The sequence below is a fragment of the Phyllobates terribilis genome, unplaced genomic scaffold, assembly GCF_046119375.1.
Source record: "Phyllobates terribilis strain yellow unplaced genomic scaffold, ASM4611937v1 Scaffold_2__4_contigs__length_985480577, whole genome shotgun sequence".
Classification (NCBI taxonomy): Eukaryota; Metazoa; Chordata; class Amphibia; order Anura; family Dendrobatidae; genus Phyllobates; species Phyllobates terribilis.
Window position 1 is genome coordinate 974,858,750 of NW_027362762.1, and position 144,179 is coordinate 975,002,928.

The 144,179-nt window shown below is 53.1% G+C and overlaps 1 protein-coding gene across 1 annotated transcript; it reads right to left on the bottom strand.

The window, feature by feature from the left end:
- Positions 1–24,911: 24,911 nt before the first annotated feature.
- On the bottom strand, positions 24,912–96,295 carry MAN1A2 (mannosidase alpha class 1A member 2). Its single transcript, XM_073668738.1, has 13 exons — positions 94,616–96,295; positions 78,142–78,397; positions 77,729–77,825; positions 77,287–77,405; positions 74,415–74,495; positions 73,655–73,749; positions 73,436–73,559; positions 72,729–72,822; positions 72,521–72,636; positions 62,369–62,588; positions 62,091–62,263; positions 60,489–60,604; positions 24,912–25,681 (listed from the first exon to the last, which is right to left on the bottom strand). The coding sequence occupies exons 1-13, from the start codon at positions 94,921–94,923 to the stop codon at positions 25,549–25,551; spliced, it is 1,932 nt and encodes a 643-aa protein (XP_073524839.1). The 5' UTR covers positions 94,924–96,295; the 3' UTR covers positions 24,912–25,548.
- Positions 96,296–144,179: the final 47,884 nt, after the last annotated feature.

Genomic DNA, 144,179 nt, shown 5'->3' on the forward strand with positions numbered 1-144,179 from the left:
CGCTGATCTCTGGTGATGGATAGGAGGCATTCTCAGTGATGTCACCGCTGATCTCTGGTGATGGATAGGAGGCATTCTCAGTGATGTCACCTCTGATCTCTGGTGATGGATAGGAGGCATTCTCAGTGATGTCATCGCTGATCTCTGGTGATGGATAGGAGGCATTCTCAGTGATGTCACCGCTGATCTCTGGTGATGGATAGGAGGCATTCTCAGTGATGTCACCTCTGATCTCTAGTGATGGATAGGAGGCATTCTCAGTGATGTCATCGCTGATCTCTGGTGATGGATAGGAGGCATTCTCAGTGATGTCACCGCTGATCTCTGGTGATGGATAGGAGGCATTCTCAGTGATGTCACCGCTGATCTCTGGTGATGGATAGGAGGCATTCTCAGTGATGTCATCGCTGATCTCTGGTGATGGATAGGAGGCATTCTCAGTGATGTCACTGCTGATCTCTGGTGATGGATAGGCGGCATTCTCAGTGATGTCACCGCTGATCTCTAGTGATGGATAGGAGGCATTCTCAGTGATGTCACCGCTGATATCTAGTGATGGATAGGAGGCATTCTCAGTGATGTCACCGCTGATCTCTAGTGATGGATAGGAGGCATTCTCAGTGATGTCACCGCTGATCTCTGGTGATGGATAGGAGGCATTCTCAGTGATGTCACCGCTGATCTCTAGTGATGGATAGGAGGCATTCTCAGTGATGTCACCGCTGATCTCTGGTGATGGATAGGCGGCATTCTCAGTGATGTCACCGCTGATCTCTGGTGATGGATAGGAGGCATTCTCAGTGATGTCACCGCTGATCTCTGGTGATGGATAGGCGGCATTCTCAGTGATGTCACCGCTGATCTCTACTGATGGATAGGCGGCATTCTCAGTGATGTCACCGCTGATCTCTACTGATGGATAGGAGGCATTCTCAGTGATGTCACCGCTGATCTCTGGTGATGGATAGGCGGCATTCTCAGTGATGTCACCGCTGATCTCTGGTGATGGATAGGAGGCATTCTCAGTGATGTCACCGCTGATCTCTGGTGATGGATAGGCGGCATTCTCAGTGATGTCACCGCTGATCTCTACTGATGGATAGGAGGCATTCTCAGTGATGTCACCGCTGATCTCTGGTGATGGATAGGCGGCATTCTCAGTGATGTCACCGCTGATCTCTACTGATGGATAGGAGGCATTCTCAGTGATGTCACCGCTGATCTCTAGTGATGGATAGGCGGCATTCTCAGTGATGTCACCGCTGATCTCTACTGATGGATAGGAGGCATTCTCAGTGATGTCACCGCTGATCTCTGGTGATGGATAGGCGGCATTCTCAGTGATGTCACCGCTGATCTCTGGTGATGGATAGGAGGCATTCTCAGTGATGTCACCGCTGATCTCTGGTGATGGATAGGCGGCATTCTCAGTGATGTCACCGCTGATCTCTGGTGATGGATAGGAGGCATTCTCAGTGATGTCACCGCTGATCTCTGGTGATGGATAGGAGGCATTCTCAGTGATGTCACCGCTGATCTCTGGTGATGGATAGGCGGCATTCTCAGTGATGTCACCGCTGATCTCTACTGATGGATAGGCGGCATTCTCAGTGATGTCACCGCTGATCTCTACTGATGGATAGGAGGCATTCTCAGTGATGTCACCGCTGATCTCTGGTGATGGATAGGCGGCATTCTCAGTGATGTCACCGCTGATCTCTGGTGATGGATAGGAGGCATTCTCAGTGATGTCACCGCTGATCTCTGGTGATGGATAGGCGGCATTCTCAGTGATGTCACCGCTGATCTCTACTGATGGATAGGAGGCATTCTCAGTGATGTCACCGCTGATCTCTGGTGATGGATAGGCGGCATTCTCAGTGATGTCACCGCTGATCTCTACTGATGGATAGGAGGCATTCTCAGTGATGTCACCGCTGATCTCTAGTGATGGATAGGCGGCATTCTCAGTGATGTCACCGCTGATCTCTACTGATGGATAGGAGGCATTCTCAGTGATGTCACCGCTGATCTCTGGTGATGGATAGGCGGCATTCTCAGTGATGTCACCGCTGATCTCTGGTGATGGATAGGAGGCATTCTCAGTGATGTCACCGCTGATCTCTGGTGATGGATAGGCGGCATTCTCAGTGATGTCACCGCTGATCTCTGGTGATGGATAGGAGGCATTCTCAGTGATGTCACCGCTGATCTCTGGTGATGGATAGGAGGCATTCTCAGTGATGTCACCGCTGATCTCTAGTGATGGATAGGAGGCATTCTCAGTGATGTCACCGCTGATCTCTAGTGATGGATAGGAGGCATTCTCAGTGATGTCACCGCTGATCTCTGGTGATGGATAGGCGGCATTCTCAGTGATGTCACCGCTGATCTCTGGTGATGGATAGGTGGCATTCTCAGTGATGTCTCCGCTGATCTGTAGTGATGGATAGGCGGCATTCTCAGTGATGTCACCGCTGATCTCTGGTGATGGATAGGAGGCATTCTCAGTGATGTCACCCCTGATCTGTAGTGATGGATAGGAGGCATTCTCAGTGATGTCACCGCTGATCTCTGGTGATGGATAGGAGGCATTCTCAGTGATGTCACCGCTGATCTCTAGTGATGGATAGGAGGCATTCTCAGTGATGTCACCCCTGATCTGTAGTGATGGATAGGCGGCATTCTCAGTGATGTCACCGCTGATCTCTGGTGATGGATAGGAGGCATTCTCAGTGATGTCACCGCTGATCTCTAGTGATGGATAGGAGGCATTCTCAGTGATGTCACCTCTGATCTCTGGTGATAGATAGGTGGCATTCTCAGTGATGTCACCGCTGATCTCTGGTGATGGATAGGCGGCATTCTCAGTGATGTCACCGCTGATCTCTAGTGATGGATAGGCGGCATTCTCAGTGATGTCACCGCTGATCTCTGGTGATGGATAGGCGGCATTCTCAGTGATGTCACTGCTGATCTCTAGTGATGGATAGTCGGCATTCTCAGTGATGTCACTGCTGATCACTGGTGATGGATAGTCGGCATTCTCAGTGATGTCACCGCTGATCTCTGGTGATGGATAGGCGGCATTCTCAGTGATGTCACTGCTGATCACTGGTGATGGATAGGCGGCATTCTCAGTGATGTCACCTCTGATCTCTGGTGATGGATAGGCGGCATTCTCAGTGATGTCACCTCTGATCTCTGGTGATGGATAGGCGGCATTCTCAGTGATGTCACCGCTGATCTCTAGTGATGGATAGTCGGCATTCTCAGTGATGTCACTGCTGATCACTGGTGATGGATAGGCGGCATTCTCAGTGATGTCACCGCTGATCTCTGGTGATGGATAGGCGGCATTCTCAGTGATGTCACCGCTGATCTCTAGTGATGGATAGGCGGCATTCTCAGTGATGTCACTGCTGATCTCTGGTGATGGATAGGCGGCATTCTCAGTGATGTCACCGCTGATCTCTAGTGATGGATAGTCGGCATTCTCAGTGATGTCACTGCTGATCACTGGTGATGGATAGGCGGCATTCTCAGTGATGTCACCGCTGATCTCTGGTGATGGATAGGCGGCATTCTCAGTGATGTCACTGCTGATCTCTAGTGATGGATAGGCGGCATTCTCAGTGATGTCACTGCTGATCTCTAGTGATGGATAGGAGGCATTCTCAGTGATGTCACCGCTGATCTCTAGTGATGGATAGGTGGCATTCTCAGTGATGTCACCGCTGATCTCTGGTGATGGATAGGCGGCATTCTCAGTGATGTCACCGCTGATCTCTAGTGATGGATAGGAGGCATTCTCAGTGATGTCACCTCTGATCTCTAGTGATGGATAGGCGGCATTCTCAGTGATGTCACCGCTGATCTCTAGTGATGGATAGGAGGCATTCTCAGTGATGTCACCGCTGATCTCTAGTGATGGATAGGCGGCATTCTCAGTGATGTCACCGCTGATCTCTAGTGATGGATAGGAGGCATTCTCAGTGATGTCACCTCTGATCTCTGGTGATGGATAGGCAGCATTCTCAGTGATGTCACCGCTGATCTCTAGTGATGGATAGGAGGCATTCTCAGTGATGTCACCGCTGATCTCTGGTGATGGATAGGCGGCATTCTCAGTGATGTCACCGCTGATCTCTAGTGATGGATAGGAGGCATTCTCAGTGATGTCACCGCTGATCTCTAGTGATGGATAGGCGGCATTCTCAGTGATGTCACCGCTGATCTCTAGTGATGGATAGGAGGCATTCTCAGTGATGTCACCGCTGATCTCTAGTGATGGATAGGAGGCATTCTCAGTGATGTCACCGCTGATCTCTAGTGATGGATAGGCGGCATTCTCAGTGATGTCACCGCTGATCTCTAGTGATGGATAGGAGGCATTCTCAGTGATGTCACCGCTGATCTCTAGTGATGGATAGGAGGCATTCTCAGTGATGTCACCGCTGATCTCTAGTGATGGATAGGCGGCATTCTCAGTGATGTCACCACTGATGTCTAGTGATGGATAGGAGGCATTCTCAGTGATGTCATCGCTGATCTCTGGTGATGGATAGGAGGCATTCTCAGTGATGTCACCTCTGATCTCTAGTGATGGATAGGCGGCATTCTCAGTGATGTCATCGCTGATCTCTGGTGATGGATAGGAGGCATTCTCAGTGATGTCACCGCTGATCTCTAGTGATGGATAGGAGGCATTCTCAGTGATGTCATCGCTGATCTCTGGTGATGGATAGGAGGCATTCTCAGTGATGTCACCGCTGATCTCTGGTGATGGATAGGAGGCATTCTCAGTGATGTCACCTCTGATCTCTGGTGATGGATAGGAGGCATTCTCAGTGATGTCATCGCTGATCTCTGGTGATGGATAGGAGGCATTCTCAGTGATGTCACCGCTGATCTCTGGTGATGGATAGGAGGCATTCTCAGTGATGTCACCTCTGATCTCTAGTGATGGATAGGAGGCATTCTCAGTGATGTCATCGCTGATCTCTGGTGATGGATAGGAGGCATTCTCAGTGATGTCACCGCTGATCTCTGGTGATGGATAGGAGGCATTCTCAGTGATGTCACCGCTGATCTCTGGTGATGGATAGGAGGCATTCTCAGTGATGTCATCGCTGATCTCTGGTGATGGATAGGAGGCATTCTCAGTGATGTCACCTCTGATCTCTAGTGATGGATAGATGGCATTCTCAGTGATGTCACTGCTGATCTCTGGTGATGGATAGGAGGCATTCTCAGTGATGTCACCGCTGATCTCTGGTGATGGATAGGAGGCATTCTCAGTGATGTCACCGCTGATCTCTGGTGATGGATAGGCGGCATTCTCAGTGATGTCACTGCTGATCTCTGGTGATGGATAGGCGGCATTCTCAGTGATGTCACCGCTGATCTCTAGTGATGGATAGGCGGCATTCTCAGTGATGTCACCGCTGATATCTAGTGATGGATAGGAGGCATTCTCAGTGATGTAACCGCTGATCTCTAGTGATGGATAGGAGGCATTCTCAGTGATGTCACTGCTGATCTCTGGTGATGGATAGGCGGCATTCTCAGTGATGTCACCGCTGATCTCTAGTGATGGATAGGAGGCATTCTCAGTGATGTCACCGCTGATATCTAGTGATGGATAGGAGGCATTCTCAGTGATGTCACCGCTGATCTCTAGTGATGGATAGGAGGCATTCTCAGTGATGTCACCGCTGATCTCTGGTGATGGATAGGAGGCATTCTCAGTGATGTCACCGCTGATCTCTAGTGATGGATAGGAGGCATTCTCAGTGATGTCACCGCTGATCTCTGGTGATGGATAGGCGGCATTCTCAGTGATGTCACCGCTGATCTCTGGTGATGGATAGGAGGCATTCTCAGTGATGTCACCGCTGATCTCTGGTGATGGATAGGCGGCATTCTCAGTGATGTCACCGCTGATCTCTACTGATGGATAGGCGGCATTCTCAGTGATGTCACCGCTGATCTCTACTGATGGATAGGAGGCATTCTCAGTGATGTCACCGCTGATCTCTGGTGATGGATAGGCGGCATTCTCAGTGATGTCACCGCTGATCTCTGGTGATGGATAGGAGGCATTCTCAGTGATGTCACCGCTGATCTCTGGTGATGGATAGGCGGCATTCTCAGTGATGTCACCGCTGATCTCTACTGATGGATAGGAGGCATTCTCAGTGATGTCACCGCTGATCTCTGGTGATGGATAGGCGGCATTCTCAGTGATGTCACCGCTGATCTCTACTGATGGATAGGAGGCATTCTCAGTGATGTCACCGCTGATCTCTAGTGATGGATAGGCGGCATTCTCAGTGATGTCACCGCTGATCTCTACTGATGGATAGGAGGCATTCTCAGTGATGTCACCGCTGATCTCTGGTGATGGATAGGCGGCATTCTCAGTGATGTCACCGCTGATCTCTGGTGATGGATAGGAGGCATTCTCAGTGATGTCACCGCTGATCTCTGGTGATGGATAGGCGGCATTCTCAGTGATGTCACCGCTGATCTCTGGTGATGGATAGGAGGCATTCTCAGTGATGTCACCGCTGATCTCTGGTGATGGATAGGAGGCATTCTCAGTGATGTCACCGCTGATCTCTAGTGATGGATAGGAGGCATTCTCAGTGATGTCACCGCTGATCTCTAGTGATGGATAGGAGGCATTCTCAGTGATGTCACCGCTGATCTCTGGTGATGGATAGGCGGCATTCTCAGTGATGTCACCGCTGATCTCTGGTGATGGATAGGTGGCATTCTCAGTGATGTCTCCGCTGATCTGTAGTGATGGATAGGCGGCATTCTCAGTGATGTCACCGCTGATCTCTGGTGATGGATAGGAGGCATTCTCAGTGATGTCACCCCTGATCTGTAGTGATGGATAGGAGGCATTCTCAGTGATGTCACCTCTGATCTCTGGTGATAGATAGGTGGCATTCTCAGTGATGTCACCGCTGATCTCTGGTGATGGATAGGCGGCATTCTCAGTGATGTCACCGCTGATCTCTAGTGATGGATAGGCGGCATTCTCAGTGATGTCACCGCTGATCTCTGGTGATGGATAGGCGGCATTCTCAGTGATGTCACTGCTGATCTCTAGTGATGGATAGGCGGCATTCTCAGTGATGTCACCGCTGATCTCTAGTGATGGATAGTCGGCATTCTCAGTGATGTCACTGCTGATCACTGGTGATGGATAGTCGGCATTCTCAGTGATGTCACCGCTGATCTCTGGTGATGGATAGGCGGCATTCTCAGTGATGTCACTGCTGATCACTGGTGATGGATAGGCGGCATTCTCAGTGATGTCACCTCTGATCTCTGGTGATGGATAGGCGGCATTCTCAGTGATGTCACCTCTGATCTCTGGTGATGGATAGGCGGCATTCTCAGTGATGTCACCGCTGATCTCTAGTGATGGATAGTCGGCATTCTCAGTGATGTCACTGCTGATCACTGGTGATGGATAGGCGGCATTCTCAGTGATGTCACCGCTGATCTCTGGTGATGGATAGGCGGCATTCTCAGTGATGTCACCGCTGATCTCTAGTGATGGATAGGCGGCATTCTCAGTGATGTCACTGCTGATCTCTGGTGATGGATAGGCGGCATTCTCAGTGATGTCACCGCTGATCTCTAGTGATGGATAGTCGGCATTCTCAGTGATGTCACTGCTGATCACTGGTGATGGATAGGCGGCATTCTCAGTGATGTCACCGCTGATCTCTGGTGATGGATAGGCGGCATTCTCAGTGATGTCACTGCTGATCTCTAGTGATGGATAGGCGGCATTCTCAGTGATGTCACTGCTGATCTCTAGTGATGGATAGGAGGCATTCTCAGTGATGTCACCGCTGATCTCTGGTGATGGATAGGTGGCATTCTCAGTGATGTCACTGCTGATCTCTAGTGATGGATAGGCGGCATTCTCAGTGATGTCACCGCTGATCTCTAGTGATGGATAGGCGGCATTCTCAGTGATGTCACTGCTGATCTCTGGTGATGGATAGGCGGCATTCTCAGTGATGTCACCGCTGATCTCTAGTGATGGATAGTCGGCATTCTCAGTGATGTCACTGCTGATCACTGGTGATGGATAGGCGGCATTCTCAGTGATGTCACCGCTGATCTCTGGTGATGGATAGGCGGCATTCTCAGTGATGTCACTGCTGATCTCTAGTGATGGATAGGCGGCATTCTCAGTGATGTCACTGCTGATCTCTAGTGATGGATAGGAGGCATTCTCAGTGATGTCACCGCTGATCTCTGGTGATGGATAGGAGGCATTCTCAGTGATGTCACCGCTGATCTCTGGTGATGGATAGTCGGCATTCTCAGTGATGTCACTGCTGATCACTGGTGATGGATAGGCGGCATTCTCAGTGATGTCACCGCTGATCTCTGGTGATGGATAGGCGGCATTCTCAGTGATGTCACTGCTGATCTCTAGTGATGGATAGGCGGCATTCTCAGTGATGTCACTGCTGATCTCTAGTGATGGATAGGAGGCATTCTCAGTGATGTCACCGCTGATCTCTGGTGATGGATAGGCGGCATTCTCAGTGATGTCACCGCTGATCTCTAGTGATGGATAGGAGGCATTCTCAGTGATGTCACTGCTGATCTCTGGTGATGGATAGGCGGCATTCTCAGTGATGTCACTGCTGATCTCTGGTGATGGATAGGCGGCATTCTCAGTGATGTCACCACTGATCTCTAGTGATGGATAGGAGGCATTCTCAGTGATGTCACTGCTGATCTCTAGTGATGGATAGGAGGCATTCTCAGTGATGTCACCGCTGATCTCTGGTGATGGATAGGTGGCATTCTCAGTGATGTCACCGCTGATCTCTGGTGATGGATAGGCGGCATTCTCAGTGATGTCACCTCTGATCTCTGGTGATGGATAGGTGGCATTCTCAGTGATGTCACCGCTGATCTCTAGTGATGGATAGGCGGCATTCTCAGTGATGTCACTGCTGATCTCTAGTGATGGATAGGAGGCATTCTCAGTGATGTCACCGCTGATCTCTGGTGATGGATAGGCGGCATTCTCAGTGATGTCACCGCTGATCTCTATTGATGGATAGGCGGCATTCTCAGTGATGTCACCTCTGATCTCTGGTGATGGATAGGCGGCATTCTCAGTGATGTCACCTCTGATCTCTGGTGATGGATAGGCGGCATTCTCAGTGATGTCACCGCTGATCTCTGGTGATGGATAGACGGCATTCTCAGTGATGTCACCGCTGATCTCTAGTGATGGATAGGCGGCATTCTCAGTGATGTCACCGCTGATCTCTAGTGATGGATAGGCGGCATTCTCAGTGATGTCACCGCTGATCTCTAGTGATGGATAGGAGGCATTCTCAGTGATGTCACCGCTGATCTCTAGTGATGGATAGGTGGCATTCTCAGTGATGTCACCGCTGATCTCTGGTGATGGATAGGCGGCATTCTCAGTGATGTCACCGCTGATCTCTAGTGATGGATAGGAGGCATTCTCAGTGATGTCACCGCTGATCTCTGGTGATGGATAGGAGGCATTCTCAGTGATGTCACCGCTGATCTCTAGTGATGGATAGGCGGCATTCTCAGTGATGTCACCTCTGATCTCTGGTGATGGATAGGCGGCATTCTCAGTGATGTCACTGCTGATCTCTGGTGATGGATAGGCGGCATTCTCAGTGATGTCACCTCTGATCTCTAGTGATGGATAGGCGGCATACTCAGTGATGTCACCGCTGATCTCTAGTGATGGATAGGAGGCATTCTCAGTGATGTCACCGCTGATCTCTAGTGATGGATAGGTGGCATTCTCAGTGATGTCACCGCTGATCTCTGGTGATGGATAGGCGGCATTCTCAGTGATGTCACCGCTGATCTCTGGTGATGGATAGGCGGCATTCTCAGTGATGTCACCGCTGATCTCTAGTGATGGATAGGCGGCATTCTCAGTGATGTCACCGCTGATCTCTGGTGATGAGGAGGTGGCATTCTCAGTGATGTCACCGCTGATCTCTGGTGATGGATAGGCGGCATTCTCAGTGATGTCACCGCTGATCTCTAGTGATGGATAGGCGGCATTCTCAGTGATGTCACCGCTGATCTCTAGTGATGGATAGGCGGCATTCTCAGTGATGTCACCGCTGATCTCTAGTGATGGATAGGCGGCATTCTCTGTGATGTCACCGCTGATCTCTAGTGATGGATAGGCGGCATTCTCAGTGATGTCACTGCTGATCTCTGGTGATGGATAGGAGGCATTCTCAGTGATGTCACCGCTGATCTCTGGTGATGGATAGGCGGCATTCTCAGTGATGTCACCGCTGATCTCTAGTGATGGATAGGAGGCATTCTCAGTGATGTCACCGCTGATCTCTGGTGATGGATAGGCGGCATTCTCAGTGATGTCACCTCTGATCTCTGGTGATGGATAGGCGGCATTCTCAGTGATGTCACCGCTGATCTCTGGTGATGGATAGGCGGCATTCTCAGTGATGTCACCTCTGATCTCTAGTGATGGATAGGCGGCATTCTCAGTGATGTCACCGCTGATCTCTGGTGATGGATAGGAGGCATTCTCAGTGATGTCACCTCTGATCTCTGGTGATGGATAGGCGGCATTCTCAGTGATGTCACTGCTGATCTCTAGTGATGGATAGGAGGCATTCTCAGTGATGTCACCGCTGATCTCTAGTGATGGATAGGAGGCATTCTCAGTGATGTCACCGCTGATCTCTAGTGATGGATAGGAGGCATTCTCAGTGATGTCACCGCTGATCTCTAGTGATGGATAGGAGGCATTCTCAGTGATGTCACCGCTGATCTCTAGTGATGGATAGGAGGCATTCTCAGTGATGTCACTGCTGATCTCTAGTGATGGATAGGCGGCATTCTCAGTGATGTCACCGCTGATCTCTGGTGATGGATAGGAGGCATTCTCAGTGATGTCACCGCTGATCTCTAGTGATGGATAGGCGGCATTCTCAGTGATGTCACCGCTGATCTCTGGTGATGGATAGGCGGCATTCTCAGTGATGTCACCGCTGATCTCTAGTGATGGATAGGAGGCATTCTCAGTGATGTCACCGCTGATCTCTAGTGATGGATAGGCGGCATTCTCAGTGATGTCACCGCTGATCTCTAGTGATGGATAGGCGGCATTCTCAGTGATGTCACCGCTGATCTCTAGTGATGGATAGGAGGCATTCTCAGTGATGTCACCGCTGATCTCTAGTGATGGATAGGAGGCATTCTCAGTGATGTCACCACTGATGTCTAGTGATGGATAGGAGGCATTCTCAGTGATGTCACCGCTGATCTCTGGTGATGGATAGGCGGCATTCTCAGTGATGTCACCGCTGATCTCTAGTGATGGATAGGCGGCATTCTCAGTGATGTCACTGCTGATCTCTGGTGATGGATAGGCGGCATTCTCAGTGATGTCACCGCTGATCTCTTGTGATGGATAGGCGGCATTCTCAGTGATGTCACCGCTGATCTCTTGTGATGGATAGGAGGCATTCTCAGTGATGTCACTGCTGATCTCTTGTGATGGATAGGAGGCATTCTCAGTGATGTCACTGCTGATCTCTGGTGATGGATAGGCGGCATTCTCAGTGATGTCACCGCTGATCTCTAGTGATGGATAGGCGGCATTCTCAGTGATGTCACCGCTGATCTCTGGTGATGGATAGGCGGCATTCTCAGTGATGTCACTGCTGATCTCTGGTGATGGATAGGCGGCATTCTCAGTGATGTCACCGCTGATCTCTTGTGATGGATAGGCGGCATTCTCAGTGATGTCACCGCTGATCTCTTGTGATGGATAGGAGGCATTCTCAGTGATGTCACTGCTGATCTCTTGTGATGGATAGGCGGCATTCTCAGTGATGTCACTGCTGATCTCTGGTGATGGATAGGCGGCATTCTCAGTGATGTCACCGCTGATCTCTTGTGATGGATAGGCGGCATTCTCAGTGATGTCACCGCTGATCTCTTGTGATGGATAGGAGGCATTCTCAGTGATGTCACCGCTGATCTCTGGTGATGGATAGGCGGCATTCTCAGTGATGTCACCGCTGATCTCTTGTGATGGATAGGCGGCATTCTCAGTGATGTCACCGCTGATCTCTTGTGATGGATAGGAGGCATTCTCAGTGATGTCACCGCTGATCTCTAGTGATGGATAGGCGGCATTCTCAGTGATGTCACTGCTGATCTCTGGTGATGGATAGGCGGCATTCTCAGTGATGTCACCGCTGATCTCTTGTGATGGATAGGCGGCATTCTCAGTGATGTCACCGCTGATCTCTTGTGATGGAGAGGCGGCATTCTCAGTGATGTCACCGCTGATCTCTGGTGATGGATAGGAGGCATTCTCAGTGATGTCACCGCTGATGTCTAGTGATGGATAGGCGGCATTCTCAGTGATGTCACCGCTGATCTCTTGTGATGGATAGGAGGCATTCTCAGTGATGTCACCGCTGATGTCTAGTGATGGATAGGCGGCATTCTCAGTGATGTCACTGCTGATCTCTGGTGATGGATAGGCGGCATTCTCAGTGATGTCACCGCTGATCTCTTGTGATGGATAGGCGGCATTCTCAGTGATGTCACCGCTGATCTCTTGTGATGGATAGGCGGCATTCTCAGTGATGTCACCGCTGATCTCTGGTGATGGATAGGAGGCATTCTCAGTGATGTCACCGCTGATGTCTAGTGATGGATAGGCGGCATTCTCAGTGATGTCACCGCTGATCTCTTGTGATGGATAGGAGACATTCTCAGTGATGTCACCGCTGATCTCTGGTGATGGATAGGTGGCATTCTCAGTGATGTCACCGCTGATCTCTGGTGATGGATAGGAGGCATTCTCAGTGATGTCACCGCTGATCTCTGGTGATGGATAGGCGGCATTCTCAGTGATGTCACCGCTGATATCTGGTGATGGATAGGCGGCATTCTCAGTGATGTCACCGCTGATCTCTGGTGATGGATAGGCGGCATTCTCAGTGATGTCACCGCTGATCTCTAGTGATGGATAGGCGGCATTCTCAGTGATGTCACCGCTGATCTCTAGTGATGGATAGGAGGCATTCTCAGTGATGTCACCGCTGATCTCTAGTGATGGATAGGAGGCATTCTCAGTGATGTCACCGCTGATCTCTGGTGATGGATAGGCGGCATTCTCAGTGATGTCACCGCTGATCTCTAGTGATGGATAGGAGGCATTCTCAGTGATGTCACCACTGATCTCTGGTGATGGATAGGCGGCATTCTCAGTGATGTCACCGCTGATCTCTGGTGATGGATAGGTGGCATTCTCAGTGATGTCTCCGCTGATCTCTAGTGATGGATAGGCGGCATTCTCAGTGATGTCTCCGCTGATCTCTAGTGATGGATAGGCGGCATTCTCAGTGATGTCACCTCTGATCTCTAGTGATGGATAGGAGGCATTCTCAGTGATGTCACCTCTGATCTCTAGTGATGGATAGGAGGCATTCTCAGTGATGTCACCTCTGATCTCTGGTGATAGATAGGTGGCATTCTCAGTGATGTCACCGCTGATCTCTGGTGATGGATAGGCGGCATTCTCAGTGATGTCACCGCTGATCTCTAGTGATGGATAGGCGGCATTCTCAGTGATGTCACCGCTGATCTCTGGTGATGGATAGGCGGCATTCTCAGTGATGTCACTGCTGATCTCTAGTGATGGATAGGCGGCATTCTCAGTGATGTCACTGCTGATCACTGGTGATGGATAGGCGGCATTCTCAGTGATGTCACCGCTGATCTCTAGTGATGGATAGTCGGCATTCTCAGTGATGTCACTGCTGATCACTGGTGATGGATAGGCGGCATTCCCAGTGATGTCACCGCTGATCTCTGGTGATGGATAGGCGGCATTCTCAGTGATGTCACTGCTGATCTCTGGTGATGGATAGGCGGCATTCTCAGTGATGTCACCGCTGATCTCTAGTGATGGATAGGAGGCATTCTCAGTGATGTCACTGCTGATCTCTGGTGATGGATAGGCGGCATTCTCAGTGATGTCACCGCTGATCTCTGGTGATGGATAGGCGGCATTCTCAGTGATGTCACTGCTGATCACTGGTGATGGATAGGCGGCATTCTCAGTGATGTCACCGCTGATCTCTGGTGATGGATAGGCGGCATTCTCAGTGATGTCACTGCTGATCTCTAGTGATGGATAGGCGGCATTCTCAGTGATGTCACTGCTGATCTCTAGTGATGGATAGGCGGCATTCTCAGTGATGTCACCGCTGATCTCTGGTGATGGATAGGTGGCATTCTCAGTGATGTCACCTCTGATCTCTAGTGATGGATAGGAGGCATTCTCAGTGATGTCACCGCTGATCTCTGGTGATGGATAGGCGGCATTCTCAGTGATGTCACCGCTGATCTCTAGTGATGGATAGGAGGCATTCTTAGTGATGTCACCGCTGATCTCTGGTGATGGATAGGAGGCATTCTCAGTGATGTCACTGCTGATCTCTGGTGATGGATAGGCGGCATTCTCAGTGATGTCACTGCTGATCTCTGGTGATGGATAGGCGGCATTCTCAGTGATGTCACTGCTGATCTCTGGTGATGGATAGGCGGCATTCTCAGTGATGTCACTGCTGATCTCTGGTGATGGATAGGCGGCATTCTCAGTGATGTCACTGCTGATCTCTGGTGATGGATAGGCGGCATTCTCAGTGATGTCACTGCTGATCTCTGGTGATGGATAGTCGGCATTCTCAGTGATGTCACTGCTGATCACTGGTGATGGATAGGCGGCATTCTCAGTGATGTCACCGCTGATCTCTGGTGATGGATAGGCGGCATTCTCAGTGATGTCACTGCTGATCTCTAGTGATGGATAGGCGGCATTCTCAGTGAGGTCACTGCTGATCTCTAGTGATGGATAGGAGGCATTCTCAGTGATGTCACCGCTGATCTCTGGTGATGGATAGGTGGCATTCTCAGTGATGTCACCTCTGATCTCTAGTGATGGATAGGAGGCATTCTCAGTGATGTCACCGCTGATCTCTGGTGATGGATAGGCGGCATTCTCAGTGATGTCACCGCTGATCTCTAGTGATGGATAGGAGGCATTCTTAGTGATGTCACCGCTGATCTCTGGTGATGGATAGGAGGCATTCTCAGTGATGTCACTGCTGATCTCTGGTGATGGATAGGCGGCATTCTCAGTGATGTCACTGCTGATCTCTGGTGATGGATAGGCGGCATTCTCAGTGATGTCACTGCTGATCTCTAGTGATGGATAGGAGGCATTCGCAGTGATGTCACCGCTGATCTCTACTGATGGATAGGAGGCATTCTCAGTGATGTCACCGCTGATCTCTAGTGATGGATAGGCGGCGTTCTCAGTGATGTCACCGCTGATCTCTAGTGATGGATAGGAGGCATTCTCAGTGATGTCACCGCTGATCTCTGGTGATGGATAGGCGGCATTCTCAGTGATGTCACCGCTGATCTCTGGTGATGCATAGGCGGCATTCTCAGTGATGTCACCGCTGATCTCTGGTGATGGATAGGAGGCATTCTCAGTGATGTCACCGCTGATCTCTGGTGATGGATAGGCGGCATTCTCAGTGATGTCACCGCTGATCTCTGGTGATGGATAGGCGGCATTCTCAGTGATGTCACCGCTGATCTCTGGTGATGGATAGGAGGCATTCTCAGTGATGTCACCGCTGATCTCTGGTGATGGATAGGCGGCATTCTCAGTGATGTCACCGCTGATCTCTGGTGATGGATAGGCGGCATTCTCAGTGATGTCACCGCTGATCTCTAGTGATGGATAGGAGGCATTCTCAGTGATGTCACCGCTGATCTCTGGTGATGGATAGGAGGCATTCTCAGTGATGTCACCGCTGATCTCTGGTGATGGATAGGCGGCATTCTCAGTGATGTCACCGCTGATCTCTGCTGATGGATAGGCGGCATTCTCAGTGATGTCACCGCTGATCTCTGGTGATGGATAGGAGGCATTCTCAGTGATGTCACCGCTGATCTCTGGTGATGGATAGGAGGCATTCTCAGTGATGTCACCGCTGATCTCTGGTGATGGATAGGCGGCATTCTCAGTGATGTCACTGCTGATCTCTAGTGATGTATAGGCGGCATTCTCAGTGATGTCACCGCTGATCTCTGGTGATGGATAGGAGGCATTCTCAGTGATGTCACCGCTGATCTCTGGTGATGGATAGGAGGCATTCTCAGTGATGTCACCGCTGATCTCTGGTGATGGATAGGCGGCATTCTCAGTGATGTCACTGCTGATCTCTAGTGATGTATAGGCGGCATTCTCAGTGATGTCACCGCTGATCTCTGGTGATGGATAGGAGGCATTCTCAGTGATGTCACCGCTGATCTCTGGTGATGCATAGGCGGCATTCTCAGTGATGTCACCGCTGATCTCTGGTGATGGATAGGAGGCATTCTCAGTGATGTCACCGCTGATCTCTGGTGATGGATAGGCGGCATTCTCAGTGATGTCACCGCTGATCTCTGGTGATGCATAGGCGGCATTCTCAGTGATGTCACCTCTGATCTCTGGTGATGGATAGGCGGCATTCTCAGTGATGTCACCGCTGATCTCTGGTGATGGATAGGCGGCATTCTCAGTGATGTTACCGCTGATCTCTGGTGATGGATAGGAGGCATTCTCAGTGATGTCACCGCTGATCTCTGGTGATGGATAGGAGGCATTCTCAGTGATGTCACCGCTGATCTCTGGTGATGGATAGGTGGCATTCTCAGTGATGTCACCGCTGATCTCTGGTGATGGATAGGCGGCATTCTCAGTGATGTCACCGCTGATCTCTGGTGATGGATAGGAGGCATTCTCAGTGATGTCACCGCTGATCTCTGGTGATGGATAGGCGGCATTCTCAGTGATGTCACCGCTGATCTCTGGTGATGGATAGGCGGCATTCTCAGTGATGTCACCGCTGATCTCTGGTGATGGATAGGCGGCATTCTCAGTGATGTCACCGCTGATCTCTGGTGATGGATAGGCGGCATTCTCAGTGATATCACCGCTGATCTCTGGTGATGGATAGGCGGCATTCTCAGTGATATCACCGCTGATCTCTGGTGATGGATAGGCGGCATTCTCAGTGATGTCACCGCTGATCTCTGGTGATGGATAGGCGGCATTCTCAGTGATGTCACCGCTGATCTCTGGTGATGGATAGGCGGCATTCTCAGTGATGTCACCGCTGATCTTTGGTGATGGATAGGAGGCATTCTCAGTGATGTCACCGCTGATCTCTGGTGATGGATAGGAGGCAGTCTCAGTGATGTCACCGCTGATCTCTGGTGATGGATAGGTGGCATTCTCAGTGATGTCACCGCTGATCTCTGGTGATGGATAGGCGGCATTCTCAGTGATGTCACCGCTGATCTGTGGTGATGGATAGGCGGCATTCTCAGTGATGTCACCGCTGATCTCTAGTGATGGATAGGCGGCATTCTCAGTGATGTCACCGCTGATCTCTGGTGATGGATAGGCGGCATTCTCAGTGATGTCACCGCTGATCTCTAGTGATGGATAGGAGGCATTCTCAGTGATGTCACCGCTGATCTCTGGTGATGGATAGGCGGCATTCTCAGTGATGTCACCACTGATCTCTGGTGATGGATAGGCGGCATTCTCAGTGATGTCACCTCTGATCTCTAGTGATGGATAGGAGGCATTCTCAGTGATGTCACCGCTGATCTCTAGTGATGGATAGGAGGCATTCTCAGTGATGTCACCGCTGATCTCTAGTGATGGATAGGAGGCATTCTCAGTGATGTCACCGCTGATCTCTAGTGATGGATAGGAGGCATTCTCAGTGATGTCACCGCTGATCTCTAGTGATGGATAGGAGGCATTCTCAGTGATATCACCGCTGATCTCTGGTGATGGATAGGCGGCATTCTCAGTGATGTCACCTCTGATCTCTGGTGATGGATAGGCGGCATTCTCAGTGATGTCACCGCTGATCTCTGGTGATGGATAGGCGGCATTCTCAGTGATGTCACCGCTGATCTCTGGTGATGGATAGGCGGCATTCTCAGTGATGTCACCGCTGATCTCTGGTGATGGATAGGTGGCATTCTCAGTGATGTCACCGCTGATCTCTGGTGATGGATAGGTGGCATTCTCAGTGATGTCACCTCTGATCTCTGGTGATGGATAGGCGGCATTCTCAGTGATGTCACCGCTGATCTCTAGTGATGGATAGGCGGCATTCTCAGTGATGTCACCGCTGATCTCTAGTGATGGATAGGCGGCATTCTCAGTGATGTCACCTCTGATCTCTAGTGATGGATAGGTGGCATTCTCAGTGATGTCACCACTGATCTCTGGTGATGGATAGGAGGCATTCTCAGTGATGTCACCACTGATCTCTGGTGATGGATAGGTGGCATTCTCAGTGATGTCACCGCTGATCTCTAGTGATGGATAGGTGGCATTCTCAATGATGTCACCGCTGATCTCTAGTGATGGATAGGCGGCATTCTCAGTGATGTGACCACTGATCTCTGGTGATGGATAGGAGGCATTCTCAGTGATGTCACTGCTGATCTCTAGTGATGGATAGGTGGCATTCTCAGTGATGTCACCGCTGATCTCTGGTGATGGATAGGAGGCATTCTCAGTGATGTCACCTCTGATCTCTGGTGATGGATAGGAGGCATTCTCAGTGATGTCACCTCTGATCTCTAGTGATGGATAGGTGGCATTCTCAGTGATGTCACCGCTGATCTCTGGTGATGGATAGGTGGCATTCTCAGTGATGTCACCTCTGATCTCTGGTGATGGATAGGAGGCATTCTCAGTGATGTCACCTCTGATCTCTAGTGATGGATAGGAGGCATTCTCAGTGATGTCACCACTGATCTCTGGTGATGGATAGGAGGCATTCTCAGTGATGTCACTGCTGATCTCTAGTGATGGATAGGCGGCATTCTCAGTGATGTCACCTCTGATCTCTAGTGATGGATAGGCGGCATTCTCAGTGATGTCACCACTGATCTCTGGTGATGGATAGGAGGCATTCTCAGTGATGTCACCGCTGATCTCTAGTGATGGATAGGCGGCATTCTCAGTGATGTCACCGCTGATCTCTAGTGATGGATAGGAGGCATTCTCAGTGATGTCACCTCTGATCTCTAGTGATGGATAGGAGGCATTCTCAGTGATGTCACCGCTGATCTCTGGTGATGGATAGGCGGCATTCTCAGTGATGTCACCGCTGATCTCTAGTGATGGATAGGCGGCATTCTCAGTGATGTCACCGCTGATCTCTGGTGATGGATAGGAGGCATTCTCAGTGATGTCACCGCTGATCTCTGGTGATGGATAGGAGGCATTCTCAGTGATGTCACTGCTGATCTCTAGTGATGGATAGGAGGCATTCTCAGTGATGTCACCGCTGATCTCTAGTGATGGATAGGCGGCATTCTCAGTGATGTCACCTCTGATCTCTGGTGATGGATAGGCGGCATTCTCAGTGATGTCACCGCTGATCTCTAGTGATGGATAGGAGGCATTCTCAGTGATGTCACCTCTGATCTCTAGTGATGGATAGGCGGCATTCTCAGTGATGTCACCTCTGATCTCTAGTGATGGATAGGTGGCATTCTCAGTGATGTCACCGCTGATCTCTGGTGATGGATAGGAGGCATTCTCAGTGATGTCACCGACCTAAGATGGACTGAATCTGGACACTTACAGTCAAATGAACTATTCTGCGTGTGATAACCGAAGAAGAAATGGTGTCATTTATTCTCAACCAAAAATTATCCGGCAATGTCCTGAGTTATAATGCAGTCAGTGGTCAGCGTCATCTGGATGCACCTACATAGAGCGCCAGTCTGTGCCACAGTGATACAAGGCTACTCCCCAAGGACCGGTGCCCCGGAGGAGATCCTTGATCTATTCTACCATCACGTTCAAGAAGAAATCAACAAGATGCCAAAACAAGACTTACTCCTTATTAGGGGAGACTTGAATGCCAAAGTGGGTCGTGGCAAATATGGAATCATTGGTGGAAACTTTAGACTCGGTGAACGAAACGAGGCGGGAGGAAGATTTATTCACATTTGTAGGACAAAATCAACTCTTCACCATGAACACCTTCTTCCAAAATCATAAACGGAGACTTTACACATGGACGCCACCCAACGGGGCCTATAAGAGAGTGACTACATATGTGTGTGCCGCAGATAGAAGTCGTTGATCATTACCGTAATAAGGCTGTGTGCCCATGATGCGGATTTAATGCATTGCCGCCGCGAAAACGCATTTAAAATGCATGTTAGGTTCTCTGCCATGATCCCCAATGATAATCCGCAGGTGCTGTGCACATGCTGCAGAAATTTCCGCTGCGGATTATCATTGCGGAAAAGTCCGCAGCACAACCATTTCTTGTGAGTAATCATGGAGAAATCGCCGCCATTGACTTGCATTGAACCACATAACATCCGCATGTGTACATGTATGCATGCGGATGTTATGCGGTTCAATGCGTGTATGGTACCCGGGTCTGGAGAACAGGAGACTCTCATCCGACCCAGGTACCAATAGTAAAAAAAAAAAGATTAAAAAAAAACCATTATACTTGCCTCTTCGGCGGTCCCCGGTCTCCTCTCCGGTGGCTTCCTCTGTCATCGGCATCCCGCGGTGTTCTGAAAGGACCTGCGGTGATGTCATTTAGTCACGTGATGGTCACGCGAAAGCTGGCGTCGGCGGCCGTGTGACCTGTCAGCTGACTAAATGACATCACCACAGGTCCTTTCAGAACACCGCGGGATGCCGATGACAGAGGAAGCCACCGTAGAGGAGACCGGGGACCGCCGGAGAGGCAAGGATGTTTTTTTGTTTGTTTTTTTTACTACTGATGCTGCATTTCAAGCAGAATAAGTTGGTCACACACTATAAATTCATGCCGGTTGCACTTTTCCAAGTGCTGCTCAAAATCGCTTGGAAAAGCGCTTGAAAAAAGGCATGAGGAAATGCATGCAAAAACGCTTAAAAACCGCTTCTCCCTGGCAGAAAAAAAACGCATGTAAAACCCGCATACGTTTTTTTCTGCCAAGGAGATGCAGAAATGCTTAGGAAAATTTCTGCATCGTGGGCACATAGTCTAAAGATCGTCAAAGAAAGAGGAATGGCAAAAGGTAACAAGCAGGACGCAGGCAACATCAGTAAAAGACTAAAGAGAGCCAACCGAGCAAACAAAGAACTTTATCAACAGATCTGTACAAGAGATAGAAAGAGACCAGAAAGGCATACCACAAGATCAAAGAGATCCAATGACAGTTTCAGCCAAGAGAGGGAATGTTGAAAGATGTCAACCGGAATAAAACTAACTGAGCCAGGTACAACCAGATCTCTGAGATGGAGAGCAACGAACTGGAAGTCGTAAAGGGGTTCAGCCTCCTTGGATCAATGATCACTCAAGATGCAGCGACGACACCGGAAGTCAATGGGAAAATAGCTCTGGGCAAATCAACAATGAAGTCACTGGACGAGGTCTTCAAATCGAGGAACATTTACACTGGCGACGAAGACACGGCTCGTACTCGTACATAGTCTGGTCTTTTCTGTGGTAAGATACGGATGGGAAACCGGGAGGATTAAGACACAAGACAGAAGAAGAATCGACACCTTCTGAAATGTGGTGATGGAGAAGGATGTTATCAATACTACGGGTGGCAAGAAGAACAAACATCAATCTTGGAACAAATCAAGCCAGACATGTAACTCGAAGCAAGGATCACCGAGCTACGACTTACCTACTTTGAACAGATCATATGAAGAGAGCGAACACTGGAGAAAAGGGTATCATGGTGGGAAGAATAGAAGGAACAAGGCGAAGAGGAAGACCAGCCACCCGATTACTTAGTACTAATGGAGGAGAAGACCCTGGTGGACCTATCTAGGCTGCACAAGGTCAGTCTTCCTACGGAGCGTTCAGCCATTAAGTCGCCACGGCTCGAGATTGAGCCAAAGGCCGTTAAATAGTAATAACACCGTAGCCCCCCTCTGGAAGATCTGATGGGCAGCGATGTGAGGGTCTGACAGGATATCCACAAGGGCAGCGATCCTCCAGACATTGTGGAAACTGAGGAAGATGGCGATCGGTGGGGAAGATGGCGATCGGTGGAAAAGATGGCGGTCGGTGGGAAAGATGGCGATAGGTGGGGAAGATGGCGATAGGTGGGGAAGATGGCGATCGGTGGGGAAGATGGCGATCGGTGGGGAAGATGGCGGTCGGTGGGGAAGATGGCGATCGGTGGGGAAGATGGCGATCGGTGGGGAAGATGGCGATCGGTGGAGCAGAATGTTTCCCACCTGTTGATATGATGGTCTCCGTGACTCTCTCACCATAACCTTCTCCTGATCCCTCACCGATCCCAGCACTGCTGGTACCAATGACTCTCTACAGTCATGTCAGGCACAGGCTCATTCCTGGCCGCCAGCGATGCCAACAAGTTGTTCTGCTCAGCTGTACTGATAACTGCAGAACAACGGGCAAACAGCGGGCAAGGACCAGGAATGGCAAGAACCCGTACCACATCCAATGGGGCCCAATGTATAGGAAGAAAGCAGCACACGGAGCAACCCACGGCCACTGGGCGCCGTAAGCCCACATTAACCCCTCGTTTCCTTCACGTTTTACAGAGGTGCAGATGATGACCTACCAAACCCATATAGGGACATCACCGATTTCGTCCTTCACGCAAAACAAACTCATGGGGGGAAAAAAAAAGCCATTTTTGTGATTCCTTCATCAACACGGCTGTTTGCATGTTTTTGTGGGACGGGTTGATGGTGCCATTCTGGGGTACATACAAGTCATACATCTTTTCTTTAGGCCCCGACTGCAGCATTTACCACCACATCCGGGAAATAGCCACGTGCCGTGCGGTTCTTCTCAGGCAACACATGGACGTGGACAACACAAGTCTAAGGGGGTCTGCGTCTGCAGATCAGTGATGACCAGTGGGGGTCTTCAGATGGGCTTACTCCTAAACCAACCACTCAGGGGTGGGAAGATCTACAGGATTTATGACTTTATGGAGATAGCATGTCGCAGCCCTGATGGCAGCCTCCCGAGCTCCGCACTTCTGTGCCCAGCGGACCACCACATGTATTCATAGCTGAGATTGGATCATCTTGTGCCAAATATAGAATTTTTATGATGAGGTAACCCCCTCCCCCCCTTTTTTTATTTGGTGAAGCAATGGTGGGATGGGAGCTGCGGAGGTTCTCCACTGCCATGGCGTCCTAGAATTACAGCAGAAAATTACATTAAAGATTAATGCCGGGCACGGGTCATGTCCTTGTCACATGTCACTCTAGCTCTTCTTGGCCACGCGCGGGTGCTTCCCGCCATCGGTCATTGTTTCCAGGATATACGCAAGTCTATTTATGTGTAATGATGTGACTTTTGCTCTTGGCACCCGACCCCATAAATAATGGGGATTAAAAAAGCCACCAAACAACCCCTGACAAAGCCTTGGGCGAAACGCCTCAGGTGTGTTGGCAGCTGAACCTTCATACACTCTTACATGTTCTAGACTTGGATTAATGTGCTGCTGACTCTTGATGCTTTTTGCCTTTTATAAATTCACTTTTTCTCCTTTTTTTTTTACTTATTTGGGTTCATTTCACTCTCTTTGATTTTGTTTCTAAGTCACTTTTCTTTTCTTTGTCTCCTTTCAAAAGTTGTTTTTTTTTTGTCCCTAATTCATTAAAATGAATTTTGCCCAAAATAATAATAATAATAATAAAAAAATAATGTTCTTTCTGTAGGTTTTTAATCTGTTTTGCAACTTTTTTTTTTTTTTTTTTTTAGAGCAAAAAAAAATCGCAAGTTCTGCTCCAATGTTGCACCAAAAAATGTCAGCTGCACATAAAATTACTTCCAGGGAAGAAGAGGAAAGGACAGGAAGACATTTGTGACAAAATGTGCAAGTTTTCCAAAAAAAAAGTCACAAATGATGATATATCAGATGCAAATATCTGGAAACCTCCAATCCCGGGAACAGCAGCAAATACAAAAAAAAACAACAACAAAAACAGCAGAATACATAAAAAAAGGAGGAGAAACGGGAAAGATGGAGGAGGCCCAAAACATAAAAAGAGCAAATAACAGAAAAAGGCACCAAAGCAATAATGAATGGGGCTGGCTTCTCCATGCTCCCCGCGTGCTCCGCTCCGTCTGATGGACGCGCCTGCCCGTTATCACGCCGGCTTCACCCGTATCGTAGTGCGGCTCATTACATGGAGGAGCGCCAGGGCCTGGACAGTGACGAGCCGTGCACCTGTGCATCCAGCACATGACCAGGATGGGAAGATGGCCGCGAGGGAGGGGAGGCTGATTTATCGGGTGTGTATACTTTTACAACAGATATTATTAATGTCCCAAGAAAAAAAAAAAAAAAGCAAAAACGTAAATAGTCTTTATTTAAAAAAAATTGTTTTTTTTTTTTGCCAGTGTTGCATCTCCATGGCAACAGACTACAAACAAACCCGGCGTAGTCTGACCCCGCATCTACGACGAGCAGGGGCGGCACAAGACTGCAGACCCCTCTAGATTTGTTTTTAGGGTCTAAGCAGAGAGACACAGTGGTTGGCGGAGGAGCTGCGAACACAAAAAAGAATATTGTAAAAGTATACACACCCCTCACCCCCCCCCCGAACTGCTGGTCACGGGGGGATATTTCGGCCTCCACAACTGCAATTGACGCAAGAGCATCTATTCCGGTCTCCTTTTTGCAGTGAGATACGTGGTTTCCCCCCCCTCCCGGTAAGCAGTGCCCCCCAGCCGCAGGAAGGAGCCCCGATGCCGTGTATATACAATGTCTTTAATCTCCTGCTTATTGTGTTGCTCATGCCGCTAAAACCCCCAAAAAGTGAAAATAAAAGAGGTGTTGGGAAGGTGTCGGGGTGCGGTGTCGGAGGAGGGGACGGCTTCACACAGATCCCCTGCTAATGTCACTGATGGCTGGCGCTCACATGAAGACCCTTCCTTGGTTTTCTGAAGTCGTTCCAGTCCCCTCCAGTGGGGGGCGCTGCGGCCTGCTCTTCTCCACAGTCGCTGGGATAGATGTAAACTTTGGCAATGGCGCAGGATAGAAACCAGACAGTGCAAATCTGCCGCAAAGTGCAGGTAAAAGTCTTGTCCTGAAACTCTGTCCGGACCCCCTATTTCCCCTCATAAAAGCCCCAGCCCTGGATTTTGGCCCCGTAGTAATCCCCCGCAGTAGCAGCCTGGTCAAGCAGAGCAGTTTGGTCAGTGATCGCCTCCTTCCACCGCGCTGTTCTGTCGCCGGCAGCCGACGGAGGCAACAGAGAAAGGAAAATGACAGAAAATGGAATTGTGCCTGGGAACAATGTGTCGCCCCAGTCCTGTAAGAGGGGGTCTCCAGGAATAGCCCCCTATATGCCTGCAAGTCTGAAGAAGTGGTCCCAGCATAATGGTCCTATCGCGCCACGTGGTTTCCAGGCAGTGTGCTGTTGGCCGTGCGGATGACCGGTAACGGGTGCGCCTCCGTGTTAAACACCCAATTGTCTAATGGTAGAAGGTCGTCACTGGAGAAGAGCAGATACAGGTACCTGGGGAGGAAAAGGTTAATAAGATAAGTGATCAATACCCAGGAGGAAAGGGTTAATAAGATGGCTGATCAATACCGGTGAGGACACAATTATTGTCCCTTCTGGTAAAGTAAGAAAACCCCCACACTGGTCACTGAAATAACCGGACTCCGGGTGTAGTAATAATCTGTGTGGCATCCGGACATCAGCAATGAGGAGCAGACTGTGCTTTATTGCTTGTGACTACTGCCCCTGCTCACCCGGTCCGGACCCTACTGCCCCGGCCTGGACTCTACTGCCCCTGCTCATACCCAACTGACCCTACTGCCTCTGCCTGGACTCTACTGCCCCTGCTCATACCCAACTGACCCTGCTGCTCCAGCCTGGACCCAACTGCCCCTGCTCATACCCAACTGACCCTGCTGCTCCAGCCTGGACCCAACTGCCCCTGCTCATACCCAACTACCCCTGCTCATACCCAACTGACCCTGCTGCTCCAGCCTGGACCCAACTACCCCTGCTCATACCCAACTGACCCTGCTGCTCCAGCCTGGACCCAACTGCCCCTGCTCATACCCAACTGACCCTGCTGCTCCAGCCTGGACTCTACTGCCCCTGCTCATACCCAACTGACCCTGCTGCTCCAGCCTGGACCCTACTGCCCCGGACACTACTGCCCCTGCTGACCCGGCTCGTACCCAACTGACCCTGCTGCTCTAGCCTGGACCCTACAACCCCTGCTGACCCAGCTCATACCCAACTGACCCTGCTGCCCCGGCCCGTACCCAATTGACCCGGCTGCTCCAGCCTGGACTCAACTGCCCCTGCTGCCCCAGACCCAACTGACCCTGCTGCTCCAGCCTGGACCCTACTGCCCAGGACACTACTGCCCCTGCTGACCCTGCTCGTACCCAACTGACCCTGCTGCTCCAGCCTGGACCCTACTGCCTCAGACCCTACTGACCCTGCTGCCCCGGCCCGTACCAAACTGACCCTGCTGCTCCAGCCAGGACCCTACTGCCCCTGCTCATACCCAACTGACCCTGCTGCTCCAGCCTGGACCCTACTGCCCCGGACACTACTGCCCCTGCTGCTCCAGCCTGGACCCTACTGCCCCGGACACTACTGCCCCTGCTGACCCGGCTCGTACCCAACTGACCTTGCTGCTCCAGCCTGGACCCTACTGCCTCAGACCCTACTGACCCTGCTCACACGGTCCGGACCCTACTGACCCTGCTGCTCCAGCCAGGACCCTACTGCCCCTGCTCATACCCAACTGACCCTGCTGCTCCAGCCTGGACCCTACTGCCCCTGCTGACCCGGCTCGTACCCAACTGACCCTGCTGCTCCAGCCTGGACCCTACTGCCCCTGCTGACCCGGCTCATACCCAACTGACCCTGCTGCTCCAGCCTGGACCCTACAACCCCTGCTGACCCAGCTCGTACCCAACTGACGCTGCTGCTCCAGCCTGGAACCTATTGCCCCGGACACTACTGCCCCTGCTCGTACCCAACTGACCCTGCTGCTCCAGCAGGGACGCTACTGCCCCTGCTCACCCAGCCCGGACCCAACTGAACAAGCCGCTCCAGCCTGGACCCTACTGCCCCTGCTGACCCAGCCCGGCCCCTACTGCCACGGACACTACTGCCCAGGACATTACTGCCCCTGTTGACCCAGTCCGGACCCAACTGACCCAGCTGCTCCAGCCTGGACCCTACTGCCCCTGCTGACCCGGCTCTTACCCAACTGACCCTGCTGCTCCAGCCTGGACCCTACTGCCCCTGCTGACCCGGCCCAGACCCAACTGACACTGCTGCTCCAACATGGACACTACTGCCCCTGCTGACCCGGCTCGTACCCAACTGACCCTGCTGCTCCAGCCTGGACCCTACTGCCCCTGCTGACCCGGCCCAGACCCAACTGACACTGCTGCTCCAAACTGGACACTACTGCCCCTGCTGACCCGGCTCGTACCCAACTGACCCTGCTGCTCCAGCCTGGACCCTATTGCCCCGGACACTACTACCCCTGCTCACCCAGCCCGGACCCTACAGCCCAGGACATTACTGCCCCTGTTGACCCAGTCCGGACCCAACTGACCCAGCTGCTCCAGCCTGGACCCTACTGGCACGGCCCGGACCCAACTCACCCTGCTCCTCTAGCCTGGACCTTACTGCCCCGGACACTACTGCCCCTACTGCCCCCGCCCGGTCCCAACTGCTCCAGCCTGGACCCTACTGGCCCATACCCAACTGACCCTGCTCCTCCAGCCCGGACCCTACTGCCCTTACTGACCTGGCCCAGACCCAACTGCTCCAGACATTTCTGGCCACACCCGGACACAAATGATGGTTCCTGTAACTTAATATTTGTTGCACGACCTTGTGAGAGACGCTCACTGCCCACAGAGGATTTCTGTGCCTCTCAGAGAAACTTCTGCCCCCGTCCACAGGTACTGTGGCGGCTCCTCGTGAGCAGATGGCTCTTTTTGTCTCAGGTGAGGAGGAGTCTTCTCCAAGCTGCAGATCTCGGCTCCGTCCACAGAGTTCTTTAGGATATAAATCAGGGTCATAGAAGACTCTTCAGAAGAGTCCGATGCTTTGCTCTCAGCCGTTCCTGGATGTTCAGTGTGATTGGGTCATTATCCTGTTGGAGGAGCCATGACCTATCGCTTAGACCAAGATTTCTGACACTGGCAGCACATTGCTCCAGAATGCCTGGATAGCCTTGAGATTTCATTGCACCCTGCACAGATTCTGGACCCCTGAGCCAGATGAAGCAGAGCCGCCCCAGAACATCCCCGAGCTCCTCCATGTGTCAGATGCAGCAGAGCCCCAGAACATCCCCGAGCTCCTCCATGTGCCAGATGCAGCAGAGCCGCCCCACATCATCCCCGAGCTCCTCCATGTGTCAGATGCAGCAGAGCCCCAGAACATCCCCGAGCTCCTCCATGTGCCAGATGCAGCAGAGCCGCCCCATATCATCCCCGAGCTCCTCCATGTGCCAGATACAGCAGAGCCGCCCCACATCATCCCCGAGCTCCTCCATGTGCCAGATGCAGCAGAGCCGCCCCAGAACATCCCCGAGCTCCTCCATGTGCCAGACGCAGCAGAGCCGCCCCAGAACATCCCGAGTTCCTCCATGTGCCAGATGCAGCAGAGCCACCCCACATCATCCCCGAGCTCCTAAATGTGCCAGATGCAGAAGAGCCGCCCCACATCATCCCCAAGCTCCTCCATGTTCCAGACGCAGCCGAGCGGTCCCACATCATCCCCGAGCTCCTCCATGTGCCAGATACAGCAGAGCCGCCCAACATCATCCCCGAGCTCCTCCATGTGCCAGATGCAGCAGAGCCACCCCAGAACATCCCCGAACTCCTCCATGTGCCAGATACAGCAGAGCCACCCCACATCATCCCCGAGCTCCTCCATGTGCCAGATGCAGCAGAGCCACCCCACATCATCCCCGAGCTCCTCCATGTGCCAGATGCAGCAGAGCCGCCCCACATCATCCCCGAGCTCCTCCATGTGCCAGATGCAGCAGAGCTGCCCCAGAACATCCCCGAGCTCCTCCATGTGCCAGATTCAGCAGAGCCACCCCAGAACATCCAGAGTTCCTCCATGTGCTAGATGCAGCAGAGCCGCCCCACATCATCCCCGAGCTCTTCCATGTGCCAGATACAGCAGAGCCGCCCCAGAACATCCCCGAGCTCCTCCATGTGCCAGATGCAGCAGAGCCACCCCACATCATCCCCGAGCTCCTCCATGTGCTAGATACAGCAGAGCCGCCCCACATCATCCCCGAGCTACTCCATGTGCCAGATACAGCAGAGCCGCCCCAGAACATCCCCGAGCTCCATGTGCCAGATACAGCAGAGCCGCCCCAGAACATCCCCGAGCTCCTCCATGTGCCAGATACAGCAGAGCCGCCCCAGAACATCCCCGAGCTCCTCCATGTGCCAGATGCAGCAGAGCCACCCCACATCCTCCCCGAGCTCCTCCATGTGCTAGATACAGCAGAGCCGCCCCACATCATCCCCGAGCTCCTCCATGTGCCAGATACAGCAGAGCCACCCCAGAACATCCCCGAGCTCCTCCATGTGCCAGATACAGCAGAGCTGCCCCAGAACATCCCCGAGCTCCTCCATGTGCCAGATGCAGCAGAGCCGCCCCAGAACATCCCCGAGCTCCTCCATGTGCTAGATGCAGCAGAGCCGCCCCAGAACATCCCCGAGCTCCTCCATGTGCTAGATGCAGCAGAGCCGTCCCAGAACATCCCCGAGCTTCTCCATGTGGTAGATGCAGCAGAGCCGTCCCAGAAAATCCCCGAGCTCCTCTATGTGCCAGATGCAGCAGAGCTGTAACAGAACATCCCCGAGCTCCTCCATGTGCCAGATACAGCAGAGCCGCCCCAGAAAATCCCCGAGCTCCTCCATGTGCCAGACGCAGCAGAGCCGCCCCAGAACATCCCCGAGCTCCTCCATGTGCTAGATGCAGCAGAGCCGTCCCAGAACATCCCCGAGCTCCTCCATGTGCTAGATACAGCAGAGCCGCCCCAGAACATCCCCAAGCTCCTCCATGTGCCAGATACAGCAGGGCCGCCCCAGAACATCCCCAAGCTCCTCCATGTGCCAGATACAGCAGAGCCGCCCCAGAACATCCCCGAGCTCCTCCATGTGCCAGATACAGCAGAGCCGCCCAAGAACATCCCCGAGCTCCTCTATGTGCCAGATACAGCAGAGTCACCCCACATCATCCCCGAGCTCCTCCATGTGCCAGATACAGCAGAGCCGCCCCACATCATCCCCGAGCTCCTTCATAATCCAGATGCAGCAGAGCCACCCCAGAACATCCCCGAGCTCCTCCATGTGCCAGATACAGCAGAGCCGCCCCACATCATCCCCGAGCTCCTCCATGTGCCAGATGCAGCAGAGCCACCCCACATCATCCCCGAGCTCCTCCATGTGCCAGATGCAGCAGAGCCACCCCACATCATCCCCGAGCTCCTCCATGTGCCAGATACAGCAGAGCTGCCCCAGATAATCCCCGAGCTCCTCCATGTGCCAGATACAGCAGAGCCGCCCAAGAACATCCCCGAGCTCCTCCATGTGCCAGATACAGCAGAGTCACCCCACATCATCCCCGAGCTCCTCCATGTGCCAGATACAGCAGAGCAGCCCCACATCATCCCCGAGCTCCTTCATAATCCAGATGCAGCAGAGCCACCCCAGAACATCCCCGAGCTCCTCCATGTGCCAGATACAGCAGAGCCGCCCCACATCATCCCCGAGCTCCTCCATGTGCCAGATGCAGCAGAGCCACCCCACATCATCCCCGAGCTCCTCCATGTGCCAGATACAGCAGAGCTGCCCCAGATAATCCCCGAGCTCCTCCATGTGCCAGATGCAGCAGAGCCGTACCACATCATCCCCGAGCTCCTCCATGTGCCAGATACAGCAGAGCCACCCCACATCATCCCCGAGCTCCTCCATGTGCCAGATGCAGCAGAGCCGCCCCACATCCTCCCCCAGCTCCTCCATGTGCCAGATGCAGCAGAGCCGCCCCACATCCTCCCCCAGCTCCTCCATGTGCCAGATGCAGCAGAGCCGCCCCACATCCTCCCCCAGCTCCTCCATGTGCCAGATACAGGAGAGCCACCCCACATCATCCCCGAGCTCCTCCATGTGCCAGATGCAGCAGAGCCACCCCACATCATCCCCGAGCTCCTCCATGTGCTAGATGCAGCAGAGCCGTCCCAGAACATCCCCGAGCTCCTCCATGTGCTAGATGCAGCAGAGCTGTACCAGAACATCCCCGAGCTCCTCCATGTGCCAGATACAGCAGAGCCGCCCCAGAACATCCCCGAGCTCCTCCATGTGCCAGACGCAGCAGAGCCGCCCCAGAACATCCCCGAGCTCCTCCATGTGCCAGATGCAGCAGAGCCGTCCCAGAACATCCCCGAGCTCCTCCATGTGCTAGATACAGCAGAGCCGCCCCAGAACATCCCCAAGCTCCTCCATGTGCCAGATACAGCAGAGCCGCCCCAGAACATCCCCAAGCTCCTCCATGTGCCAGATACAGCAGAGCCGCCCCAGAACATCCCCGAGCTCCTCCATGTGCCAGATACAGCAGAGCCGCCCAAGAACATCCCCGAGCTCCTCCATGTGCCAGATACAGCAGAGCAGCCCCACATCATCCCCGAGCTCCTTCATAATCCAGATGCAGCAGAGCCACCCCAGAACATTCCCGAGCTCCTCCATGTGCCAGATACAGCAGAGCCGCCCCACATCATCCCAGAGCTCCTCCATGTGCCAGATGCAGCAGAGCCACCCCACATCATCCCAGAGCTCCTCCATGTGCCAGATGCAGCAGAGCCACCCCACATCATCCCCGAGCTCCTCCATGTGCCAGATACAGCAGAGCCACCCCACATCATCCCCGAGCTCCTCCATGTGCCAGATACAGCAGAGCCGCCCCACATCATCCCCGAGCTCCTCCATGTGCCAGATACAGCAGAGCCCCAGATCATCCCCGAGCTCCTCCATGTGCCAGATACAGCAGAGCCACCCCACATCATCCCCGAGCTCCTCCATGTGCCAGATGCAGAAGGGCCGCCCCACAAAATCCCCGAGCTCCTCCATGTGCCAGATGCAGCAGAGCCGCCCCACATCATCCCCGAGCTCCTCCATGTGCCAGATGCAGCAGAGCCACCCCACATCATCCCCGAGCTCCTCCATGTGCCAGATGCAGCAGAGCCACCCCACATCATCCCCGAGCTCCTCCATGTGCCAGATATAGCAGAGCCGCCCCACATCATCCCCGAGCTCCTCCATGTGCCAGATATAGCAGAGCCGCCCCACATCATCCCCGAGCTCCTCCATGTGCCAGATACAGCAGAGCCGCCCCACATCATCCCCGAGCTCCTCCATGTGCCAGATGCAGCAGAGCCGCCCCACATCATCCCCGAGCTCCTCCATGTGCCAGATACAGCAGAGCCGCCCCACATCATCCCCGAGCTCCTTCATGTGCCAGATACAGCAGAGCCGCCCCACATCATCCCCGAGCTCCTCCATGTGCCAGATACAGCAGAGCCGCCCCACATCATCCCCGAGCTCCTCCATGTGCCAGATACAGCAGAGCCGCCCCACATCATCCCCGAGCTCCTCCATGTGCCAGATACAGCAGAGCCGCCCCACATCATCCCCGAGCTCCTCCATGTGCCAGATGCAGCAGAACCGCCCCAGAACATCCCCGAGCTCCTCCATGTGCCAGATGCAGCAGAGCCACCCCACATCATCCCCGAGCTCCTCCATGTGCCAGATGCAGCAGAGCCACCCCACATCATCCCCGAGCTCCACCATGTGCCAGATACAGCAGAGCCGCCCCACATCATCCCCGAGCTCCTCCATGTGCCAGATGCAACAGAGCCCCAGATCATCCCCGAGCTCCTCCATGTGCCAGATGCAGCAGAGCCACCCCACATCATCCCCGAGCTCCTCCATGTGCCAGATACAGCAGAGCCGCCCCAGAACATCCCCGAGCATCTCCATGTGCCAGATGCAGCAGAGCCGCCCCACATCATCCCCGAGCTCCTCCATGTGCCAGATGCAGCAGAGCCGCCCCACATCGTCCCGGAGCTCCTCCATGTGCCAGATGCAGCAGAGCCGCCCCAGAACATCCCCGAGATCCTCCATGTTCCAGATGCAGCAGAGCCGCCCCAGAACATCGCCGAGCTCCTCCATGTGCCAGATACAGCAGAGCCCCAGAACATCCCCGAGCTCCTCCATGTGCCAGAAACAGCAGAGACGCCCCACATCATCCCCGAGCTCCTCCATGTGCCAGATGCAGCAGAGCCACCCCACATCATCCCCGAGCTCCTTCATGTGCCAGATGCAGCAGAGCCGCCCCACATCATCCCCGAGCTCCTCCATGTGCCAGATGCAGCAGAGCCGCCCCACATCATCCCCGAGCTCCTCCATGTGCCAGATGCAGCAGAGCCGCCCCACATCATCCCCGAGCTCCTCCATGTGCCAGATACAGCAGAGCCACCCCACATCATCCCCGAGCTCCTCCATGTGCCAGATACAGCAGAGCCCCAGAACATCCCCGAGCTCCTCCATGTGCCAGATACAGCAGAGCCGTCCCACATCGTCCCCGAGCTCCTCCAAATGCCAGATGCAGCAGAGCCGCCCCACATCATCCCCGAGCTCCTCCATGTGCCAGATACAGCAGAGCCACCTCACATCATCCCCGAGCTCCTCCATGTGCCAGATACAGCAGAGCCACCCCACATCATCCCCGAGCTCCTCCATGTGCCAGATGCAGAAGGGCCGCCCCACATCATCCTCGAGCTCCTCCATGTGCCAGATACAGCAGAGCGGCCCCACATCATCCCCGAGCTCCTCCATGTGCCAGATGCAGCAGAGCCGCCCCACATCATCCCCGAGCTCCTCCATGTGCCAGATGCAGCAGAGCCGCCCCACATCATCCCCGAGCTCCTCCATGTGCCAGATGTAGCAGAGCCACCGCACATCATCCGCGAGCTCCTCCATGTGCCAGATACAGCAGAGCCGCCCCACATCATCCCCGAGCTCCTCCATGTGCCAGATGCAGCAGAGCCGCCCCACATCATCCCCGAGATCCTCCATGTGCCAGATACAGTAGAGCCGCCCCACATCATCCCCGAGCTCCTCCATGTGCCAGATGCAGCAGAGCCGCCCCACATCATCCCCGAGCTCCTCGATGTGCCAGATGCAGCAGAGCCGCCCCACATCATCCCCGAGCTCCTCCATGTGCCAGACGCAGCAGAGCCGCCCCACATCATCCCCGAGCTCCTCCATGTGCCAGATGCAGCAGAGCCGCCCCACATCATCCCCGAGCTCCTCCATGTGCCAGATGCAGCAGAGCCGCCCCACATCATCCCCGAGCTCCACCATGTGCCACATACAGCAGAGCCCCAGATCATCCCCGAGCTCCTCCATGTGCCAGATGCAACAGAGCCCCAGATCATCCCCGAGCTCCTCCATGTGCCAGATGCAAGAGCCCCAGATCATCCCCGAGCTCCTCCATGTGCCAGATGCAACAGAGCCCCAGATAATCCCCGAGCTCCTCCATGTGCCAGATGCAGCAGAGCCGCCCCACATCATCCCCGAGCTTCTCCATGTGCCAGATGCAACAGAGCCCCAGATCATCCCCGAGCTCCTCCATGTGCCAGATGCAAGAGAGCCACCCCACATCGTCCCCGAGCTCCTCCATGTGCCAGATACAGCAGAGCCACCCCACATCGTCCCCGAGCTCCTCCATGTGCCAGATACAGCAGAGCCACCCCACATCGTCCCCGAGCTCCTCCATGTGCCAGATACAGCAGAGCCGCCCCACATCATCCCCGAGCTCCTCCACGTGCCAGATACAGCAGAGCCACCCCACATCATCCCCGAGCTCCTCCACGTGCCAGATGCAGCAGAGCCACCCCACATCATCCCCGAGTTCCTCCATGTGCCAGATACAGCAGAGCCACCCCACATCATCCCCGAGCTCCTCCATGTGCCAGATACAGCAGAGCCACCCCACATCATCTCCGAGTTCCTCCATGTGCCAGATACAGCAGAGCCACCCCACATCATCCCCGAGCTCCTCCATGTGCCAGATACAGCAGAGCCGCCCCACATCATCCCCGAGCTCCTCCATGTGCCAGATACAGCAGAGCCGCCCCACATCATCCCCGAGCTCCTCCATGTGCCAGATACAGCAGAGCCGCCCCACATCATCCCCGAGCTCCTCCATGTGCCAGATGCAGCAGAGCCGCCCCACATCATCCCCGAGCTCCTCCATGTGCCAGATGCAGCAGAACCGCCCCAGAACATCCCCGAGCTCCTCCATGTGCCAGATGCAGCAGAGCCACCCCACATCATCCCCGAGCTCCTCCATGTGCCAGATGCAGCAAAGCCGCCCCAGAACATCCCCGAGTTCCTCCATGTGCCAGATACAGCAGAGCCGCCCCACATCATCCCCGAGCTCCACCATGTGCCAGATACAGCAGAGCCGCCCCACATCATCCCCGAGCTCCTCCATGTGCCAGATGCAGCAGAGCCGCCCCACATCATCCCCGAGCTCCTCCATGTGCCAGATGCAGCAGAGCCGCCCCATATCATCCCCGAGCTGCTCCATGTGCCAGATGCAACAGAGCCCCAGATCATCCCCGAGCTCCTCCATGTGCCAGATGCAGCAGAGCCACCCCACATCATCCCCGAGCTCCTCCATGTGCCAGATGCAGCAGAGCCGCCCCACATCATCCCCGAGCTCCTCCATGTGCCAGATGCAGCAGAGCCGCCCCACATCGTCCCGGAGCTCCTCCATGTGCCAGATGCAGCAGAGCCGCCCCAGAACATCCCCGAGCTCCTCCATGTGCCAGATACAGCAGAGCCCCAGAACATCGCCGAGCTCCTCCATGTGCCAGATACAGCAGAGCCCCAGAACATCGCCGAGCTCCTCCATGTGCCAGATACAGCAGAGCCCCAGAACATCCCCGAGCTCCTCCATGTGCCAGAAACAGCAGAGCCACCCCACATCATCCCCGAGCTCCTCCATGTGCTAGATGCAGCAGAGCCACCCCACATCATCCCCGAGCTCCTTCATGTGCCAGATGCAGCAGAGCCACCCCACATCATCCCCGAGCTCCTCCATGTGCCAGATACAGCAGAGCTGCCCCAGATAATCCCCGAGCTCCTCCATGAGCCAGATACAGCAGAGCCGCCCAAGAACATCCCCGAGCTCCTCCATGTGCCAGATACAGCAGAGTCACCCCACATCATCCCCGAGCTCCTCCATGTGCCAGATACAGCAGAGCAGCCCCACATCATCCCCGAGCTCCTTCATAATCCAGATGCAGCAGAGCCACCCCAGAACATCCCCGAGCTCCTCCATGTGCCAGATACAGCAGAGCCGCCCCACATCATCCCCGAGCTCCTCCATGTGCCAGATGCAGCAGAGCCACCCCACATCATACCCGAGCTCCTCCATGTGCCAGATACAGCAGAGCTGCCCCAGATAATCCCCGAGCTCCTCCATGTGCCAGATGCAGCAGAGCCGTACCACATCATCCCCGAGCTCCTCCATGTGCCAGATACAGCAGAGCCGCCCCACATCCTCCCCCAGCTCCTCCATGTGCCAGATGCAGCAGAGCCGCCCCACATCCTCCCCCAGCTCCTCCATGTGCCAGATACAGGAGAGCCACCCCACATCATCCCCGAGCTCCTCCATGTGCCAGATGCAGCAGAGCCACCCCACATCATCCCCGAGCTCCTCCATGTGCCAGATGCAGCAGAGCCGCCCCACATCATCCCCGAGCTCCACCATGTGCCACATACAGCAGAGCCCCAGATCATCCCCGAGCTCCTCCATGTGCCAGATGCAACAGAGCCCCAGATCATCCCCGAGCTCCTCCATGTGCCAGATGCAAGAGCCCCAGATCATCCCCGAGCTCCTCCATGTGCCAGATGCAACAGAGCCCCAGATAATCCCCGAGCTCCTCCATGTGCCAGATGCAGCAGAGCCACCCCACATCGTCCCCGAGCTCCTCCATGTGCCAGATACAGCAGAGCCGCCCCACATCATCCCCGAGCTCCTCCACGTGCCAGATACAGCAGAGCCACCCCACATCATCCCCGAGCTCCTCCACGTGCCAGATGCAGCAGAGCCACCCCACATCATCCCCGAGTTCCTCCATGTGCCAGATACAGCAGAGCCACCCCACATCATCCCCGAGCTCCTCCATGTGCCAGATACAGCAGAGCCACCCCACATCATCTCCGAGTTCCTCCATGTGCCAGATACAGCAGAGCCACCCCACATCATCCCCGAGCTCCTCCATGTGCCAGATACAGCAGAGCCGCCCCACATCATCCCCGAGCTCCTCCATGTGCCAGATACAGCAGAGCCGCCCCACATCATCCCCGAGCTCCTCCATGTGCCAGATACAGCAGAGCCGCCCCACATCATCCCCGAGCTCCTCCATGTGCCAGATGCAGCAGAGCCGCCCCACATCATCCCCGAGCTCCTCCATGTGCCAGATGCAGCAGAACCGCCCCAGAACATCCCCGAGCTCCTCCATGTGCCAGATGCAGCAGAGCCACCCCACATCATCCCCGAGCTCCTCCATGTGCCAGATGCAGCAAAGCCGCCCCAGAACATCCCCGAGTTCCTCCATGTGCCAGATACAGCAGAGCCGCCCCACATCATCCCCGAGCTCCACCATGTGCCAGATACAGCAGAGCCGCCCCACATCATCCCCGAGCTCCTCCATGTGCCAGATGCAGCAGAGCCGCCCCACATCATCCCCGAGCTCCTCCATGTGCCAGATGCAGCAGAGCCGCCCCATATCATCCCCGAGCTGCTCCATGTGCCAGATGCAACAGAGCCCCAGATCATCCCCGAGCTCCTCCATGTGCCAGATGCAGCAGAGCCACCCCACATCATCCCCGAGCTCCTCCATGTGCCAGATGCAGCAGAGCCGCCCCACATCATCCCCGAGCTCCTCCATGTGCCAGATGCAGCAGAGCCGCCCCACATCGTCCCGGAGCTCCTCCATGTGCCAGATGCAGCAGAGCCGCCCCAGAACATCCCCGAGCTCCTCCATGTGCCAGATACAGCAGAGCCCCAGAACATCGCCGAGCTCCTCCATGTGCCAGATACAGCAGAGCCCCAGAACATCGCCGAGCTCCTCCATGTGCCAGATACAGCAGAGCCCCAGAACATCCCCGAGCTCCTCCATGTGCCAGAAACAGCAGAGCCACCCCACATCATCCCCGAGCTCCTCCATGTGCTAGATGCAGCAGAGCCACCCCACATCATCCCCGAGCTCCTTCATGTGCCAGATGCAGCAGAGCCACCCCACATCATCCCCGAGCTCCTCCATGTGCCAGATACAGCAGAGCTGCCCCAGATAATCCCCGAGCTCCTCCATGAGCCAGATACAGCAGAGCCGCCCAAGAACATCCCCGAGCTCCTCCATGTGCCAGATACAGCAGAGTCACCCCACATCATCCCCGAGCTCCTCCATGTGCCAGATACAGCAGAGCAGCCCCACATCATCCCCGAGCTCCTTCATAATCCAGATGCAGCAGAGCCACCCCAGAACATCCCCGAGCTCCTCCATGTGCCAGATACAGCAGAGCCGCCCCACATCATCCCCGAGCTCCTCCATGTGCCAGATGCAGCAGAGCCACCCCACATCATACCCGAGCTCCTCCATGTGCCAGATACAGCAGAGCTGCCCCAGATAATCCCCGAGCTCCTCCATGTGCCAGATGCAGCAGAGCCGTACCACATCATCCCCGAGCTCCTCCATGTGCCAGATACAGCAGAGCCGCCCCACATCCTCCCCCAGCTCCTCCATGTGCCAGATGCAGCAGAGCCGCCCCACATCCTCCCCCAGCTCCTCCATGTGCCAGATACAGGAGAGCCACCCCACATCATCCCCGAGCTCCTCCATGTGCCAGATGCAGCAGAGCCACCCCACATCATCCCCGAGCTCCTCCATGTGCCAGATGCAGCAGAGCCGCCCCACATCATCCCCGAGCTCCACCATGTGCCACATACAGCAGAGCCCCAGATCATCCCCGAGCTCCTCCATGTGCCAGATGCAACAGAGCCCCAGATCATCCCCGAGCTCCTCCATGTGCCAGATGCAAGAGCCCCAGATCATCCCCGAGCTCCTCCATGTGCCAGATGCAACAGAGCCCCAGATAATCCCCGAGCTCCTCCATGTGCCAGATGCAGCAGAGCCGCCCCACATCATCCCCGAGCTTCTCCATGTGCCAGATGCAACAGAGCCCCAGATCATCCCCGAGCTCCTCCATGTGCCAGATGCAAGAGAGCCACCCCACATCGTCCCCGAGCTCCTCCATGTGCCAGATACAGCAGAGCCACCCCACATCGTCCCCGAGCTCCTCCATGTGCCAGATGCAGCAGAGCCACCCCACATCGTCCCCGAGCTCCTCCATGTGCCAGATACAGCAGAGCCGCCCCACATCATCCCCGAGCTCCTCCACGTGCCAGATACAGCAGAGCCACCCCACATCATCCCCGAGCTCCTCCACGTGCCAGATGCAGCAGAGCCACCCCACATCATCCCCGAGTTCCTCCATGTGCCAGATACAGCAGAGCCACCCCACATCATCCCCGAGCTCCTCCATGTGCCAGATACAGCAGAGCCACCCCACATCATCTCCGAGTTCCTCCATGTGCCAGATACAGCAGAGCCACCCCACATCATCCCCGAGCTCCTCCATGTGCCAGATACAGCAGAGCCGCCCCACATCATCCCCGAGCTCCTCCATGTGCCAGATACAGCAGAGCCGCCCCACATCATCCCCGAGCTCCTCCATGTGCCAGATACAGCAGAGCCGCCCCACATCATCCCCGAGCTCCTCCATGTGCCAGATGCAGCAGAGCCGCCCCACATCATCCCCGAGCTCCTCCATGTGCCAGATGCAGCAGAACCGCCCCAGAACATCCCCGAGCTCCTCCATGTGCCAGATGCAGCAGAGCCACCCCACATCATCCCCGAGCTCCTCCATGTGCCAGATGCAGCAAAGCCGCCCCAGAACATCCCCGAGTTCCTCCATGTGCCAGATACAGCAGAGCCGCCCCACATCATCCCCGAGCTCCACCATGTGCCAGATACAGCAGAGCCGCCCCACATCATCCCCGAGCTCCTCCATGTGCCAGATGCAGCAGAGCCGCCCCACATCATCCCCGAGCTCCTCCATGTGCCAGATGCAGCAGAGCCGCCCCATATCATCCCCGAGCTGCTCCATGTGCCAGATGCAACAGAGCCCCAGATCATCCCCGAGCTCCTCCATGTGCCAGATGCAGCAGAGCCACCCCACATCATCCCCGAGCTCCTCCATGTGCCAGATGCAGCAGAGCCGCCCCACATCATCCCCGAGCTCCTCCATGTGCCAGATGCAGCAGAGCCGCCCCACATCGTCCCGGAGCTCCTCCATGTGCCAGATGCAGCAGAGCCGCCCCAGAACATCCCCGAGCTCCTCCATGTGCCAGATACAGCAGAGCCCCAGAACATCGCCGAGCTCCTCCATGTGCCAGATACAGCAGAGCCCCAGAACATCGCCGAGCTCCTCCATGTGCCAGATACAGCAGAGCCCCAGAACATCCCCGAGCTCCTCCATGTGCCAGAAACAGCAGAGCCACCCCACATCATCCCCGAGCTCCTCCATGTGCTAGATGCAGCAGAGCCACCCCACATCATCCCCGAGCTCCTTCATGTGCCAGATGCAGCAGAGCCACCCCACATCATCCCCGAGCTCCTCCATGTGCCAGATACAGCAGAGCTGCCCCAGATAATCCCCGAGCTCCTCCATGAGCCAGATACAGCAGAGCCGCCCAAGAACATCCCCGAGCTCCTCCATGTGCCAGATACAGCAGAGTCACCCCACATCATCCCCGAGCTCCTCCATGTGCCAGATACAGCAGAGCAGCCCCACATCATCCCCGAGCTCCTTCATAATCCAGATGCAGCAGAGCCACCCCAGAACATCCCCGAGCTCCTCCATGTGCCAGATACAGCAGAGCCGCCCCACATCATCCCCGAGCTCCTCCATGTGCCAGATGCAGCAGAGCCACCCCACATCATACCCGAGCTCCTCCATGTGCCAGATACAGCAGAGCTGCCCCAGATAATCCCCGAGCTCCTCCATGTGCCAGATGCAGCAGAGCCGTACCACATCATCCCCGAGCTCCTCCATGTGCCAGATACAGCAGAGCCACCCCACATCATCCCCGAGCTCCTCCATGTGCCAGATGCAGCAGAGCCACCCCACATCCTCCCCCAGCTCCTCCATGTGCCAGATGCAGCAGAGCCGCCCCACATCCTCCCCCAGCTCCTCCATGTGCCAGATGCAGCAGAGCCGCCCCACATCCTCCCCCAGCTCCTCCATGTGCCAGATACAGGAGAGCCACCCCACATCATCCCCGAGCTCCTCCATGTGCCAGATGCAGCAGAGCCACCCCACATCATCCCCGAGCTCCTCCATGTGCTAGATGCAGCAGAGCCGTCCCAGAACATCCCCGAGCTCCTCCATGTGCTAGATGCAGCAGAGCTGTACCAGAACATCCCCAAGCTCCTCCATGTGCCAGATACAGCAGAGCCGCCCCAGAACATCCCCAAGCTCCTCCATGTGCCAGATACAGCAGAGCCGCCCCAGAACATCCCCGAGCTCCTCCATGTGCCAGATACAGCAGAGCCGCCAAGAACATCCCCGAGCTCCTCCATGTGCCAGATACAGCAGAGCAGCCCCACATCATCCCCGAGCTCCTTCATAATCCAGATGCAGCAGAGCCACCCCAGAACATTCCCGAGCTCCTCCATGTGCCAGATACAGCAGAGCCGCCCCACATCATCCCAGAGCTCCTCCATGTGCCAGATGCAGCAGAGCCACCCCACATCATCCCAGAGCTCCTCCATGTGCCAGATGCAGCAGAGCCACCCCACATCATCCCCGAGCTCCTCCATGTGCCAGATACAGCAGAGCCACCCCACATCATCCCCGAGCTCCTCCATGTGCCAGATACAGCAGAGCCGCCCCACATCATCCCCGAGCTCCTCCATGTGCCAGATACAGCAGAGCCCCAGATCATCCCCGAGCTCCTCCATGTGCCAGATACAGCAGAGCCACCCCACATCATCCCCGAGCTCCTCCATGTGCCAGATGCAGAAGGGCCGCCCCACAAAATCCCCGAGCTCCTCCATGTGCCAGATGCAGCAGAGCCGCCCCACATCATCCCCGAGCTCCTCCATGTGCCAGATGCAGCAGAGCCACCCCACATCATCCCCGAGCTCCTCCATGTGCCAGATATAGCAGAGCCGCCCCACATCATCCCCGAGCTCCTCCATGTGCCAGATATAGCAGAGCCGCCCCACATCATCCCCGAGCTCCTTCATGTGCCAGATACAGCAGAGCCGCCCCACATCATCCCCGAGCTCCTCCATGTGCCAGATGCAGCAGAGCCGCCCCACATCATCCCCGAGCTCCTCCATGTGCCAGATACAGCAGAGCCGCCCCACATCATCCCCGAGCTCCTCCATGTGCCAGATACAGCAGAGCCGCCCCACATCATCCCCGAGCTCCTCCATGTGCCAGATACAGCAGAGCCGCCCCACATCATCCCCGAGCTCCTCCATGTGCCAGATACAGCAGAGCCGCCCCACATCATCCCCGAGCTCCTCCATGTGCCAGATACAGCAGAGCCGCCCCACATCATCCCCGAGCTCCTCCATGTGCCAGATGCAGCAGAACCGCCCCAGAACATCCCCGAGCATCTCCATGTGCCAGATGCAGCAGAGCCGCCCCACATCATCCCCGAGCTCCTCCATGTGCCAGATGCAGCAGAGCCGCCCCATATCGTCCCGGAGCTCCTCCATGTGCCAGATGCAGCAGAGCCGCCCCAGAACATCCCCGAGATCCTCCATGTTCCAGATGCAGCAGAGCCGCCCCAGAACATCGCCGAGCTCCTCCATGTGCCAGATACAGCAGAGCCCCAGAACATCCCCGAGCTCCTCCATGTGCCAGAAACAGCAGAGCCGCCCCACATCATCCCCGAGCTCCTCCATGTGCCAGATGCAGCAGAGCCGCCCCACATCATCCCCGAGCTCCTCCATGTGCCAGATGCAGCAGAGCCGCCCCACATCATCCCCGAGCTCCTCCATGTGCCAGATGCAGCAGAGCCGCCCCACATCATCCCCGAGCTCCTCCATGTGCCAGATGCAGCAGAGCCGCCCCACATCATCCCCGAGCTCCTCCATGTGCCAGATACAGCAGAGCCGCCCCACATCATCCCCGAGCTCCTCCATGTGCCAGATGCAGCAGAACCGCCCCAGAACATCCCCGAGCTCCTCCATGTGCCAGATGCAGCAGAGCCACCCCACATCATCCCCGAGCTCCTCCATGTGCCAGATGCAGCAGAGCCACCCCACATCATCCCCGAGCTCCACCATGTGCCAGATACAGCAGAGCCGCCCCACATCATCCCCGAGCTCCTCCATGTGCCAGACGCAGCAGAGCCGCCCCACATCATCCCCGAGCTGCTCCATGTGCCAGATGCAACAGAGCCCCAGATCATCCCCGAGCTCCTCCATGTGCCAGATGCAGCAGAGCCACCCCACATCATCCCCGAGCTCCTCCATGTGCCAGATACAGCAGAGCCGCCCCAGAACATCCCCGAGCATCTCCATGTGCCAGATGCAGCAGAGCCGCCCCACATCATCCCCGAGCTCCTCCATGTGCCAGATGCAGCAGAGCCGCCCCACATCGTCCCGGAGCTCCTCCATGTGCCAGATGCAGCAGAGCCGCCCCAGAACATCCCCGAGATCCTCCATGTTCCAGATGCAGCAGAGCCGCCCCAGAACATCGCCGAGCTCCTCCATGTGCCAGATACAGCAGAGCCCCAGAACATCCCCGAGCTCCTCCATGTGCCAGAAACAGCAGAGCCGCCCCACATCATCCCCGAGCTCCTCCATGTGCCAGATGCAGCAGAGCCGCCCCACATCATCCCCGAGCTCCTCCATGTGCCAGATGCAGCAGAGCCGCCCCACATCATCCCCGAGCTCCTCCATGTGCCAGATGCAGCAGAGCCGCCCCACATCATCCCCGAGCTCCTCCATGTGCCAGATGCAGCAGAGCCGCCCCACATCATCCCCGAGCTCCTCCATGTGCCAGATACAGCAGAGCCACCCCACATCATCCCCGAGCTCCTCCATGTGCCAGATACAGCAGAGCCCCAGAACATCCCCGAGCTCCTCCATGTGCCAGATACAGCAGAGCCGTCCCACATCGTCCCCGAGCTCCTCCAAATGCCAGATGCAGCAGAGCCGCCCCAGAACATCCCCGAGCATCTCCATGTGCCAGATGCAGCAGAGCCGCCCCACATCATCCCCGAGCTCCTCCATGTGCCAGATACAGCAGAGCCACCTCACATCATCCCCGAGCTCCTCCATGTGCCAGATACAGCAGAGCCACCCCACATCATCCCCGAGCTCCTCCATGTGCCAGATGCAGAAGGGCCGCCCCACATCATCCTCGAGCTCCTCCATGTGCCAGATACAGCAGAGCGGCCCCACATCATCCCCGAGCTCCTCCATGTGCCAGATGCAGCAGAGCCGCCCACATCATCCCCGAGCTCCTCCATGTGCCAGATGCAGCAGAGCCGCCCCACATCATCCCCGAGCTCCTCCATGTGCCAGATGCAGCAGAGCCACCGCACATCATCCGCGAGCTCCTCCATGTGCCAGATACAGCAGAGCCGCCCCACATCATCCCCGAGCTCCTCCATGTGCCAGATGCAGCAGAGCCGCCCCACATCATCCCCGAGATCCTCCATGTGCCAGATACAGTAGAGCCGCCCCACATCATCCCCGAGCTCCTCCATGTGCCAGATGCAGCAGAGCCGCCCCACATCATCCCCGAGCTCCTCGATGTGCCAGATGCAGCAGAGCCGCCCCACATCATCCCCGAGCTCCTCCATGTGCCAGACGCAGCAGAGCCGCCCCACATCATCCCCGAGCTCCTCCATGTGCCAGATGCAGCAGAGCCGCCCCACATCATCCCCGAGCTCCTCCATGTGCCAGATGCAGCAGAGCCGCCCCACATCATCCCCGAGCTCCACCATGTGCCAGATACAGCAGAGCCCCAGATCATCCCCGAGCTCCTCCATGTGCCAGATGCAACAGAGCCCCAGATCATCCCCGAGCTCCTCCATGTGCCAGATGCAAGAGCCCCAGATCATCCCCGAGCTCCTCCATGTGCCAGATGCAACAGAGCCCCAGATAATCCCCGAGCTCCTCCATGTGCCAGATGCAGCAGAGCCGCCCCACATCATCCCCGAGCTTCTCCATGTGCCAGATGCAACAGAGCCCCAGATCATCCCCGAGCTCCTCCATGTGCCAGATGCAAGAGAGCCACCCCACATCGTCCCCGAGCTCCTCCATGTGCCAGATACAGCAGAGCCACCCCACATCGTCCCCGAGCTCCTCCATGTGCCAGATACAGCAGAGCCACCCCACATCGTCCCCGAGCTCCTCCATGTGCCAGATACAGCAGAGCCGCCCCACATCATCCCCGAGCTCCTCCACGTGCCAGATACAGCAGAGCCACCCCACATCATCCCCGAGCTCCTCCACGTGCCAGATGCAGCAGAGCCACACCACATCATCCCCGAGTTCCTCCATGTGCCAGATACAGCAGAGCCACCCCACATCATCCCCGAGCTCCTCCATGTGCCAGATACAGCAGAGCCACCCCACATCATCTCCGAGTTCCTCCATGTGCCAGATACAGCAGAGCCACCCCACATCATCCCCGAGCTCCTCCATGTGCCAGATACAGCAGAGCCGCCCCACATCATCCCCGAGCTCCTCCATGTGCCAGATACAGCAGAGCCGCCCCACATCATCCCCGAGCTCCTCCATGTGCCAGATACAGCAGAGCCGCCCCACATCATCCCCGAGCTCCTCCATGTGTCAGATGCAGCAGAGCCGCCCCACATCATCCCCGAGCTCCTCCATGTGCCAGATGCAGCAGAACCGCCCCAGAACATCCCCGAGCTCCTCCATGTGCCAGATGCAGCAGAGCCACCCCACATCATCCCCGAGCTCCTCCATGTGCCAGATGCAGCAGAGCCGCCCCAGAACATCCCCGAGCTCCTCCATGTGCCAGATACAGCAGAGCCGCCCCACATCATCCCCGAGCTCCACCATGTGCCAGATACAGCAGAGCCGCCCCACATCATCCCCGAGCTCCTCCATGTGCCAGATGCAGCAGAGCCGCCCCACATCATCCCCGAGCTCCTCCATGTGCCAGATGCAGCAGAGCCGCCCCACATCATCCCCGAGCTGCTCCATGTGCCAGATGCAACAGAGCCCCAGATCATCCCCGAGCTCCTCCATGTGCCAGATGCAGCAGAGCCACCCCACATCATCCCCGAGCTCCTCCATGTGCCAGATGCAGCAGAGCCGCCCCACATCATCCCCGAGCTCCTCCATGTGCCAGATGCAGCAGAGCCGCCCCACATCGTCCCGGAGCTCCTCCATGTGCCAGATGCAGCAGAGCCGCCCCAGAACATCCCCGAGCTCCTCCATGTGCCAGATACAGCAGAGCCCCAGAACATCGCCGAGCTCCTCCATGTGCCAGATACAGCAGAGTCCCAGAACATCGCCGAGCTCCTCCATGTGCCAGATACAGCAGAGCCCCAGAACATCCCCGAGCTCCTCCATGTGCCAGAAACAGCAGAGCCACCCCACATCATCCCCGAGCTCCTCCATGTGCTAGATGCAGCAGAGCCGACCCACATCATCCCCGAGCTCCTCCATGTGCCAGATGCAGCAGAGCCGCCCCACATCATCCCCGAGCTCCTCCATGTGCCAGATGCAGCAGAGCCACCCCACATCATCCCCGAGCTCCTCCATGTGCCAGATACAGCAGAGCCGCCCCACATCATCCCCGAGCTCCTCCATGTGCCAGATGCAGCAGAGCCGCCCCACATCATCCCCGAGCTCCTCCATGTGCCAGATGCAGCAGAGCCACCCCACATCGTCCCCGAGCTCCTCCATGTGCCAGATGCAGCAGAGCCGCCCCACATCATCCCCGAGCTCCTCCATGTGCCAGATGCAGCAGAGCCGCCCCACATCATCCCCGAGCTCCTCCATGTGCCAGATGCAGCAGAGCCGCCCCACATCATCCCCGAGCTCCTCCATGTGCCAGATGCAGAGCCGCCCCACTTCATCCCCGAGCTCCTCCATGTGCCAGATGCAGCAGAGCCACCCCACATCATCCCCGAGCTCCTCCATGTGCCAGATGCAGCAGAGCCGCCCCACATCCTCCCCGAGCTCCTCCATGTGCCAGATGCAGCAGAGCCACCCCACATCCTCCCCGAGCTCCTCCATGTGCCAGATACAGCAGTGCCGCCCCACATCATCCCCGAGCTCCTCCATGTGCCAGATACAGCAGAGCCACCTCACATCATCCCCGAGCTCCTCCATGTGCCAGATACAACAGAGCCCCAGATCATCCCCGAGCTCCTCCATGTGCCAGATGCAGCAGAGCCGCCCCACATCATCCCCGAGCTCCTCCATGTGCCAGATGCAGCAGAGCCGCCCCACATCATCCCCGAGCTCCTCCATGTGCCAGATACAGCAGAGCCACCTCACATCATCCCCGAGCTCCCCCATGTGCCAGATACAGCAGAGCCCCAGATCATCCCCGAGCTCCTCCATGTGCCAGATGCGGCAGAGCCGCCCCACATCATCCCCGAGCTCCTCCATGTGCCAGATGCAGCAGAGCCGCCCCACATCATCCCCGAGCTCCTCCATGTGCCAGATACAGCAGAGCCACCCCACATCATCCCAAAGCTCCTCCATGTGCCAGATACAGCAGAGCCCCAGATCATCCCCGAGCTCCTCCATGTGCCAGATACAGCAGAGCCACCCCACATCATCCCCGAGCTCCTCCATGTGCCAGATACAGCAGAGCCGCCCCACATCGTCCCCGAGCTCCTCCATTGCCAGATGCAGCAGAGCCGCCCCACATCATCCCCGAGCTCCTCCATGTGCCAGATACAGCAGAGCCACCCCACATCATCCCCGAGCTCCTCCATGTGCCAGATACAGCAGAGCCACCCCACATCATCCCCGAGCTCCTCCATGTGCCAGATGCAGAAGGGCCGCCCCACATCATCCCCGAGCTCCTCCATGTGCCAGATACAGCAGAGCCCCAGAACATCCCCGAGCTCCTCCATGTGCCAGAAACAGCAGAGCCACCCCACATCATCCCCGAGCTCCTCCATGTGCTAGATGCAGCAGAGCCGCCCCACATCATCCCCGAGCTCCTCCATGTGCCAGATGCAGCAGAGCCGCCCCACATCATCCCCGAGCTCCTCCATGTGCCAGATGCAGCAGAGCCGCCCCACATCATCCCCGAGCTCCTCCATGTGCCAGATGCAGCAGAGCCGCCCCACATCATCCCCGAGCTCCTCCATGTGCCAGATGCAGCAGAGCCGCCCCACATCATCCCCGAGCTCCTCCATGTGCCAGATGCAGCAGAGCCGCCCCACATCATCCCCGAGCTCCTCCATGTGGCAGATACAGCAGAGCCACCTCACATCATCCCCGAGCTCCTCCATGTGCCAGATTCAGCAGAGCCCCAGATCATCCCCGAGCTCCTCCATGTGCCAGATACAGCAGAGCCGCCCCACATCATCCCCGAGCTCCTCCATGTGCCAGACGCAGCAGAGCCACCCCACATCATCCCCGAGCTGCTCCATGTGCCAGATGCAACAGAGCCCCAGATCATCCCCGAGCTCCTCCATGTGCCAAATGCAGCAGAGCCACCCCACATCATCCCCGAGCTCCTCCATGTGCCAGATACAGCAGAGCCGCCCCAGAACATCCCCGAGCTCCTCCATGTGCCAGATGCAGCAGAGCCGCCCCACATCATCCCCGAGCTCCTCCATGTGCCAGATGCAGCAGAGCCGCCCCACATCGTCCCCGAGCTCCTCCATGTGCCAGATACAGCAGAGCCCCAGATCATCCCCGAGCTCCTCCATGTGCCAGATACAGCAGAGCCCCAGATCATCCCCGAGCTCCTCCATGTGCCAGATACAGCAGAGCCACCCCACATCATCCCCGAGCTCCTCCATGTGCCAGATGCAGCAGAGCCGCCCCACATCATCCCCGAGCTCCTCCATGTGCCAGATACAGCAGAGCCACCCCACATCATCCCCGAGCTCCTCCATGTGCCAGATACAGCAGAGCCACCCCACATCATCCCCGAGCTCCTCCATGTGCCAGATGCAGAAGAGCCGCCCACATCATCCGCGAGCTCCTCCATGTGCCAGATACAGCAGAGCCGCCCCACATCATCCCCGAGCTCCTCCATGTGCCAGATGCAGCAGAGCCGCCCCACATCATCCCCGAGATCCTCCATGTGCCAGATACAGTAGAGCCGCCCCACATCATCCCCGAGCTCCTCCATGTGCCAGATGCAGCAGAGCCGCCCCACATCATCCCCGACCTCCTCGATGTGCCAGATGCAGCAGAGCCGCCCCACATCATCCCCGAGCTCCTCCATGTGCCAGATCCAGCAGAGCCACCCCACATCATCCCCGAGCTCCACCATGTGCCAGATGCAGCAGAGCCCCAGATCATCCCCGAACTCCTCCATGTGCCAGATGCAACAGAGCCCCAGATCATCCCCGAGCTCCTCCATGTGCCAGATGCAAGAGCCCCAGATCATCCCCGAGCTCCTCCATTTGCCAGATGCAACAGAGCCCCAGATCATCCCCGAGCTCCTCCATGTGCCAGATGCAACAGAGCCACCCCACATCGTCCCCGAGCTCCTCCATGTGCCAGATACAGCAGAGCCACCCCACATCGTCCCCGAGCTCCTCCATGTGCCAGATACAGCAGAGCCGCCCCACATCATCCCCGAGCTCCTCCATGTGCCAGATACAGCAGAGCCACCCCACATCATCCCCGAGCTCCTTCATGTGCCAGATGCAGCAGAGCCACCCCACATCATCCCCGAGTTCCTCCATGTGCCAGATACAGCATAGCCACCCCACATCATCCCCGAGCTCCTCCATGTGCCAGATACAGCAGAGTCACCCCACATCATCCCCGAGTTCCTCCATGTGCCAGATACAGCAGAGCCACCCCACATCATCCCCGAGCTCCTCCATGTGCCAGATACAGCAGAGCCGCCCCACATCATCCCCGAGCTCCTCCATGTGCCAGATACAGCAGAGCCGCCCCACATCATCCCCGAGCTCCTCCATGTGCCAGATGCAGCAGAACCGCCCCAGAACATCCCCGAGCTCCTCCATGTGCCAGATGCAGCAGAGCCACCCCACATCATCCCCCAGCTCCCCCATGTGCCAGATGCAGCAGAGCCACCCCACATCATCCCCGAGCTCCACCATGTGCCAGATACAGCAGAGCCGCCCCAGAACATCCCCGAGCTCCTCCATGTGCCAGATGCAGCAGAGCCGCCCCACATCATCCCCGAGCTCCTCCATGTGCCAGATGCAGCAGAGCCGCCCCACATCATCCCCGAGCTCCTCCATGTGCCAGACGCAGCAGAGCCGCCCCACATCATCCCCGAGCTCCTGCATGTGCCAGATGCAGCAGAGCTGCCCCACATCATCCCCGAGCTCCTCCATGTGCCAGATGCAGCAGAGCCGCCCCACATCATCCCCGAGCTCCTCCATGTGCCAGACGCAGCAGAGACGCCCCACATCATCCCCGAGCTGCTCCATGTGCCAGATGCAACAGAGCCCCAGATCATCCCCGAGCTCCTCCATGTGCCAGATGCAGCAGAGCCACCCCACATCATCCCCGAGCTCCTCCATGTGCCAGATGCAGCAGAGCCGCCCCACATCATCCCCGAGCTCCTCCATGTGCCAGATGCAGCAGAGCCGCCCCACATCGTCCCGGAGCTCCTCCATGTGCCAGATGCATCAGAGCCGCCCCAGAACATCCCCGAGATCCTCCATGTTCCAGATGCAGCAGAGCCGCCCCAGAACATCGCCGAGCTCCTCCATGTGCCAGATACAGCAGAGCCCCAGAACATCCCCGAGCTCCTCCATGTGCCAGAAACAGCAGAGCCACCCCACATCATCCCCGAGCTCCTCCATGTGCTAGATGCAGCAGAGCCGCCCCACATCATCCCCGAGCTCCTCCATGTGCCAGATGCAGCAGAGCCGCCCCACATCATCCCCGAGCTCCTCCATGTGCCAGATGCAGCAGAGCCGCCCCACATCATCCCCGAGCTCCTCCATGTGCTAGATGCAGCAGAGCCGCCCCACATCATCCCCGAGCTCCTCCATGTGCCAGATGCAGCAGAGCCGCCCCACATCATCCCCGAGCTCCTCCATGTGCCAGATACAGCAGAGCCACCCCACATCATCCCCGAGCTCCTCCATGAGACAGATACAGCAGAGCCCCAGATCATCCCCGAGCTCCTCCATGTGCCAGATACAGCAGAGCCACCCCACATCATCCCCGAGCTCCTCCATGTGCCAGATACAGCAGAGCCGCCCCACATCATCCCCGAGCTCCTCCATGTGCCAGATGCAGCAGAGCCGCCCCACATCGTCCCCGAGCTCCTCCATGTGCCAGATACAGCAGAGCCGCCCCACATCATCCCCGAGCTCCTCCATGTGCCAGATACAGTAGAGCCGCCCCACATCATCCCCGAGCTCCTCCATGTGCCAGATACAGCAGAGCCGCCCCACATTATCCCCGAGCTCCTCCATGTGCCAGATACAGTAGAGCCGCCCCACATCATCCCCGAGCTCCTCCATGTGCCAGATGCAGCAGAGCCACCCCACATCATCCCCGAGCTCCTCCATGTGCCAGATACAGCAGAGCCGCCCCACATCATCCCCGAGCTCCTCCATGTGCCAGATGCAGCAGAGCCACCCCACATCATCCCCGAGCTCCTCCATGTGCCAGATACAGCAGAGCCGCCCCACATCATCCCCGAGCTCCTCGATGTGCCAGATGCAGCAGAGCCGCCCCACATTATCCCCGAGCTCCTCCATGTGCCAGATGCAGCAGAGCCGCCCCACATCATCCCCGAGCTCCTCCATGTGCCAGATGCAGCAGAGCCGCCCCACATCATCCCCGAGCTCCTCCATGTGCCAGATGCAGCAGAGCCGCCCCACATCATCCCCGAGCTCCTCCATGTGCCAGATGCAGCAGAGCCACCCCACATCATCCCCGAGCTCCTCCATGTGCCAGATGCAGCAGAGCCGCCCCACATCATCCCCGAGTTCCTCCATGTGCCAGATACAGCAGAGCCACCCCACATCATCCCCGAGCTCCTCCATGTGCCAGATGCAGCAGAGCCGCCCCACATCATCCCCGAGCTCCTCCATGTGCCAGATACAGCAGAGCCACCCCACATCATCCCCGAGCTCCTCCATGTGCCAGATGCAGCAGAGCCGCCCCACATCATCCCCGAGCTCCACCATGTGCCAGATGCAGCAGAGCCGCCCCACATCATCCCCGAGCTCCTCCATGTGCCAGATGCAGCAGAGCCGCCCCACATCCTCCCCGAGCTCCTCCATGTGCCAGATACAGCAGAGCCGCCCCACATCATCCCCGAGCTCCTCCATGTGCCAGATACAGCAGAGCCACCTCACATCATCCCCGAGCTCCTCCATGTGCCAGATACAACAGAGCCCCAGATCATCCCCGAGCTCCTCCATGTGCCAGATGCAGCAGAGCCGCCTCACATCATCCCCGAGCTCCTCCATGTGCCAGATGCAGCAGAGCCGCCCCACATCATACCCGAGCTCCTCCATGTGCCAGATACAGCAGAGCCACCTCACATCATCCCCGAGCTCCTCCATGTGCCAGATACAGCAGAGCCCCAGATCATCCCCAAGCTCCTCCATGTGCCAGATGCAGCAGAGCCGCCCCACATCATCCCCGAACTCCTCCATGTGCCAGATGCAGCAGAGCCGCCCCACATCATCCCCGAGCTCCTCCATGTGCCAGATACAGCAGAGCCACCCCACATCATCCCCGAGCTCCTCCATGTGCCAGATACAGCAGAGCCCCAGATCATCCCCGAGCTCCTCCATGTGCCAGATACAGCAGAGCCACCCCACATCATCCCCGAGCTCCTCCATGTGCCAGATACAGCAGAGCCGCCCCACATCGTCCCCGAGCTCCTCCATTGCCAGATGCAGCAGAGCCGCCCCACATCATCCCCGAGCTCCTCCATGTGCCAGATACAGCAGAGCCACCCCACATCATCCCCGAGCTCCTCCATGTGCCAGATACAGCAGAGCCACCCCACATCATCCCCGAGCTCCTCCATGTGCCAGATGCAGAAGGGCCGCCCCACATCATCCCCGAGCTCCTCCATGTGCCAGATACAGCAGAGCCCCAGAACATCCCCGAGCTCCTCCATGTGCCAGAAACAGCAGAGCCGCCCCACATCATCCCCGAGCTCCTCCATGTGCTAGATGCAGCAGAGCCGCCCCACATCATCCCCGAGCTCCTCCATGTGCCAGATGCAGCAGAGCCGCCCCACATCATCCCCGAGCTCCTCCATGTGCCAGATGCAGCAGAGCCGCCCCACATCATCCCCGAGCTCCTCCATGTGCCAGATGCAGCAGAGCCGCCCCACATCATCCCCGAGCTCCTCCATGTGCCAGATGCAGCAGAGCCGCCCCACATCATCCCCGAGCTCCTCCATGTGCCAGATGCAGCAGAGCCGCCCCACATCATCCCCGAGCTCCTCCATGTGGCAGATACAGCAGAGCCACCTCACATCATCCCCGAGCTCCTCCATGTGCCAGATTCAGCAGAGCCCCAGATCATCCCCGAGCTCCTCCATGTGCCAGACGCAGCAGAGCCACCCCACATCATCCCCGAGCTCCTCCATGTGCCAGACGCAGCAGAGCCACCCCACATCATCCCCGAGCTGCTCCATGTGCCAGATGCAACAGAGCCCCAGATCATCCCCGAGCTCCTCCATGTGCCAAATGCAGCAGAGCCACCCCACATCATCCCCGAGCTCCTCCATGTGCCAGATACAGCAGAGCCGCCCCAGAACATCCCCGAGCTCCTCCATGTGCCAGATGCAGCAGAGCCGCCCCACATCATCCCCGAGCTCCTCCATGTGCCAGACGCAGCAGAGCCGCCCCACATCATCCCCGAGCTGCTCCATGTGCCAGATGCAACAGAGCCCCAGATCATCCCCGAGCTCCTCCATGTGCCAGATGCAGCAGAGCCACCCCACATCATCCCCGAGCTCCTCCATGTGCCAGATGCAGCAGAGCCGCCCCACATCATCACCGAGCTCCTCCATGTGCCAGATGCAGCAGAGCCGCCCCACATCGTCCCGGAGCTCCTCCATGTGCCAGATGCAGCAGAGCCGCCCCACATCGTCCCGGAGCTCCTCCATGTGCCAGATGCATCAGAGCCGCCCCAGAACATCCCCGAGATCCTCCATGTTCCAGATGCAGCAGAGCCGCCCCAGAACATCGCCGAGCTCCTCCATGTGCCAGATACAGCAGAGCCCCAGAACATCCCCGAGCTCCTCCATGTGCCAGAAACAGCAGAGCCACCCCACATCATCCCCGAGCTCCTCCATGTGCTAGATGCAGCAGAGCTGCCCCACATCATCCCCGAGCTCCTCCATGTGCCAGATGCAGCAGAGCCGCCCCACATCATCCCCGAGCTCCTCCATGTGCCAGATGCAGCAGAGCCGCCCCACATCATCCCCGAGCTCCTCCATGTGCTAGATGCAGCAGAGCCGCCCCACATCATCCCCGAGCTCCTCGATGTGCCAGATGCAGCAGAGCCGCCCCACATCATCCCCGAGCTCCTCCATGTGCCAGATGCAGCAGAGCCGCCCCACATCATCCCCGAGCTCCTCCATGTGCCAGATGCAGCAGAGCCGCCCCACATCATCCCCGAGCTCCTCCATGTGCCAGATACAGCAGAGCCACCCCACATCATCCCCGAGCTCCTCCATGTGCCAGATGCAGCAGAGCCGCCCCACATCATCCCCGAGCTCCTCCATGTGCCAGATGCAGCAGAGCCGCCCCACATCATCCCCGAGCTCCTCCATGTGCCAGATGCAGCAGAGCCGCCCCACATCATCCCCGAGCTCCTCCATGTGCCAGATGCAGCAGAGCCGCCCCACATCGTCCCGGAGCTCCTCCATGTGCCAGATGCATCAGAGCCGCCCCAGAACATCCCCGAGATCCTCCATGTTCCAGATGCAGCAGAGCCGCCCCAGAACATCGCCGAGCTCCTCCATGTGCCAGATACAGCAGAGCCCCAGAACATCCCCGAGCTCCTCCATGTGCCAGAAACAGCAGAGCCACCCCACATCATCCCCGAGCTCCTCCATGTGCTAGATGCAGCAGAGCCGCCCCACATCATCCCCGAGCTCCTCCACGTGCCAGATGCAGCAGAGCCGCCCCACATCATCCCCGAGCTCCTCCATGTGCCAGATGCAGCAGAGCCGCCCCACATCATCCCCGAGCTCCTCCATGTGCTAGATGCAGCAGAGCCGCCCCACATCATCCCCGAGCTCCTCGATGTGCCAGATGCAGCAGAGCCGCCCCACATCATCCCCGAGCTCCTCCATGTGCCAGATGCAGCAGAGCCGCCCCACATCATCCCCGAGCTCCTCCATGTGCCAGATGCAGCAGAGCCGCCCCACATCATCCCCGAGCTCCTCCATGTGCCAGATACAGCAGAGCCACCCCACATCATCCCCGAGCTCCTCCATGTGCCAGATGCAGCAGAGCCGCCCCACATCATCCCCGAGCTCCTCCATGTGCCAGATGCAGCAGAGCCACCCCACATCATCCCCGAGCTCCTCCATGTGCCAGATGCAGCAGAGCCGCCCCACATCATCCCCGAGCTCCTCCATGTGCCAGATACAGCAGAGCCACCCCACATCATCCCCGAGCTCCTCCATGTGCCAGATACAGCAGAGCCCCAGAACATCCCCGAGATCCTCCATGTGCCAGATACAGCAGAGCCCCAGATCATCCCCGAGCTCCTCGATGTGCCAGATACAGCAGAGCCGCCCCACATCATCCCCGAGCTCCTCGATGTGCCAGATACAGCAGAGCTCTGGGCTCTGTGTTTGCCATTTGCATTATCTGTCTCCTGAATTTGTCATCAGTTTTCCTCTTGTGGTCGTGTCCAAGGAGGTCGTCTACAGCCCCACAGACCTTACACTTCTGAGTAATATGTGCAGCTGTAGGAGACGTCTTATAACCTTTACTTCTAACATGTTTGTTGTCTATAATGTTCTCTCTCCTTCACCTGTGATGATAATTACAGGACGCACCTTAGTGTCACAGTCCCTGCAGTCACATTACTGCCAGTCTTTTCTAGGGAACCATCTTTTGTCTTCAGGCCGCTTCATTAGTTAGTTACATTGTTTGGTTGATCCTCATTATTGATATTCGGGAAGTTTACAGTTAGTCTATGTGCACACGATGCAGAAATGAAGCAGAAAATTTCTGCATCATTTCTGCATGTCCCTGGCAGAAAAAACGCATGCAGATTGTGCATGCGTTTTTCCTGCAGAATACATGCGGATTCACATGCGTTTCCGCATGCAGATTGACAAGCGCTTTCCAGGCGATGTTAGCATCACCTGGAAAGTGCTTGATAACTAGGTCACACTATATAAATCCATGTAAACAGCATGGATTTATATAGTGTGACCCGAGAGAGTGTATATACTTACCTCCGATGGCCCGCGCTGTCCTGCTCAATCTGTTCTCCCTCGCCGGCAACTTTGAATTGAAAGACCTGCCGACGTCAGCGTCACGTGACCCGTCACATGACTCTGACATCACCGCAGGTCCTACAACTCACTGCAAGTGCCGGAAACCAAGCGGGAGCGCTGTGTGGGTCGACAGATGGTAAGAATACATTTAGTTCACACGATGCGTATTTCATGCGTTTCCGCGGCGTTTTTGCAGTTGCGTAAACGCCGCGGAAACGCATGAAAAACGCATGGTAGAAGGGAAGCAATGTTCCCCAATGGAAATCCGCATGTGCTGTGCCCATGATGCGGATTTTTCCGCAGCGTTAACGCTGCGGTCAAAAATCCGCAGCATGTCAATTAATTTTGCGGAAACGCGGCGATTTCGCCGCCATTGACTGGCATTAGAACGCGCCAATTCCGCAAGACAGCATTTGTACTTGCGTAATTGGTGCGTTCTAATGTGCGGATGGTACCTGAGTGTGGAGGAGAGGAGAGTCTCATCCACACCCAGGTACCATTAAAAAAGCTGTAAAAGAAGAATAAAATAAAAAATAAATGTATACTTACCATCTGTCGGCCCGCACAGCGCTCCCGCTTGGTTCCCGGCACTTGCAGTGAGTTGTAGGACCTGCGGTGACGTCAGAGTCATGTGACGGGTCACGTGACGCTGACGTCGGCAGGTCTTTCAATTCAAAGTTGCCGGCGAGGGAGAACAGATTGAGCGGGACACCGGGGGCCATCAGAGGTAAGTATATACACTCTCTCGGTTCACACTGTATAAATCCATGCTGTTTGCATGGATTTATATAGTGTGACCTAGTTATCAAGCACTTTCCAGGTGATGCTAACATCGCCTGGAAAGCGCTTGTCAATCTGCATGTGGATCCGCATGTATTCTGCAGGAAAAACGCATGCACAATCTGCATGCGTTTTTTCTGCCAGGGAGATGCAGAAATGATGCAGAAATTTTCTGCTTCATTTCTGCATTGTGTGCATATACCCTTAATATTACTCATTATTGTCCGGTTACTTCAGAGATTATTGTGGGGTTTTCTTACCTTACCAGAAGGGACCAACAATTGTGTCCATGTGTGTAATGACTCTATATAATAGATCCCTCTGTGTGTAATGACTCTATATAATAGATCCCTCTGTGTGTAATGACTCTATATAATAGATCCCTCTGTGTGTAATGACTCTATATAATAGATCGCTCTGCGTGTAATGACTCTATATAATAGATCCCTCTGTGTGTAATGACTCTATATAATAGATCCCTCTGTGTGTAATGACTCTATATAATAGATCCCTCTGTGTGTAATGACTCTATATAATAGATCCCTCTGTGTGTAATGACTCTATATAATAGATCGCTCTGCGTGTAATGACTCTATATAATAGATCCCTCTGCGTGTAATGACTCTATATAATAGATCCCTCTGCGTGTAATGACTCTCTATAATAGATCCCTCTGCGTGTAATGACTCTATATAACAGATCCCTCTGTGTGTAATGACTCTATATAACAGATCCCTCTGCGTGTAATGACTCTATAGAATAGATCCCTCTGCGTGTAATGACTCTATAGAATAGATCCCTCTGCGTGTAATGACTCTATATAACAGATCCCTCTGCGTGTAATGACTCTATATAACAGATCCCTCTGCGTGTAATGACTCTATATAACAGATCCCTCTGCGTGTAATGACTCTATATAACAGATCCCTCTGCGTGTAATGACTCTATATAACAGATCCCTCTGCGTGTAATGACTCTCTATAACAGATCGCTCTGCGTGTAATGACTCTCTATAATAGATCCCTCTGCGTGTAATGACTCTCTATAATAGATCCCTCTGCGTGTAATGACTCTCTATAATAGATCCCTCTGCGTGTAATGACTCTCAATAATAGATCCCTCTGCGTGTAATGACTCTCTATAATAGATCCCTCTGCGTGTAATGACTCTCTATAATAGATCCCTCTGCGTGTAATGACTCTCTATAATAGATCCCTCTGCGTGTAATGACTCTCTATAATAGATCCCTCTGCGTGTAATGACTCTCTATAATAGATCCCTCTGCGTGTAATGACTCTATAATAGATCCCTCTGCGTGTAATGACTCTCTATAATAGATCCCTCTGCGTGTAATGACTCTATAATAGATCCCTCTGCGTGTAATGACTCTCTATAATAGATCCCTCTGCGTGTAATGACTATATAATAGATCCCTCTGCGTGTAATGACTCTATATAATAGATCCCTCTGCGTGTAATGACTCTATATAATAGATCCCTCTGCGTGTAATGCCTCTATATAATAGATCCCTCTGTGTGTAATGACTCTATATAATAGATCCCTCTGTGTGATACAGTATGTATGTAGCATCCGTATATAAATCCCGGCAGCGCAGACGAGAGTTCATAGCTGTAACCATCGGCAATCACCCAACGAATGAACAAAATGCTGCCTATTCTTCAGGCGATCGCATGGTTTCCGGCTGAACCTTCTTCTCGGCAGCACATCTCCGGTGTAACCTGCTGATCTATTAGTGATCGTTCTGTCTCCATCATTGTTCCTCAACCGGTGTAAAGAGGTCGGAAAACCGGCACCGAACGACTAGAAGATGGTCAATCGCACGGACTGAACGGCCTGAACTCAGCGCAAGTAAATACAACCAAAATGTTCCCCTGGGTGGTGCAGTATGTCAGCATTGGGGCCCCACTTTAAACTTTTACCCAGGGCCCCACTTTGTTGAAAACCAGCCCCGGGTCTATGGGGAAGTTGTTGACCATCGCAATATTGGACCCATAGAAACGCGAAACGGCCATCATCCACCAGTCTCTCTCCCCCCGCCGCACGTCTCCCCCGTCTCTCCCCCCGCCGCACGTCTCCCCCGTCTCTCCCCCCGCCGCACGTCTCCCCCGTCTCTCCCCCCGCCGCACGTCTCCCCCCCCGTCTCTCCCCCGTCTCTCTCCCCCCGCACGTCTCCCCTGTGTCTCTCCCCCCGCACGTCTCCCCTGTGTCTCTCCCCCCGCCTCTCCCCCCGCACGTCTCCCCCGTCTCTCCCCCCGCACGTCTCCCCCGTCTCTCTCCCCCCGCACGTCTCCCCCGTCTCTCCCCCCGCACGTCTCCCCCCGCACGTCTCCCCCGTCTCTCTCCCCCCGCACGTCTCCCCCGCACGTCTCCCCCCGCAGCTCTCCCCTGTCTCTCCCCCCTGTCTCTCCCCCCGCAGCTCTCCCCTGTCTCTCCCCCCGCAGCTCTCCCCTGTCTCTCCCCCCGCAGCTCTCCCCTGTCTCTCCCCCCGCAGCTCTCCCCTGTCTCTCCCCCCGCAGCTCTCCCCTGTCTCTCCCCCCGCAGCTCTCCCCTGTCTCTCCCCCCGCAGCTCTCCCCTGTCTCTCTGATGTCCAATTCTACATGAAGTAAAGGACCTGCAGCCTCTGGATGGGGCGACTGCTGCGGTTCTATTTATCTTCTAACTTTAACCATCGCAATAAACTCACTTCAGAGTCTCGGCCAGGAAGAAGCTCTGCTGGACGTCATCGTACGCGGGGCCCGACGAGTACACGTCCTTCAGACCAGAGAAGCCGCCACTCACTCTGCAGTACTTATCAATGGCCTGGAGGGGGAGACAAAGCCACAGTGAATCAGCATAGGGCGGAGAGGGGGAGGGGCAGGTCACAGGAGGAGTATATCACAAGAGGAGGAGCATCACAGGGGGTGGGGCATAAGCACTGGGAAAGAAGGGTGGAGGGATGAGGGTCAGAAGCCCAAGGTGGAGGGATGGGGGTCAGAAGCCCAAGGTGGAGGGATGGGGGTCAGAAGCCCAGGGTGGAGGGATGGGGGTCAGAAGCCCAGGGTGGAGGGATGAGGGTCAGAAGCCCAGGGTGGAGGGATGAGGGTCAGAAGCCCAGGGTGGAGGGATGAGGGTCAGAAGCCCAGGGTGGAGGGATGAGGGTCAGAAGCCCAGGGTGGAGGGATGAGGGTCAGAAGCCCAGGGTGGAGGGATGAGGGTCAGAAGCCCAGGGTGGAGGGATGAGGGTCAGAAGCCCAGGGTGGAGGGATGAGGGTCAGAAGCCCAGGGTGGAGGGATGAGGGTCAGAAGCCCAGGGTGGAGGGATGAGGGTCAGAAGCCCAGGGTGGAGGGATGAGGGTCAGAAGCCCAGGGTGGAGGGATGAGGGTCAGAAGCCCAGGGTGGAGGGATGAGGGTCAGAAGCCCAGGGTGGAGGGATGAGGGTCAGAAGCCCAGGGTGGAGGGATGAGGGTCAGAAGCCCAGGGTGGAGGGATGAGGGTCAGAAGCCCAGGGTGGAGGGATGAGGGTCAGAAGCCCAGGGTGGAGGGATGAGGGTCAGAAGCCCAGGGTGGAGGGATGAGGGTCAGAAGCCCAGGGTGGAGGGATGAGGGTCAGAAGCCCAGGGTGGAGGGATGAGGGTCAGAAGCCCAGGGTGGAGGGATGAGGGTCAGAAGCCCAGGGTGGAGGGATGAGGGTCAGAAGCCCAGGGTGGAGGGATGAGGGTCAGAAGCCCAGGGTGGAGGGATGAGGGTCAGAAGCCCAGGGTGGAGGGATGAGGGTCAGAAGCCCAGGGTGGAGGGATGAGGGATGAGGGTCAGAAGCCCAGGGTGGAGGGATGAGGGTCAGAAGCCCAGGGTGGAGGGATGAGGGTCAGAAGCCCAGGGTGGAGGGATGAGGGTCAGAAGCCCAGGGTGGAGGGATGAGGGTCAGAAGCCCAGGGTGGAGGGATGAGGGTCAGAAGCCCAGGGTGGAGGGATGAGGGTCAGAAGCCCAGGGTGGAGGGATGAGGGTCAGAAGCCCAGGGTGGAGGGATGAGGGTCAGAAGCCCAGGGTGGAGGGATGAGGGTCAGAAGCCCAGGGTGGAGGGATGAGGGTCAGAAGCCCAGGGTGGAGGGATGAGGGTCAGAAGCCCAGGGTGGAGGGATGAGGGTCAGAAGCCCAGGGTGGAGGGATGAGGGTCAGAAGCCCAGGTGGAGTGATGGGGGTCAGAAGCCCAGTTGGAGGGATGGAAGGAGCCTGGTGGGGGTGGGCAGGAGTGCAGTTGGAGGGAGGGGAGCAGGAGCGCTGGAGTATGCACACGGGGGGCACACCTGAGCAGCTTCCCAGCCCCAGTTCCGGTATTTGGGGTCGTGGGTGAAGCGCCACATGTACCAGTACGTCTCGATCACCTCTGGTCTCAGGATGTAATATTTCTCGTTCTGGCGGACAGCCACGGCTTCTGCGCCACCGTCAAACTTAAAAGCTTCAGGACCTAACTTCAACACTGTGAGAAGGACAGAAATCAGCACCCGCTGCAGGACTGGCACCTACATGACACCCAGACATGGCATCAGCCAGCGTCACCCCGCCCCTGGACCCTGGCACTGACCTGTCCGGTCGTAGGACTCGTGACATGTGTGAGCGATCTCCGCACCCAGCTGAAGGTAGTGTCCGGCCTTGTCCCCTGGGGACCCGTCTGCTCCCAGTGCCAACATGCCACCTGCAAAGCAGGTCAGGTGTCCCATCTTTCTCTCCAGGTGCCCGTTCTTCCACTCGCCTATAAAGGTCAGACCGCCATTCGATTTACGGATGAGATGCTTCTCGATGGCCTGGAACAGATAATGAGATGGTGAGAGGACAGGAGGACTACAACTCACATCGTAATTATTTACAATTTGGGATAACCCAACAAGAACCCTCACTAACAAGTCCTAAAACTTAACTTTTATTATGAATTAAACTAGTGGGGTAATACTAAACGTGAAACAGGGTAAATGTAGAATGCCTGCAGCACCTGTCAGGCAGCGTATACAGCCCACCTGTTATAACTGACGCACACAACATACATGAAGAACCTTAGGTGTAAGATAACGAGAGCTGCACTCACCGCTCTTTCATAAAGTGAATAAAAATTCAGTGGAAAGCGGGGAGTGCGGGGAGAGAGGACGGACAGCAGACGTTTCGCGCTTTGGATAGCGCTTCTGCAGGTCCAAGAAGCTTTCATTATCTTCCACTATTTGGACTAAACATTTAACATCCGGTCCCTATATTGCCTACATAATTGTAATACAGTGTAGAGGCGATTGCTAAAATATCACTTTGTGACACCCCGGGGTGTCAACAGTCTAAGGCAGATAGGACAGTTTTCACAGGAGCACACATCCCCCAACATGTTTCACCGCGGCATCACCTGGGGATGGGACTATAGCTAGAATGGCGAGCCTACTCTGGACTGACGATTTAGGGAAAGGAGAGATCCTTGTAAACCTCTAAAGAGGGCCCATCATTGCGCATTACATGCAAAAAGAGATCAACTCTTACAAAAGACAAAAAAAAAGGTTATTCCAAAAATGAAGCTGGACCTATTCGATGCATTGGTACCTTCAAGCAAGGAGTGTCTGTAGTGAAGAAGATACCGTCGAGACATTGGCAACGTCTCTTTTCGGCAAACCGTAGAATGATGTGCTTTACCAAAAAGCTCTATCTTGGTCTCATCTGTACACAAGACACTTTTCTAGATGGATTTTGGCTACTCACGTACATTTTGGCATACTGCAGCCTAGCTGTTTTATGTCTCTGCGTCAGCAGTGGGGTCCTCGGGGGGCTCCTGCCATAGCGTTTCATTTCATTTACATATGAACGGATAGTTTGCGCTGACACTGATGCCCCCTGAGCCGGCAGGACAGCTTGAATTTCTTTGGAACTTGATTGGGGCTGCTTATCCACCATCCGGACTATCCTGCGTTACAACCCTTCATCAATTTTTCTCTGCTGTCCATGTCAAGGGAGATTATCTGCAGTGCCATGGTTGTAAACTTCTTGATTATGTTGCGCAAGGTGGACAAACGAACATCAAGATCTCTGGAGATGGACTTGTAACCTTGGGATTGTTGAACTGCGACAGGCCTCCAGGGTTGTTGAGCGTAGATGGAAAAGGCCCCACTCCAATGAGCACTTCATCGCATTCAAACAGTCCCTCACTACCTTCAAGTCCACACTCACTGCAGCAAAACAAACCTACTTCTCATCTCTCATATCCTCCCTGTCTCACAACCCTAAACAACTATTCAACACCTTCAATTCTCTCCTCCGTCCCCCCAGTGCCTCCTCCCTCTCCTCTCATCTCAGCTGAAGACTTTGCCTCATTCTTCAAGCAGAAGATTGACACCATAAGACAAAGTTTTTGCCTAAAATCCCCACAGCCCCTCCTCACACCACAATCCTCCTCCTCCTCCAAAACCAGCTTCTACACCATTACGGAAGATCAACTTTCCTCTTTACTCTCCAAATCACAACTCACCACCTGTGAACTTGACCCAATCCCATCCCACCTCATCCCCAACCTCACCACCATCTTCATCCCAACCCTAACCCACCTTTTCTTTTTTTAAATCAGATATTTATTAAAAAACTTTTTATAACATTATACATAAACAACAGTGAGGCATCACTAAACTAGCAGTGCCTCTCAAGACCCACCCGTTCCCCTTCCCCCCACCCATAACAGCCCCAAGAACCATATGGCAAAAGCAAAATTTTTGTTACAGACCGTATACCATCATATAGCTTATCCGACTGTTAAAGCATTAATAATTTGATCCATGGGTACAGAGCTTAATATCTGATAATCAGTAATTAGTTATACAGAACATGAGAGACCACAACATTTCAAACTCAAGTGATATTTAAAATAGACATAATATGATAACCATGAAACATGCTCCATTTACCCCAGATTTTATCAAATTTACGTGTAGCCTTCCGCTTTTTGTACACCCCCTCTTCTAATCTCAATAAAAGACGCATTCTATCCAAAAATTCCTGGAGCCTGAGAGGGGAGGGATCCAACCAATGTGCAGCTATAAGCTTTCTGACCTGGGATCCAACCAATGTGCAGCTATAAGCTTTCTGACCTGGGATCCAACCAATGTGCGGCTATAAGCTTTCTGACCTGGGATCCAACCAATGTGCGGCTATAAGCTTTCTGACCTGGGATCCAACCAATGTGCGGCTATAAGCTTTCTGACCTGGGATCCAACCAATGTGCGGCTATAAGCTTTCTGACCTGGGATCCAACCAATGTGCAGCTATAAGCTTTCTGACCTGGGATCCAACCAATGTGCAGCTATAAGCTTTCTGACCTGGGATCCAACCAATGTGCAGCTATAAGCTTTCTGACCTGGGATCCAACCAATGTGCGGCTATAAGCTTTCTGACCTGGGATCCAACCAATGTGCGGCTATAAGCTTTCTGACCTGGGATCCAACCAATGTGCGGCTATAAGCTTTCTGACCTGGGATCCAGCCAATGTGCGGCTATAAGCTTTCTGACCTGGGATCCAGCCAATGTGCGGCTATAAGCTTTCTGACCTGGGATCCAACCAATGTGGGGCTATAAGCTTTCTGACCTGGGATCCAGCCAATGTGCGGCTATAAGCTTTCTGACCTGGGATCCAGCCAATGTGCGGCTATAAGCTTTCTGACCTGGGATCCAACCAATGTGCGGCTATAAGCTTTCTGACCTGGGATCCAGCCAATGTGCGGCTATAAGCTTTCTGACCTGGGATCCAGCCAATGTGCGGCTATAAGCTTTCTGACCTGGGATCCAGCCAATGTGGGGCTATAAGCTTTCTGACCTGGGATCCAGCCAATGTGCAGCTATAAGCTTTCTGACCTGGGATCCAACCAATGTGCGGCTATAAGCTTTCTGACCTGGGATCCAACCAATGTGTTATGCACACGCCCGGGCTAAGCGGCGTGTGCGTGTGATTGGTAGTGATTCCACTGGACCGTGCCGGAGAGTGAATGCCTGGAGGGGCGTGACTAAGTATTCACCCGATCCGACCAGGGTCGCACGACGGCATACGACGCCAGTGCACCAAGGAGGAACCGAGCAGAGGGACCAGGTGCTACTCCAGGACAGACCCCGGACACGGCTGTTGACCCACACAGGGGAATACAGGAACAGGCTGGTAGGCTGGCACACAGACTGGTGGGTATAGGCAGGCACGACTGGTATGCAGGCAGGCGGGTATGCAGGCAGGGGGGTAAAGGCAAGCACAGCTAGAGTGCAGACAGGGAGGCACTAGCAGGTAGGAACACAGGCGGGATAGGACCCAGTACACACCGGGACTCAGGAACAATACAGGCAGAGGGTTACAGGCAAGCACAGCTAGAGTGCAGACAAGGCTGAGCAGGGAGGACAGGGCTCTGTTCACACGGAACAGACAGGAAGGGAAAGACAGAGCCAGATACTCACACAGTACTTGCAGAGACAACAAGCAGGAGTTAGGTACGAGTTCAGACTCTGCAGAAAAAGGAAGGGAACGGACATAGAGGCAAAACAGGTAAAGGACAGGAGAGAGTTCAGACTGGAACTGAGTGTACGGAGGAGACCGACACTGCAGAGGGATACAGGAGCGGGTCTGGGAATACGGCCCCCAGAGAGGCGGAACGAACAGGCAAGGAGCGTGTTCAGACAGGACAGACCAGACGCAGGAGCGGGTCTAGGAAATCGGCCACTAGAAGGCGGAACGAACAGGCAAGGAGCGTGTTCAGACAGGACAGACCCGACACAGGAGCGGGTCTAGGAAATCGGCCACTAGAAGGCAGGAGGAACAGGCTAGGAGCGAGTTCAGACAGGTCAGACAAGATACAGGAACGGGTCTAGGTAATCGGCCCCTAGAAAGCAGGAGGAACAGGCTAGGAGCGTGTTCAGACAGGACAGACAAGAGAACACAGAAAGGACTCAGTTCAGACACGGGAGCTGATACCGCAAAGCAGGAGACATACAGGACTCAGTTCAGACACGGGAACTGATACAAAAAGCAGGAGACAAGAGACGGGACCTGGCACCTTCAGAGTGCAAGCACACACTGAAGGAAACACTATGCTCAGGCAGGGATAGAAGGGAGCTGCTGAGCTATATACCAAGTGACAGACAGCAATAGGCTGAGGACGCACAAGGGGTGTGACCCACAGCAGGTACAAAAGGCAGGAAGTGATCGGGCGCCGCCCTTAAGCAGCAGAAACAGACACAAACAGACAGCATGGAGGGAAGCCAGAGAGACATTCTGGACAGGAGATCAAGTGCGCCCTCTTGCATAGTGGGAGATGGACCACCATGCAAGGACGCCGCCAGGTATGTTACACAATGTGCGGCTATAAGCTTTCTGACCTGGGATCCAGCCAATGTGCGGCTATAAGCTTTCTGACCTGGGATCCAACCAATGTGCAGCTATAAGCTTTGTGACCTGGGATCCAGCCAATGTGCGGCTATAAGCTTTGTGACCTGGGATCCAACCAATGTGCGGCTATAAGCTTTCTGACCTGGGATCCAGCCAATGTGCGGCTATAAGCTTTCTGACCTGGGATCCAGCCAATGTGCGGCTATAAGCTTTCTGACCTGGGATCCAGCCAATGTGCAGCTATAAGCTTTCTGACCTGGGATCCAGCCAATGTGCAGCTATAAGCTTTCTGACCTGGGATCCAGCCAATGTGCAGCTATAAGCTTTCTGACCTGGGATCCAACCAATGTGCAGCTATAAGCTTTCTGACCTGGGATCCAGCCAATGTGCAGCTATAAGCTTTCTGACCTGGGATCCAGCCAATGTGCGGCTATAAGCTTTCTGACCTGGGATCCAGCCAATGTGCGGCTATAAGCTTTCTGACCTGGGATCCAACCAATGTGCAGCTATAAGCTTTCTGACCTGGGATCCAGCCAATGTGCAGCTATAAGCTTTCTGACCTGGGATCCAACCAATGTGCGGCTATAAGCTTTCTGACCTGGGATCTAACCAATGTGCGGCTATAAGCTTTCTGACCTGGGATCCAGCCAATGTGCGGCTATAAGCTTTCTGACCTGGGATCCAACCAATGTGCGGCTATAAGCTTTCTGACCTGGGATCCAACCAATGTGCGGCTATAAGCTTTCTGACCTGGGATCCAACCAATGTGCGGCTATAAGCTTTGTGACCTGGGATCCAGCCAATGGGCAGCTATAAGCTTTCTGACCTGGGATCCAACCAATGTGCGGCTATAAGCTTTCTGACCTGGGATCCAACCAATGTGCGGCTATAAGCTTTCTGACCTGGTATAGAGTCCTCTTAATAGTTATTATTTCATCCTCTTCACATCCTATTATTTCTACATGGCCTAATACACACACTTTAGGATATAGGGGTAAATTACACTCAAACACATCATTAATATATTGCACACACTCATTCCAGAATACAGCGACCCTCCTACACGTCCACATCATATGCATAAGATCTGCTCCTTCCTCTCCACATTTCGGACACGCACGGTCATTCCTTGCCCCAATGCGCTGTAGAAATTTGGGGGTTCTATATACCCTATGTAATAAGTACAACTGTGACAGTCTATGTGCCTCACATGTAGATAGTATCGGAACGCTCCCCACCACATCTTCCCACTCCTCTGAGGTTATAGTACCAATGTCGCGTTCCCACCTCTCCTTAACATTTAAGGGTCTGTCCCACTGAAATTGCTGCATAAGTATCACGTAAATTCTGGAAATCAATCCCTTCCCACCTCTATGGCATAATAATGTGTTAAACAGTAGATGATGCTGGATTTTACTTTGCATATGTCGCGGCTGTACAAACCGTGCATGCCTCAATTGGAGGTAAAAGTAAAAACTAGTTTGTGGGACACAATATTCTTCTTTTATCTGTTGGAACGATTTAAATATTTCCCCCTCTAATATTTGCGCCACATTAGTTATTCCCAATTTTTCCCATATTCCGAATCCTTTCAATTTATGGATCTCTGGAAGGCCGACATTATGCCACAACGGGGTAAACGGGGTAAAGCCTTTTATTCCCAACAACAATTTGATTTTCTGCCACGTTTTCCCCATAAGTGTTAGGGTTGGGAGGTGTCGCCTAGCATCCCACCCCGAGGTTCCTGTTTCTAGAAAGGAGGTAATTGGCAGATTGTGTGAGAGTAGACGTATCAGTTTATCTAGATTCCCCTGGATTAACCAGAGCTGTTGCATTTGAGAAGCCAGAAAGTATGTCCATGGATTAGGTGCGGCTAGTCCTCCCTGATCTTTGGGCCTTTGAAGTGTATCCAAGCTGATTCTAGCCACCCCTTTTTTCCAGATCAATTCCCGAAACAGTGCCTGAAATTTATAAAATATTCTCATGGGGATCCAAACCGGTGAATTATGAAGGATATATAATAATTGGGGCATTAACACCATTTTAATTAAGTTAGTTCGACCTACCATTTATAGGGGAAGTTTGCTCCAAGTATTGGCCAACCCACCTTTTCAACCTGTCACTAACAACTGGTGTCTTCCCCTGATGCTTCAAACATGCCTCGATCACACCCATCCTCAAAAAGCCCTCCCTTGACCCATCCTCTGTGTCTAGCTATCGCCCCATATCACTTCTCCCCTAAGCCTCCAAACTACTGGAACAACATGTCCATTCTGAGCTGTCCTCCCACCTCTCCTCCTGCTCCCTCTTCCACCGCCTACAATCTGGTTTCCGACCGCACCATTCTACTGAAACTGCACTGACTAAAGTCACCAACGACCTACTAACCACCAAATCCAAGCAACACTACTCTGTCCTCCTCCTCCTGGACCTGCCCTCCTCCTCCTCCTAGACCTGTCATCTGCCTTTGACACAGTGGACCATTCCCTCTTACTACAGACTCTCTCATCTCTCGGCATCACAGACTTGGCCCTATCTTGGATCTCCTCATACATAACAGACCGGACATTCAGCGTCTCCCACTCACACACCACCTTCTCATCTCGCCCCCTATCTGTCGGTGTCCCCCAAGGTTCAGTCCTAGGACCTCTGCTCTTCTCCATCTACACCTTCGGCCTGGGACAGCTCATAGAGTCTCATGGCTTTCATTATCACCTCTATGCTGATGACACACAGATCTACCTCTCTGGACCCGATATCTCCTCATTACTAACCACAATCCCACAATGTCTGTCCGCCATCTCATCCTTCTTCTCTGCCAGATTTCTAAAACTTAACATGGACAAAACAGAATTCATCATCTTTCCACCCTCTCATTCACATCCCCCCATCTGACCTATCCATCAAAGTCAATGGCTGTCCACTCTCCCCAGTCCCTCAAGCTCGCTGCCTTGGAGTAACCCTGGACTCTGATCTCTCCTTCACACCTCATATCCAAGCCCTTTCCACTTCCTGCCGACTCCAACTCAAAAATATCTCCCGGATCCGCACATTCCTCAGCCACGAATCTGCAAAAACACTAGTGCACGCCCTCATCATCTCCCGCCTCGACTACTGCAACCTCCTGCTCTGTGGCCCCTCTAACACTCTCGCACCCCTCTAATCTATCCTAAACTCTGCTGCCCTCTAATCCACCTGTCCCCCCGCTATTCCCCGGCCTCTCCTCTCTGTCAATCCCTTCACTGGCTCCCCATTGCCCAGAGACTCCAGTTCAAAACCCTAACCATGACATATAAAGCCATCCACAACCTGTCCCTCCATACATCTGTGACCTAGTCTCCCGGTACATACCTGCACGCAGCCTCCGATCCTCACAAGATCTCCTGCTCTACTCCCCTCTTATCTCCTCTTCTCACAATCGCATACAAGATTTCTCCCGTGCTTCCCTCCTACTCTGGAACTCTCTACCCCAACACATCAGACTCTCGCCTACCGTGGAAACCTTCAAAAGGAACCTGAAGACCCAGCTCTTCCGACAAGCCAACAACCTGCAGTAACCATCGCCCCACCATACCGCTGCACGACCAGCTCTACCCCTCACCTACTGTATCCTCACCCATCCCTTGTAGATTGTGAGCCCTCGCGGGCAGGGTCCTCGCTTCACCATACCGCTGCACGACCAGCTCTACCCTCACCTACTGTATCCTCACCCATTCCTTGTAGACTGTGAGCCCTCGTGGGCAGGGTCCTCGCTCCACTATACCGCTGCACGACCAGCTCTACCCTCACCTACTGTACCCTCACCCATCCCCTGTAGATTGTGAGCCCTCGCGGGCAGGGTCCTCGCTCCACCATACCGCTGCACGACCAGCTCTACCCTCACCTACTGTATCCTCACTCATCCCCTGTAGATTGTGAGCCCTCGCGGGCAGGGTTCTCGCTCCACCATACCACTGCACAACCAGCTCTACCCTCACCTACTTTATCCTCACCCATCCCCTGTAGACTGAGCCCTCGCGGGCAGGATCCTCGCTCCACCATACCGCTGCACGACCAGCTCTACCCTCACCTACTGTATCCTCACCAATCCCCTGTAGACTGAGCCCTCGCGGGCAGGGTCCTCGCTCCACCATACCGCTGCACGACCAGCTCTACCCTCACCTACTGTATCCTCACCAATCCCCTGTAGACTGAGCCCTCGCGGGCAGGGTCCTCGCTCCACCATACCGCTGCACGACCAGCTCTACCCTCACCTACTGTATCCTCACCAATCCCCTGTAGACTGAGCCCTCGCGGGCAGGGTCCTCGCTCCACCATACCACTGCACGACCAGCTCTGCCCTCACCTACTGTATCCTCACCCATCCCTTGTAGATTGTGAGCCCTCGCGGGCAGGGTCCTCGCTCCACCATACCGCTGCACGACCAGCTCTACCATCACCTACTGTATCCTCACCCATCCCCTGTAGACTGAGCCCTCGCGGGCAGGGTCCTCGCTCCACCATACCACTGCACGACCAGCTCTGCCCTCACCTACTGTATCCTCACCCATCCCTTGTAGACTGTGAGCCCTCGCGGGCAGGGTCCTCGCTCCACCATACCGCTGCACGACCAGCTCTACCCTCACCTACTGTATCCTCACCCATCCCCTGTAGACTGTGAGCCCTCGCGGGCAGGGTCCTCGCTCCACCACACCGCTGCACGACCAGCTCTACCCTCACCTACTGTATCCTCACCCATCCCCTGTAGACTGTGAGCCCTCGCGGGCAGGGTCCTCGCTCCTCCTGGACCAGTCACCGTCACACTTTGTTCAAAATTATTGTAATTGTATACCCCATTCACATGTAAAGTTCCATGGAATAAATGGCGCTATAATAATAAATAATAATAATATTTTTCAACAATGTTGGTTCACAAGTCCTCAGACAGTTCTCTTTTCCTCTTTATGTTCTCCATGCTTAGTGTGGCACACACAGACACACAATGCAAAGGTTGAGGCAACTTCTCCCCTTTTATCTGGTTTCAGATGTGATTTCCATATTGCCCACACCTGTTACTTGCCACAGGCGAGTGTGAAAGAGCATCACGTGCTGGAAACAAAGTTGTTTACCCACAATTTTGGAAAGGTGCCAACAATTTTGTCCTGACCGTTTTTGGGGGTTTTGTGTGAAATTATGTCCAATTTGCAGTTTTTTTCTGTTGTTCCAATACACACAAAGGAAATAAACCTGTGTATAAGAAAACACGTGGAATTGTGACAATGTTCCGGGATAAATATTTCATTTTCTGAAACAATTTCAAGGGTCCCAACACTTTAGGCCATGACGGTAATGTAATACATATATCACGGTACTCACTTCTATCGCGTTGTCATAGATGTTCCGGGCCTCGGTGTCCGTCCGGTCCGACACCAGCCAGGCCTTCAGGAGGTATTCGTAAAAACTGTCCCCTAATCCCCCCACTGATGTGTGGTCTGCAAGGACAGGAAGGGTTAATTGTACACGGGTCAGCCTCACACGTCCACTTGTATGTGCGGATATTAGGAGTTGTTATTCTACTACTTACGTTGCCCCCAGCGCCCCGTCCTAGGATTCAGGTAGTTGGGGTAGAGCCCGTTGGGACGATCCATTTTCTGCAGAAGTTTTCTGATGTGCATGACCTAAGACCAGAATATGTTAGTCTACCACGTGCGGGGGTCCGGCCCCGTAATAACAACTCATCAATGGAAATTACTGCCACTCCACATGGAGGCAAGAACAATGGTCCCAGAAGACCCAATGACGAAAGTAAGGGAGACCCCAACACCCCCTGAGTAGGCTGCGGGGGGGGCACAGGAGATCCCGACACCTCCTGAGTAGGCCGCGGGGGGGCCCAGGAGACCCTGACACCCCCTGAGTAGGCCGCGGGGGGGGCCCAGGAGACCCCGACACCCCCTGAGTAGGCTGCGGGGGGGGGGGGCCCAGGAGACCCCAACTACCCCTGAGTAGGCCGCGGGGGGGGGGGGCCCAGGAGACCCCAACTACCCCTGAGTAGGCCGCGGGGGGGGGGCCCAGGAGACCCCAACTACCCCTGAGTAGGCTGCGGGGGGGGGGGGGGGGCAGGAGACCCCGACACCCCCTGAGTAGGCTGCGGGGGGGGGGCCCAGGAGACCCCGACACCCCCTTAGTTGGCCGAGGGGGGAGGGCCTAGGAGATCCTGACATTCCCTGAGTAGGCCACATGGGGGGCCCAGGAGACCCTCTCCATCTGTTATACTCACAGTGAAGCACTCACCTTGTTGTAGTACACAGGGTTTCCCGTCAGGTACGTCAGGTGCACAAACTCCAGGTGAAGGGTCCCGAATTCTGCCAGGATGCTGCTGCCCGCAGACGCCCAGCCCCAGTTCCTGCCAACGCCACTAGAAATAGAGAGGAGCGGGTGTCAGGTGGCTCTCCCGGTGCCCAGGGGTGAGAAGCAGGGGCCCCTGATCCCGGACACAGCCCCAGGACGCACCTCTTCAGATTCACCATGGCCCAGGGGATGCCGGTCGGGGTGTTAAATGCGGGGAGCAGCTTCTCCGCCAGCAGCACGGCCTTGTTCTTAAACACCTGGAGTGGGGACAAAGGGTTAATCTACGTGAAGATGGAGGAGGCCGGGAATAAGAAAGTACTACAACTCCCAGGAGGTGAAGGGTTTATCAGCAGTGGACGCTTCACCTCTTAGTGAGAGTCAATCAGCCACTTAGAGGGGAGGACGGCGGCGCCTCCACAGCCACGAGGTGCTAAAAGCCTCTTAATATCCGCGTGTGGCCAGACGCCATCACTGACACGGGGGAGGGGCGGACAGCAACGCCGGCACGACCGCCGAGATTTAACCCCACGCTACCCTTCACAGCAGCCCTGAGGAGCAGGGGGGTCTCTGCTGGACCCTGCTGGGTGTGCTCAGCTGTTCACACCGAGCGCCAGGACAGGACACAGGTAAGGACTGCTGTCAATTGTCTTCTGTTATCTGCCAATTCAGGCCGTGGTGTAGCAGCAACTCTAGGGTTAAAATCATATAAACTACACCCATCCCTGGTGAGCACTACTACCCCCAGTGAGTGATGTGCACAGCATGGCGGTATGTTTATGCGGATGATTTGTGTACATCGAGACCGCAGAGACTCCGGGGAGCGCGGACCACTCAGAAGCAGCTCCGCTGTGATTACAGAAAGTGGTCGGAGAGACGGCAGACACTACATCAGCGCGTGTAGCAGAGGGGTCGGGAGCCTCACCTCTTGTCCGGACAGGTAGTATGCCGCCAGCAGACCCCCGATGAAGCGGATATTCACCTCAAACACGGACACCTCCGAATTCTGGAAGACGATGGAACAGACAGGATTAGAAAGAGGCACCAGGACCACACAGCAGGGGGCACGGGCAGACACACCCCGCCTTCCCCGGGACACGACCAACCAACAAATCCCACCACCCAACAAATCCCCCCATCTTTCCCCGGGACACGACCACCCAACAAATCCCCCCCTCTTTCCCGGGGCACAACCACCCAACAAATATCCCCACCTTCCCCGGGGAACGACCACCCAACAAATCTTTCATGGGGCACGACCACCCAACAAATCCCCCCATCTTTTCCGAGGCACGACCACCCAACAAATCTTCCCCAGGGCACGACCACCCAACAAATCCCCCCCCCCTTCCCCGGGGCACGACAACCCAAAAAATCCCCCCCCCTTCCCCAGGGCACGACCACCCAACAAATTCCCCCATCTTTTCCGAGGCACGACCACCCAACAAATCTTCCCCAGGGCACGACCACCCAACAAATCCCCCCCCCCTTCCCCGGGGCACGACAACCCAAAAAATCCCCCCCCCTTCCCCAGGGCACGACCACCCAACAAATTCCCCCATCTTTCCCGAGGCAAGACAACCCAAAAAATCCCCCCCCCCTTCCCCAGGGCACGACCACCCAACAAATCTTTCACGGAGCACGACCACCCAACAAATCCCCCCCCTTCCCCGGGGCACGACCACCCAACAAATCCCCCCCCCCTCCCTTCCCCGGGGCACGACCACCCGACAAATCTCCCCCCTTGCCCGGGGCACGACCACCCAACAAATCTTCCCCCTTCCCCGGGGCACGACCACCCGACAAATCCCCCCCCTTGCCCGGGGCACGACCACCCGACAAATCCCCCCCCTTGCCCGGGGCACGACCACTCGACAAATCCCCCCCCCCTGCCCAGGGCACGACCACCCAGCAAATCCCCCCCTTCCCCGGAGCACGACCACCCAACAAATCCCCCCCCTTCCCCGGGGCACGACCACCCAACAAATCCCCCACCTTCCCCAGGGCACGACCACCCAACAAATCACCCCCCTTCCCCGGAGCACGACCGCCCAACAAATCCCCCCCCCTTCCCCGGAGCACGACCACCCAACAAATCCCCCCCCTTCCCCAGGGAATGACCACCCAACAAATCCCCCCCCCCTCCCTTCCCCGGGGCACGACCACCCGACAAATGCCCCCCCCTTGCCCGGGGCACGACCACCCAACAAATCCCCCCCCCTTCCCCGGGGCACGACCACCCAACAAATCCTCCCCCTTCCCCGGGGCACGACCACCCAACAAATCCTCCCCCTTCCCCGGGGCACGGCCACCCAACAAATCCCCCCCCTTCCACGGAGCACGACCACCCAACAAATCTTCCCCAGGGCACGACCACCCAACAAATCCCCCCCCCTTGCCCGGGGCATGACCACCCGACAAATCCCCCTCCTTGCCCAGGGAATGACCACCCAACAAATCCCCCCCCCCCCTCCCTTCCCCGGGGCACGACCACCCGACAAATCTCCCCCCTTGCCAGGGGCACGACCACCCAACAAATCCCCCCCCCCTCCCTTCCCCGGGGCACGACCACCCGACAAATCCCCCCCCTTGCCCGGGGCACGACCACCCAACAAATTCCCCCCCTTCCCCGGGGCACGACCACCCAACAAATCCCCCCCCTTCCCCAGGGCACGACCACCCAACAAATCACCCCCCTTCCCCGGAGCACGACCGCCCAACAAATCCCCCCCCCTTCCCCGGAGCACGACCACCCAACAAATCCCCCCCCTTCCCCAGGGAATGACCACCCAACAAATCCCCCCCCCCCTCCCTTCCCCGGGGCACGACCACCCGACAAATCCCCCCCCCCTTGCCCGGGGCACGACCACCCAACAAATCCCCCCCCCCTTCCCCGGGGCACGACCACCCAACAAATCCTCCCCCTTCCCCGGGGCACGACCACCCAACAAATCCTCCCCCTTCCCCGGGGCACGGCCACCCAACAAATCCCCCCCTTCCACGGAGCACGACCACCCAACAAATCTTCCCCAGGGCACGACCACCCAACAAATCCCCCCCCCCCCTTCCCCGGAGCACGACCACCCAACAAATCCCCCCCCCCCCTTCCCCGGAGCACGACCACCCAACAAATCCCCCCCCCCTTCCCCAGGGAATGACCACCCAACAAATCCCCCCCCCCCCTCCCTTCCCCGGGGCACGACCACCCGACAAATCCCCCCCCCTTGCCCGGGGCACGACCACCCAACAAATCCCCCCCCTTCCCCGGGGCACGACCACCCAACAAATCCTCCCCCTTCCCCGGGGCACGACCACCCAACAAATCCTCCCCCTTCCCCGGGGCATGGCCACCCAACAAATCCCCCCCCTTCCCCGGAGCACGACCACCCAACAAATCCCCCCCCTTCCCCGGAGCACGACCACCCAACAAATCTTCCCCAGGGCACGACCACCCAACAAATCCCCCCCCCCCTTGCCCGGGGCATGACCACCCAACAAATCCCCCCCCCCCCTTCCCCGGGGCACGACCACCCAACAAATACCCCCCCCTTCCCGGGGGCACGACCACCCAACAAATATCCCTCCCTTCCCCGGGGCACGACCACCCAACAAATATCCCTCCCTTCCCCGGGGCACGACCACCCAACAAATATCCCTCCCTTCCCCCGGGGCACGACCACCCAACAAATATCCCTCCCTTCCCCGGGGCACGACCATCCAACAAATCCACCCTTACTCCCCCCGGGGCATGACCCCGCACACACACCTTCCCCCCGGGCCCGCTCCATAGCACTCACCACGCTGAAGTCCAGGTTATTGGTCACCCACTCCTGCCCATCGCGAAATTCGTCCAGGAGCCCCATGATGTAGAGCGTATCCAGAGCGTCCACGATGGTGGCGCCCATCTGCGAGTTCCCTGCACCAAGCAGAACAAGGGGTTAACTGATGCCTGGCGGTGCCAGCACATCCCGCTGTGAAGACGAGGGTGACCCCGAGCCATCCGCCACCACAGGGGGCAGCGCAGTCCCCACATATCCTGCCACGCCTTAAAGGGATCGTCCATTCTCCTGTAAGTACAACTGGTAGACTTTGTGTTCCCTCATCTTTTATAAGATCTCCGCTTGCTGTCAGAGGAGCACACTACTCACCGTGCCGGCGACAGAACGAGATCGGTGCTGCCGAGCTGATGCAATAGTAACAAACCCTCAGCAGTGTGAGCAGGACGAGGTCAGGACTCACCGAATATATTCGTGGAGTGCCCCTTCCGGGCGATGGGCTTCAGCTCGTTGTGTCCCCAGCCGTACTGTCTGTAGTTGTCCCAGGCGTGCTTCATCATCTGCGGAGGACACTGGTCAGCGGCGTATAACCACTCCCCCATAATACCGTATAACGCCTTCTCGAGGGTGACGGCACAGACGTCAGCCAACAACCGAGGGGTCGCAGAGCCCAGCGGCCAGAGGAGGGAGGGCGGCGCAGAGCCCAGCGGCCAGAGGAGGGAGGGCGGCGCAGAGCCCAGCGGCCAGAGGAGGGAGGGCGGCGCAGAGCCCAGCGGCCAGAGGAGGGAGGGCGGCGCAGAGCCCAGCGGCCAGAGGAGGGAGGGCGGCGCAGAGCCCAGCGGCCAGAGGAGGGGGGGGGGGGGCCACAGGTCTCACCTCCTTGATCTTGTCCCGCTTCTCTCGGATATCGGGGTCCCCGGGGTCTCCATTCTTCAGCTCAGGCAGGTTGGGCACAGGGATGAGGGGCACGGGAGGGTTCTCCTTCTTCTTCAGCTCCTCCAGCAGTTTGTTCTTCTCGGTCTGGATCTCGGCCCGGATCTCGTCCCGGGATTTCTTCAGCTTCTCCTTGGCCTCCTCCAGGGCTCGCTCGTGGTCCGCCCGGATCTTGTTCCTCAGCTGCTCTTCATCCTCCCTGCAAAAAGATGGAGAACGTCAGAGAACGAGGGGGCAGAAGGCGTGTGACTTGAGTACAGACGGGACCTCAGCCGGTGACATGAATGATCCTATTAATGACAGCAGAACAGGAATCAACTGCATCATTGTACAATGACTCCAACCAGCAGGAGACACCGGCGCCCACGTATACCCTGCACCCTATCACCAGTGTACGGGCAGAGGTGTCACCAGTGTACAGGCGGAGGCCTCACACACACAGACACAGCGTCACCAGTGTACAGGCGGAGGCCTCACACACACAGACACAGCGTCACCAGTGTACAGGCGGAGGCCTCACACACACAGACACAGCGTCACCAGTGTACAGGCGGAGGCCTCACACACAGACACAGCGTCACCAGTGTACAGGCGGAGGCCTCACGCACACACAGACACAGCGTCACCAGTGTACAGGCGGAGGCCTCACACACAGACACAGCGTCACCAGTGTACAGGCAGAGGCCTCACGCACAGACACAGCGTCACCAGTGTACAGGCGGAGGCCTCACACACAGACACAGCGTCACCAGTGTACAGGCGGAGGCCTCACACACAGACACAGCGTCACCAGTGTACAGGCAGAGGCGTCACACACAGACACAGCGTCACCAGTGTACAGGCGGAGGCCTCACACACAGACACAGCGTCACCAGTGTACAGGCGGAGGCCTCACACACAGACACAGCGTCACCAGTGTACAGGCGGAGGCCTCACACACAGACACAGCGTCACCAGTGTACAGACGGAGGCCTCACACACAGACACAGCGTCACCAGTGTACAGGCTGAGGCCTCACACACAGACACAGCGTCACCAGTGTACAGGCTGAGGCCTCACACACAGACACAGCGTCACCAGTGTACAGGCGGAGGCCTCACACACAGACACAGCGTCACCAGTGTACGGGCAGAGGTGTCACCAGTGTACGGGCGGAGGCCTCACACACAGCGTCACCAGTGTACAGGTGGAGGCCTCACACACAGACACAGCATCACCAGTGTACGGGTGGAGGCCTCACACACAGACACAGCATCACCAGTGTACGGGTGGAGGCCTCACACACAGACACAGCGTCACCAGTGTACGGGTGGAGGCCTCACACACAGACACAGCATCACCAGTGTACAGGCGGAGGCCTCACACACAGACACAGCGTCACCAGTGTACAGGCGGAGGCCTCACACACACACAGACACAGCGTCACCAGTGTACAGGCGGAGGCCTCACACACAGACACAGCGTCACCAGTGTACAGGCGGAGGCCTCACGCACACACAGACACAGCGTCACCAGTGTACAGGCGGAGGCCTCACACACAGACACAGCGTCACCAGTGTACAGGCAGAGGCCTCACGCACAGACACAGCGTCACCAGTGTACAGGCGGAGGCCTCACACACAGACACAGCGTCACCAGTGTACAGGCGGAGGCCTCACACACAGACACAGCGTCACCAGTGTACAGGCGGAGGCCTCACACACAGACACAGCGTCACCAGTGTACAGGCAGAGGCGTCACACACAGACACAGCGTCACCAGTGTACAGGCGGAGGCCTCACACAGACACAGCGTCACCAGTGTACAGGCGGAGGCCTCACACACAGACACAGCGTCACCAGTGTACAGGCGGAGGCCTCACACACAGACACAGCGTCACCAGTGTACAGACGGAGGCCTCACACACAGACACAGCGTCACCAGTGTACAGGCGGAGGCCTCACACACAGACACAGCGTCACCAGTGTACAGGCGGAGGCCTCACACACAGACACAGCGTCACCAGTGTACAGGCTGAGGCCTCACACACAGACACAGCGTCACCAGTGTACAGGCTGAGGCCTCACACACAGACACAGCGTCACCAGTGTACAGACGGAGGCCTCACACACAGACACAGCGTCACCAGTGTACAGGCGGAGGCCTCACACACAGACACAGCGTCACCAGTGTACGGGCAGAGGTGTCACCAGTGTACGGGCGGAGGCCTCACACACAGCGTCAGTGTACAGGCGGAGGCCTCACACACAGACACAGCGTCACCAGTGTACGGGCAGAGGTGTCACCAGTGTACGGGCGGAGGCCTCACACACAGCGTCACCAGTGTACAGGTGGAGGCCTCACACACAGACACAGCATCACCAGTGTACGGGTGGAGGCCTCACACACAGACACAGCGTCACCAGTGTACAGGTGGAGGCCTCACACACAGACACAGCGTCACCAGTGTACGGGTGGAGGCCTCACACACAGACACAGCGTCACCAGTGTACAGGTGGAGGCCTCACACACAGACACAGCATCACCAGTGTACGGGTGGAGGCCTCACACACAGACACAGCATCACCAGTGTACGGGTGGAGGTCTCACGCACAGATCAGGTGTGCACAGCGCAGACTGAGGTGCGACGTCCTGCGGCACCCGGTAATCAGCTGCTGTCATCGGCTGCCGCTGCAGGAGATCATTATATCACCGGGGAGGAGAATTATTACAGGAGCAAAGGAACAACCAGGGACAACGGCAGGGCCCCCCCTACATCCACCGGAGGGGCCCTCCCAAATCCACCGGCAACAGGGCAGACTCCAGCCACATCCAGAGCTGCAATCACAATTCTGCAGGCTGCAGTTAGCGCTCAGGATCTGGTGCTGACCGCGGCTGCATGAAGAGCTGCAGTGCATTGTGGGAGGAGTCCAGTAATCCAGCAGAGAGCAGCATGGTGGCAGGAGAGCGGCGACTGCAGCTCTGGCTGTGACTGGAGACATGAGGTGGATCTGGGTCTGCATGAAGGTCTGATTATACAGATGAGATGCCATCAATGACCAGCATCAGCCCGGACCTGAGCTCCCCATGGCCCCTCCACATCCTGTCCCAGCCCTCACTGTAAGGCCACGTTCACACGTTCACTATTTTACATCAGTATTTGTAAGACAAAACAATCAGAGGAAAAGTATAATAGAAACCCGTCACCACTTCTGTATTCATCACCCACTCCTGGGTTTAGCTACAAATACTGATGTAATACTGACCAAATACTGATAGTGTGACCGTGTCCTAATTCTGAGAGCAACCAAGACCCCCACAATCTGCAGTTGTCACCACAGTCCTGGGGGTCTGAGGTTATTCCCAGTACTGGTTGTGTAAGGACGACGACGGAAGTCCAGAGGGAGGAGCCTGGGAGGGGGGGGAAAGAGTCCAGAGGGAGGAGCCTGGAGGGGGGAGAGTCCAGAGGGAGGAGCCTGGAGGGGGGAGAGTCCAGAGGGAGGAGCCTGGAGGGGGGAGAGTCCAGAGGGAGGAGCCTGGAGGGGGGAGAGTCCAGAGGGAGGAGCCTGGAGGGGGGAGAGTCCAGAGGGAGGAGCCTGGAGGGGGGAGAGTCCAGAGGGAGGAGCCTGGAGGGGGAGAGTCCAGAGGGAGGAGCCTGGAGGGGGGAGAGTCCAGAGGGAGGAGCCTGGAGGGCACCACTTAAAGTTGCACATATGGAGTTAAACTAACAGCCACCTAATGTGTATAGTGACAGCCACGGATTTCAGCTCTGCAGGATTCTGACTGCAGCTCCAGTGTAGGCCGGCCGGGCTGCCCAGCATTGTACTGATACTTGGGGTCCTGACCGCTGCCGCGCAGCGATCTCTGGTAATCGCAGACAATATTGCCCTGTGGCCAGTGATCGGTCAGAGCTGCGTCCTCAGCGCGGCCCCGTCACATACAGCACTCGTATAATCCCAGAGACGTGTGCAGCAATATGGCGGCATTATTCCGTGCGGTGATGTGCGCTCCCCACAGAACGCGGCCCCCGCTGTGCTGCGCAACGGGGGCTATAAATCCACTAATACTTCATATCGGCAGGAACAGGATTAATATTTCACATCCGCAGCCCTCCCCCGGCTCAGATAACACCTCCTGTCAATGATAAAGGAAAATCCGTATACCGGGCTGAGGGAAAGGGCCTGAGCGACATAATACAGGCAGCCGGGGGAACAACATAGGCAGAGGCACTGCTATAACATAGGACTCCTGTCATCTGCTCTCCACTGATTGGATGCAGATCAGTCGCCCACGGTCGGTCTGCTGTGATCTGGTCTCCATTGATTGGCTGCAGATCTGGCTGTTGGTGGGAATGTTTTTCCAACTACAGCCCCTGACAAGGTTTTAGAACCCCAACATGGCCGATGACCAGATCTGTAAACTGGTTTATTCTGCTGTGCGTGGCCATTGGCACTGCGGTGGGGCCCTCCGTATGGTGCAGGCACTGGGGGGCGCTCCCGGCACACACATCCATTGGGCTCCTTGCTCCTGATGGAGGCGCAGTGTCCGGGGCCAGCAGGTTTCACCACCGTTCTCTTTCCTCTTCCACCACCAGCTTGTAGAGAGGCCGAGTCGGTCTGGGCAGACTAAGGCCCTGCAATGTTCCCCTGGGATTTTAAATATGCAAATGGCCTCTGTAGATGGGGAGACAGGACTCTAGCGCCACCTATTGGAAGTAGCAATCTGAAAAGTCAATCTGGACCATGCAAAGGGCATTGTCCCGTGACTTCGGATAGGATCAGCCTATTAGGATATGTTCACACACGTGTTTTGCAGCAGATTTTTATGCAAATTCTCAGCTGTGTTTTTCAGTACCAGAAAAGTCTATGAGAAATCAGAATTCTCTGTTCACACGTTGCTTTTTGTTTGCCGCGTATTTTCTACCTTGGTTGTGTTTTTGGAATATAGAGCAGGTCACTCCTTTCAGCGTTTTTTCACCAGTAGGAAGTATTGGGTGGTGAAAAAAAAAAAAAAAGCAGCAAATTTTTTTTTCAGCTATTTTTAAGCGAATTTGATGGCAAAATTTTTGTGATTATTCTATTTTGTGATTAGCCATCTTGTCTTGGTCACTGGAATGGTTGTCTGCACTGGGAGAGTTTAACCCCTTAGTGACTGCCAGGGATTCCAACACACAGAGACGACACCGGGAGGGAGGGGGGGGGAAATCGCGCGATATCTCACTGGGCAGTCACGCTGTCCGTATTTCATTTGGAGTCGCGAGCACGCGATCCAGACTACTCGCTACATGGATATTGGCAAGCGAACAGTGAGCGTATGGTGTCACACCTCTGGGATTCCAAAGCCTGGAATCCGTGTTTAACGCCCTCCGTACGGTCACTGTCAGCTTCACGATAGCCCAATTATTATTATTCTCTGCCACCACCGTCCGAGTGTGAAATATAATACAGGCCTGGCCGGACGCCTGCGTTTTGGTAGCGTATATGGCCTCGGGGAAGGGAACGATTACAGAACAAAAGAAACAGAACTATTAAAATTTTATATTTAATCCAAAAGGGAGGTAGTGTTTAGGAAAAATATATACAAGGATGTTACAAAAGGAGACATTAAAAATACGTAAGCAGTTACATAAAATAAACAGGATAAAAGAAGATAACTTACACTATACGATCGCTGAGACGATTCAACATAGGTGGAGGAGGGGCTCCCCGGTTAGATTATGCTGTTATTGAACAGGACCCGTTGATTATAATTCTTATACCCCCTGGCAATGAGTGCTTCAGTACTGTCCATGGGTTCTCTTATACCTAAGGGGGGGGGGGGGGATCTGCCCACACGCCCCTTGTGGTGACATCATGTGGGCCGGTCTCCAGCCTGTACATTTTTATTAAAAACGCTAACTTCTGCAATAACTCATCGCTCGTTGATCACAGAAGCTTGCAAACAACGCCATTTTTTCCCTTATGATTTTATCCTCAGAGACCACACATCCCATAACTGCAGTCTGCAATTCTGGTGTTTTTGCGCTACAGCTCCCTGATTTTGCTTACAGCCCTGAAAAACTACATATACATTCTTGGGCTGATTTGGTCAATAAACATATGGGTCCCGTTACTGTCGGACATATGGGACTCACATTATTTCATATTTCATTTCGGAGTCGGCGCGGCTGGAAATTTCTGTTAAACTGTCTTTGAAGCTTGGGAAAGCAACTTTCCAGTTACAGGCGAATTACAGTAATTACCCCCCCCGCGTCTGCCAGGGACAAGATGCTTGCTTCTAAATGAAATTATAACACTCCTTGGCTGGCATTTGTTGGCGTAAACTATTTCTCAAGAGTGTGTTAATTGGGGCTTTTGTGCTGAGCAGAAGGGGAATTAAGGGAGGGGGGGGTGAACATCTTTGTCAGGAACAACATTTTCCTGACATTAATATTTCCCTGACAGTGACCAATAGACGTCTTTTTACTGATCTGCTATATAAAAAGAGACTAGCATCCCCCGACAGGTGACAATCCTGCAGCTAACACCTGTACATTATAGCTGACAACTTGCTATATCAGCCACAATCAGTGTAGCTTAGGATTCTGCCATCAAAAGTAACTACAGAATTTAAATGGTTAACAGAGTGTGGGGGCTTCCTCTTTAACCCCATCAGCACCCTGAGATCTTGATTCTGTTGTCATGATGTTTGCCATGGCAGGTAATGGCCAAATAACGGCCTTAACTTCTGCAAAGGCCGCTATAGCCGGCAGACTATCAAAATTTAGGTGGTAAAAATAAAACTTTTTCATTCTTGTCATGCCACTTTCCATTACTTCCTGAAAAGCACCTGAAGGGTTAATGAACTACCTGAAAGCAATTTTAAATATGTTGAGGGGTACAGTTTTTAAAACGGTATGACCTTTGGGTGGTTTCCAACATAAAGGACCCCCAAAGTCACTTCAAAACTGAACAGGTCCCTATAAAAATAAAAGTTTAGTAAATTTTCTTGAAAAAAATAAATAAATAAAAATTACTGCTAATTTTTAAACCTTCTAAAATTCTAACAGAGTAAAATAACACTCGGTGCTGATGTGAAGCCGACATGAGGGAAATGTTACTCATTAATGTTTTTGTGTGGTATGACTATCGGGAGTAAAGGGATAGTCATTCAAAGCTTGAAAATTGAAATTTTTAAAACATTTTTTGTAAAATTTCAGATAATTTTTATAAATAAAAGCAAAAACATTACAACCTAACTTTACCATTATCATAAAGTATCATGTGTCACAAAAAAAATCTCAAAATCAATTGGATATGTTGAAGTATTCCAGAGTTATTACTACATAAAGTGACAGTGGTCAGATTAAAAAAAAAAAAAATGGTCTGGTCACTAAGGGGTTAAATAGTGATGTGAAAAGTGTAAACATTGACTGTGCTACCTGTGAGAGTGAACAATACCTGTGGCCCAGGGAGGTGTGAAACTGAACAATGCAGTGCAAACTGAATGGCAGACCCCATAGTGTGAAAGCAAAGAGTGTCCTACAAACTCAATGCTCTGCCAGTGCAGAAAAAAAAACAACTTGTGTGAACATAGCCTAAGTCTCCTTAAGCTCTCCACATGGAGAAACTTTAGTCCCTACACCCCATGTCAGACACCTCTCACCCAGTGAACCCGAGCCCCGCCGTCACACACACACACAAAGTACCGGAGGTGAACCCGAGCCCAGTCACACAGATGGCTCAGGTATATCCGAGCTCCAGCTGTTCTGTCTGATAACCCAGAGCGGCTCAGGTTTAGTATCCAGTCTGACAATCCAGACCGGCCCAGGTTTAGTATCCAGTCTGACAATCCAGACCGGCCCAGGTTTAGTATCCAGTCTGACAATCCAGACCGGCCCAGGTTTAGTATCCAGTCTGACAATCCAGAGTGGCTCAGGTTTATTATCCAGTCTGATAATCCAGAGTGGCTCAGGTTTAGTATCCAGTCTGATAATCCAGAGTGGCTCAGGTTTAGTATCCAGTCTGATAATCCAGAGTGGCTCAGGTTTAGTATCCAGTCTGATAATCCAGAGTGGCATTCCTGTTTGACATTTTTAATACATGTGAGGAATGCCTAACAGTCGAAAATCATGCACACTGAGTGACTCAAACATAACATTCGAGCAAGCCACAAATACTCAGCGAGCACCCAAGCATGCTCGCCGAAAGGGTTAACAGAACATGCTCGCTCATCACTAATCCTGTTTGATAATCCAGAGCGGGTCAGGTTGAGCGTCCTGTCTGCTAATCCAGAGCGGGTCAGGTTGAGCGTCCTGTCTGCTAATCCAGAGCGGGTCAGGTTGAGCGTCCTGTCTGCTAATCCAGAGCGGGTCAGGTTGAGCGTCCTGTCTGCTAATCCAGAGAGGGTCAGGTTGAGCGTCCTGTCTGCTAATCCAGAGAGGGTCAGGTTGAGCGTCCTGTCTGCTAATCCAGAGAGGGTCAGGTTGAGCGTCCTGTCTGCTAATCCAGAGAGGGTCAGGTTGAGCGTCCTGTCTGCTAATCCAGAGAGGGTCAGGTTGAGCGTCCTGTCTGCTAATCCAGAGAGGGTCAGGTTGAGCGTCCTGTCTGCTAATCCAGAGAGGGTCAGGTTGAGCGTCCTGTCTGCTAATCCAGAGAGGGTCAGGTTGAGCGTCCTGTCTGCTAATCCAGAGAGGGTCAGGTTGAGCGTCCTGTCTGCTAATCCAGAGAGGGTCAGGTTGAGCGTCCTGTCTGCTAATCCAGAGAGGGTCAGGTTGAGCGTCCTGTCTGATAATCCAGAGAGGGTCAGGTTGAGCGTCCTGTCTGATAATCCAGAGAGGGTCAGGTTGAGCGTCCTGTCTGATAATCCAGAGAGGGTCAGGTTGAGCGTCCTGTCTGATAATCCAGAGAGGGTCAGGTTGAGCGTCCTGTCTGATAATCCAGAGAGGGTCAGGTTGAGCGTCCTGTCTGATAATCCAGAGAGGGTCAGGTTGAGCGTCCTGTCTGATAATCCAGAGAGGGTCAGGTTGAGCGTCCTGTCTGATAATCCAGAGAGGGTCAGGTTGAGCGTCCTGTCTGATAATCCAGAGCGGGTCAGGTTTAGCGTCCTGTCTGATAATCCAGAGCGGGTCAGGTTTAGCGTCCTGTCTGATAATCCAGAGCGGGTCAGGTTTAGCGTCCTGTCTGATAATCCAGAGCGGGTCAGGTTTAGCGTCCTGTCTGATAATCCAGAGCGGGTCAGGTTTAGCGTCCTGTCTGATAATCCAGAGCCGCTCAGGTTTGGTATCTTGTCTGATAATCCAGAGCCGCTCAGGTTTGGTATCTTGTCTGATAATCCAGAGCCGCTCAGGTTTAGTATTTTGTCTGATAATCCAGAGCCGCTCAGGTTTAGTATCTCGTCTGATAATCCAGAGCCGCACAGGTTTAGTATCTTGTCTAATATTGCAGAGTGGCTCAGGTTTAGTGTTCTGTGTGATGATCGGAGGCCGTGGACCCTCTGACGTCCTCCATGCTCTCCTCCGGCACATGCTCACGCTCCGGTCACGCCTGTTACATACATGACGCCTGTGTGGTTCATGCTCCCATCCCCCACATGTATTGTCTCCATGACTCCCCTTCCCGCACAGATAGATCATTAATGGACTCAGATAAGGCAGATCATTGCAGTGATAGCGAAGGGTGGGCAGCGCTCCAGGACCCCCATATGCAGGCAGCATCCAGCCCTATCTTTAGGGGACATGTCAGTCAGACCCTCGCTGTAATGTATCTGCAGCGCTCCGCTGCGGTTACCAACTACAACTCCCAGCATGGACTTTGCTTATAGTCATCCTCCCACAATGGATTATACGGACCAGCGAGATCAATGATCGGAGGAAAATCAAGAGCTTAAACGTAAACCCCCCCCCCGAACTCCCAGACCGGCGCCGATATCGTCTCTGGGGGCAAGGAGTTGCTAGACCCCCCCAGCACGCCCCCTTCAGGAGGAGGACAGGGCAGTCATCCTCTGCTTCTAAAGACCCCTCTGTCCTCTGCCTACCCCTCACCCCCGGCTCACTTCTGTGTCTGCGCCCTGTGCATGAACCAGCAGTGAATCTGCCACATGTGAAAGGTGCGTACGCTGCACCCATTACTCCGGGGTGCGATCATAAAAGCAGACAGGTAGAGAGGAAGGGTGTGTGTATAATATATATATATATATATATAGGTTACGACCGTCAGACAAGAGAAAGCCTGACACGCTGCCAGATCCTGGCCAGACCGGTTGGGGCAGTCCTCCCTGCACATTATACATCGGGCGTTTCCCATTTACCACAAGGATTATTTACCGTTCTGGGTCACTGGAGGCCGCCGGTCACCGAGCACAGGACCAACACTAAATCTGCAGATCCCTCACTGACACCATCATCAAGGATCAGCTGCACTGAGGACCAGACACCTGAGCAGTGCGGGGGCCACAGGATCCCGGCCAGATCACCAAATATCAGAAATATTACACCCAGAAATACACAAAGGGAGAGAAAAGCCACCTGCCCTAGAGCCAATTATATCCAAACAGTACTGCAGAGCTGCACTCACTATTCTGCTGGTGCAGTCACTGTGTACATACATTACATTACTGATCCTGAGTTACCTCCTGTATTATACTCCAGAGCTGCACTCACTATTCTGCTGGTGCAGTCACTGTGTACCTACATTACATTACTGATCCTGAGTTACCTCCTGTATTATACTCCAGAGCTGCACTCACTATTCTGCTGGTGCAGTCACTGTGTACATACATTACATTACTGATCCTGAGTAACCTCCTGTATTATACTCCAGAGCTGCACTCACTATTCTGCTGGTGCAGTCACTGTGTACATACATTACATTACTGATCCTGAGTTACCTCCTGTATTATACTCCAGAGCTGCACTCACTATTCTGCTGGTGCAGTCACTGTGTACATACATTACATTACTGATCCTGAGTTACATCCTGTATTATACTCCAGAGCTGCACTCACTATTCTGCTGGTGCAGTCACTGTGTACATACATTACATTACTGATCCTGAGTAACCTCCTGTATTATACTCTAGAGCTGCACTCACTATTCTGCTGGTGCAGTCACTGTGTACCTACATTACATTACTGATCCTGAGTTACATCCTGTATTATACTCTAGAGCTGCACTCACTATTCTGCTGGTGCAGTCACTGTGTACCTACATTACATTACTGATCCTGAGTTACCTCCTGTATTATACTCCAGAGCTGCACTCACTATTCTGCTGGTGCAGTCACTGTGTACATACATTACATTACTGATCCTGAGTAACCTCCTGTATTATACTCCAGAGCTGCACTCACTATTCTGCTGGTGCAGTCACTGTGTACATACATTACATTACTGATCCTGAGTTACATCCTGTATTATACTCCAGAGCTGCACTCACTATTCTGCTGGTGCAGTCACTGTGTACATACATTACTTTACTGATCCTGAGTTGCATCCTGTATTATACCCCAGAGCTGCACTCACTATTCTGCTGGTGCAGTCACTGTGTACATACATTACTGATCCTGAGTTACATCCTGTATTATACTTCAGAGCTGCGCTCACTATTCTGCTGGTGCAGTCACTGTGTACATACATTACTTTACTGATCCTGAGTTACATCCTGTATTATACTCCAGAGCTGCGCTCACTATTCTGCTGGTGCAGTCACTGTGTACATACATTACTGATCCTGAGTTACATCCTGTATTATACTCCAGAGCTGCGCTCACTATTCTGCTGGTGCAGTCACTGTGTACATACATTACTGATCCTGAGTTACCTCCTGTATTATACTCCAGAGCTGCACTCACTATTCTGCTGGTGCAGTCACTGTGTACATACATTACTGATCCTGAGTTACATCCTGTATTATACCCCAGAGCTGCACTCACTATTCTGCTGGTGCAGTCACTGTGTACATACATTACATTACTGATCCTAAGTTACATCCTGTATTATACTCCAGAGCTGCACTCTCTATTCAGCTGGTGCAGTCACTGTGTACATACATTACATTACTGATCCTGAGTTACATCCTGTATTATACCCCAGAGCTGCACTCACTATTCTGCTGGTGCAGTCACTGTGTACATACATTACATTACTGATCCTGAGTTACATCCTGTATTATACTCCAGAGCTGCACTCACTATTCTGCTGGTGCAGTCACTGTGTACATACATTACATTACTGATCCTGAGTTACATCCTGTATTATACTCCAGAGCTGCACTCACTATTCTGCTGGTGCAGTTACTGTGTACATACATTACATTACTGATCCTGAGTTACATCCTGTATTATACTCCAGAGCTGCACTCACTATTCTGCTGGTGCAGTCACTGTGTACATACATTACTGATCCTGAGTTACATCCTGTATTATACTCCAGAGCTGCACTCACTATTCTGCTGGTGCAGTCACTGTGTACATACATTACATTACTGATCCTGAGTTACCTCCTGTATTATACTCCAGAGCTGCACTCACTATTCTGCTGGTGCAGTCACTGTGTACAGACATTACATTACTGATCCTGAGTTACATCCTGTATTATACCCCAGAGCTGCACTCACTATTCTGCTGGTGCAGTCACTGTGTACATACATTACATTACTGATCCTGAGTTACATCCTGTATTATACTCCAGAGCTGCACTCCCTATTCTGCTGGTGCAGTCACTGTGTACATACATTACATTACTGATCCTGAGTTACATCCTGTATTATACTCCAGAGCTGCACTCACTATTCTGCTGGTGCAGTCACTGTGTACATACATTACATTACTGATCCTGAGTTACCTCCTGTATTATACTCCAGAGCTGCACTCCCTATTCTGCTGGTGCAGTCACTGTGTACATACATTACATTACTGATACTGAGTTACATCCTGTATTATACTCCAGAGCTGCACTCACTATTCTGCTGGTGCAGTCACTGTGTACATACATTACAGATCCTGAGTTACATCCTGCATTATACTCCAGAGCTGCACTCACTATTCTGCTGGTGCAGTCACTGTGTACATACATTACATTACTGATACTGAGTTACATCCTGTATTATACTCCAGAGCTGCACTCACTATTCTGCTGGTGCAGTCACTGTGTACATACATTACATTACTGATCCTGAGTTACATCCTGCATTATACTCCAGAGCTGCACTCACTATTCTGCTGGTGCAGACACTGTGTACATACATTACATTACTGATTCCGAGTTAGGCGATGTGCCCACGATGCAGAAATGCTCCGGATTTTTCCTGAGCGTTTCTGCATCTCTGGCAGAAAAAACGCATGCGGATTGTCCATGCGTTTTTCCTGCCAGGGACATGCGGATGTGAAGCGTTGTTCACATGCATTTCCGCATGCGGGTTGTCAAGCGATTTCCTTCTAATCTTAATTAGCCAGGCGTCTAAATTCGTTAGGCCAGGAGAAATAAACATAATAGTGTATGTTGACTTTTGAATTTATGTGTTTTTCTTTCTTCGGGTGGAACAAGAAACATGGACTTTTGCCATAAGTCTGAATGTTGACTTCTCTTCGTCTGTGAATAATGAATGTTTGCTAAATATGTTGATTAACCATTGTGTGGATCCTGTGGCTTGGTGACTTGCAGAGAAGAGGTGTATAAGTTATGCAAATTGATTAAATGCTCAAACAATGAGAAATGAGCCCTGCACCTTCCCTCCTGACCTGTGAATGATGACCTGAGCTACAGATGTACATATAAACAGGGGTTTTCTATTGTGCTTCTAAGAAAATCAGAGACACTCTTCAGGACAGCAGCTTGTTAGCATGGCTCCATCTCGAGGGACACAGATTTGTATTCTACAGGATGCCAGTCTAAGGGGACACTGCCCTGGCTGTAAGGATACAGATCTGCTCCATTGACCATCACTGACCCTATGGAGAAACCAGGATTGTGACCCTCCGGTCATATGCATATGTTCTGAGAAGCCAGGTTGGGATCATCCGGTTGCCTGGTCCATTGGATATGTTTGGGTTAGGCAGGTTGGGATCATGCGGTCACCTGGATTCATGAATATGTTCGGAGAAAGCCAGGGTGGGACCCTCGGGTCTCCTGGCCTTGTACCTCAATGGACTGTCAGCTTCTTAAGCTTGCCGCCACCTCCTTTCTGCGGGGGTCCACCAAAAGCAGGGGGCCACTGGAAGTCCCAAAGTCTATGCTCTATTGCTGACGGGCTAGCGAAAGGGTGAGACTGTGTAATGTTGTATCATCTTGGGTATTTGCTGGGACTGTTCTAGATGTTACTGTCTGCTTGGTGGTTCAATAAAGTATTGCCACACTGTTTTACCATCAGCCTCTGTTGTCTCTGTAGTATTATGCCTACGAAAGACCCCAGGTCTTCACACAAAGAAGCAAGTCCTGTAGACCGATGAGGTAAAATAAAACTCTTTAGCCACAGTGATGTGTGGAGAAAAAAGGGCAGAGAATTTCAGGAAAGGAACATCCCGCCAACCATTAAGCATGGCGGAGGATCAATCATGCTTTGGGGGTGTGTTGCAGCCAATGGCACGGGGAACATTTCACAGGTAGAAGGAAAAATGGATTCAATGAAATTTCAACAAATTCTTGATGCAAACATAACACCATCTGTAAAAAAGCTGAAGCTTAAAAGAGGATTCTACAAATGGATAATGATCCTAAATACACATCACAATCCACAATAGACGACCTCAAAAGGTGCAACTTTTCCATTGGCCCATTTTCCTTTTCTGTAATTTTTAAAATGTCAAAAGATGAAAATATATATATTTTTTGCCTAAAACACAAAGGAAATGTGTCATCTGTAACTTTAGGCCTTTTAGATCATTTCATCTACAACTTGCTGAACTGTTCACAGTAAGGCTGTGTTACCACGATGCGTTTTTTAAGCGTTTCCACAGCAGCAATTCCGCCGCAGAAACGCTTAAAAAACGCTTGGTAGAAGGCCTGCCATGTTCCCCAATGATAATCTGCATGTGCCGTGCACATGCTGTGGAAATTTCCACACCACTAACAATTATTTTGCAGAATCGCAGCGTTTTCGCCGCCATTGACTTGCATTGAATCGTTTAATATCCGCATCACTGAACCTGTACATGCGGAATCCATGCGTTTCAATGTGCGGATGGTACCCGGGTGTGGAGGACAGGAGACTCTCCTCCAGACCCGGGTACCAAAGAACCTGTAAAAAAAAAAAAAAAAATGAATAAAATGAAAAATAAATATTATACTTACCTTCTGATGGCCCCCAGTCTCCACAGCAGCTCGCAATGGTCTAAAAGGACCTGGCATGACGTAATTTAGTCATCTGATGGGTCACATCAGTAAATGACGTCATGGAAGATCCTTTTAGACCACTGCTAGACACCGGACGGATCAGATAAGGACACTGGAGGCCATCGGAAGGTAAGTATCATATTTATTTTTTTACCATTCTTTCGGTCACACTATATAAATCCATGCCGGTTGCAGATGTGATGGGAAGTGATTAGCGAGTGCTGAGGCCCCCCCAGGACTAACTACATTAACCTCTTCACTGCCAGTCCGCAACAAGAGATTCCAGGGGCTTCCCACAATACAAAGACAGTCAGATCTACACCTGAGTGTCCCATCAAGGAAAAGGGATGTGGGGCGAGGAGAGAGAGAGAGAAAGAAAGAAAGAGAGAAAGAAAGAAAGAAAGAGACTGATGACCTTACACAGATGTAAATATAAGCAGGGATGCATGTAGTGCTGCAAGCAGAATCAAGGAGCATCGGGAAGACTTTACAAGTTGAATGAGAGAAAATCCTTCAGGGTAGTAGATGAATTGCATGGCATTACCCAAAGAGACACAGATTTGGATTCTACATGATTAGGGCCTAAGGGTGCCGGCCCTGACTGGAAAGATTGAAGTCACCTGGCCCCATGGATATGTTGTTTGGGGTTGCCAGGTGGGACCCTCCGGTCGCCTAGAACCCATGAAGACATTCGGAGAAGCCAGATTGTGACGCGCCGGTCATCTGGCTCCATGGAAACTCTCGGAGAGGCCAGGGTGGGACTGGTTTTGAACCTCGAGGGGCTGCTAACTTCCTAAGCTTGCCACTACCTCCTCTCTGTGGGGGCCCGCCAGAAGCGGGGGGCCACTGGTTGAGGTAGTTGCCCCTGGAAGTCCCAAAGCAGCAGCTGTTCTATCCCAGGCGGGAGGAGAAGGAAGGGTGAGACTGTGTCATGCTGTACCATGTTGGGTATTTGCTGGGACTGTTCTGGGTGTTCATTGTCCGCTTTGTGGTTCAATAAAGTATTGGCACGCTGTTTTACTCTCACCCTGTGTTATCTGAGCAGCGTTACGCCCACGGAATGCCCGGGGTCTTCACACCCCGTGCCCGGCTGCAGTGTGGTGGGGTCCATCTATGCCTGCGCTGCCCTTACCTGTGGCGGTGCTCGTCGTGGCCCAGCCCGTGGATCAGGAAGCCGCCAGTGTTCTTGTCCCCCTTGTTGGACTCTATGTGAGGGATGAGCACGTCCTCCAGCCCCAGGTCAAAGCGCTTGTGCTTGGTGGAGTCCGGCAGGAAGAAGAAGGCCCCGAAACAGAGTGTGATGAAGGCACTGAGGATGAGGAGCAGGATGAACTTCTCCGAGAGCCTCAGCGTGGCGCGGTGGTGAGGGATGGACGACGTGCCCAGGCTGAGGGGAGGGATCCTGCGTCCGGACAGTGGCAGCAGCGCTGGGGTGGTCATGTCTGACAGCCCGATCAGGTGATGCCAAACGTGCAATGCATTGAGGGACAAGGGGCGGTCAGAGGTCCTGCCAGTCGGCTCCCCGGGCACCAGAAGGGCGAGGCCAGTACACAGGGGAGCGCAGAGCACGGGGGTCAGGAGTCCAGGGCCAGTATACAGGAGAGCGCAGAGCCCAGGGGTCAGGCGTCCAGGGCCAGTACACAGGGGAGCGCAGAGCCCATGGGTCAGTAGTCCAGGGCCAGTATAGAGGGGAGCGCAGAGCCCAGGGGTCAGGAGTCCAGGGCCAGCGGGGCCCTCAATGCCAGGTGTCCAGGGCCAGTACACAGGGGAGCGCAGAGCCCAGGAGTCCAGGGCCAGTACACAGGGGAGCGCAGAGCCCAGGGGTCAGGAGTCCAGGGCCAGCGGGGCCCTCAATGCTAGGTGTCCAGGGCCAGTACACAAGGGAGCGCAGAGCCCGGGGGTCAGGAGTCCAGGGCCAGTATACAGGGGAGCGCAGAGCCCAGGGGTCAGGAGTCCAGGGCCAGTATACAGGGGAGCGCAGAGCCCAGGGGTCAGGAGTCCAGGGCCAGCGGGGCCCTCAATGCTAGGTGTCCAGGGCCAGTACACAAGGGAGCGCAGAGCCCAGGGGTCAGGAGTCCAGGGCCAGTATACAGGGGAGCGCAGAGCCCAGGGGTCAGGAGTCCAGGGCCAGCGGGGCCCTCAATGCCAGGTGTCCAGGGCCAGTACACAGGGGAGCGCAGAGCCCAAGAGTCCAGGGCCAGTACACAGGGGAGCGCAGAGCCCAGGGGTCAGGAGTCCAGGGCCAGCGGGGCCCTCAATGCTAGGTGTCCAGGGCCAGTACACAAGGGAGCGCAGAGCCCAGGGGTCAGGTCTCCAGGGCCAGTACACAGGGGAGCGCAGAGCCCAGGGGTCAGGAGTCCACGGCCAGCGGGGCCCTCAATGCTAGGTGTCCAGGGCCAGGTGTGGAGTCCAGGGCCAGCGGAAGTCCTCACTGACAGCTCCGCCGGGATCTATGGGCTCCTCACCGCCAGATGTGCCAGGAGTCCGGCTGTGCCCTCACTGACAGCCCCGCAGGTGCTTCCCTGACTGACAGCAGCGCCGCCCGCCCCTCCGTCCTGGCTGCGCCCCGGGCAGGCCTGTGCGGTCTCGGCGCTTTGGGCCCGGGGCTCCGTGCAGCGCGGAACACAGCTGAGCCCAGGCCGCTCCCCGAGCAAGGAGAGAAGGTGCCGCCGTCCGTCGCTCCCGCTGCCTCCTCTGCCGCTGCTGCTCCCGGTGATATCCCCGCAGCTCCTCCTCCGTCTCATACGTTGATCGGTCCCTTCGCCATCTTGGCCGGGTAGGCGGAGCGAGGAGGGGCTGCCATAGAAACGCTGAGTCCACAGCAGCCAATCACAGCTCCACATGATCCAAATGTCCAGAGCGGGCGGAGACGTCACATCCGGAGGCGACAGACACGTGATCTGCAACGTGTACTACTGCCGCCATCTTTACACCGGGCAAAGACGGTATCGCACCTGAAAATTAGATACACGGCTCAGCAGGCAGTATCACACAGGATAGGATTAGATACACGGCTCAGCAGACAGTATCACACAGGATAGGATTAGATACACGGCTCAGCAGACAGTATCACACAGGATAGGATTAGATACACAGCTCAGCAGACAGTATCACACAGGAGAGGATTAGATACACGGCTCAGCAGACAGTATCACACAGGATAGGATTAGATACACGGCTCAGCAGTCAGTATCACACAGGAGAGGATTAGATACACGGCTCAGCAGACAGTATCACACAGGATAGGATTAGATACACAGATCAGCAGACAGTATCACACAGGAGAGGATTAGATACACAGCTCAGCAGACAGTATCACACAGGATAGGATTAGATACACGGCTCAGCAGACAGTATCACACAGGAGAGGATTAGATACATGGCTCAGCAGACGGTATCACACAGGAGAGGATTAGATACACGGCTCAGCAGACAGTATCACACAGGAGAGGATTAGATACACGGCTCAGCAGACAGTATCACACAGGATAGGATTAGATACACAGATCAGCAGACAGTATCACACAGGAGAGGATTAGATACACAGCTCAGCAGACAGTATCACACAGGATAGGATTAGATACACGGCTCAGCAGACAGTATCACACAGGATAGGATTAGATACACAGCTCAGCAGACAGTATCACACAGGATAGGATTAGATACACGGCTCAGCAGACAGTATCACACAGGAGAGGATTAGATACACAGCTCAGCAGACAGTATCACACAGGATAGGATTAGATACACAGCTCAGCAGACAGTATCACACAGGATAGGATTAGATACACGGCTCAGCAGACAGTATCACACAAGAGAGGATTAGATACACGGCCCAGCAGACAGTATCACACAGGAGAGGATTAGATACACGGCTCAGCAGACAGTATCACACAGGAGAGGATTAGATACACGGCTCAGCAGACAGTATCACACAGGAGAGGATTAGATACACGGCTCAGCAGACAGTATCACACAGGAGAGGATTAGATACACGGCTCAGCAGACGGTATCACACAGGAGAGGATTAGATACACGGCTCAGCAGACAGTATCACACAGGAGAGGATTAGATACACGGCTCAGCAGACAGTATCACACAGGAGAGGATTAGATACACGGCTCAGCAGACGGTATCACACAGGATAGGATTAGATACACGGCTCAGCAGACAGTATCACACAGGAGAGGATTAGATACACGGCTCAGCAGACGGTATCACACAGGATAGGATTAGATACACGGCCCAGCAGACAGTATCACACAGGAGAGGATTAGATACACGGCTCAGCAGACAGTATCACACAGGAGAGGATTAGATACATGGCTCAGCAGACGGTATCACACAGGAGAGGATTAGATACACGGCTCAGCAGACGGTATCACACAGGATAGGATTAGATACACGGCTCAGCAGACAGTATCACACAGGATAGGATTAGATACACGGCTCAGCAGTCAGTATCACACAGGAGAGGATTAGATACACGGCTCAGCAGACGGTATCACACAGGATAGGATTAGATACACGGCTCAGCAGACAGTATCACACAGGATAGGATTAGATACACGGCTCAGCAGACAGTATCACACAGGATAGGATTAGATACACGGCTCAGCAGACAGTATCACACAGGATAGGATTAGATACATGGATCAGCAGACAGTATCACACGGGATAGGATTAGATACACGGCTCAGCAGACAGTATCACACGGGATAGGATTAGATACACGGCTCAGCAGACAGTATCACACGGGATAGGATTAGATACACTGCTCAGCAGACAGTATCACACAGGAGAGGATTAGATACACTGCTCAGCAGACAGTATCACACAGGATAGGATTAGATACACTGCTCAGCAGACAGTATCACACAGGATAGGATTAGATACACTGCTCAGCAGACAGTATCACACAGGATAGGATTAGATACACTGCTCAGCAGACAGTATCACACAGGATAGGATTAGATACACGGCTCAGCAGACAGGATCACACAGGAGAGGATTAGATACACGGCTCAGCAGACAGTATCACAGTATAGGATTAGATACACGGCTCAGCAGGCAGTATCACACAGGATAGGATTAGATACACGGCTCAGCAGACAGTATCACACAGGAGAGGATTAGATACACGGCTCAGCAGACAGTATCACACAGGATAGGATTAGATACACGGCTCAGCAGACAGTATCACACAAGAGAGGATTAGATACACGGCTCAGCAGACAGTATCACACAAGAGAGGATTAGATACACGGCTCAGCAGACAGTATCACACAGGATAGGATTAGATACACGGCTCAGCAGACAGTATCACACAGGATAGGATTAGATACACGGCTCAGATGACAGTATCACACAGGATAGGATTAGATACACGGCTCAGCTGACAGTATCGCACAGGAGAGGATTAGATACACGGCTCAGCAGACAGTATCACACAGGAGAGGATTAGATACACGGCTCAGCAGACAGTATCACACAGGATAGGATTAGATACACGGCTCAGCAGACAGTATCACACAGGATAGGATTAGATACACGGCTCAGATGACAGTATCACACAGGATAGGATTAGATACACGGCTCAGCTGACAGTATCACACAAGATAGGATTAGATACACGGCTCAGCAGACAGTATCACACAGGAGAGGATTAGATACACAGCTCAGCAGACGGTATCACACAGGAAAGGATTAGATACACGGCTCAGCAAACAGTATCACACAGGATAGGATTAGATACACAGCTCAGCAGACGGTATCACACAGGAAAGGATTAGATACACGGCTCAGCAGGCTGTATCACAGGAGAGGACTAGATACACGGATCAGCAAAGAGTATCACACAGGATAGGATTAGATACACGGCTCAGCAGACAGTATCACACAGGAGAGGATTAGATACACAGCTCAGCAGACAGTATCACACAGGAGAGGATTAGATACACGGCTCAGCAGACAGTATCACACAGGAGAAGATTAGATACATTAGTGACCTGTGTATCACACAGGTAGATGCTATCAGTGAGGGCTCCGTTGACTGGGGGGCCCCGCTGGCCCTGGACTCCTGACCCCCGGGCTCTGCGCTCCACTGTGTACTGGCAGCGGACACCTGTCAGTGCGGGCTCCGTTGACTGGGGGGCCCCGCTGGCCCTGGACTCCTGACCCCCGGGCTCTGCGCTCCCCTGTGTACTGGCAGAGGACACCTGGCAGTGAGGGCTCTGCTGACTGGGGGGCCCCGCTGGCCCTGGACTCCTGACCCCCGGGCTCTGCGCTCCCCTGTGTACTGGCAGAGGACACCTGGCAGTGAGGGCTCCGCTGACTGGGGGGCCCCGCTGGCCCTGGACTCCTGACCCCCGGGCTCTGCGCTCCCCTGTGTACTGGCAGAGGACACCTGGCAGTGAGGGCTCCGTTGACTGGGGGGGCCCCGCTGGCCCTGGACTCCTGACCCCCAGGCTCTGCGCTCCCCTGTGTACTGGCAGAGGACACCTGGCAGTGAGGGCTCCGTTGACTGGGGGGGCCCGCTGGCCCTGGACTCCTGACCCCCGGGCTCTGCGCTCCCCTGTGTACTGGCAGAGGACACCTGGCAGTGAGGGCTCCGTTGACTGGGGGGCCCCGCTGGCCCTGGACTCCTGACCCCCGGGCTCTGCGCTCCCCTGTGTACTGGCAGAGGACACCTGGCAGTGAGGGCTCCGTTGACTGGGGGGGCCCGCTGGCCCTGGACTCCTGACCCCCGGGCTCTGCGCTCCCCTGTGTACTGGCAGAGGACACCTGGCAGTGAGGGCTCCGTTGACTGGGGGGCCCCGCTGGCCCTGGACTCCTGACCCCCGGGCTCTGCGCTCCACTGTGTACTGGCCTCGGACACCTGGCAGTGAGGGCTCCGCTGACTGGGGGGGCCCCGCTGGCTCTGGACTCCTGACCCCCGGGCTCTGCGCTCCACTGTGTACTGGCAGAGGACACCTGGCAGTGCGGGCTCCGCTGACTGGGGGGGGCCTCACTGGCTCTGGACTCCTGACCATCGGGCTCTGCGCTCCCCTGTGTACTGGCTGAGGACACCTGGCAGTGAGGGCTCCGTTGACTGGGGGGCTCCGCTGGCCCTGGACTCCTGACCCCCGGGCTCTGCGCTCCACTGTGTACTGGCAGCGGACACCTGTCAGTGCGGGCTCCGCTGACTGGGGGGCCCCGCTGGCCCTGGACTCCTGACCCCCGGGCTGTGCTCTCCACTGTGTACTGGCATCGGACACCTGGCAGTGAGGGCTCTGCTGACTGGGGGGCCCCGCTGACCCTGGACTCCTGACCCCCGGGCTCTGCGCTCCACTGTGTACTGGCAGCGGACACCTGTCAGTGCGGGCTCCGCTGACTGGGGGGCCCCGCTGGCCCTGGACTCCTGACCCCCGGGCTGTGCGCTCCACTGTGTACTGGCATCGGACACCTGGCAGTGAGGGCTCCGCTGGCTCTGGACTCCTGACCATCGGGCTCTGCGCTCCCCTGTGTACTGGCAGAGGACACCTGGCAGTGAGGGCTCCGTTGACTGGGGGGCCCCGCTGGCCCTGGACTCCTGACCCCCGGGCTCTGCGCTCCACTGTGTACTGGCAGCGGACACCTGTCAGTGTGGGCTCCGCTGACTGGGGGGCCCCGCTGGCCCTGGACTCCTGACCCCCGGGCTCTGCGCTCCCCTGTGTACTGGCAGAGGACACCTGGCAGTGAGGGCTCTGCTGACTGGGGGGCCCCGCTGACCCTGGACTCCTGACCCCCGGGCTCTGCGCTCCCCTGTGTACTGGCAGAGGACACCTGGCAGTGAGGGCTCCGCTGACTGGGGGGGCCCCGCTGGCCCTGGACTCCTGACCCCCGGGCTCTGCGCTCTCCTGTGTACTGGCAGAGGACACCTGGCAGTGAGGGCTCCGCTGACTCGGGTCCCCGCTGGCCCTGCGCTCCCCTGTGTACTGGCAGAGGACACCTGGCAGTGAGGGCTCCGCTGACTGGGGTCCCCGCTGGCCCTGCGCTCCCCTGTGTACTGGCAGAGGACACCTGGCAGTGAGGGCTCCGCTGACTGGGGTCCCCGCTGGCCCTGCGCTCCCCTGTGTACTGGCGCAGGTGATACATTATGATTGTTGTTGCCGGGTGCATTTTCCACGGTCGTCATAGTAACACGGACCGTTATGGTGGAAGTAAATGGAATAATTATTATTTTATTATTAGCAGGACTGGTGTGGCGCGGCCGCCATCTTTACCTTGGGGCATCGGCGACTCTCGGCCTCTCCATCGTGCGGACAGCGTAGTGAGTAATGGCCTCTGCTGCCCCTAACAACCAATCACAGCGCAGCTCTCATCTTACATTCTGCCCTCTAAGGTGGATGCTACCCTGTGATTGGTCGCTTGGGCTCCACAGGCCATTCTTCATGTACCAGAGCTCTAAACCCCCCATCACACGCGCGCTCCCAGGGCCGGGTAATGAAGGGTTAACCTCCCCGGGGAGCGCGGTGGGCATGTGAGCGCGGTGTTGTTGTGCGAGCGATCACCGTGACGATTATGTACCTGACACTGTAATTACATGTACAGCCCTAAGGCATTGTGGTAAATGGGGACATAAATAACGTACATGAGGCCGATGTGCCGCAGACAGCATGTATACCGTCATGGCCGAAAGTATTGGCACCCTTGAAATTGTTCCAGAAATGAAGTATTTCTCCCAGAACATTATCACTATCCACATCTTTTGTCATACACATGATTATTTCCTTTGTGTTTTTTGGAACAACACAAAAAAAAACTGAGAAAAAAAAAGCCCAAAATTGTTGGCACCTTTCCAAAATTGCAGGTGTCATACAGGAATATTAAAATCCAGAAGACACTGAACATATGAGGAAGTGTAAAACTGCTGACACTTCAACTTCCTTTGAAATAGGACTACACATCGAACATCTGGGACTAATTAGACCTAGGGAGAGAGAAACTAACGAAAACAACCTTTGTAGCAGAGACCTCCTGCTGTGCACAGGTGATTAAAACAGGATATCTGCTGGGGAAAACAGACAAGGAGGCTGAGATCTGTTTACGCATAGGAGACGTATGGTTCCCCAGGAAAGAGCTTCCTATGATGAAAGAAAACTGAACAATTGCAGCTACACAACCCGTCTCCGAGGTCCAGAGAGGAATATTTGTGTTTGCACCGATCGGATATTTATGGGAGATACATTTTCAGCATTGTAGCAAAGGGACGAACAGAACGCATTTACTCACATCACTGTAGGGCTGTTAGAATCCATCCAATGGATGGTGCTATCCATGCCATATTTGATCTATATGAGCTGTAAAATCATGAGAAGAAATATGATGTCAATATCTACCTCCTGGGACCTCCAGGGGTGAAGATATCCTGTAAGTTGGGGATCTCATAAAATTCTAACAGACCCAGCACATCCCACAATCCGCCCCCACATGGGCTCATCAAGCGGAGGTACTGTATGTGGGCGTAACTTTGAGCTAATAGAAAGCAGTATTTGGGTCTGGGTCATTGTTCAGTACCTGGAAGGTGCAGCTTGCTGCAGGTTCTGTTTGTTTTCCTAAGGAATACCTACCTCTGCTAAGCTCTGAACCATTTCCGTTACCAGGTTTAGCAATTTTCTTTCGTTATTCCTTTCTACTCTGTAGCGGGTCTGGGAGGTGGAACCTCTGAGCAACTATACAAGGGGGCAGTCCTTGTAAGGAAGCAGGTGGCTCCCAGGGAAGGCGGGCAGGTAGTCACGGCTAGTGACGGGGACAGTCTCTGGGTAGAAGGGCAGGAGGACACGGCAGATGACGGGGACAGTCTCTGGGTAGAAGGGCAGGAGGACACGGCAGGTGACGGGGACAGTCTCTGGGTAGAAGGACAGGAGGTCACGGCAAGTGACGGGGACAGTCTCTTGACAGGCGGGTGGTCACGGCAAGTGACGGCAGAGCCTCCAGGTAGGCTAGCAGGCAGGTAGCAGGTGAGCGGGCAAGAGTCTCTGGACAGGCAGGTGGTCACAGCACGTGACGGCGGAGCCTCCAGGTAGGCTAGCAGGCAGGTAGCAGGTGTGCGCTCCCAGGTGAGCGGGCAGGAGTCTCTGGACAGGCAGGTGGTCACAGCACGTGACGGCGGAGCCTCCAGGTAGGCTAGCAGACAGGTAGTAGGTGAGCGCTCCCAGATGAGCGGGCAGACTGATCCATAGACAGACTGGCAGGGCTGTTAGGCAGACTGTCGGACCGCAGATAGAAAAGTAACAGGCAGGAATCTGGCAGGTGACTGGCAGGTAACTGGTAACGGGACCTGTGGGCTGAAGCAGAGTTGAAAGGCTTTGCAACAACATTGCTCGGGCACCTCCATTTTGGAGGAGGTGCCTTATATATGGGAGGTCCTCCGGCAATTGGCCGGGGACTCCTTAGGACGACGCGCGCGGTCCCTGTAAGAGAGGGGGAGCGCACGCGCGCCTTAAGCACACTGCCGGGGAAGGAGCGCGTTCCGGAAGTAGCGGGGAGAGAAGCGCTGGAGGACGCCGCGCCAGGAGCGGGGAGGTGAGAGGGACGGCGTCTCTGCCTAGTACGGGGCAGAGACGCCGATGCTACAGTACCCCCTCCTTTAGGCCCCCTCTTTTTTTGGCCAGAAAGAAATTTTTCAAGGAGAAGCAGGGCGTTGATGTTCTCCCTGGGTTCCCAAGTTCTCTCCTCAGGACCAAACCCCTTCCAATCTACCAGAAAAAAGGTCTTTCCTCTTACCCTCTTGGAGGCCAGAATGTTCTCTACCTCAAAGACGTCTTCAGCGGAAACCGGAGCAGGAGGGGCACCTGGATTATTGGAAAAAGAGTTAAAGACAACGGGTTTGAGGAGAGATACGTGGAAGGAGTTGGGGATCCGTAGGGTGGCCGGGAGTTTTAATTTGTAGGCCACAGGGTTAATTTGCCTGAGGACTTCGAAGGGACCGATGAATCGAGGGCCCAACTTGTAGGAGGGTATCTTGAGCCGCACATGTTTGGACGAGAGCCAAACCTTGTCTCCCGGACGGAATTGAGGCGGATCCAGACGTCTCTTATCAGCATATCTCTTCATCCGCTCAGAGGACAGAAGAAGAGCGGACCTGGTGCTCTCCCAAATAGTAGAAAATTCGCTGACAAGAGACTGCGCGGCAGGGTTGTCCACAGAAACGGAGACAGGAAGTGGAATCCGGGGATGTTGGCCACCGACTATAAAGAACGGGGATTTGGAAGAGGATTCGCTCTCATGGTTATTGTAAGAGAACTCGGCCCATGGTAGGAGATCCACCCAGTCCGAATGGTGTGCATTAACGAAGTGCCGGAGGTAACTGGTCAGGATCTGATTGATCCGCTCCACTTGACCATTGGACTGTGGGTGGTAAGCGGAGGAGAAGTCCAGGGTGATGTCTAGCAGCTTACATGTGTGACACCCCAGGGGTCTGGTTGCCACAGTAATAGAGATATTATGTCTGAGAGCAAGTGGGAGGTTTCTCTGGTCAGGAGCCCTAAGCATGCAACACGGCCCACCCAGACCTGGGAGGGGAGGAATCTGCCCTTATAAACTGGGTCTGGGGCGGGATTAGGAGAGACAGAGCCTGCAGAACAAGCAGAGCAGTCAGAGCCTAGAGTGAAGCTGCAGACACAGGAAAAGATACATCAGGAGCTCTGTAGGAGCAGAGGCAGAAGGCCAGTGGCTGTGAGCAGAGATATAGCTCGCCCTGGCTGAAGTTACTAAAACCGGACACAGGAGTCCGAGGCTGTGGGGACTGATATATACCCAGCAGCAGAAACCAGCCGGCAGGGGATTCCAGGTCCTCTGGCCATAGAAGCCCGGAGGCTCAGTCACAAAGAAGGGACCAGCGCCGCCATCCAGGAGCGGAGGCTAACAGAAGGCCCCAAGTCACCAGCCATACGGGTGAGCACCACACGGTATACTCAGGAACGTGGGCTACTTGTAACCGCTGACAGCAAGGTAGCCAGGAAGAGTGCAGATAAACGGGGAGGCCTACAACTCCACCTGGCCAGGGGAACTCCTGCTTGCTCGCAGACTGACCAGGCCCCTTATGCTAGCCAGTACTCCCGGGAGGGTCTGCCTTGTACCATCAGTAAAGACCCTGAACTGCACCTCACGTCTCTGTGATTCCTTGCCGCACCAGCACCATTAGCACTGGGACCCTCACACCATCACTCCCATCATCTCTCACATTAGCTGCCCTGAGGCAATACTTCTCCCGTGGGGAGTTATCCCATACTCGGCTGCGCAAACAACATCAGCCTCAGCGGTCGGCAGCGCAGCGGCGGTCCCCACTGACCGCAATCCACGGGTGGCGTAGTCGGACACTTATTCCAATACAAATAGACTGCTACTGGTTTGACCACCCTGGGCACGGACCGGGTCACCGCCACACGGAGACTACAACCCCCAGCATTCTACAACAGGCCCGGTTCCGGGTTCCCCTGCACAACACAGGCCCAGGGGGCGCGTCAACTTTTGCGTAGTCGGCAGGATTTCGTGCCCGCAACCACCGGGTACTGCTTTCCTGAAAAAGAGACTTTTATACTTACCTGTGGTGAAGTTTCCCGCCGTCCGGAGTCGTTTCCCGCCATCCGGAGCCGATTCCCGCCATCAGACGCCATCTTGGACCGTTTCCCGCCGTCTTCTGCCTTCTTCCCGCCATCCGCAGCTGCTTCCCGCCTTCGGACGCCATCTTCGGGACGCCGCAAGCGCGCGAGATCCGAAGCTCCGCCCCACGCTCCGACGCTGCGTAAGGTCCTGGAAGGAAGGAAGAGCGACGCTGACGTCATCGGAGCGCGACGCCAGGTCCTCAACCCCGACGATCGACTGCGGAGCCGCGGCCTACGGAAGAAGAGCATCGTAAGGTAGGCCACGGTCCACTAGGGGGGAGGAGGATGCCGGATACCGAGGGGAGCTCCACTGCCACAGCCACCGCCAGCGCAACCGCTGCAGCAGTCATGCCATTCACCATGCCCTATATCCCGGGGGCAACCTGGCTACCCCAGTACTCAGGGGAGTCACATACTCTAAATGACATTAGAGAAAGACTGGATAGCCTCTTCCAGGTGTACCCCCTCACAGAAGAGCAAAAAGTGAGCATCCTGGTGGCCCAATTAATCGGGGCAGCCCAAAGGGAGGTAAAGTCCTGGCCACCTGGGAGGAAGAGGACTGTCAGAGAAATACTAACCCGGCTCAAAGACACATTTGACACCCGCACCTCAGCCGAAATAAAACTAAGATTTTATGGGTGCAAACAACGGGCACATGAGAGTATAAGAGACTATGCTCTAAACCTACAAGAGGCCCTGAGAGCCATTAAGCAGGCAGACCCTGACAGCGTGGGAAATGAAGATAAGCTGTTGACTGAACAATTTATTGAGGGTCTACTGTGCAATGCCCACCGAACCAAGTTGTGGGCAATGGCCTTACAGGACCCTGACCTGGACTTTGCACAGTTCAAGGACAGAGCCATCCGGGTGCTCCGAGAACCGGCACCAGGTGGCGCTGTGACCCACAGGCGCCCTGCTAATACTTATCACCAGGAGACGGCGCCCTTGTCTGCAGGGCCTGTGGGAGCTGATGCGCAGGCTTTAAACAGTGACCCGGCTACAGACCTGCACCATCAGGTCCAAGAGCTGACTAAGAGCGTTGCCGCGCTAACCAGAACTGTGCAGTCTTTACAGGTCTCTTCTCCAGGAAAGATCCAGCTGGCATCCGGACCGGAGGACGTCCCGTGGCGCCGACTGAGGAGGACCCCACCGGCCAGAGGAAGACCCAGCGACAGATACAACGAGGACGGACGACCCATCTGCCGCCGCTGCAATCAACCCGGACATGTGGCAAGGTACTGTCATTTAAACGGGCACAACCTGGGGTAGAGGGCCAACCCCCAGGCATAAGACCATCAGGCCCATCAAACTGGCGTGATAAATACGTAGGGGGACGTCCTATCTTGCCTGTGGTACTGGATGGCATTCCTATGAGTGCCCTACTAGACACTGGGTCACAGGTCACCACCATCCCGTACGTGCTCTTTAAACAGTACTGGAATGACTCGGACATAACCCGCTACCCAGATGACGACCTGAGTATTATCGCCAGCAATGGTCAGCCCGTGCCGCAGGTGGGATTCAAAGAGGTGACCATTAAGATCGGTAAAGTCGAATTGGCGGCACAAGGACTGATTATAGTGGACATAGACCGTCATGAGAGTCACCCTAGAATAACCTTGGGAACTAATGTGATTGAAAATTGTCTTGCAGAGGTGATTTTTATTTTACAGCAGGTTGCCAAGAACGCCAGTTCCGGCCAGCAGCGTGTGCTCCAAAAAGAGATCCGGGCACTGATGAAGCGGCAACAGGTGGAACTATCTGGTGGTGAAATAGGTAGCGTGAGAATGTGTGACCCTTTCCCTATTGCCATGCCCCCAAAAAGTGAGATAATGATTTGGTGCCGGGCAGCTATTGGTCTAAGAGGTAGAGACTACCAAGCAATGGTAGAACCCGTCTACTCAGACAGTAGGCCCACCATTTTGACAGCACGGGGGGTGGTCGATGTACGCCATGGGAGGGTGCCCGTTCGCATCATAAATATCGGGGAGAGAGAAGTACACCTGCCCCGGTATGCCACGCTAGCCAAATTGTTCACCATAAACCAGAACTCTGTACAGGCCGTGGAACCCTTGCCTCCATCTCAACCAGAGGAAGGTAACGGCTCTAAGAAACCAATGGAGGACTGGTGTCAGCAACTGCATTTGGGTACTGTCTCCACTCCCTCACACCAGAAACAGGGAGTCTATCGGGTGGTTCAAGAGTACGAGAGAGTGTTTAGTAAACACCCGTTAGACTTCGGGCGAGTAAAGGGGGTAGAACACCACATCCCCACGGGAGACCATCCTCCCATAAAGAAGAGATACCGACCCGTACCCCCGGCACATTACCAACACGCCAAGGGGATCCTTAGGGACATGAAGGAGGCTGGGGTAATCAGGGACAGCTGTAGCCCCTGGGCAGCTTCACTACTCTTAGTGAAAAAGAAAGACAACACCATGAGAATGTGTGTAGACTACAGGAAGGTCAACCGTATCACACACAAGGATGCGTACCCGTTACCAAGGATAGAAGAGTCCTTAGCTGTATTAAAATCTGCTAACTTCTTCTCTACTTTGGATCTCACTAGCGGGTACTGGCAGGTTCCTGTAGCAGAGGCGGACCGGGAGAAGACCGCATTCACCACCCCGATGGGTCTCAGCGAATTTAACTGTATGCCGTTCGGGCTCTGCAACGCACCAGGAACCTTCCAACGGTTGATGGAATGCTGTCTGGGACACCGGAACTTCGAGACGGTCCTGTTATACCTGGACGATGTCATCGTCTATTCCAAGACCTACGAGGACCACCTGAAACACCTGGCAGAAGTGTTCGAAGCCCTGGCAAACTACGGCCTAAAGGTGAAACCCTCCAAGTGTCACCTCCTGAAACCAAAGGTGCAGTACCTGGGACACGTGGTGAGTGCTGACGGAGTGGCTCCTGACCCTGATAAGATCACCGTGATTAAGGACTGGCCAAGACCCTCCAGCATAAAGGAACTGCGGCAGTTCCTCGGGTTGGTAGGCTCTGTGTGTCTCTCCGAGTAATAAAGGCTGGATTTGAAGAGTGTGTGTCTCTCCCAGTAATATAGGCTGGATGAGGGGTCTGTGTGTCTCTCCCAGTGATACAGGCTGGATGTGAGGTCTGTGTATCTCTCCCAGAAATATAGGCTGGATGTGAGCTCTGTGTGTGTCTCTCAGTAATATAGGCTGGATGTGAGTACTGTGTGTCTCTCCCAGTAATATAGGCTGGATGTGAGGTCTAGGTGTCTCCCAGTAATATTGGCTGAATATGAGGTCTGTGTGTCTCTCCCAGTAATATAGGCTGGATGTGAGCTATATGTGTCTCCCAGTAATATTGGCTGGATGTGAGCTCTGTGTGTCTCTCCCGGTAATATAGGCTGGATGTGAGCTCTATGTGTCTCCCAGTAATAAAGGCTTGATGTGAGCTCTGTGTGTCTCTCCCGGTAATATAGGCTGGATGTAAGCTCTTTGTCTCTCCCAGTAATATAGGCTGGATGTGAGGTCTGTTTATCTCTCCCACTAATATAGGCCGGATGCGAGGTCTGTGTGTCTCTCCCAGTAATATAGGCTGGATGTGAGCTCTGTGTGTCTCTCTTGAGGTCATATAGGCTGGATGTGAGGTCTGTGTGTCTCTCTCAGTAATATAGGCTGGATGTGAGCTCTGTGTCTCTCCCAGTAATATAGGCTAGATGTGATGTCTGTGTGTCTCTCCAAGTAATGTAGGCTGGATGTGAGCTCTGTGTGTCTCTCCCAGTAATATATGCTGGATGTGAGCTCTGCGTTTCTCTCCCAGTAATATAGGTGGACGTGACCTATGTGTGTCCTCCCAGGAATATAGGCTGGATTTGAGGTTTGTGTGTCCTCCCTGTAATGTAGGCTAGATGTGAGGTCTGTGTGTCTCTCCCAGTAAAATGGCTGTATGTGAGCTCTGTGTGTCTCTCCCAGTAAACTGGCTGTATGTGAGCTCTGTGTGTCTCTTCCAGTAATATAGGCTGGATGTGAGGTCTGTGTGTTTCTCCCAGTAATATAGGTGGATGTGAGGTCTTGGAGTCTCTTCCAGTAATATAGGCTGGATGTGAGGTGTGTGTCTCTCCCAGTAATATAGGCTGGATGTGAGCTCTGTGTGTCTCTCCCAGTAATATAGGCTAGATGTGATGTCTGTGTGTCTCTCCAAGTAATGTAGGCTGGATGTGTGCTCTGTGTCTGTCCCATTAACATAGGCTGGATGTGAGCTCTGTGTGTCTCTCACAGTTTTAAAGGCTGGATGTGAGGTCTGTGTGTCTCTCCCAGTAATATAGGCTGGATGTGAGGTCTGTGTGTCTCTCTTGAGGTAATATAGGCTGGATGTGAGTTCTCTGTGTCTCTCCCAGTAATATAGGCTGGATGTGAGTTCTCTGTGTCTCTCCCAGTAATATAGGCTGGATGTGAGGTCTGTGTGTCTCTCCCAGTAATATAGGCTGGATGTGAGCTCTGGGTGTCTCTCCCAGTAATATTCCCTGAATGTGAGGTCTGTGTGTCTCTCCCAGTAATATAGGCTGGATGGGAGTACTGTGTGTCTCTCCCAGTAATATAGGCTGAATGTGAGCTCTGTGTCTCTCCCAGTAATAAAGGCTGGATGTGATCTCTGTGTGTCTCTCCCAGTAATATAAGCTGGATGTGAGGACTTTGTTTCTCTCCCTGTAATATTGGCTGGATGTGAGGTCTGCGTTCCTCTCCCAGTAATATACGCTGGATGTGAGGAGTGAGTGTCTCTCCCAGTAATATAGGCTGGGTTTGAGGTCTATGTGTCTCTCCCAGTAATACAGGCTGGATGTGAGGTCTGTGTATCTCTCCCAGTAATATTGGCTGGATGTGAGCTTTGTGTGTGTCTCGCTGTAATATAGGTTGGATGTGAGCTCTGTGTGTCTCTCCCAGTAATAAAGCCTGGATGTGAGGTCTGTGTGTCTCTCCCAGTAAAATAGGCTGGATGTGAGGTCTGTGTGCCTCTCCCAGTAATATACGCTGGATGTGAGGAGTGAGTGTCTCTCCCAGTAATATAGGCTGGGTTTGAGGTCTATGTGTCTCTCCCAGTAATACAGGCTGGATGTGAGGTCTGTGTATCTCTCCCAGTAATATAGGCTGGATGTGAGCTCTGTGTGTGTCTCCCAGTAATATAGGCTGGATGTGAGCTCTGTGTGTGTCTCCCAGTAATATAGGCTGGATGTGAGCTCTGTGTGTCTCCCAGTAATATAGGCTGGATGTGAGCTCTGGGTGTCTCTCCCAGTAATATAGGCTGGATGTGAGCTCTGTGTGTCTCTCCCAGTAATATTCCCTGAATGTGAGGTCTGTGTGTCTCTCCCAGTAATATAGGCTGGATGTGAGCTCTGTGTGTCTCCCAGTAATATTGGCTGGATGTGAGCTCTGTGTGTCTCTCCCAGTAATATAGGCTGGATCTGAGGTCTGTGTGTTTCTCCCAGTAATATAGGCTGGATGTGAGGTCTGTGTGTCTCTTCCAGTAATATAGGCTGGATGTGAGCTCTGGGTGTCTCTTACAGTAATATAGGCTGTATGTGAGGTCTGTGTGTCTCTCACAGCTTTAAAGGCTGGATGTGAGTTCTCTGTGTCTCTCCCAGTAATATAGGCTGGATGTGAGGTCTGTGTGTCTCTTCCAGGAATATAAGCTGGATGTGAGGTCTGTGTGTCTCCCCCAGTAATATAGGCTGGATGTGAGCTCTGGGTGTCTCTCCCAGTAATATAGGCTCGATGTGAGGTCTGTGTGTCTCTTCCAGTAATATAGGTGGATGTGAGGTCTGTGTTTGTCTCCAATTAATATAGGCTTGATGTGAGCTCTGGGTGTCTCTTCCAGTAATATAGACTGGATGTGAGCTCTGTGTGTCTCTTCCAGTAATATACTCTGGATGTGAGCTCTGTGTGTCTCTCCCAGTAATATAGGCTTGATGTGAGCTCTGTGTGTCTCTCCCAGTAATATAGGCTGGATGTGAGGTCGGTGTGTCTCTCCCAGTAATATAGGCTGGATGTGAGCTCTGTGTGTCTCTCCCAGTAATATAGGCTGGATGTGAGGTATGGGTGTCTCTTCCAGTAATATAGACTGGATGTGACGTCTGTGTGTCTCTCCCAGTAACATAGGCTGGATATGAGGTCTGTGTGTCTCCCCCAGTAATATAGGCTGGATGTGAGGTTTGTGTGTCTGCCCCAGTAATATAGGCTGGATGTGAGCTCTGTGTGTTTCTCCCAGTAATATAGGCTGGATGTGAGCTCTGTGTGTCTCTCCCAGTAATATAGGCTTGATGTGAGCTCTGTGTCTGTCCCAGTAACATAGGCTGGATGTGAGCTCTGTGTGTCTCTCCCAGTAATATAGGTTGGATGTGAGCTTGACTCGCCCAGGGGGATATGGGGGACTCGGTACCCAGGCCTTGACCTTCTGTGGGATGTCACGGCAGTCGGCTCCCGGGCCCATCCTCTGGGGTCACTCTTTAAAACGGGGGTTTTAGTGTTTTTAGTTTGTCTCGTTACGCCACCTGTGGTTCCCGGTAATGAGTACCGGCGCTGCTGCAGACCCCCGGGGGGTGATGGGATGGCAGCTGGGATGTTTCTGCTTCTGCTCCCCACAGGCAGAGCGAGCTCCCGGGGCAGTGTAGGTGCAGATGGTGATGCTGGGCATTGTAGTGCAGGCGCGGTGGGGTGATGGAAATAACCGACAGAGACAGTGGAGTGCAGTCATCCGGGCTTACTCACAGTTCTTTTTAGGTCCCTCGGGTTGCACTGTCCAGGTGTCAGACTCCCGCGTCGCGCTGCGTTTGCCAGGCAGGGGTCCTGCACTCCTTCAGGTGTATCAGAAGCACTTAACGGGACCCCCTTTCTTTATGTTCCTTCCTTGGCCGGCTTCCCGTGCTGGGTCTTCTCCCTCCTGCCCTGAGCTCCCCCACACACAGTCCCGATCGGGTGCTCTGAAGTCCCTCTGGGCAACCTGGAGTTCCCGGACCTACTTGCTTCCCTCCTCGGCGACTAGGGTGAGGCTGTGGCAACTGCACCATGGAAGAGCAGAAGCCTCCGGTTTTTCCAGCCGAGACCTGGAGTAACACGTCTGGTCCAGGGACCGGTCCCTTCTTGCGGCCTGATCCGTCTGACACCTGGCAGATTCGGGCGTGCGGGTGCTGTCTTGCACTCACCGTACCCCCTGGGATCCCTTCTGTTACCGGAGCCTTCCTCCCTGACTCCCCTCGCACTCCTGGGCCTCCATCTTACTAGGCCCCACTCTGGAGCAGAGCTCCTGAAGAGACTCTGCTCCCCTCCTCTCCTTACTGCTCACTTCACTGCACAGTACTGCACTGCCACCCTAAGATGGCTTCCCTTTATATATACCTCCTATAAAAGTGCTCCCCTGTTCTGCGTCCTTCACTCACACCCACTACTGGTTCCCCCTCTCTTTGGTTCCCCCCACTCCAGCCAGGGACAGGGCTCAGCAGAACACAGTGGATCTTGCCCTTCCTGCCGGCCTGGAGTAGTGTAGTGTTGAATGCGGGTGTTGGGGTCCCGGGCTGTACTCCCTCCTTACCTGAGAGAAGGAGACACCACACCTCTGGGTGAGTTGCAGTACCTCTGTGGCGACTGAACCCTCAGGGGCGCCACAAGCTCTGTGTGTCTCTCCCAGTAAATGGCGTAGAAGGGAGGAGGGGAGAGGAATTGTAGAAAGCTTACCACGTCGATTTCAAAACCATATGTCAGCCGGAGTCCATCCTGAGGGTGCCGCACCCATTGGTGATCACAAGCAAATGAGAAAGAAAAGGGAAATCCACCGGCACATCCAACAGGAAATAATTAAAAATTGTTCTTTATTGAAGAAAAAACTAAAACATGCTAAAATGAAACCTCAGAAACCTGACGCGTTTCTGGTGGATACAACACCCTTATTCATAGGACGACTGAGGCAACATGTAACAGACCAGACTTTATACCAAACTTGCAATAAATGAGCAAAAACAATAGGTGGAGCTGAAATCAGTGCTGCAGAGGAAGTTGCAAACAATACAGGTGACGAGCATAAGATAATAAATGTAGTGCAATGAATAATAAATAATTCAGAAAGCATACCCAACATGGCAATAATACTCTGAATGGACAAATATAAATGCAATAATAATTCACATAATGGCAACTAATGGAAGCCGCAATTCAGCAGTCAGTGTCACAGAGGATGAAGTCAGATACGCAGCCAGTAACACAAAGAATGGAGTCAGGTACAAGAATCGACGAACGGCATTACACAGCCTAGCAATCAGTGTCTCAACATCACTACTAAACAAGCAGAAAAAATAATAATAATCACAATCACTAATAAATAAAAAATAGGTCATTTTTGAAATTCATGCCCCGGGGATATACTTTCTGAATGTTCTGTAAGATTGCTGGGTCTAATCACCTCATATGAAGAAACGAGGTTCCAAACTCTAAAAATGGACATTGATTTAATTAATGTTCAGAAACCTCAGAATATCATCAATTAAAGAAAAAGATGTCTGACAATCTCAATGCCTTGGAGGACGATATCATCAAAATAAAGCAATCCAAGTTTAATAGAGATATATCAGATTACAATAATGATAAGATCTATACATGGAACAGAGACCCCTCCAAAAGGCCATTCAGGTCTATTTATAAAAATCTCTCCGGTCACTATTCACACCAGGAGCCAAACAGAAGGTCCGTTTCTTTCTCATCATCGGACTTTAACTCATGTGATCGTGGTTCTGACACCTCTGCGTCCGGCACAAGGATCACACAGGAACGTGGTCGACAGATTCCAAAAAACATCGCAGGAGGAGGGGAGGCAGGAGGGCTGGGAACAGAAGACGGGAGACGCTACCCCATAAGAGACAGAAAACACCGACATCATCGCTAGATGAAAGTCTCCAGAGCGTTATTGTTTTGACTCCGTTTGTGTTGTCATCTGCGCAAATTGATGTCCCCTAACTAAAGGATTAAACTTTGTAACGTCACTAAATTTTAATTTCTTACAAACCACCAGGGATGTTAATCATTTTACAAGTCTCTCCCAGTAATATAGACTGGATGTGAGGTCTGTGTGTCTCTCCCAGTAATATAGGCTGGATGTGAGGTCTGTGTGTCTCTCCCAGTAATATAGGCTGGATGTGAGGTCTATGTGTCCTTCCCAGTAATATAGGCTGGATGTGAGGTCTGTGTGTCTCTCCCAGTAATATAGACTGGATGTGAGGTCTGTGTGTCTCTCCCAGTAATATAGGCTGGATGTGAGGTCTGTGTGTCTCTCCCAGTAATATAGGCTGGATGTGAGGTCTATGTGTCCTTCCCAGTAATATAGGCTGGGTGTGAGGTCTGTGTGTCTCTCCCAGTAATATAGGCTGGATGTGAGGTCTGTGTGTCTCTCCCAGTAATATTGGCTGGATGTGAGGTCTGTGTGTCTCTCCCAGTAATATAGGCTGGATGTGAGGTCTGTGTGTCTCTCCCAGTAATATTGGCTGGATGTGAGGTCTGTGTGTCTCTCCCAGTAATATTGGCTGGATGTGAGCTCTGGGTGTCTCTCCCAGTAATATAGGCTGGATGTGAGCTCTGGGTGTCTCTTCCAGTAATATAGACTGGATGTGAGGTCTGTGTGTCTCTCCCAGTAAAATAGGCTGGGTGTGAGGTCTGTGTGTCTCTTCCAGTAATATAGACTGGATGTGAGGTCTGTTTGTCTCTCCCAGTAAAATAGGCTGGGTGTGAGGTCTGTGTGTCTCTTCCAGTAATATAGGCTGGATGTGAGCTCTGTGTGTCTCTCCCAGTAATATAGGCTGGGTGTGAGGTCTGTGTGTCTCTCCCAGTAATATAGGCTGGATGTGAGGTCTGTGTGTCTCTCCCAGTAATATAGGCTGGATGTGAGCTCTGTGTGTCTCTCCCAGTAATATAGACTGGATGTGAGGTCTGTGTGTCTCTCCCAGTAATATAGTCTGGGTGTGAGGTCTGTGTGTCTCTCCCAGTAATATAGTCTGGGTGTGAGGTCTGTGTGTCTCTCCCAGTAATATAGTCTGGGTGTGAGGTCTGTGTGTCTCTCCCAGTAATATAGGCTGGATGTGAGGTCTGTGTGTCTCTCCCAGTAATATAGGCTGGATGTGAGGTCTGTGTGTCTCTCCCAGTAATATAGGCTGGATGTGAGGTCTGTGTGTCTCTCCCAGTAATATAGGCTGGATGTGAGGTCTGTGTGTCTCTTCCAGTAATATAGGCTGGATGTGAGGTCTGTGTGTCTCTCCCAGTAATATTGGCTGGATGTGAGGTCTGTGTGTTTCTCCCAGTAATATAGGCTGGATGTGAGGTCTGTGTGTCTCTCCCAGTAATATAGGCTGGATGTGAGGTCTGTGTGTCTCTTCCAGTAATATAGGCTGGATGTGAGGTCTGTGTGTCTCTCCCAGTAATATAAGCTGGATGTGAGCTCTGTGTGTCTCCCCCAGTATTATAGGCTGGATGTGAGCTCTGTGTGTCCTTCCCAGTAATATAGGCTGGATGTGAGGTCTGTGTGTCTCTCCCAGTAATATTGGCTGGATGTGAGGTCTGTGTGTCTCTTCCAGTAATATAGACGAGATGTGACATCTGTGTGTCTCTCCCAGTAATAAAGGCTGGATGTGAGGTCTGTGTGTCTCTCCTAGTAATATAGGCTGGATGTGAGCTCTGGGTGTCTCTTCCAGTATTATAGGCTGGATGTGAGCTCTGCGTGTCTTCCCCAGTAATATAGGCTGGATGTGAGGTCTGTGTGTCTCTCCCAGTAATATAGGCTGGATGTGAGCTCTGTGCGTCTCTCCCAGTAATATAGGCTGAATGTGAGGTCTGGGTGTCTCTTCCAGTAATATAGCCTGGATGTGACGTCTGTGTGTTTCTCCCAGTAATATAGGCTGGATGTGAGTTCTCTGTGTCTCTCCCAGTAATATAGGTGGATGGGAGCTCTGTGTCTCTCCCAGTAATATAGGCTGGATGTGAGGTCTGTGTATCTCTCCCAGTAATATAGGCTGGATGTGACGTCTGTGTGTTAAGCCCAGTAATATAGGCTGGATGTGAGTTCTCTGTGTCTCTCCCAGTAATATAGGCTGGATGTGAGGTCTGTGTGTCTCTCCCAGTAATATAGGCAGGATGTGAGCTCTGGGTGTCTCTTCAAGTAATATAGACTGGATGTGACGTCTGTGTGTCTCTCCCAGTAATATAGGCTGGATGTGAGGTCTGTGTGTCTCTCCCAGTAATATTGGCTGGATGTGAGGTCTGTGTGTCTCTCCCAGTAATATTGGCTGGATGTGAGCTCTGGATGTCTCTCCCAGTAATATAGGCTGGATGTGAGCTCTGGGTGTCTCTTCCAGTAATATTGGCTGGATGTGAGGTCTGTGTGTCTCTCCCAGTAATATAGGCTGGATGTGAGCTCTGGATGTCTCTCCCAGTAATATAGGCTGGATGTGAGCTCTGGGTGTCTCTCCCAGTAAAATAGGCTGGGTGTGAGGTCTGTGTGTCTCTTCCAGTAATATAGGCTGGATGTGAGCTCTGGGTGTCTCTCCCAGTAATATAGGCTGGATGTGAGCTCTGGGTGTCTCTTCCAGTAATATAGGCTGGATGTGAGCTCTGTGTGTCTCCCCCAGTATTATAGGCTGGATGTGAGCTCTGTGTGTCCTTCCCAGTAATATAGGCTGGATGTGAGGTCTGTGTGTCTCTCCTAGTAATATAGGCTGGATGTGAGGTCTGTGTGTCTCTCCCAGTAATATAGGCTGGATGTGAGCTCTGTGTGTCTCCCCCAGTATTATAGGCTGGATGTGAGCTCTGTGTGTCCTTCCCAGTAATATAGGTGGATGTGAGGTCTGTGTGTCTCTCCCAGTAATATAGGTTGGATGTGAGGTCTGTGTGTCTCTCCCAGTAATATAGGCTGGATGTGAGGTCTGTGTGTCTCTCCTAGTAATATAGGCTGGATGTGAGGTCTGTGTGTCTCCCCCAGTATTATAGGCTGGATGTGAGCTCTGTGTGTCTCCCCCAGTATTATAGGCTGGATGTGAGCTCTGTGTGTCCTTCCCAGTAATATAGGCTGGATGTGAGGTCTGTGTGTCTCTCCCAGTAATATTGGCTGGATGTGAGGTCTGTGTGTCTCTCCCAGTAATATAGGCTGGATGTGAGGTCTATGTGTCCTTCCCAGTAATATAGGCTGGTTGTGAGGTCTGTGTGTCTCTCCCAGTAATATTGGCTGGATGTGAGGTCTGTGTGTCTCTCCCAGTAATATAGGCTGGATGTGAGGTCTGTGTGTCTCTCCCAGTAATATAGGCTGGATGTGAGGTGTGTGTGTCTCTTCCAGTAATATAGGCTGGATGTGAGGTCTGTGTGTCTCTCCCAGTAATATAGACTGGATGTGAGGTCTGGGTGTCTCTTCCAGTAATATAGGCTGCATGTGAGCTCTGTGTGTCCTTCCCAGTAATATAGGCTGGATGTGAGGTCTGTTTTTCTCTTCCAGCAATATAGGCTGGATGTGAGATCTGTGTGTTTATCCCAGTAATATAGGCTGGATGTGAGGTCTCTTTGTCTCTCCCAGTAATATAGGCTGGATGTGAGGTCTGGGTGTCTCTCCCAGTAATATAGGCTGGACGTGAGGTCTGTGTGTCTCTCCCAGTAACATAGGCTGGATGTGAGGTCTGGGTGTCTCTCCCAGTAATGTAGGCTGGACGTGAGGTCTGTGTGTCTCTTCCAGTAATAAAGGCTTGATGTGAGCTCTGTGTGTCTCTCCCAGTAATAAAGGCTTTATGTGAGCTCTGTGTGTCTCTCCCAGTAATATAGGATGGATGTGTTGTCTGTGTGTCTCTCCCAGTAATATAGGCTTGATGTGAGCTCTGTGTCTCTCTCCCAGTAATATAGGCTGGATTTGAGCTCTCTGTGTCTCTTCCAGTAATATAGGCTTGATGTGAGCTCTGTGTGTCTCCCCCATTAATATAGACTGGATGTGAGATCTGAGTGTCCTCTCAGTAATATAGGCTGGATGTGAGGTCTGTGTGTCTCTCCCAGTAATATTGGCTGGATGTGAGGTCTGTGTGTCTCTCCCAGTAATATTGGCTGGATGTGAGGTCTGTGTGTCTCTCCCAGTAATATAGGCTGGATGTGAGGTCTATGTGTCCTTCCCAGTAATATAAGCTGGATGTGAGGTCTGTGTGTCTCCCCCAGTAATATAGGCTGGATGTGAGCTCTGTGTGTTTCTCCCAGTAATATAGGCTGAATGTGAGGTCTGTGTGTTTCTCCCAGTAATATAGGCTGGATGTGAGATCTGTGTGTCTCTCCTGTAATATAGGCTGGATGTGAGCTCTGGGTGTCTCTCCCAGTAATATAGGCTGGATGTGAGCTGTGGGTGTCTCTTCCAGTAATATAGGCTGGATGTGAGGTCTGTGTGTCTCCCAGTAATATAGGCTGGATGTGAGGTCTGTCTATCTCTCCTAGTAATATAGGCTGGATGTGAGCTCTGTGTGTCTCTCCCAGTAATATAGGCTGAATGTGAGGTCTGTGTGTTTCTCCCAGTAAGATAGGCTAGATGTGAGATCTGTGTGTCTCTCCTGTAATATAGGCTGGATGTGAGCTCTGGGTGTCTCTCCCAGTAATATAGGCTGGATGTGAGCTGTGGGTGTCTCTTCCAGTAATATAGGCTGGATGTGAGGTCTGTGTGTCTCCCAGTAATATAGGCTGGATGTGAGGTCTGTCTATCTCTCCTAGTAATATAGGCTGGATGTGAGCTCTGTGTGTCTCTCCCAGTAATATAGGCTGGATGTGAGCTCTGTGTGTCTCTCCCAGTAATATAGGCTGGGTGTGAGCTCTATCTGTCTCTCCCAGGAATATAAGCTGTATGTGAGGTCTGTGTGTTTCTCCCAGTAATATAGGCTGGATGTGAGCTCTGATTGTCTCCTCCAGTAATATAGACTGGATGTGAGCCCTATGTGTTTCTCCCAGTAATATAGGCTGGATGTGAGCTCTGTGTTTCTCCCCCAGTAATATAGACTGGATGTGAGGTCTGTGTGTCTCTCCCAGTAATATAGGCTGGATTTGAGCTCTATGTGTCTCTCTCAGTAATATAGACTGGATGTGAGCTCTGTGTGTCTCTCCCAGTAATATAGGCTGGATGTGATGTCTGTTTGTCTCTCCCAGTAATAAAGACTGGATGTGAGGTCTGTTTGTCTCTCCCAGTAAAATAGGCTGGGTGTGAGGTCTGTGTGTCTCTTCCAGTAATATAGGCTGGATGTGAGCTCTGGGTGTCTCTCCCAGTAATATAGGCTGGATGTGAGCTCTGGGTGTCTCTTCCAGTAATATAGACTGGATGTGAGGTCTGTTTGTCTCTCCCAGTAAAATAGGCTGGGTGTGAGGTCTGTGTGTCTCTTCCAGTAATATAGGCTGGATGTGAGCTCTGTGTGTCTCTCCTAGTAATATAGGCTGGATGTGAGGTCTGTGTGTCTCTCCCAATAATATAGGCTGGATGTGAGGTCTGTGTGTCTCTCCCAGTAATATAGGCTGGATGTGAGGTCTGTGTGTCTCTTCCAGTAATATAGGCTGGATGTGAGGTCTGTGTGTTTCTCCCAGTAATATAGGCTGGATGTGAGGTCTGTGTGTCTCTCCCAGTAATATAGGTTGGATGTGAGGTCTGTGTGTCTCTCCCAGTAATATAGGCTGGATGTGAGGTCTGTGTGTCTCTCCCAGTAATATTGGCTGGATGTGAGGTCTGTGTGTCTCTCCCAGTAATATAGGCTGGATGTGAGGTCTGTGTGTCTCTTCCAGTAATATAGGCTGGATGTGAGCTCTGGGTGTCTCTACCAGTAATATAGGCTGGATGTGAGCTCTGGGTGTCTCTCCCAGTAATATAGGCTGGATGTGAGGTCTGTGTGTCTCTCCCAGTAATATAGTCTGGGTGTGAGGTCTGTGTGTCTCTCCCAGTAATATAGACTGGATGTGAGGTCTGTGTGTCTCTCCCAGTAATATTGGCTGGATGTGAGGTCTGTGTGTCTCTCCCAGTAATATTGGCTGGATGTGAGCTCTGGGTGTCTCTCCCAGTAATATAGGCTGGATGTGAGCTCTGGGTGTCTCTTCCAGTAATATAGACTGGGTGTGAGGTCTGTTTGTCTCTCCCAGTAAAATAGGCTGGGTGTGAGGTCTGTGTGTCTCTTCCAGTAATATAGGCTGGATGTGAGCTCTGGGTGTCTCTCCCAGTAATATAGGCTGGATGTGAGCTCTGGGTGTCTCTTCCAGTAATATAGACTGGATGTGAGGTCTGTTTGTCTCTCCCAGTAAAATAGGCTGGGTGTGAGGTCTGTGTGTCTCTTCCAGTAATATAGGCTGGATGTGAGCTCTGGGTGTCTCTCCCAGTAATATAGGCTGGATGTGAGCTCTGGGTGTCTCTTCCAGTAATATAGACTGGATGTGAGGTCTGTTTGTCTCTCCCAGTAAAATAGGCTGGGTGTGAGGTCTGTGTGTCTCTTCCAGTAATATAGGCTGGATGTGAGGTCTGTGTGTCTCTCCTAGTAATATAGGCTGGATGTGAGGTCTGTGTGTTTCTCCCAGTAATATAGGCTGGATGTGAGGTCTGTGTGTCTCTCCCAGTAATATAGGTTGGATGTGAGGTCTGTGTGTCTCTCCCAGTAATATAGGCTGGATGTGAGGTCTGTGTGTCTCTCCCAGTAATATTGGCTGGATGTGAGGTCTGTGTGTCTCTCCCAGTAATATAGGCTGGATGTGAGGTCTGTGTGTCTCTTCCAGTAATATAGGCTGGATGTGAGGTCTGTGTGTCTCTCCCAGTAATATAGGCTGGATGTGAGTTCTCTGTGTCTCTCCCAGTAATATAGGCTGGATGTGAGGTCTGTGTGTCTCTCCCAGTAATATAGGCAGGATGTGAGCTCTGGGTGTCTCTTCCAGTAATATAGACTGGATGTGACGTCTGTGCGTCTCTCCCAGTAATATAGGCTGGATGTGAGGTCTGTGTGTCTCTCCCAGTAATATTGGCTGGATGTGAGGTCTGTGTGTCTCTCCCAGTAATATTGGCTGGATGTGAGCTCTGGGTGTCTCTTCCAGTAATATAGACTGGATGTGAGGTCTGTTTGTCTCTCCCAGTAAAATAGGCTGGGTGTGAGGTCTGTGTGTCTCTTCCAGTAATATAGGCTGGATGTGAGCTCTGGGTGTCTCTCCCAGTAATATAGGCTGGATGTGAGCTCTGGGTGTCTCTTCCAGTAATATAGGCTGGATGTGAGCTCTGGGTGTCTCTCCCAGTAATATAGGCTGGATGTGAGCTCTGGGTGTCTCTTCCAGTAATATAGACTGGATGTGAGGTCTGTTTGTCTCTCCCAGTAAAATAGGCTGGGTGTGAGGTCTGTGTGTCTCTTCCAGTAATATAGGCTGGATGTGAGCTCTGGGTGTCTCTTCCAGTAATATAGGCTGGATGTGAGGTCTGTGTGTCTCTCCCAGTAATATAGGTGGATGTGAGGTCTGTGTGTCTCTCCCAGTAATATAGGCTGGATGTGAGCTCTGTGTGTCTCTCCCAGTAATATAGGCTGGATGTGAGGTCTATGTGTCTCTTCCAGTAATATAGGCTGGATGTGATGTCTGTGTGTCTCTCCCAGTAATATAGGCTGGATGTAAGCTCTGGGTGTCTCTCCCAGTAATGTAGGCTGGATGTGAGGTCTGTGTGTCTCTCCCACTAATTTAGGTGGATGTGAGCTCTGTGTGTCTCCCCCAGTATTATAGGCTGGATGTGAGCTCTGTGTGTCCTTCCCAGTAATATAGGCTAGATGTGAGATCTGTGTGTCTCTTACAGTAATATAGACTGGATGTGAGCTCTGTGTCTCTCTCCCAGTAATATAGGCTGGATGTGAGCTCTGGGTGTCTCTCCCAGTAATATAGGCTGGATGTGAGCTCTGTGTGTCGCTCCCAGTAATATAGGCTGGATGTGAGCTCTGGGTGTCTCTCCCAGTAATATAGACTGGATGTGAGCTCTGGGTGTCTCTTCCAGTAATATAGACTGGATGTGAGGTCTGTTTGTCTCTCCCAGTAAAATAGGCTGGGTGTGAGGTCTGTGTGTCTCTTCCAGTAATATAGGCTGGATGTGAGCTCTGGGTGTCTCTCCCAGTAATATAGGCTGGATGTGAGCTCTGGGTGTCTCTTCCAGTAATATAGACTGGATGTGAGGTCTGTTTGTCTCTCCCAGTAAAATAGGCTGGGTGTGAGGTCTGTGTGTCTCTTCCAGTAATATAGGCTGGATGTGAGCTCTGTGTGTCTCTCCCAGTAATATAGGCTGGGTGTGAGGTCTGTGTGTCTCTCCCAGTAATATAGGCTGGATGTGAGGTCTGTGTGTCTCTCCCAGTAATATAGGCTGGATGTGAGCTCTGTGTGTCTCTCCCAGTAGTATAGTCTGGGTGTGAGGTCTGTGTGTCTCTCCCAGTAATATAGGCTGGATGTGAGGTCTGTGTGTCTCTCCCAGTAATATAGGCTGGATGTGAGCTCTGGGTGTCTCTTCCAGTAATATAGGCTGGATGTGAGGTCTGTGTGTCTCTCCCAGTAATATAGGCTGGATGTGAGTTCTCTGTGTCTCTCCCAGTAATATAGGCTGGAAGTGAGGTCTGTGTGTCTCTTCCAGTAATATAGGCTGGATGTGAGCTCTGGGTGTCTCTCCCAGTAATATAGGCTGGATGTGAGCTCTGGGTGTCTCTTCCAGTAATATAGACTGGATGTGAGGTCTGTGTGTCTCTCCCAGTAATATAGTCTGGGTGTGAGGTCTGTGTGCCTCTCCCAGTAATATAGACTGGATGTGAGGTCTGTGTGTCTCTCCCAGTAATATTGGCTGGATGTGAGGTCTGTGTGTCTCTCCCAGTAATATTGGCTGGATGTGAGCTCTGGGTGTCTCTCCCAGTAATATTGGCTGGATGTGAGCTCTGGGTGTCTCTCCCAGTAATATAGGCTGGATGTGAGCTCTGGGTGTCTCTTCCAGTAATATAGACTGGATGTGAGGTCTGTTTGTCTCTCCCAGTAAAATAGGCTGGGTGTGAGGTCTGTGTGTCTCTTCCAGTAATATAGGCTGGATGTGAGCTCTGGGTGTCTCTCCCAGTAATATAGGCTGGATGTGAGCTCTGGGTGTCTCTTCCAGTAATATAGACTGGATGTGAGGTCTGTTTGTCTCTCCCAGTAAAATAGGCTGGGTGTGAGGTCTGTGTGTCTCTTCCAGTAATATAGGCTGGATGTGAGCTCTGGGTGTCTCTTCCAGTAATATAGACTGGATGTGAGGTCTGTTTGTCTCTCCCAGTAAAATAGGCTGGGTGTGAGGTCTGTGTGTCTCTTCCAGTAATATAGGCTGGATGTGAGCTCTGTGTGTCTCTCCCAGTAATATAGGCTGGATGTGAGGTCTGTGTGTTTCTCCCAGTAATATAGGCTGGATGTGAGGTCTGTGTGTTTCTCCCAGTAATATAGGCTGGATGTGAGGTCTGTGTGTCTCTCCCAGTAATATAGGCTGGATGTGAGGTCTGTGTGTCTCTCCCAGTAATATAGGCTGGATGTGAGGTCTGTGTGTTTCTCCCAGTAATATAGGCTGGATGTGAGGTCTGTGTGTCTCTCCCAGTAATATAGGTTGGATGTGAGGTCTGTGTGTCTCTCCCAGTAATATAGGCTGGATGTGAGGTCTGTGTGTCTCTCCCAGTAATATTGGTTGGATGTGAGGTCTGTGTGTCTCTCCCAGTAATATAGGCTGGATGTGAGGTCTGTGTGTCTCTTCCAGTAATATAGGCTGGATGTGAGGTCTGTGTGTCTCTCCCAGTAATATAGGCTGGATGTGAGTTCTTTGTGTCTCTCCCAGTAATATAGGCTGGATGTGAGGTCTGTGTGTCTCTCCCAGTAATATAGGCAGGATGTGAGCTCTGGGTGTCTCTTCCAGTAATATAGACTGGATGTGACGTCTGTGCGTCTCTCCCAGTAATATAGGCTGGATGTGAGGTCTGTTTGTCTCTCCCAGTAATATTGGCTGGATGTGAGGTCTGTGTGTCTCTCCCAGTAATATTGGCTGGATGTGAGCTCTGGGTGTCTCTCCCAGTAATATAGACTGGATGTGAGCTCTGGGTGTCTCTTCCAGTAATATAGACTGGATGTGAGGTCTGTTTGTCTCTCCCAGTAAAATAGGCTGGGTGTGAGGTCTGTGTGTCTCTTCCAGTAATATAGGCTGGATGTGAGCTCTGGGTGTCTCTCCCAGTAATATAGGCTGGATGTGAGCTCTGGGTGTCTCTTCCAGTAATATAGACTGGATGTGAGGTCTGTTTGTCTCTCCCAGTAAAATAAGCTGGGTGTGAGGTCTGTGTGTCTCTTCCAGTAATATAGGCTGGATGTGAGCTCTGTGTGTCTCTCCCAGTAATATAGGCTGGGTGTGAGGTCTGTGTGTCTCTCCCAGTAATATAGGCTGGATGTGAGGTCTGTGTGTCTCTCCCAGTAATATAGGCTGGATGTGAGCTCTGTGTGTCTCTCCCAGTAATATAGACTGGATGTGAGGTCTGTGTGTCTCTCCCAGTAATATAGTCTGGGTGTGAGGTCTGTGTGTCTCTCCCAGTAATATAGTCTGGGTGTGAGGTCTGTGTGTCTCTCCCAGTAATATAGTTTGGGTGTGAGGTCTGTGTGTCTCTCCCAGTAATATAGGCTGGATGTGAGGTCTGTGTGTCTCTCCCAGTAATATAGGCTGGATGTGAGGTCTGTGTGTCTCTCCCAGTAATATAGGCTGGATGTGAGGTCTGTGTGTCTCTCCCAGTAATATAGGCTGGATGTGAGGTCTGTGTGTCTCTTCCAGTAATATAGGCTGGATGTGAGGTCTGTGTGTCTCTCCCAGTAATATAAGCTGGATGTGAGCTCTGTGTGTCTCTCCCAGTAATATAAGCTGGATGTGAGCTCTTTGTGTCTCCCCCAGTATTATAGGCTGGATGTGAGCTCTGTGTGTCCTTCCCAGTAATATAGGCTGGATGTGAGGTCTGTGTGTCTCTCCCAGTAATATAGGCTGGATGTGAGGTCTGTGTGTCTCTTCCAGTAATATAGGCTGGATGTGAGGTCTGTGTGTCTCTCCCAGTAATATAAGCTGGATGTGAGCTCTGTGTGTCTCCCCCAGTATTATAGGCTGGATGTGAGCTCTGTGTGTCCTTCCCAGTAATATAGGCTGGATGTGAGGTCTGTGTGTCTCTCCCAGTAATATTGGCTGGATGTGAGGTCTGTGTGTTTCTCCCAGTAATATAGGCTGGATGTGAGGTCTGTGTGTCTCTCCCAGTAATATAGGCTGGATGTGAGGTCTGTGTGTCTCTTCCAGTAATATAGGCTGGATGTGAGGTCTGTGTGTCTCTCCCAGTAATATAAGCTGGATGTGAGCTCTGTGTGTCTCCCCCAGTATTATAGGCTGGATGTGAGCTCTGTGTGTCCTTCCCAGTAATATAGGCTGGATGTGAGGTCTGTGTGTCTCTCCCAGTAATATTGGCTGGATGTGAGGTCTGTGTGTCTCTCCCAGTAATATTGGCTGGATTTGAGGTCTGTGTGTCTCTCCCAGTAATATAGGCTGGATGTGAGGTCTGTGTGTCTCTCCCAGTAATATAGGCTGGATGTGAGGTCTGTGTGTCTCTTCCAGTAATATAGGCTGGATGTGAGGTCTGTGTGTCTCTCCCAGTAATATAGGCTGGATGTGAGGTCTGTGTGTCTCTCCCAGTAATATAGGCTGGATATGAGCTCTGGGTGTCTCTCCCAGTAATATAGGCTGGATGTGAGCTCTGGGTGTCTCTTCCAGTAATATAGACTGGATGTGAGGTCTGTTTGTCTCTCCCAGTAACATAGGCTGGGTGTGAGGTCTGTGTGTCTCTTGCAGTAATATAGGCTGGATGTGAGCTCTGTGTGTCTCTCCCAGTAATATAGGCTGGGTGTGAGCTCTGTGTGTCTCTTCCAGTAATATAGGCTGGATGTGAGGTCTGTGTGTCTCTCCCAGTAATATAGGCTGGATGTGAGCTCTGTGTGTCTCTCCCAGTAATATAGGCTGGATGTGAGGTATGGGTGTCTCTTCCAGTAATATAGACTGGATGTGACATCTGTGTGTCTCTCCCAGTAATAAAGGCTGGATGTGAGGTCTGTGTGTCTCTCCTAGTAATATAGGCTGGATGTGAGCTCTGGGTGTCTCTTCCAGTAATATAGACTGGATGTGACGTCTGTGTGTCTCCCAGTAATATAGGCTGGATGTGAGGTCTGTCTATCTCTCCTAGTAATATAGGCTGGATGTGAGCTCTGTGTGTCTCTCCCAGTAATATAGGCTGGATGTGAGCTCTGTGTGTCTCTCCCAGTAATATAGGCTGGGTTTGAGCTCTATCTGTCTCTCCCAGGAATATAGGCTGTATGTGAGGTCTGTGTGTTTCTCCCAGTAATATAGGCTGGATGTGAGCTCTGATTGTCTCCTCCAGTAATATAGACTGGATGTGAGCCCTATGTGTTTCTCCCAGTAATATAGGCTGGATGTGAGCTCTGTGTGTCCTCCAAGTAATATAGGCTGGATGTGAGGTCTGTGTGTCTCTTCCAGTAATATAGACTGAATATGAGGTCTGTGTGTTTCTCCCAGTAATATAGGCTGGATGTGAGCTCTGTGTTTCTCCCCCAGTAATATAGACTGGATGTGAGGTCTGTGTGTCTCTCCCAGTAATATAGGCTGGATGTGAGCTCTATGTGTCTCTCTCAGTAATATAGACTGGATGTGAGCTCTGTGTGTCTCTCCCAGTAATATAGGCTGGATGTGATGTCTGTTTGTCTCTCCCAGTAATATAGACTGGATGTGAGGTCTGTGTGTCTCTCCCAGTAATATAGGCTGGGTGTGAGGTCTGTGTGTCTCTTCCAGTAATATAGGCTGGATGTGAGGTCTGTGTGTCTCTCCCAGTAATATAGGCTGGATGTGAGGTCTGTGTGTCTCTCCCAGTAATATAGGCTGGATGTGAGGTCTCTGTGTCTCTCCCAGTAATATAGGCTGGATGTGAGGTCTGTTTGTCTCTCCCAGTAATATAGGCTGGATGTGAGTTCTCTGTGTCTCTCCCAGTAATATAGGCTGGATGTGAGGTCTGTGTGTCTCTTCCAGTAATATAGGCTGGATGTGAGCTCTGGGTGTCTCTCCCAGTAATATAGGCTGGATGTGAGCTCTGGGTGTCTCTTCCAGTAATATAGACTGGATGTGAGGTCTGTGTGTCTCTCCCAGTAATATTGGCTGGATTTGAGGTCTGTGTGTCTCTCCCAGTAATATAGGCTGGATGTGAGGTCTGTGTGTCTCTCCCAGTAATATAGGCTGGATGTGAGGTCTGTGTGTCTCTTCCAGTAATATAGGCTGGATGTGAGGTCTGTGTGTCTCTCCCAGTAATATAGGCTGGATGTGAGGTCTGTGTGTCTCTCCCAGTAATATAGGCTGGATATGAGCTCTGGGTGTCTCTCCCAGTAATATAGGCTGGATGTGAGCTCTGGGTGTCTCTTCCAGTAATATAGACTGGATGTGAGGTCTGTTTGTCTCTCCCAGTAACATAGGCTGGGTGTGAGGTCTGTGTGTCTCTTGCAGTAATATAGGCTGGATGTGAGCTCTGTGTGTCTCTCCCAGTAATATAGGCTGGGTGTGAGCTCTGTGTGTCTCTTCCAGTAATATAGGCTGGATGTGAGGTCTGTGTGTCTCTCCCAGTAATATAGGCTGGATGTGAGCTCTGTGTGTCTCTCCCAGTAATATAGGCTGGATGTGAGGTATGGGTGTCTCTTCCAGTAATATAGACTGGATGTGACATCTGTGTGTCTCTCCCAGTAATAAAGGCTGGATGTGAGGTCTGTGTGTCTCTCCTAGTAATATAGGCTGGATGTGAGCTCTGGGTGTCTCTTCCAGTAATATAGACTGGATGTGACGTCTGTGTGTCTCCCAGTAATATAGGCTGGATGTGAGGTCTGTCTATCTCTCCTAGTAATATAGGCTGGATGTGAGCTCTGTGTGTCTCTCCCAGTAATATAGGCTGGATGTGAGCTCTGTGTGTCTCTCCCAGTAATATAGGCTGGGTTTGAGCTCTATCTGTCTCTCCCAGGAATATAGGCTGTATGTGAGGTCTGTGTGTTTCTCCCAGTAATATAGGCTGGATGTGAGCTCTGATTGTCTCCTCCAGTAATATAGACTGGATGTGAGCCCTATGTGTTTCTCCCAGTAATATAGGCTGGATGTGAGCTCTGTGTGTCCTCCCAGTAATATAGGCTGGATGTGAGGTCTGTGTGTCTCTTCCAGTAATATAGACTGAATATGAGGTCTGTGTGTTTCTCCCAGTAATATAGGCTGGATGTGAGCTCTGTGTTTCTCCCCCAGTAATATAGACTGGATGTGAGGTCTGTGTGTCTCTCCCAGTAATATAGGCTGGATGTGAGCTCTATGTGTCTCTCTCAGTAATATAGACTGGATGTGAGCTCTGTGTGTCTCTCCCAGTAATATAGGCTGGATGTGATGTCTGTTTGTCTCTCCCAGTAATATAGACTGGATGTGAGGTCTGTGTTTCTCTCCCAGTAATATAGGCTGGGTGTGAGGTCTGTGTGTCTCTTCCAGTAATATAGGCTGGATGTGAGGTCTGTGTGTCTCTCCCAGTAATATAGGCTGGATGTGAGGTCTGTGTGTCTCTCCCAGTAATATAGGCTGGATGTGAGGTCTCTGTGTCTCTCCCAGTAATATAGGCTGGATGTGAGGTCTGTTTGTCTCTCCCAGTAATATAGGCTGGATGTGAGTTCTCTGTGTCTCTCCCAGTAATATAGGCTGGATGTGAGGTCTGTGTGTCTCTTCCAGTAATATAGGCTGGATGTGAGCTCTGGGTGTCTCTCCCAGTAATATAGGCTGGATGTGAGCTCTGGGTGTCTCTTCCAGTAATATAGACTGGATGTGAGGTCTGTGTGTCTCTCCCAGTAATATAGTCTGGGTGTGAGGTCTGTGTGTCTCTCCCAGTAATATAGACTGGATGTGAGGTCTGTGTGTCTCTCCCAGTAATATTGGCTGGATGTGAGGTCTGTGTGTCTCTCCCAGTAATATTGGCTGGATGTGAGCTCTGGGTGTCTCTCCCAGTAATATAGGCTGGATGTGAGCTCTGGGTGTCTCTTCCAGTAATATAGACTGGATGTGAGGTCTGTTTGTCTCTCCCAGTAAAATAGGCTGGGTGTGAGGTCTGTGTGTCTCTTCCAGTAATATAGGCTGGATGTGAGCTCTGTGTGTCTCTCCCAGTAATATAGGCTGGATGTGAGGTATGGGTGTCTCTTCCAGTAATATAGACTGGATGTGACATCTGTGTGTCCCTCCCAGTAATAAAGGCTGGATGTGAGGTCTGTGTGTCTCTCCTAGTAATATAGGCTGGATGTGAGCTCTGGGTGTCTCTTCCAGTAATATAGGCTGGATGTGAGGTCTGTGTGTCTCTTCCAGTAATATAGGCTGGATGTGATGTCTGTGTGTCTCTCCCAGTAATATAGGCTGGATGTGAGCTCTGTGTGTCTCTCCCAGTAATATAGGCTGGATGTGAGGTCTGTGTGTCTCTCCCACTAATTTAGGTGGATGTGAGATCTGGGTGTTTCTTCCAGTAATATAGGCTAGATGTGAGATCTGTGTGTCTCTTACAGTAATATAGACTGGATGTGAGCTCTGTGTCTCTCTCCCAGTAATATAGGCTGGATGTGAGCTCTGGGTGTCGCTCCCAGTAATATAGGCTGGATGTGAGCTCTGGGTGTCTCTCCCAGTAATATAGGCTGGATGTGAGCTCTGGGTGTCTCTCCCAGTAATATAGGCTGGATGTGAGCTCTGTGTGTCTCTCCCAGTAATATAGGCTGGATGTGAGGTCTGTGTGTTTCTCCCAGTAATATAGGCTGGATGTGAGGTCTGTGTGTTTCTCCCAGTAATATAGGCTGGATGTGAGGTCTGTGTGTCTCTCCCAGTAATATAGGCTGGATGTGAGGTCTGTGTGTCTCTCCCAGTAATATAGGCTGGATGTGAGGTCTGTGTGTTTCTCCCAGTAATATAGGCTGGATGTGAGGTCTGTGTGTCTCTCCCAGTAATATAGGTTGGATGTGAGGTCTGTGTGTCTCTCCCAGTAATATAGGCTGGATGTGAGGTCTGTGTGTCTCTCCCAGTAATATTGGCTGGATGTGAGGTCTGTGTGTCTCTCCCAGTAATATAGGCTGGATGTGAGGTCTGTGTGTCTCTTCCAGTAATATAGGCTGGATGTGAGGTCTGTGTGTCTCTCCCAGTAATATAGGCTGGATGTGAGTTCTTTGTGTCTCTCCCAGTAATATAGGCTGGATGTGAGGTCTGTGTGTCTCTCCCAGTAATATAGGCAGGATGTGAGCTCTGGGTGTCTCTTCCAGTAATATAGACTGGATGTGACGTCTGTGCGTCTCTCCCAGTAATATAGGCTGGATGTGAGGTCTGTGTGTCTCTCCCAGTAATATTGGCTGGATGTGAGGTCTGTGTGTCTCTCCCAGTAATATTGGCTGGATGTGAGCTCTGGGTGTCTCTCCCAGTAATATAGACTGGATGTGAGCTCTGGGTGTCTCTTCCAGTAATATAGACTGGATGTGAGGTCTGTTTGTCTCTCCCAGTAAAATAGGCTGGGTGTGAGGTCTGTGTGTCTCTTCCAGTAATATAGGCTGTATGTGAGCTCTGGGTGTCTCTCCCAGTAATATAGGCTGGATGTGAGCTCTGGGTGTCTCTTCCAGTAATATAGACTGGATGTGAGGTCTGTTTGTCTCTCCCAGTAAAATAGGCTGGGTGTGAGGTCTGTGTGTCTCTCCCAGTAATATAGGCTGGGTGTGAGGTCTGTTTGTCTCTCCCAGTAATATAGGCTGGATGTGAGGTCTGTGTGTCTCTCCCAGTAATATAGGCTGGATGTGAGCTCTGTGTGTCTCTCCCAGTAATATAGACTGGATGTGAGGTCTGTGTGTCTCTCCCAGTAATATAGTCTGGGTGTGAGGTCTGTGTGTCTCTCCCAGTAATATAGTCTGGGTGTGAGGTCTGTGTGTCTCTCCCAGTAATATAGTCTGGGTGTGAGGTCTGTGTGTCTCTCCCAGTAATATAGGCTGGATGTGAGGTCTGTGTGTCTCTCCCAGTAATATTGGCTGGATGTGAGGTCTGTGTGTCTCTCCCAGTAATATAGGCTGGATGTGAGGTCTGTGTGTCTCTCCCACTAATTTAGGTGGATGTGAGATCTGGGTGTTTCTTCCAGTAATATAGGCTAGATGTGAGATCTGTGTGTCTCTTACAGTAATATAGACTGGATGTGAGCTCTGTGTCTCTCTCCCAGTAATATAGGCTGGATGTGAGCTCTGAGTGTCTCTCCCAGTAATATAGGCTGGATGTGAGCTCTGTGTGTCGCTCCCAGTAATATAGGCTGGATGTGAGCTCTGGGTGTCTCTCCCAGTAATATAGGCTGGATGTGAGCTCTGGGTGTCTCTCCCAGTAATATAGGCTGGATGTGAGCTCTGTGTGTCGCTCCCAGTAATATAGGCTGGATGTGAGCTCTGGGTGTCTCTCCCAGTAATATAGACTGGATGTGAGCTCTGGGTGTCTCTTCCAGTAATATAGGCTGGATGTGAGGTCTGTTTGTCTCTCCCAGTAAAATAGGCTGGGTGTGAGGTCTGTGTGTCTCTTCCAGTAATATAGGCTGGATGTGAGCTCTGGGTGTCTCTCCCAGTAATATAGGCTGGATGTGAGCTCTGGGTGTCTCTTCCAGTAATATAGACTGGATGTGAGGTCTGTTTGTCTCTCCCAGTAAAATAGGCTGGGTGTGAGGTCTGTGTGTCTCTTCCAGTAATATAGGCTGGATGTGAGCTCTGTGTGTCTCTCCCAGTAATATAGGCTGGGTGTGAGGTCTGTGTGTCTCTCCCAGTAATATAGGCTGGATGTGAGGTCTGTGTGTCTCTCCCAGTAATATAGGCTGGATGTGAGCTCTGTGTGTCTCTCCCAGTAATATAGACTGGATGTGAGGTCTGTGTGTCTCTCCCAGTAATATAGTCTGGGTGTGAGGTCTGTGTGTCTCTCCCAGTAATATAGTCTGGGTGTGAGGTCTGTGTGTCTCTCCCAGTAATATAGGCTGGATGTGAGGTCTGTGTGTCTCTCCCAGTAATATAGGCTGGATGTGAGCACTGTGTGTCTCCCCCAGTATTATAGGCTGGATGTGAGGTCTGTGTGTCCTTCCCAGTAATATAGGCTGGATGTGAGGTCTGTGTGTCTCTCCCAGTAATATAGGCTGGATGTGAGCTCTGGGTGTCTCTTCCAGTAATATAGGCTGGATGTGAGGTCTGTGTGTCTCTCCCAGTAATATTGGCTGGATGTGAGGTCTGTGTGTCTCTCCCAGTAATATAGGCTGGATGTGAGTTCTCTGTGTCTCTTCCAGTAATATAGGCTGGAAGTGAGGTCTGTGTGTCTCTTCCAGTAATATAGGCTGGATGTGAGCTCTGGGTGTCTCTCCCAGTAATATAGGCTGGATGTGAGCTCTGGGTGTCTCTTCCAGTAATATAGACTGGATGTGAGGTCTGTGTGTCTCTCCCAGTAATATAGTCTGGGTGTGAGGTCTGTGTGTCTCTCCCAGTAATATAGACTGGATGTGAGGTCTGTGTGTCTCTCCCAGTAATATTGGCTGGATGTGAGGTCTGTGTGTCTCTCCCAGTAATATTGGCTGGATGTGAGCTCTGGGTGTCTCTCCCAGTAATATAGGCTGGATGTGAGCTCTGGGTGTCTCTTCCAGTAATATAGACTGGATGTGAGGTCTGTTTGTCTCTCCCAGTAAAATAGGCTGGGTGTGAGGTCTGTGTGTCTCTTCCAGTAATATAAGCTGGATGTGAGCTCTGGGTGTCTCTCCCAGTAATATAGGCTGGATGTGAGCTCTGGGTGTCTCTTCCAGTAATATAGACTGGATGTGAGGTCTGTTTGTCTCTCCCAGTAAAATAGGCTGGGTGTGAGGTCTGTGTGTCTCTTCCAGTAATATAGGCTGGATGTGAGCTCTGGGTGTCTCTTCCAGTAATATAGACTGGATGTGAGGTCTGTTTGTCTCTCCCAGTAAAATAGGCTGGGTGTGAGGTCTGTGTGTCTCTTCTAGTAATATAGGCTGGATGTGAGCTCTGTGTGTCTCTCCCAGTAATATAGGCTGGATGTGAGGTCTGTGTGTTTCTCCCAGTAATATAGGCTGGATGTGAGGTCTGTGTGTTTCTCCCAGTAATATAGGCTGGATGTGAGGTCTGTGTGTCTCTCCCAGTAATATAGGCTGGATGTGAGGTCTGTGTGTCTCTCCCAGTAATATAGGCTGGATGTGAGGTCTGTGTGTTTCTCCCAGTAATATAGGCTGGATGTGAGGTCTGTGTGTCTCTCCCAGTAATATAGGTTGGATGTGAGGTCTGTGTGTCTCTCCCAGTAATATAGGCTGGATGTGAGGTCTGTGTGTCTCTCCCAGTAATATTGGCTGGATGTGAGGTCTGTGTGTCTCTCCCAGTAATATAGGCTGGATGTGAGGTCTGTGTGTCTCTTCCAGTAATATAGGCTGGATGTGAGGTCTGTGTGTCTCTCCCAGTAATATAGGCTGGATGTGAGTTCTTTGTGTCTCTCCCAGTAATATAGGCTGGATGTGAGGTCTGTGTGTCTCTCCCAGTAATATAGGCAGGATGTGAGCTGTGGGTGTCTCTTCCAGTAATATAGACTGGATGTGACGTCTGTGCGTCTCTCCCAGTAATATAGGCTGGATGTGAGGTCTGTGTGTCTCTCCCAGTAATATTGGCTGGATGTGAGGTCTGTGTGTCTCTCCCAGTAATATTGGCTGGATGTGAGCTCTGGGTGTCTCTCCCAGTAATATAGACTGGATGTGAGCTCTGGGTGTCTCTTCCAGTAATATAGACTGGATGTGAGGTCTGTTTGTCTCTCCCAGTAAAATAGGCTGGGTGTGAGGTCTTTGTGTCTCTTCCAGTAATATAGGCTGGATGTGAGCTCTGGGTGTCTCTCCCAGTAATATAGGCTGGATGTGAGCTCTGGGTGTCTCTTCCAGTAATATAGACTGGATGTGAGGTCTGTTTGTCTCTCCCAGTAAAATAGGCTGGGTGTGAGGTCTGTGTGTCTCTTCCAGTAATATAGGCTGGATGTGAGCTCTGTGTGTCTCTCCCAGTAATATAGGCTGGGTGTGAGGTCTGTGTGTCTCTCCCAGTAATATAGGCTGGATGTGAGGTCTGTGTGTCTCTCCCAGTAATATAGGCTGGATGTGAGCTCTGTGTGTCTCTCCCAGTAATATAGACTGGATGTGAGGTCTGTGTGTCTCTCCCAGTAATATAGTCTGGGTGTGAGGTCTGTGTGTCTCTCCCAGTAATATAGTCTGGGTGTGAGGTCTGTGTGTCTCTCCCAGTAATATAGTCTGGGTGTGAGGTCTGTGTGTCTCTCCCAGTAATATAGGCTGGATGTGAGGTCTGTGTGTCTCTCCCAGTAATATAGGCTGGATGTGAGGTCTGTGTGTCTCTCCCAGTAATATAGGCTGGATGTGAGGTCTGTGTGTCTCTCCCAGTAATATAGGCTGGATGTGAGGTCTGTGTGTCTCTTCCAGTAATATAGGCTGGATGTGAGGTCTGTGTGTCTCTCCCAGTAATATAAGCTGGATGTGAGCTCTGTGTGTCTCCCCCAGTATTATAGGCTGGATGTGAGCTCTGTGTGTCCTTCCCAGTAATATAGGCTGGATGTGAGGTCTGTGTATCTCTCCCAGTAATATAGGCTGGATGTGAGGTCTGTGTGTCTCTTCCAGTAATATAGGCTGGATGTGAGGTCTGTGTGTCTCTCCCAGTAATATAAGCTGGATGTGAGCTCTGTGTGTCTCCCCCAGTATTATAGGCTGGATGTGAGCTCTGTGTGTCCTTCCCAGTAATATAGGCTGGATGTGAGGTCTGTGTGTCTCTCCCAGTAATATTGGCTGGATGTGAGGTCTGTGTGTTTCTCCCAGTAATATAGGCTGGATGTGAGGTCTGTGTGTCTCTCCCAGTAATATAGGCTGGATGTGAGGTCTGTGTGTCTCTTCCAGTAATATAGGCTGGATGTGAGGTCTGTGTGTCTCTCCCAGTAATATAAGCTGGATGTGAGCTCTGTGTGTCTCCCCCAGTATTATAGGCTGGATGTGAGCTCTGTGTGTCCTTCCCAGTAATATAGGCTGGATGTGAGGTCTGTGTGTCTCTCCCAGTAATATTGGCTGGATGTGAGGTCTGTGTGTCTCTCCCAGTAATATTGGCTGGATGTGAGGTCTGTGTGTCTCTCCCAGTAATATAGGCTGGATGTGAGGTCTGTGTGTCTCTCCCAGTAATATAGGCTGGATGTGAGGTCTGTGTGTCTCTTCCAGTAATATAGGCTGGATGTGAGGTCTGTGTGTCTCTCCCAGTAATATAGGCTGGATGTGAGGTCTGTGTGTCTCTCCCAGTAATATAGGCTGGATATGAGCTCTGGATGTCTCTCCCAGTAATATAGGCTGGATGTGAGCTCTGGGTGTCTCTTCCAGTAATATAGACTGGATGTGAGGTCTGTTTGTCTCTCCCAGTAACATAGGCTGGGTGTGAGGTCTGTGTGTCTCTCCCAGTAACATAGGCTGGGTGTGAGGTCTGTGTGTCTCTTCCAGTAATATAGACTGGATGTGACATCTGTGTGTCTCTCCCAGTAATAAAGGCTGGATGTGAGGTCTGTGTGTCTCTCCTAGTAATATAGGCTGGATGTGAGCTCTGGGTGTCTCTTCCAGTAATATAGACTGGATGTGAGGTCTGTGTGTCTCCCAGTAATATAGGCTGGATGTGAGGTCTGTCTATCTCTCCTAGTAATATAGGCTGGATGTGAGCTCTGTGTGTCTCTCCCAGTAATATAGGCTGGATGTGAGCTCTGTGTGTCTCTCCCAGTAATATAGGCTGGGTTTGAGCTCTATCTGTCTCTCCCAGGAATATAGGCTGTATGTGAGGTCTGTGTGTTTCTCCCAGTAATATAGGCTGGATGTGAGCTCTGATTGTCTCCTCCAGTAATATAGACTGGATGTGAGCCCTATGTGTTTCTCCCAGTAATATAGGCTGGATGTGAGCTCTGTGTGTCCTCCCAGTAATATAGGCTGGATGTGAGGTCTGTGTGTCTCTTCCAGTAATATAGACTGAATATGAGGTCTGTGTGTTTCTCCCAGTAATATAGGCTGGATGTGAGCTCTGTGTTTCTCCCCCAGTAATATAGACTGGATGTGAGGTCTGTGTGTCTCTCCCAGTAATATAGGCTGGATGTGAGCTCTATGTGTCTCTCTCAGTAATATAGACTGGATGTGAGCTCTGTGTGTCTCTCCCAGTAATATAGGCTGGATGTGATGTCTGTTTGTCTCTCCCAGTAATATAGACTGGATGTGAGGTCTGTGTGTCTCTCCCAGTAATATAGGCTGGGTGTGAGGTCTGTGTGTCTCTTCCAGTAATATAGGCTGGATGTGAGGTCTGTGTGTCTCTCCCAGTAATATAGGCTGGATGTGAGGTCTGTGTGTCTCTCCCGGTAATATAGGCTGGATGTGAGGTCTCTGTGTCTCTCCCAGTAATATAGGCTGGATGTGAGGTCTGTGTGTCTCTCCCAATAATATAGGCTGGATGTGAGTTCTCTGTGTCTCTCCCAGTAATATAGGCTGGATGTGAGGTCTGTGTGTCTCTTCCAGTAATATAGGCTGGATGTGAGCTCTGGGTGTCTCTCCCAGTAATATAGGCTGGATGTGAGCTCTGGGTGTCTCTTCCAGTAATATAGACTGGATGTGAGGTCTGTGTGTCTCTCCCAGTAATATAGTCTGGGTGTGAGGTCTGTGTGTCTCTCCCAGTAATATTGGCTGGATGTGAGGTCTGTGTGTCTCTCCCAGTAATATTGGCTGGATGTGAGGTCTGTGTGTCTCTCCCAGTAATATTGGCTGGATGTGAGCTCTGGGTGTCTCTCCCAGTAATATAGGCTGGATGTGAGCTCTGGGTGTCTCTTCCAGTAATATAGACTGGATGTGAGGTCTGTTTGTCTCTCCCAGTAAAATAGGCTGGGTGTGAGGTCTGTGTGTCTCTTCCAGTAATATAGGCTGGATGTGAGCTCTGGGTGTCTCTCCCAGTAATATAGGCTGGATGTGAGCTCTGGGTGTCTCTTCCAGTAATATAGACTGGATGTGAGGTCTGTTTGTCTCTCCCAGTAACATAGGCTGGGTGTGAGGTCTGTGTGTCTCTTGCAGTAATGTAGGCTGGATGTGAGCTCTGTGTGTCTCTCCCAGTAATATAGGCTGGATGTGAGGTATGGGTGTCTCTTCCAGTAATATAGACTGGATGTGACATCTGTGTGTCCCTCCCAGTAATAAAGGCTGGATGTGAGGTCTGTGTGTCTCTCCTAGTAATATAGGCTGGATGTGAGCTCTGGGTGTCTCTTCCAGTAATATAGGCTGGATGTGAGGTCTGTGTGTCTCTCCCAGTAATATAGGTGGATGTGAGGTCTGTGTGTCTCTCCCAGTAATATAGGCTGGATGTGAGCTCTGTGTGTCTCTCCCAGTAATATAGGCTGGATGTGAGGTCTATGTGTCTCTTCCAGTAATATAGGCTGGATGTGATGTCTGTGTGTCTCTCCCAGTAATATAGGCTGGATGTAAGCTCTGGGTGTCTCTCCCAGTAATGTAGGCTGGATGTGAGGTCTGTGTGTCTCTCCCACTAATTTAGGTGGATGTGAGATCTGGGTGTTTCTTCCAGTAATATAGGCTAGATGTGAGATCTGTGTGTCTCTTACAGTAATATAGACTGGATGTGAGCTCTGTGTCTCTCTCCCAGTAATATAGGCTGGATGTGAGCTCTGGGTGTCTCTCCCAGTAATATAGGCTGGATGTGAGCTCTGTGTGTCGCTCCCAGTAATATAGGCTGGATGTGAGCTCTGGGTGTCTCTCCCAGTAATATAGACTGGATGTGAGCTCTGGGTGTCTCTTCCAGTAATATAGACTGGATGTGAGGTCTGTTTGTCTCTCCCAGTAAAATAGGCTGGGTGTGAGGTCTGTGTGTCTCTTCCAGTAATATAGGCTGGATGTGAGCTCTGGGTGTCTCTCCCAGTAATATAGGCTGGATGTGAGCTCTGGGTGTCTCTTCCAGTAATATAGACTGGATGTGAGGTCTGTTTGTCTCTCCCAGTAAAATAGGCTGGGTGTGAGGTCTGTGTGTCTCTTCCAGTAATATAGGCTGGATGTGAGCTCTGTGTGTCTCTCCCAGTAATATAGGCTGGGTGTGAGGTCTGTGTGTCTCTCCCAGTAATATAGGCTGGATGTGAGGTCTGTGTGTCTCTCCCAGTAATATAGGCTGGATGTGAGCTCTGTGTGTCTCTCCCAGTAATATAGACTGGATGTGAGGTCTGTGTGTCTCTCCCAGTAATATAGTCTGGGTGTGAGGTCTGTGTGTCTCTCCCAGTAATATAGTCTGGGTGTGAGGTCTGTGTGTCTCTCCCAGTAATATAGGCTGGATGTGAGGTCTGTGTGTCTCTCCCAGTAATATAGGCTGGATGTGAGGTCTGTGTGTCTCTCCCAGTAATATAGGCTGGATGTGAGGTCTGTGTGTCTCTCCCAGTAATATAGGCTGGATGTGAGGTCTGTGTGTCTCTTCCAGTAATATAGGCTGGATGTGAGGTCTGTGTGTCTCTCCCAGTAATATAAGCTGGATGTGAGCTCTGTGTGTCTCTCCCAGTAATATAAGCTGGATGTGAGCTCTGTGTGTCTCCCCCAGTATTATAGGCTGGATGTGAGCTCTGTGTGTCCTTCCCAGTAATATAGGCTGGATGTGAGGTCTGTGTGTCTCTCCCAGTAATATTGGCTGGATGTGAGGTCTGTGTGTCTCTCCCAGTAATATAGGCTGGATGTGAGGTCTGTGTGTCTCTCCCAGTAATATAGGCTGGATGTGAGGTCTGTGTGTCTCTTCCAGTAATATAGGCTGGATGTGAGGTCTGTGTGTCTCTCCCAGTAATATAAGCTGGATGTGAGCTCTGTGTGTCTCCCCCAGTATTATAGGCTGGATGTGAGCTCTGTGTGTCCTTCCCAGTAATATAGTCTGGGTGTGAGGTCTGTGTGTTTCTCCCAGCAATATAGGCTGGATGTGAGGTCTGTGTGTTTCTCCCAGTAATATAGGCTGGATGTGAGGTCTGTGTGTCTCTCCCAGTAATATAGGCTGGATGTGAGGTCTGTGTGTCTCTCCCAGTAATATAGGTTGGATGTGAGGTCTGTGTGTCTCTCCCAGTAATATAGGCTGGATGTGAGGTCTGTGTGTCTCTCCCAGTAATATTGGCTGGATGTGAGGTCTGTGTGTTTCTCCCAGCAATAAGGCTGGATGTGAGGTCTGTGTGTTTCTCCCAGTAATATAGGCTGGATGTGAGGTCTGTGTGTTTCTCCCAGTAATATAGGCTGGATGTGAGGTCTGTGTGTCTCTCCCAGTAATATAGGTTGGATGTGAGGTCTGTGTGTCTCTCCCAGTAATATAGGCTGGATGTGAGGTCTGTGTGTCTCTCCCAGTAATATTGGCTGGATGTGAGGTCTGTGTGTCTCTCCCAGTAATATAGGCTGGATGTGAGGTCTGTGTGTCTCTTCCAGTAATATAGGCTGGATGTGAGGTCTGTGTGTCTCTCCCAGTAATATAGGCTGGATGTGAGTTCTCTGTGTCTCTCCCAGTAATAAAGGCTGGATGTGAGGTCTGTGTGTCTCTCCCAGTAATATAGGCTGGATGTGAGGTCTGTGTGTCTCTTCCAGTAATATAGGCTGGATGTGAGGTCTGTGTGTCTCTCCCAGTAATATAAGCTGGATGTGAGCTCTGTGTGTCTCCCCCAGTATTATAGGCTGGATGTGAGCTCTGTGTGTCCTTCCCAGTAATATAGGCTGGATGTGAGGTCTGTGTATCTCTCCCAGTAATATAGGCTGGATGTGAGGTCTGTGTGTCTCTTCCAGTAATATAGGCTGGATGTGAGGTCTGTGTGTCTCTCCCAGTAATATAAGCTGGATGTGAGCTCTGTGTGTCTCCCCCAGTATTATAGGCTGGATGTGAGCTCTGTGTGTCCTTCCCAGTAATATAGGCTGGATGTGAGGTCTGTGTGTCTCTCCCAGTAATATTGGCTGGATGTGAGGTCTGTGTGTTTCTCCCAGTAATATAGGCTGGATGTGAGGTCTGTGTGTCTCTCCCAGTAATATAGGCTGGATGTGAGGTCTGTGTGTCTCTTCCAGTAATATAGGCTGGATGTGAGGTCTGTGTGTCTCTCCCAGTAATATAAGCTGGATGTGAGCTCTGTGTGTCTCCCCCAGTATTATAGGCTGGATGTGAGCTCTGTGTGTCCTTCCCAGTAATATAGGCTGGATGTGAGGTCTGTGTGTCTCTCCCAGTAATATTGGCTGGATGTGAGGTCTGTGTGTCTCTCCCAGTAATATTGGCTGGATGTGAGGTCTGTGTGTCTCTCCCAGTAATATAGGCTGGATGTGAGGTCTGTGTGTCTCTCCCAGTAATATAGGCTGGATGTGAGGTCTGTGTGTCTCTTCCAGTAATATAGGCTGGATGTGAGGTCTGTGTGTCTCTCCCAGTAATATAGGCTGGATGTGAGGTCTGTGTGTCTCTCCCAGTAATATAGGCTGGATATGAGCTCTGGGTGTCTCTCCCAGTAATATAGGCTGGATGTGAGCTCTGGGTGTCTCTTCCAGTAATATAGACTGGATGTGAGGTCTGTTTGTCTCTCCCAGTAACATAGGCTGGGTGTGAGGTCTGTGTGTCTCTCCCAGTAACATAGGCTGGGTGTGAGGTCTGTGTGTCTCTTCCAGTAATATAGACTGGATGTGACATCTGTGTGTCTCTCCCAGTAATAAAGGCTGGATGTGAGGTCTGTGTGTCTCTCCTAGTAATATAGGCTGGATGTGAGCTCTGGGTGTCTCTTCCAGTAATATAGACTGGATGTGAGGTCTGTGTGTCTCCCAGTAATATAGGCTGGATGTGAGGTCTGTCTATCTCTCCTAGTAATATAGGCTGGATGTGAGCTCTGTGTGTCTCTCCCAGTAATATAGGCTGGATGTGAGCTCTGTGTGTCTCTCCCAGTAATATAGGCTGGGTTTGAGCTCTATCTGTCTCTCCCAGGAATATAGGCTGTATGTGAGGTCTGTGTGTTTCTCCCAGTAATATAGGCTGGATGTGAGCTCTGATTGTCTCCTCCAGTAATATAGACTGGATGTGAGCCCTATGTGTTTCTCCCAGTAATATAGGCTGGATGTGAGCTCTGTGTGTCCTCCCAGTAATATAGGCTGGATGTGAGGTCTGTGTGTCTCTTCCAGTAATATAGACTGAATATGAGGTCTGTGTGTTTCTCCCAGTAATATAGGCTGGATGTGAGCTCTGTGTTTCTCCCCCAGTAATATAGACTGGATGTGAGGTCTGTGTGTCTCTCCCAGTAATATAGGCTGGATGTGAGCTCTATGTGTCTCTCTCAGTAATATAGACTGGATGTGAGCTCTGTGTGTCTCTCCCAGTAATATAGGCTGGATGTGATGTCTGTTTGTCTCTCCCAGTAATATAGACTGGATGTGAGGTCTGTGTGTCTCTCCCAGTAATATAGGCTGGGTGTGAGGTCTGTGTGTCTCTTCCAGTAATATAGGCTGGATGTGAGGTCTGTGTGTCTCTCCCAGTAATATAGGCTGGATGTGAGGTCTGTGTGTCTCTCCCGGTAATATAGGCTGGATGTGAGGTCTCTGTGTCTCTCCCAGTAATATAGGCTGGATGTGAGGTCTGTGTGTCTCTCCCAATAATATAGGCTGGATGTGAGTTCTCTGTGTCTCTCCCAGTAATATAGGCTGGATGTGAGGTCTGTGTGTCTCTTCCAGTAATATAGGCTGGATGTGAGCTCTGGGTGTCTCTCCCAGTAATATAGGCTGGATGTGAGCTCTGGGTGTCTCTTCCAGTAATATAGACTGGATGTGAGGTCTGTGTGTCTCTCCCAGTAATATAGTCTGGGTGTGAGGTCTGTGTGTCTCTCCCAGTAATATTGGCTGGATGTGAGGTCTGTGTGTCTCTCCCAGTAATATCGGCTGGATGTGAGGTCTGTGTGTCTCTCCCAGTAATATTGGCTGGATGTGAGCTCTGGGTGTCTCTCCCAGTAATATAGGCTGGATGTGAGCTCTGGGTGTCTCTTCCAGTAATATAGACTGGATGTGAGGTCTGTTTGTCTCTCCCAGTAAAATAGGCTGGGTGTGAGGTCTGTGTGTCTCTTCCAGTAATATAGGCTGGATGTGAGCTCTGGGTGTCTCTCCCAGTAATATAGGCTGGATGTGAGCTCTGGGTGTCTCTTCCAGTAATATAGACTGGATGTGAGGTCTGTTTGTCTCTCCCAGTAACATAGGCTGGGTGTGAGGTCTGTGTGTCTCTTGCAGTAATGTAGGCTGGATGTGAGCTCTGTGTGTCTCTCCCAGTAATATAGGCTGGATGTGAGGTATGGGTGTCTCTTCCAGTAATATAGACTGGATGTGACATCTGTGTGTCCCTCCCAGTAATAAAGGCTGGATGTGAGGTCTGTGTGTCTCTCCTAGTAATATAGGCTGGATGTGAGCTCTGGGTGTCTCTTCCAGTAATATAGGCTGGATGTGAGGTCTGTGTGTCTCTCCCAGTAATATAGGTGGATGTGAGGTCTGTGTGTCTCTCCCAGTAATATAGGCTGGATGTGAGCTCTGTGTGTCTCTCCCAGTAATATAGGCTGGATGTGAGGTCTATGTGTCTCTTCCAGTAATATAGGCTGGATGTGATGTCTGTGTGTCTCTCCCAGTAATATAGGCTGGATGTAAGCTCTGGGTGTCTCTCCCAGTAATGTAGGCTGGATGTGAGGTCTGTGTGTCTCTCCCACTAATTTAGGTGGATGTGAGATCTGGGTGTTTCTTCCAGTAATATAGGCTAGATGTGAGATCTGTGTGTCTCTTACAGTAATATAGACTGGATGTGAGCTCTGTGTCTCTCTCCCAGTAATATAGGCTGGATGTGAGCTCTGGGTGTCTCTCCCAGTAATATAGGCTGGATGTGAGCTCTGTGT

Bases quoted from the DNA above. Each gene is read 5' to 3' on its own strand.
- MAN1A2 (XM_073668738.1), bottom strand. From the start codon at position 94,923: ATGACCACCCCAGCGCTGCTGCCACTGTCCGGACGCAGGATCCCTCCC. The intron at 78,398-94,615 runs GTAAGGGCAGCG...ATCTTTTTGCAG, and splicing joins CACGACGAGCACCGCCACAG to GGAGGATGAAGAGCAGCTGA. The intron at 62,589-72,520 runs GTGAGTACCGTG...TATCTGTTCCAG, and splicing joins TCTATGACAACGCGATAGAA to GCCATCGAGAAGCATCTCAT.